The sequence below is a fragment of the Equus caballus genome, chromosome 6 (assembly GCF_041296265.1).
Source record: "Equus caballus isolate H_3958 breed thoroughbred chromosome 6, TB-T2T, whole genome shotgun sequence".
NCBI classification, from domain to species: Eukaryota; Metazoa; Chordata; class Mammalia; order Perissodactyla; family Equidae; genus Equus; species Equus caballus.
Genome location: NC_091689.1, coordinates 87316585 through 87460763, shown reverse-complemented (window position 1 = coordinate 87460763; position 144179 = coordinate 87316585). Strand labels below are relative to the sequence as shown.

At 40.9% G+C, this 144179-nt stretch overlaps 3 protein-coding genes across 13 annotated transcripts; 2 read left to right on the top strand and 1 right to left on the bottom strand.

Moving 5' to 3' along the window:
- Positions 1–61263: 61263 nt before the first annotated feature.
- Positions 61264–95571, bottom strand: HSD17B6 (hydroxysteroid 17-beta dehydrogenase 6). 7 transcript variants are annotated; one of them, XM_023643813.2, is made up of 7 exons: positions 94827–94966; positions 79456–79614; positions 78338–78427; positions 69513–69845; positions 65921–66179; positions 64492–64655; positions 61264–61922 (listed from the first exon to the last, which is right to left on the bottom strand). In XM_023643813.2, the coding sequence occupies exons 4-7, from the start codon at positions 69823–69825 to the stop codon at positions 61705–61707; spliced, it is 954 nt and encodes a 317-aa protein (XP_023499581.2). In that variant the 5' UTR covers positions 69826–69845; positions 78338–78427; positions 79456–79614; positions 94827–94966; the 3' UTR covers positions 61264–61704. The 7 variants fall into 7 exon arrangements, with proteins under 7 accessions (XP_023499581.2, XP_070127825.1, XP_001504903.3 ...); XM_070271724.1 differs by lacking the exon at positions 94827–94966 and adding an exon at positions 79652–79678 and having other exon boundaries at positions 79456–79539; XM_001504853.5 differs by lacking the exon at positions 78338–78427 and having other exon boundaries at positions 94827–95004.
- PRIM1 (DNA primase subunit 1) lies at positions 95026–113575 on the top strand. The gene is made up of 13 exons (XM_014740821.3): positions 95026–95188; positions 95844–96001; positions 100095–100201; positions 100273–100346; positions 101371–101507; positions 101922–101980; positions 102673–102782; positions 104801–104892; positions 105065–105206; positions 106786–106855; positions 107283–107374; positions 111817–111915; positions 113459–113575. Exons 1-13 carry the CDS (start codon positions 95086–95088, stop codon positions 113476–113478), a joined length of 1263 nt encoding a protein of 420 aa, XP_014596307.2. The 5' UTR covers positions 95026–95085; the 3' UTR covers positions 113479–113575.
- Positions 113576–116396: 2821 nt separating this feature from the next.
- On the top strand, positions 116397–129585 carry NACA (nascent polypeptide associated complex subunit alpha). Of its 5 annotated transcripts, none has more exons than XM_023643810.2 (8): positions 116397–116948; positions 117755–117826; positions 127627–127712; positions 127890–127967; positions 128254–128400; positions 128803–128931; positions 129146–129268; positions 129461–129585. In XM_023643810.2, the coding sequence occupies exons 2-8, from the start codon at positions 117757–117759 to the stop codon at positions 129473–129475; spliced, it is 648 nt and encodes a 215-aa protein (XP_023499578.1). In that variant the 5' UTR covers positions 116397–116948; positions 117755–117756; the 3' UTR covers positions 129476–129585. The 5 variants fall into 5 exon arrangements, with proteins under 5 accessions (XP_023499578.1, XP_023499576.1, XP_070127822.1 ...); XM_070271721.1 differs by having other exon boundaries at positions 116870–117121; XM_023643808.2 differs by lacking the exon at positions 129461–129585 and having other exon boundaries at positions 116832–116948; positions 129146–129310.
- Positions 129586–144179: the final 14594 nt, after the last annotated feature.

Genomic DNA, 144179 nt, shown 5'->3' with positions numbered 1-144179 from the left:
CAAATGTATTAACATAAATAACCACTTTAACCTCCCCCCAAAAGAACCTAATCAAAACTCACTTGTTAAACTCTGATTCAGAATTCAGGGGTTAGGTGAGATTTGTATACTTCACAGCACCAGTAGGTCTGACCTTGCTCATAAACTTGCTAAGCGTAAAATCTGCAGGGATATTGGCACGTAAGAGAGAAGATGAGAGAAAAAGCTGGTGTCCCTGCCAGCAGATCACCATGTGTGGAGATGGACAGCAGTCAGATGTGCTCCATGCAATTGATGGCATGGGTCAGATTCTTCTCTCCTCGAGTTGTAAACTTGCTCATACTTTGGCAATCTTTTAGGAAGAGAAAACATTGGGCAAAATATATTAGTAGATGAATATGGAACGTAAGCAGGAGAAAATACCGTGAAATAAAGCATTCTTTTCTCTGAAAGCTGGGAAAGACAGGAATTGTCCCTTATGCAGCAGGCCTGATCGCTGGGCCATGGCTGATAGAGAGTGTGTAAAATGAAGCACCTTTCAGAACAGAGATAGCTCTTGAGCAATGTGACCTGGTTTGTAATTCTACCTTTGTCATCATCTGGATAATGGCTCTAAGTACATGCTTATCAGTAACTACTTTAAGTGTCAATGGAATAACTGCTCCAATCAAAAGATGTAGTGTGGCTGATTGGATAAAAAATGAAACCCATTTATATCATGCATACAAGAGATACACTTCAGACCTACTAAAGATACTCACAAACTGAAAGTGAAGGGATGGAAAAATATAAGGCATGCAAATGACAATGGAAAAGAAAGTTGAGGTAGCAATAATTATGTCAGACAAAATAGACCTTAAAACAAAAACTGTAGCAAGAGACAAAGTCACTACATAATTATAAAGGGAACAGTCCAACAAGAGGATATAACACTTGTATGTATTTATGCACCCAATGTAGCACCACCTAAATATATGAAGCAGTTATTTACAGACATAAAAGAAATAGACTGTAACACATAGTAGGGGACTTTAAATTGGGTAGATTGTTGAAACAGAAGATCCATAAGGAAACATTGGCCTTCAATGACTCATTAGACCATATCACTGAGATATATAGGACATTCCATCCAAGGACTGCAGAATACACATTCTTTACAAATGTACATGGAACATTCTCCAGAACAGCTCACATACTAGGCCACAAAGAAGTGTCAAAAAATTTAAGAAGACTGAAATAATACCAAGCGTCTTTTCTGACTACAACAGCATGAAACTAGAAATCAACTCCAGAAAGAAAACTGGAAAAGACACAGATATGTGGAGATTAAACAAAATGCTACTGAACAATTGTTGGGTCAATGAAGAAATCAGAGGAGAAATCAAAAAATGCCTGGAGACAAATGAAAATGAAAATATGACATGCCAAAATTTATGGGTTACAGCAAAAGCGGTTCTAAGAGGGAAGTTTATAGCAATACAAGCGTATCTCAACAAACAGAAAAATCTCCAACAAACAATCTAACAGTGCACCTAAAGGAACTGGAAAAAGAAGAACAAACACAGTCTGAAATCATTAGAAGGAAGGAACTAATAAAAATCAGAGTGGCAATAAATGAAATACAGACTAAAAACAATAGAAAAAAATAAATGAAACCAAGAAGTGGCTCTTTGAAAAGATAAACAAAATTGACAAACCTTTAGCTAGATTCACCAAGAGAACAAAAGAGATGCCTCAGGTAAATCGGAAACAAAAGACAAGAAATTACAACAGACAATTCAGAAGTACAGAAGCTTATAAGAGAATACTATGAAAAGCTATATGCCAACAAATTGGATAATCTAGAAGAAATGGATAAATCCTTAGAATCATGCAAGCTTGCAAAACTGAATCAAGAAGAAGTAGAGAATTCAAATAGACCAATCACCAGTAAGGAGATTGAAGCAGTAATCAAAAACCTCCCAGAAAATAAAAGTCCAGGACCAGATGGCTTCCCTGGTGAACTCTACCAACATTCAAATAAGACTTGTTACTTATCCTCAAACTCCTCCTTGAAGAGGAGTGGAAGCTTCGTAACTCATTTTATGAGGCCAACATTACCCTGATACTGAAATCAGACAAGAACAACACAAAAGAAGGAAATTACAGACCAAATCACTGATAAGCATTGACACAAAAACCCTCAACTAAATACTAGCAAATCAAATACAACAGTACATTTAAAACCTGATACAGGAGTGATGTCACCATCATGGCAGAGTGAATTTACCAGGGATTCTCTCCTCTCCAACATACAATGAAAAGGAACTTTCATACTCCAATAGAGGACATCCTAACACAATATAAGAACCTCCGTGGGACACACACAGCCATACAATGAAGGGTAGAGAGGCTGGAGCCCCCATCAGAAGACATGGAATAGAGTAAGAGAAAATTTCACTCCCTCCCCTAATGACGGTGATCCACGACCATGGAAGGCCTCCAAGAGGGAAAGAATGGGGGATCGGACGTTCATTCATGGGAACATCAAGGACCTTCGAGGGCCCATGCAGCCTACGGGGGAGACCTCTACCAGAGCGAGAGCTTTCACAGGGGGTGACCTCATCGAGACAGCATCCCAGGAGAGCAGTTAGCCAGAGCAGAGGAAGAAAGCCCAAAGAGCATGCAGGAGAAAGTGCCCCTCCCCCGTCCGGTGCCCACCAGCTCTCAGAATATGCAGCTCTCGACCCCCATCCAGTGGTAATAGGCTGTAACTGCAACCGAGTAATATCACGGGAAACCCTGTTCTTCCAACATCAGGCGGTTCATCAAATCTCCAGACCAGAGAGAAAAGAAGTACCCAGAATTCAGTCCTGAGGACACAGAAATATGTAAGCTAAATGATAATGAATTCAAAATACCTATCATCAAAAGACTCAATGAGGTAAAAGAGGATGTAGAGAAACAATTCAATGAGTTCAAGAGCTACTTCACAAAAGAGATTGGAACTATAAAGAAGAATCAATCAGAAATGTTAGAGATGAAAGACACAATGGAAGAGAGAAAAAAAAATACAGATTCCCTGAACACTCGAGTGGACATCATAAAGGACCATATCAGCATAATCGAAGATAGGCATGTTGAAATGCTCCAGAGGAGGAGAGAGAACTAAGACTAAGAAAGGAAGAAAGTCTACAAGAAATAGCCAATTCAAGGAGGAAATGCAGCATAAGAATTATAGGTATTACAGAAGGTGAAGAGGAGAATGGAGCAGAAAGTGTGTTCAAAGAAGTAATAGCAGAGAACTTCCCAAACCTAGGGAAAGAGATGGAAATCCGTGTGTAAGAGGCTTCCAGATCTCCTAGATGTGTCAATGTACAAACACCTACTGCAAGGCATATAGTAGCAAAACTGGCAAAATTGAATCACAAAGAATACTAAGGGTAGGGGCTGGCTCCGTGGCCGAGTGGTTAAGTTCGCGCTCTCCGCTGCGGCGGCCCAGGGTTCAGATCCTGGGCGCGGACATGGCACCACTTGTCAGGCCACGTTGAGGCGGCTTCCCACATCCCACAACTAGAAGGACCTGCAACTGAGATATACAACTGTGTACAGGGGGTGTTTGGGGAGATAAAGCAGAAAAAAAAAAAAGAATACTAAGGGTAGCAAGGCTGAAGAAAATAACCTACAAAGGAGCCCTTATCAGGCTTTCAGCAGATTTCTCTGCAAAAACTTTATGAGCTAGAAGAGAATGGAATAAAATACTCAAATCTTTGAAAGACAAAAAGTTTCAGCCAAGAGTACTCTATCCAGCAAAAACATCCTGCAAATATGATGGAGAAATATAAACTTTCCCAGACAAACAAAAGCTAAGGGAGTTTGTAGCCATGAGACTCCCACTACAAGAAATCCTCAAGAAGGCCCTCATCCCTGAAAAAAGAAAAGAGAAAAACAGGTTACAAAGCACGGAGTAAGGAGATAAATAGAATCAGAATAGGATAGCAAATACTCAACTATAGCTTTAAAGATAAAGGGATGGAAAACACCAAAAACAAAGATAATCTTGTAATTTTAACAACAGGGTCACAACATAAGATGGAATAAGATATGAGAAAAACAACTCAGGAGGGTAGGAATAAAGGGGCTGAATTGGTTTAGACTAAGGAAATAAGAGGCCATCAGAAAATGGCCTATCGTATACATGACATTCTGAATACAAACCTCATGGTAACCACTAAACAAAAAAGCAGAACAGAGACACAAATAATAAAGAGGAAGTAAAGTATCACATGATTTTTCAAAAACTACATAATTCAATGGGTAGACAAAAACACACAGAATGAGAAAGAAAGGAAATGCAGGAGAACCAGAAAACGAGTGGTAAAATGACAGCCTTAAGCCGCCATATGTCGATAATCACCCTAAATGTAAACGGACTGAATTCTCCAATAAAAAGACACAAAGTGACGAGATGGGTTAAAGAACAAGACCCAAGAATGTGCTGCCTCCAGCAAAGAGAGCTCAGTTCCAATGACAAACACAGGCAGTATGTAATGATCAAAATGACAGTCCATCAAGAAGAAATAACACTTATAAATATCTGTGCACCAAACACAGGAGCACCAAAGTTCATAAAGCAACTACTAACAAACCTGAAACAAGACATTAATAATAACACATTAATAATAGGGGACCTCAACACTCCACTCACATCAATGGATAAATCATCCAGACAGAAAATCAACATGGAAACAGTGGCATTAAATGAAAAGCTAAACTGGTTGGACTTAATAGATATATATAGAATACTCCATCCAAAAAGAACAGAATACACATTCTTCTCAAGGGTTCATGGAACATTCTCAAGGATAGACCATATGTTTAGAAACCAGGCAAGCCTCAATAAATTTAAGAAAATTGAAATAATAACAAGCATCTTTTCCAATCACAATGCTATAAAGCCAGAAATTTATTACAAGAATAAAGCTGAGAAAGAGACAAAGATGTGGAGACTAAACAACGTGCTATTGAACAAGCAATGGATCATTGAAGAAATTAAAGGAGAAGTCAAAAATATCTGGAGACAAATGAAAATGATAACATACCATACCAATTCATGTGGGATGCAGCAATAGCGTATTAAGAGGGAAATTCATCGCAATACATGCCCAGCTTACCAAGTAAGAAAAAAAACAAATAAGCAATCTCAAATTACACATAACTGAATTAGAAAAAGAACAAACAAAACCTAAAATCAGCAGAAAGAGAGAAATAAAAATCAGAGCAGGAATAAATGCTATTGAAACCAAAAAGGCAATAGAAAGGATCAGTGAAACAAAGAACTGGTTCTTTGAGAAGATAAATAAAATTGACAAACCCCTAGCCAGACTTACAAAGAGAAAAAGAGAGAAAGCTCAGGTAAGCAAAATTACAAATGAAAGAGGAGAAATTACAATGGACACCACAGAAACAAAATGGATTATAAGAGAATACTATGACTAACTATATGCCAACAAAACAGATAATCTACAGGAAATGGATAAATTCTTAGACTCTTACAACCTCCCAAAGCTGAATGAAGAAGAAACAGATAATCTGAATAGACCAATCACAAGGAAATAGATTGAAATAGTAATCAAAAGCATCCCAAAGATTAAAAGCCCAGGACCAGACAGCTTCCCTGGAGAATTCTACTAAACCTTCAGAGATGATTTAATACCTATCCTTCTTAAGCTCTTCCAAAAAATTAGGGAAGGTGGGACACCTCCTAACACATTCTACAAGGCCAACATCACTCTAATACCAAAGCCTGACAAGGAGAACACAAAAAGGGAAAACTACAGGCCAATATTGCTGATGAACATGGATGCAAAATTCCTCAACAGGGGCCGGCTCAGTGGCGCAACAGTTAAGTGCACACGTTCCGCTTCTCAGCGGCCTGGGGTTCACTGGTTCGAATACTGGGTATGGACATGGCACCACTTGGCACGCCATGCTGTGGTAGGCGTTCCACACATAAAGTAGAGAAAGATGAGCACAGATGTTAGCTCAGGGCCAGGCTTCCTCAGCAAAAAAGAGGAGGACTGGCAGTAGTTGGCTCAGGGCTAATCTTCTTCTTCAAAAAAAAATCCTCAACAAAATTTTGGCAACCTGAATCCAGCAATACATCAAAAGGATCATACATCATCATTAAGTGGCATTCATACCAGGGACACAGGGATGGTTCAACATCTACAATTCAATCAACGTGATACACCACATCAACAAATTGAGGAATAAAAACCACATGATCATCTCAATAGATGCAGAGAAAGCATTTGACAAGATCCAATACTCATTTGCTCTTAACAAAATGGGTATAGAAGGAAATTACCTCAACATAATAAAGGACATATATGACAAAGCCACAGCCAACATCATACTCAATGGGCAAAAACTGAGTGCCATCCCCCTGAGAACAGGAACAAGACAAGAATGCCCACTCTCACCACTGTTATTCAACATAGTACTGGAGACTTTTGCCAGAGCAATTAGGCAACAGGAAGAAATAAAAGGAATCCCAATAGGGAGTGAAGAAGTGAAAACTCTCACTGTTTGCAGACGAAATGATCTTACATATAGAAAACCCTAAAGAATCCATCAGAAAACTAATATAAATAATGAACAACTACAGTTCAGTTGCAGGGTACAAAACTCAACATACAAAAATCATTTGTATTTCTTTAACAATGAAGCAGCAGAAACAGACATTAACAATACAGTCCTTTGGGGCTGGCTGCATGGCCTAGTGGTTAAGTTTGGCCTGCTCTGCTTTTGCAGCCCAAGTTCAGTTCATGGGCGTGGACCTACACCACTTGTCAGCGGCCATGCTGTGGTGGCAACCCACATATACAATAGGGGAAGATTGGCACAAATGTTACCTCAGGGTAAGACTTCCTCAAACAAAAGGAGAAATATTGGCGATATATTTTCGCTCAGTGAAAGTCTTCCTAAGGGAAAAAAAGAATGGAATCCCATTTACAACTGCAAAAAAAAGAATAAAATACCTAGGAATAAATTTAACCAAAGAAGTAAAGACCTGTACACTGTAAGCTATAAAACACTGTTGAAAGAAATTGAAGAAAACACAAAGAAGTGGAAAGATACTCTGTTCTTTTGGATTGGAAGAATTAACATAGTTAAAATAGTTTCTAAAGCAATCTACAGATTCAATGCAATCCTTATCAAAGTTCCAAAGACATTTTTCACAGAAGAAAGAATTCTAAAATTTATATGGAACACCAAAAGATCCGGAATAGCCAAAAGAATCCTGAGGAAAAAACAAAGCTGGAGGAATCACACTCCCTGATTTCAAAATATACTACAAAGCTGTGGTAATCAAAACAGCATGATAGTAGCACAAAAATAGACACACAGATCAATGGAAGAGAATTGAGAATCCAGAAATAAAACCACTCATATATGGACAGCTAGTTTTTGACAAGGGAGCCAAGAATATACAATGACGAAAGGAAAGTCTCTTCAACAAGTGGTGTTGGGAAAACTGGATAGCTACTTGCAAAAGATTGAAAGTAGACCATTATCTTACACCATACACAAAAATTAACTCAAAATGTATTAAAGCCTTGACTATAAAACTTCTAGAAGAAAACATAGGCAGTACACTTTTCAACATCAGTCTTAGCAGCATATTTTCAAATACTCTCTCTGACCAGGCAAAGGAAACAAAAAGAAAAAGTAAACTAATGGGACTACATCAAACTAAAAAACTTCTGCACAGCAAAGGAAACCATCAACAAAATGAAAAGACAACCTAACCATTGGGAGAAGATATTTGCAAACTATATATTGCATAAGGGGTTAATATCCAAAGTATACAAAGAACTCATACATCTCAACAACTAAAAAACAAACAACCCAATTAAAAAATGGCAGAAGATCTGAACATTTTTCCAAAGAACACATACAGATTGCAAACAGACACATGAAAAGATGTTCAAAATTTCTAATTGTTTGGGAAATGCAAATCAAAACCACAATGAGATATTACCTCGCACCCTAAGAATAGTTTTAATTAGCAAGACAAGAAATAACGAGTGTTGGAGAAGATGTGGAGAAAAGGGAACTCTCCTCCACTGCTAAGGGAATGCAAACTGGTGCAGCCACTATGGAAAACAGTATAGACTTTCTCAAAGAATTAAGAATAGAACTACCATATGATCTCACTATTCCACTGCTTGGTATTTATCCAAAAAACATTAAAACGCGAATGCATAAAGATACATGCACCAGTATGTTCATCACAGCCTTATTCACAATAGCCAAGACTTGCAAATAACCTAGTGCCCATCAAGGGACAAATGGATAAAGAAGATGTGGTATATATACAGAACGGAATACTATTCAGCTATTAAAGAAAAAAGGATGAAATCTTGCCAGTTCTGACCACTTGGATGGACCTTGAGGGTATTATGCTCAGTGAAATAAATCAGACTGAGAAAGTCAAATACCGTATGATCTTACTCATAAATGTACAAGATAAATACAACAACTACAATAAACAAACATATAGATACAGAGATTAGATTGGTGGTTACCAGATAGGAAGGGGAGAGGGAGGAGGATAAAAGGGGTGACTGGGCACGTGTGTATGGTGATGGATGGTAATTAGTGTTTGGGTGGTGAACATGTAGTCTACACAGAAATCAAAATGTACAACACAACAGTACACCTGAAATCTATATAATGTAATAAACCAACGTTACCTCAATAAAAGTAAATAAATAAATTTTAAAAATAAAGAATGGGAAAAGACAGAAAAGAGGAGAGACAGCAAGGCTTTGAAATAGTGGCTCAGAGCTAGTAGAAATGCCCACAGCAGGGGAGAGGATTGTCCAGGCAGGATCACTGAAGAGACGGAGGTGGGCTCCATAGTCAGTGATAGCAGAAGAGATCTTATGTCCCTTTTTCTGTGGGGAAGCCAATAAGCATGAGGAGGGTGTTGATGAGTTGGTGGGACCCAGGGAGGGAACCAGAGAGGTCCAGACTGATGCCTCTGATTTCTCAATGAATTAGAAGGCAAGATGTTTTCCTGAAAGAGAAAGAGAGTGAGTGATCAGGGTTGAAAGGAAGGGAGTAGAAAACTTCTCAAATGGCTGTTTGGGAATATGGGAGGGGAGTCAGCAGGGTGCAGTGGTTAGGAATATGGGGGGAAGCTGAATTGGGACATCAATAGTATTGGACAGAGATTGGGAACAGTAGACTCTTGGTGGCAGCGATCTGCACATAAAGCAATTTTACTCTAGCAGAACTCCGCAGTGGGTATTAGAGCAGAGAAGATAGCCAATGGGTTGACCCAGAATTGAGGTTTTGCCCAGCTGGTGGCACCAGGATGGGAGACTACCAGCTTGGGGCAAGCATTTGGGTCTGGAGTTTCACAAAGCAGGGAAGGGCTGGGTTAAAATGAAAGGCTAACCAAGGTTATCTTTAATCTTAAAAATATATAAAAAAGCTAATACCCTTTTTTTTCTGATTTTACTGTTTTTTAATTTTTGCTTTCAAAGTATGCTTTTTGGTGAGGAAGATTGGCCCTGAGCTAACATCTGTTGCCAATGTTCCCTTTTTTTTTCTTTTTTGCTCCCCAGAGCCCCAGTACAGGGTTGTATATTGTAGTTGTAAGTCCTTCTAGTTCTGTGTGGGAGGCCACTACAGCATGGCTTGATGAGCGGTGTGTAGGTTCGCACCCAGCATCCGAACCAGCGACCCTAGGCCACCAAAGCTGAGCATGCAAATTTAATCACTCCATCACTGGGCAGGCCCCTTATTTTTTAAACTGAGGTATAATTGACTCATACACTTTAACACTTCAATTAAAACACTATGAATAACTCCTTCCTTAAAATATTAGACAAAAATCATGAACAGGATCTGCAAATAACCTAACATATAGGGAGGATGTTCAACCTCACCAGTGGCCAAAGAAATGAGAATTTGAGTACTGATTTAACATTTTTCACCTACCAAGTTAGGAAAAATAATCCTACTTTTTAAAAATCAAAATACTTCATGCTGATGGATGAGAGGAAGACTGCAGGGATATAAATTAATATAAGTCTTTAAGAAGATATTTTGGCAATAATTTCTAGAAGCCTTAACATGTTTACTCCTTGAATTAGTCATTTTACTCCCTGGAATTTGTACTAAGGAAATAAAACAAATGGAGAGACTTTTACACAATAGTGTTTTTTGTAAATTCATCTGGAAGACACATTATGAAAAAGAATAAGAAGATGAGCTTGCCTTATCAAATATGAAAACTATTAGCCTAAAACTCTTTTGTGTTGGCACAGAAATTTCCAAATTGCTCTGGAGAATAAAATACAGAATCCCAGAATGAATCTGGTTTTCAATGAATGGTGCTGATATAATTGACAATTGTTAAATTAATTCAACAAAGAGGCAATTAGATTGACATGGCTCTAATGCTGCGGTGGTCTTTGTAAAAAAAAAAAAAAAATCAAAATCTAAGCCTGTAAATGCCTCAAGGTTGCAAAATCAAAACCTAAGGAGAAACAATTACATCAACTAGAATTTAAGCTATAGCCAATCATTAATTTCCTTGCTTTGCTTCTGCATCTTCGCTGTAAAGGTCTCTCCTGGAGCTCCTGTCAGTGGAGTGCTCCTTACCATTTCCAGTTTGACACTGCCTGATTGAATAGACTTTGATCAAGTAGACTCTTAAAATATTTAATATGCTGCAGTTTATCTTTTAGCACTATCCAGTTGGGAGTAAAACAAATTAGATTCGTATCTCACATCATAAAGAAGTAATTTATTGATATAATTGTTTTAAACTCAGAATATTAAAAGAACATATATAGGAGAATATTTTTATTATCCTTGAAGTAGAGAAATGCTTTTGAAACATTACATCAAACCTAAATGAGATAAAGGTAATTATTTATAGAGTCAAATAAAAATTAAAACCTCTTTATTACCAAAAAATGCTTTAAGAAAAATTAAAAGGTGATGCAAAAGCATGCCAAGACAATTCAATGGGGAAAGAATATTTGTTTTACCAAATGGTGCTGGGACCACTATATATCCACATGTTAAAAGAATGAAGTTTGGAATCTAGCCTGGTCATGTAGTGGTTAAGTTTGCATGCTCTGCTTCAGCAGCCCAGGGTTCGCAGGTCCGGATCCTGGACATGGACTTACACACCACTCATTAAGCCATGCCATGTTGGTGTCCCACATAGAAAATAAAGGAAGATTTGCACAGATGTTAGCTCAACAACTGTCGTCCTCAATCAAGAAAAAAAATGAAGTTGGACACCCCCTCACATCACATATAAAAATTAACTCAAATCAACAACCTAAATGCAAGAGCTAAAACCATAAAACTCTTGAAGAAAACATAGGTGTAAATCTCAATAATGTTGGATTAGGCAATGGTTTCTTAGATACGACACTGAAAGCACAAGCCACCAGAGAAAAAAATAGATAAATTGGACTTCATTCAAATTAAAAATTCTTGTGCTTCAAAGGACACTAGCAAGAAAGCGAGAAGACAATCCACAGGATGGGGTAAAATATTGCAAATCATATCTCTTGTAGGCATCCAGTATCCAGCGTATACACTCAATATCAAAAATAATACGAAAATGACATATGTAATAATAAAAAGACAACCCAATTTAAAAATGAGCAAAGGACTTGGAAAGACAATTCTCCAAAGAAAATATACAAATAGCTAATAAGCACATGAAAAAAATGCTCAACATCATTAGCCATTAAGGAAATGCAACTCAAATCAACAATGAGATACAGCCTGACACCCACTAGGATGGCTATAATAATAAAACAGACAGTAACAAGTGTTGCTGAGAATGTGAGGAAACTGGGACCCTCATACATTGCCGGTGGGGGTGTGAAATGGTGCAGCCACGTTGGAAACAGTTCGGCAGTTCCTCAAGAGGTTAAACACAGAGTTAGCATATGACCTAGTAATTCCACTCCTAGATATCTATCCAAGAGAAACGAAAATGTATGTCCACACAAACAATGATTTATGAATGTTCAAAACAGCATTATCCAGAATAGGCAAAAAGTGGAAGCAGTCTAAATGATCATCAACTGATGAGTAGATAAAATGCGCTATAGCTATACAATGGAATATAAGACAACCATAAAAGGAATGAGGTACTGATACGTGTTACAACATGGATGAACTTTAACAAGATAATTCTCAGTGAAAAAAGTCAGACAGAAAAGGCCAGATATTGTATGATTCTATTTACATGAAATGTCCAGAACAGGCTAAACCATAGAGACAGAAAATGGATTAATGGTGGCCAGGGATTGGAGGGAGGGGAATGGGATGTGACTGCTAATAGGTAAAGGCTTTCTTTTCGTGGTGATAAAAATATCATGGAATTAGTGGTGATGGTTGCATAACTTTTTGAGTATACGAAAAGTCATAGAATTTTATACTTTACAAGTGTGAATTTTATATCAGAGATCTCATCAAAATGGCAGCATAGGCAGACTCTGAACTCACCTCCTCCCACAAACACAACCAGCTTTCAACTATTCTTGGAAAAATTACCCTGAGGAGAAAAATGAAAACTGGATAAGAAGAATCCCCACAAGAAGAGGAAGTCCTGACTGAGGGAGGAGAGGCAGAAATTCCTTCTGGAGAAAAGTAAAGCCACCTTTGTGAGCGGCAGAGCTTCACAGCCAGCCAGGTGGGAGCCATCCTAAGGTATACAGCCTTCCCTGGAGAAAGGGCACCTTAGCAGGGGCACATTACTGCTTTAAGCATTCTTCAGACTCAGCAGAACTGAGACAAATGTCTTACTTTCTGGCTTCGCCGGCTAATAACTGCAACAGGGGAATACCACCAGAAAAGCTATGGGACAAAGGCCAAAAAAACCCAGCTCTTAAAGGGCCCACTTACAGATTCACCTGTCTCAGAGAGCAACCTAAAATCACCAAAGAGAAAGCTGCATAGTCCTTTGGTGAAAAGAGACTCACCTGGTAGGCTGCAGGTGCATCTCTGTGAGAGGTGAGACCTCTCCAGAGACTGAGACATTGGTGACAGCCATTGTTGTGACCTAGTGCAGGTGTGCTGGCACAGATCTTGGCAAACGCCATTGAAGTTCTTCCCCTGGCCTGATAGTGCAGGGGTCTGCAGCACTCCACTTACACCAATGGATGGATCATCCAAACAGAAGATCCATAAGGAAACATTGGCCTTAAATGACACATTACACCAGATGGATTTATAATATATATATATATAGAATGTTCCATCCAAAAACAGCAGAATACACATTCTTTTCAAATACACATGGGACGTTCCACAGGATTGATCACATATTAGGCCACAAAATAAGTCTCAATACATTCAAGAAGATAGAAATAATACCAAGCATCTTTTCTGACCACGAAGGTATGAAACTGGAAGTCAACTACAGGAAGAAAATCAGGAAAACAACACGAATGTGGAGATTAAACAAAATGCTACTGAACAACAATTGGGTCAATGAAGAAATCAAAGGAGAAATGACAACATACCTGGAGATAAATGAGAATGAAAATATGACATGCCAAAATTTGTGGGACAGCAAAAGAGATTCTGAGAGGGCAGTTTATAGCAATTCAGGCCTACGTCAACAAAACAGAAAAATCCCAAATAAACAATCTAACAGTGCACCTAAAGGAACTGGAAAAAGAAGAACAAAGAAAGCCCAAAATAAACGGGAAGAAGGAAATAACCAAAATCAGAGCAGAAATAAATGAAATAGAGACTAAAAAAACTATACAAAAATTAATGAAACCAAGAGCTGGTTCTTTGAAGAGATAAAATTGACAAACCTTTAATTAGACTCATCAAGAAAAAAACAGCAAAGCCTCAAATAAATAAAATCAGAAATGAAAAAGGAGAAATTACAACAGACATCTCAGAAATACAAAAGATTATAAGAGAATACTATGAAGAGCTATATGCCAACAAATTGGATAATCTAGAAGAAATGGGTAAATTCTTAGAATCACACAACCTTCCAAAACTGGATAAAGAAGAAGTAGAGAATTTGAATCAGCCAATCGCCAGTAAGCAGATTGAAACAGTAATTAAAAACCTCCCAAAAAAATAAAAGTCCCGGACCAGACAGCTTCCCTGGTGAATTCTACCAAAATTCAAAGAAGACTTAATATCTATCCTTCTAAAAACTGTTTCAAAGAATTGAAGAGGAGTGGAAGCTTTCTAACTGATTCTATGAAGCCAGCATTATCCTGATACCCAAACCAGACAAGGACAACACAAAAAAGTAAAGTTACAGGCCGATATCACTGATGAACATGGATGCAAAAATCCCCAACAAAATACTAGCAACTCAAATACAACAATACATTAAAAAGATGGTCATCATGATCAACTCGGTTTTATTCCAGGAATTCAGGGATGGTTCAACGTCCACAAATCAATCAATGTGATACACCACATTAACAAAATCAAAAGTAAAAATCACATGATCATCTCAATAGATGCAGAGAAAGCATTTCACAAGATACAGCATCCATGTATGATAAAAACTCTAAATAAAATGGATAGAGAAGGAAAACACCTCAACATAATAAGGGCCATATATGACAATCCCACAGCTAATATCATACTCAATGGAGAAAAACTGAATGATTTCCCTTTAAGAATGGGAACCAGACAAGGATGCCCACTTTTGCCACTCTTATTTAACGTAGTATTGGAAGTCCTAGCCAGAGCATTCAGCCAAGAAAAAGAAATAAAAGGGATCCAAATTGGAAAGGAAGTGAAACTGTCACTATTTGGAGACAACATGATTTTATATATAGAAAGCCCTAAAGAATCCACTAAAAAAACTTTTAGAAATAATAAATACAGCAAGTCGCAGGATACAAAATCAACATACAACAATCAGTTGTGTTTCTATACACTAACAACAAAGTAGCATAAAGAGAAATTAAGAATACAATCCCATTTACAATTGCAACAAAGAGAATAAAATACCTAGGAATAAACTTAACGAAAGAGGTGAAAGGTCTGTACACCAAAACCTAGAAAACATTGTTGAAAGAAATTGAAGAAGACACAAGGAAATGGAAAGTTACTCCATGCTCTCGGATTGAAAGAATTAACATAGCTAAAATGTGCATACATCCTAAAGCAATCTACAGATTCAGTGCAATCCCTATAAAACTTCCAATAACATTTTTCACAGAAATAGAACAAAGAATCCTAAAATTTGTATGGAACAACAAAAGACCCCAAATAGCCAAAGGAATCCTGAGGGAAAAAAACAAAGCTGGAGATATCACACTCCCTGATTTTGAAATATACTGCAAAGCTATAGTAACCAAAACAGCATGGTACTGGCACAAAAACAGACACACAGATCAATGGACCAGAATCGAGAGCCGAGAAATAAAACCACACATATATGGAAAGCTCATTTTCGACAAGGGAGCCAAGAACATACAATGGAGAAAGGAGAGTCTCTTCAATAAATGGTGTTGGGAAAACTGGGCAACCACATACAAAAGAATGAAAGTAGACCATTATCTTATACCATGCACAAAAATCAACTCAAAATGGATTAAAGACTTGAGTGTAAGACCTGAAACCATGAAACTTCTAGAAGAAAACAGAGACAGTATCCTCTTCGACATCAGTCTTAGCAGCATATTTTCAAGTACCATGTCTGACTGGGCACAGGAAACAAAAGAAAGAATAAATAAATGGGACTACATCAAACTAAAAAGCTCTTGCACAGCAAAGGTAATCAACGAAACGGAAAGACAACCTAACAACTGGGAGAAGGCATTTGTAAACCATATATTGGATAAGGGGTTAATATCCAAAATATACAAAGAACTCATATGTCTCAACAACAACAACAAAAAAAAACCGAATTAAAAAATTGACAAACGATTTGAACTGAGATTTCTCCAGAGAAGATATATGGGTGGCCAACAGGCACATGAAACGATGTGCAACATCATTAACTATCAGGGAAATGCAAATCAAAACTACAATGAGATATCACCTCACTCTGGTCAGAATGGGTATAATTAACAAGAAAGGAAACAACAAGTGTTGGAGAGAATGTGGAGAGAAGGGAACCCTCATACACTGCTGGTGGGAGAGCAAACTGCTGCAGCCACTATGGAAAGCAGTATGGAGTATCCTCAGAAAATTAAGAATAGATCTACCATATGATCCAGCTCTTCCACTGCTGGGTATTTATCCAAAGAACATGAAAACACAAATGCATAAAGATACATGCACCCCTATGTTCATTGCAGCATTATTCACAATAGCCAAGACTTGGAAGCAACCTAGGTTGGATAAAGAAGATGTGGTATATATACACAATGGAATACTACTCAATCATAAGAAATTATTAAATCCGGCCATTTGTGACAACATGGATGGACCTTGAGGGTATTATGCTAAGTGAAATAAGTCAGACGGAGAAAGTCAGATACCATATGACCTCACTCAGAGGTAGAAGATAAAAACAACAACAAACAAATACACAACAACCGAGATTGCATTGGTGGTTACCACAGGGGAAGGGGGGAGGGAGAAGGGCGAAGGGGGTGATTAGGCACAAATGTGTGGTGATGGATTGTAATTAGTCTTTGAGTGCTGAACATGATGTAATCTACACAGAATTCAATATATAGTCCGATGTACCCCTGAAAGTTATATAATGTTATAATCCAGTGTTACTGCAGTTAAATAAATAAATAATTAAAAAAGAAAAAAGGGAAAATTGGGAGAAAATATTTGCAATGTATATAATAGACAAAGGATTAATAATGTAGATAATAGATGTCACATTAAATTATCCCAGGCCCAAGTACAACTCATAAAAAGAAGAGAAATTGTTGCTAAACCAATGTAAAAAACATTGAAAATTCATGTTATTAAAAATTGTTATTGAAAATTGACCATTCTTTTTCACCATTCACAAAAATAAACTCAAAATGGATCAAAGATCTAAAGATTAGGCCTGAAACAATAAGTCTTCTAGAAGAGAATATAGGCAGTACACTCTTTAACGTCAGTTTCAAAAGAATCTTTTCGGACACCATAACTCCTCAGACGAGGGAAACAATAGAAAGAATAAACAAATGGGACTTCATCAGACTAAAGAGCTTCTTCAAGGCAAGGGAAAACAGGATTGAAACAAAAAAACAGCCCACTGATGGTGGGAGTGCAAACTGGTGCAGCCACTATGGAAAACAGTATGGAGGTTTCTCAAAAAGTTAAAAATAGAAATACCTTATGACCCAGCCATCCCACTACTGGGTATCTATCCTAAGAACCTGAAATCAGCAATTCCAAGAGTCCCATGCACCCCTATGTTCATCGCAGCATTATTTACAATAGCCAAGACGTGGAACCAACCTAAGTGCCCAAGAACTGATGATTGGATAAAGAAGATATGGTATATATACACAATGGGATACTACTCAGCCATAAAAAAGGACAAAATCGTCCCATTCGCATCAACATGGATGGACCTTGAGGATACTATGTTAGGCGAAATAAGCCAGACAGAGAAAGACGAACTCTATATGACTCCACTCATAGGCGGAAGTTAACATATAGACAAGGAGAACTGATCGGTGGTTACCAGGAGAAAGGTGGGACTGGGGGGAGGGCACCCCCTTCACCCCTGGGTGAAGTGGTGTACCCACAACATGACTAACAATAATGTACAGCTGAAATTTCACCAGGTTGTAAACTATCATAATCTTAATAAAAAAATTATAAAAGTAGAAGCAATATTATGATAAAAAGAATTATATTTATTAGTCAAATATAAGTATTAAAGCACGATATTCTATTAAAATTATGGCTCATACATATAATGGAATAATATGCAATCATCAAAAATTAAGAAATATATGAGAAACAAAGTGATTATATTAATTACTGAATGAAAAAGTCTAGTTATAAAGTTAATGTGAACAGTACACTTACGTTTTTTGTTTTTTTATTATAAAAAATACATATACAAAGGGATAGAAAAACTAGAAGAATATGCAACCAATATTACCAATTGTTATCACCAGTGTGTGGCATTTCCTTTGATTTTTATTTTGTTCTTTATGCTTATCTTTAGTTTCCATAATTTCTATAAGGAATATAGAGTGTAAGCTTTTACACTCAGAAAAAAATATATTTTTAGAACATTGGATATTGGTTCAGAATATGCATGCTTTATATTATTCTAGGAAAATATATGCCAAGTTCTAGAGATTTATGTCATGTAACCCCTTCTTGAAAGATTTCTCCCCACCCTATTGTGAATCTGCTCACATAGTGCCTGCTGAGGGGATAGTGGACCATGTGGTCCCAAACCTTTGACCATAGCTAATTGGACCAGGGTAGACTTGACCTTGATTAGGCCTATAAGATCGTCACCTGGGACTTGGAATTAGGATTCAGAGCCTCTAGTTAATTCTCTGCTGAGTTTCTGGACTAGGAGACCAGGTAGGGATGAAATGGACATTTTCCACCATATGTATAGAAATAAGGAAGTCAGTCCTCATAAAAAGAGATCAGTGTAGAAGAGCAAGCAGATTTGAGAGACCATGAGACCCCAAAGACTGACTATCTTTAGTAAAGGCTACATTGCTCATTACTTCTTTTAGTGAAAATGGGTCCTTTCGGCTGACTTTTATGTCTGGGTTAATACAAAGCATTATGCAGGGAAGGTCCAGTTGAAGACAGAGGAGACCCTGAGAGTATAAATCTCTGAGAATTAACAAGAATTCCTCAAAGTTGTTTCAAACATTCAAAGGCTGTGGATTTAGTAGAGTCCAAGCTGAGTGGTCCGGAAGGTAAAGGACAACCCACCTAATTTCTTGGTTAAAGGTGGGATAAGTAGAAAATCGCGCTAGGATTTTCCTGTGACATGATGAAAGAGTGGAGAGGCAAAAAGGAAGACAAGAGGAGAGTGGGAGATTTGCTAGGCCGAATGGTGGGGGGAAAGGCTGTAGCTTCACCTTTTTCGTCCCCTCTTTCACCACCTAAGAACTGTGTTGCAGGCCTGGAACTCTAGTGTGGAACACACATTCTTAGTTGCCTGAGACGGATAACCACTGTTACCTCATTTTTCTGAGGAGACTTACTGTGTCACGGCCGGGCTCAAGTTCAACTCCCTGAGGTATGGATTCTATCTTCTACTCCCTGTGTGGGTTGGGGCTCTCCCTTCTCTTACTCTACTACCCACAGAGGAATCAGTTTTACCAAATTTGGGGAAAATAGAGGCATCAATCAGGTAAGAGATCCCTAGACCCAGTCCCCAGAATACCTGTTTTTTCTCCCATTTTTTCCTGTTTCTCTCCCATTTTCCTACTCAGTTACCTTGACACAGAGAAACGCCCACAAGGGGAACTCTGAAGACAAAACAGAACATCACTCTTTAGGGGAAAAGGCTGGGCGGGGCAAGAGTTAGAGCGGGGACTAGGGTTTCTGTCTGAAATCACAGACCATCTACTTTGGTGTGGTGGAGGTCACCAGTGTGAAATCCCAAACACAGGGATCCAGTGGTCGTGGACTGGATTATTAAGAGAGTTCAGGTTCCCTAAATGAAGAATACTTGAATACTTCTTTATCAATTTCTTACCACCTCAACTGTCTCTGTGCCAAGGCTTTCCTTTGCATCAGGTCTACTTCAAAGAGCAATTCTGAGCCTGAAAGCCTCTCATGTTAGTGGCAGGTTTTTTTAAACACCTTTTATCATATTGAGGAAATTCCCTTTTACTTTCAGTTTGCTGAAAGTTTAATTGTGAATCTGTGTTGAATTTTGTCAAATGTTTTTTCTGTACTTATTGAGAGATACGGTTTTTATTCACTCTGTTGACACGGTAATTTACATCGATTGATTTTTGAATGTTGAACAAGTCTTGCATTCCTGGGGTAAATTCCACTTGGTCATGATGACATAGTATCCTTTTATATATTACTGGATTTGATTTGTTAACATTTTTGTCTACGTTCGTGAGGCATATCGGCCAGTACTCTTTTTTTATAGTGTCTTTGTCTGGTTTGGTTATCAGGGTAATGATGACTTCACACAATAAGATGGGAAGTGCTTCCTCTGCTACTATTTTCCTGAGGAATTTATGTAGAATTAATATCATTTCTTCCATAAATGTTGGTAAACATAGCGAACGAAGCCATCTAGCCAGATATTTTCTTTGTCAGAAGGTCTTTAGTTTGGTAGGACTGCTGTTAACAAAGTACCACGGACTAGGTAGCTTAAACAACAGAAATTTATTGTCTCACAGATCTGGAGGTTAGAAACCTGAGATCAGGTGTCAGCAGGATAGTTTCCTCCTCAAGTCTGCGAGGATGCATCTGTTCCATGCCTCTCTCCCAGCTTCTGATGGTTTGCTGGCAATCTTTGTCATTCTTTGGGTGGTAGACACATCACCCTGGTCTCACATTCATATGGTGTTCTCCTGTGTGAGTGTCTCTGTGTCCAGTTTTTTCCCTTTTTATAAGGACACCTTATTAGTCCATCCTAATGACCTCATTTCAACTGGATTATCTCTGTAAAGAGCCAGCTCCAAATAAGGTCACATTCTGAGACAGGGGGGTTAAGATTCCAACGTATCTTTTTAGGAAGATGCAATTCAACCCTTAACAGAAGAATTTTAACTGTGAATTCAATTTCTTTAATAGAAATAGTACTATTCTGGTTATCTATTTCTTCTTGAGCGAGTTTTGGCAATTTGTGTCTTTCAAAGAATTTGTCAATTTTATCTAGTTGCCAAATTAATGAGTGAGCATGAAGTTGTTCATAACATTTTGTGCTTATAATGTCTCTTAGATTTGTAGTGATGTCCACTTGTTCATTGCTTGTTCAAGATATTGGTAATTTCTTTTTCTCTTTTTTCTTGGTCACTCTGGCTAGAGGTTTATCAATTTTATTGATCTTTCTGAGCACTAGCTTTGCATTTATTGATTTTTCTCTGTAGTTTCTGTTCATTTTTCAATTTTATTGATTGCTGCTCTTATCTCTATTATTTTCTTCTTTCTGCTTGTTTTGGTTTTAATTTACTCTTCTTTTTCTAGTTTCTTAAGGTGGAAGCTTAGATCATTGATTTGAGACCTTTCTTCTTTTCTAATGTAGGCATTTCCTGTTAAAAATTTCTTTCTAAGCACTGCTTTAGCTCTACCCCACAAACTTGAATATGGCATATTTTTATTTTCACTTGATTTAAATATTTTCTAGTTTTCCTTTTTTATTTCTTGTCTGATCCATGTGTATTTAGCAGTGTGGTGTTTTGTCCCCAAATATTGGGAATTTTCCAATTACTTGGATATTTTTCAGATACCTCTCTATTGTTAATTTCTAATTGAATGCCATTGTGGTCAGAGAACATACTTTGTATGTTTTAAGTTACAGTAGTCCCCCCTTATTGACGGTTTTGCTTTCCACAGTTTCAGTTACCTAGGGTCCAAAAATATTAAATAGAAAATTCCAAAAATATACAATTCATAAGTTTTAAATTGCATGCCATTCTGAGATGTGTGATAAAATCTCTCGCAGTCCCTCTGCGTCCCACCTGGGATGTGAATCATCTCTCTGTCCGTTGTATCCACCCTATATACACTACCCACCCGTTAGTCACTTAGTAGCCATCTGGGTTATCAGATCGCCATATCACAACGCTTGTATTCAGGTAACCTTTATTTTACTTAATAATGGACCCAAAGCACCATTAGTCTTTTGGTGTGCCTAATTTATAAATTAAACTTTGTTATAGGTATGTATGTATAGGATAAAATATGGTATATATAGAATTCAGTACTATCCACAGTTTCAGGCATCCACTGGGGGCCTTGGAACATATTCCTCATAGATAAGGGGGGGAACTATCCTATTTAAATTTACTTTGGCATGTTTTATGGCCCGTACTATGGTCTATCTTAGTAAATATTCCATGTGCACTTGAAAAAAATATATTGTGCTGCTGTTGGTTATCAATTAGGTAAAGTTGGTTAATAGTGTTATTTAAGTTTTCCATGTGCTTATTGATTTTCTCTCTCTCAATTATCAAGAGAGGTGTTGAAATCTCCCAGTTATAATTGTGGATTTTTCTTTTTCCCTTCAGTCCTATCAGGGTTTTTTTCTTTTGTTTTCTTTGCTGAAGATGATTCAGCCTGAGCTAACATCCGTGCCAGTCTTCCTCCATTTTGTATGTGCATGGCCACCAACAGGTGGTGTAGGCCCGCATCCAGGAACCGACCCTGGGCTGCCAAAGCAAAGCATGCCAACCTTAACCATTAGGCCACAGGGCCAGCCTGTAAGTTCTATCAGTTCTTCATGTACTTGAAGCTTAATTATTAGGTATATAAACAATCAGGATTTTTATTTTCTCTTAATAAATTGACTCCTTTATCACGATGCAATAAACTTCTTTATTCAGGATAATTTTCTTTGCCCTGAAATATACTTTCTTCTGATATTAGCATAGTCACTCCAGCTTTCCTTTGATTAGTGTAAACACGGTATATCATTTTCCATGCTTATACTATCAATCTACTTATGTCTTCATATTCAAAGTGTATTTCTTATAGTCAGCATATAGTTGAGTTGTGTTTTTTTAATCCAGTCTGACAGACCCTGACTTTTCATTGAGGTATTTACGTTTAATGTGGTTATTGATATGATTGAATTCAAATCTGTCATCTTGCTATTTGTTTCTATTTGTCCCATCTTTTCCTTGTTTTCCTCTTTCCCTTTACCTCTGATTTAATTTTGTCTCCCTTAATGTCCTATTAGCTGTACCTCTTTGTTTTGTCATTTCAGTGGTTGCTTTAGAACTCATATCACACATCTTTCACTCGTCACAGTCTACCTTCAAGGAATGCTAGATCCCTTCACTTACAGCTTAAAATCTCAGTACAGGATGCTTCTGTTTCCCCATTTTGTGCTGTTATTGTCATAGATTCTACAAATAAATGTAAAATAAACCCTGCAATATTATTATATTTACCTTAAACAATCAGATATCTTTTCAATAATTTTAAAAATAAAAAATAAAAGTCTTTTTTATTTAAACAAAAATTATCATTTCCAGTAATCTTCATTGCTTTGCTTAGATCCAGATATCCACCTGATAGCATTTTTCTTCTGCCCAGAGGACTTCCTTTAGTGTTCCCTGCAGTGCGGGTCTGCTGCTGATTATTCCTTCAGCTTTTGTATGTCAGAAAGTCTTCATTTTGCCCTTGTCTTTGAAAGATATTTGCTTGGTATAGGTTTCTAGTTAGACAGCTCTTTCCTTCTAGTACTTTAAAGATATTACTGCATTATCTTCTGACTTGTATTATTTCCATGAGAACTCTGCTGTCAGCCTTATCTTTGTTCCTCTGTTTATTAAGTGTCTTATTTCTTTGATTGCTTTTAAGATTTTTTTTTTTTAATCACAGTTTAAGGTGTTTGATTCTGGCGATTGTTAGTCTAATTTTCTTCATGTTTCTTCTGCTTGGGGTTTATTGAGGTTCTTGGATCTCTAGTTCACAGTTTGTATTAAATTTATTTATTAAATTTTTATTTAAAATTTCAGCCCTGATTTGTTCAAGTAGGCTTTGTTTCAAGTAATTTTTGTCCCACTCCTCTTTCCAAAAACTTGTATTATTAGGCTACTTGATGTTGTCCCACAACTCAGTGATGCTCTGTTTATTTTTGCCTTCTTTTTCTCTCTGAATTTCATTTCTTTGTTTCAAGTTCATTAATCTTTCTTCTCCAATGATTAATCTGCTGTTAATCACAATCAGTGATTTACCATCTCAGATGTATAGTTTTATCTCTGGAAGTTCAATTTCTGGCCTATTTTATATCTTCTCTGTCTCTTGTAAACATGCTGATGCTTCTTGAGCAAATTGAATATGGTAATAATAACCATTTGAACATGCTTGTTTACTAATTCTATCATCTGTGTCATTTATCTGGGTCGGTATTGAATAATTTTTCTGTACATTTTGGGTCCTATTTTCCCACTTATTTGCATGCCTCGTAATTTTTTATAGGTTGCAAAATGTTGCAAATTTTACCTTATTGAGTGCTGGATATTTTGTGGTTTATTCATAGAATGCAATTCAATATAGTAATGAAAACAAATGAAATTCTGCTATAAGGAACAATATGGATGAATCTCATAAACATAGTCTTACATGAAAGTAGTCAGACATAAAGGATTTTATACTATATGATTCCAGTTATGCAAAATTCAAAAATAGGCAAACTAATCTATGATATTAGAAGTCATATTAGATGGGGCCAGCCCCGTGGCCAAGTGGTTAAGTTCGTGGGCTCCCTTCGGCAGCCCCTGGTTTCACCTATTCAGATCCTGTGCACAGACATGGCACTACTCATCAAGCCCTGCTGAGGCAATGTCCCACATAACACAACTAGATGGACCTACAACTAGAATATACAACTATGAACTGAGGGGCTTTGGGGACAAGAAGAAAAAGAAAGATTGGCAACAGTTATTAGCTCAGGGCCAATCTTAAAAAAAAAAAATCTCAAAATAGTGATTACTTACAGGGAAGAGGTTGGAGAAATGACTGGATGGGGAAGTGTGAGAAGCTTCTAGGATGCTATTGACGTTCTTTCTCTTTATCTGGGTTATAGGTAGCGTTTGTAATAATTTATGAAGTTGTACACATGTGGTGTTTGCACTTATCTGTATGTATGTCATAATTCAATAAAAGTTATTTTACAGAAGAATACATGGCGTATATCTTCCTGTCACAGTAATTATAGAGGAATTCTTTTGAATAGTGTCATAGTATCACAGAGTATTGAAAGAAACATATATCATGTAACCAGTCACTTTTAGGGTATATTTAGACCGTTTTGTGTTTATTACAAATAATACTACAATGGATTCTTTGGACATAGATATTTATACATTTCTACCAATATTTCTGTAGCATAAATTTCAAGATCTGGAACTGCTAGTGCTAGCTACTGCCAAGTTGTGCCACCAACAATGTACAATAATGCCATTTCCTCCTTTACTTGACGTTATTAATATTTTAAAATTTTGCCAATCAGAGGTCCAAAATAATATATCTCATTGTTTTATTTTGCTTTGGTTATTTTGTAAGTCTAGGAACCCAATTATATGCATTTATTAACATTATCTAAATCCTTTGCCCATTTTTTCTGAGTATTGATTACTTATTTGTAAGAGCTCTTTCTAAATAATGGATATCAAGTCTTTATCATCTGTTGTAAATATCTCCTCATTTTTTAACTCAAGGTACATTTTACAATTTAGGGTTTTTTTCACTTTTATGTTGTCAAATCTCTTAATTTCCTTTATAACACTGGATTTCTATAATGCTTAAAAAAGGCTTTCCCAATCAAAAAAATATCTTTCTATATTTTCCCCTAACAATTTAAAGATTTTTTTGATGTTTAATATTTATACTTAGTTCATCTGGAACTTGTATATGGTTTAATATAAGGATCTTTTATTTCTTTCCAATTATGTGATATATCAGTCTGGATCCAATTGCCACACTCTAGTGTTTAATAGAGTCTAATAGAAAGAATCACTAAGCTGTCATAGGAGACTAACTATAAGTGCGTTAAAAGAACTCTAAAGCATATCCTGAGCTGAGCGAGAGTGCCCCAGGAAGGATACACTTGGAAGGAGGGCTCCATCCTCAAGGCTGGGACTCAGGTGTGGCTGGAGAAGGTGTGGTTGCAGTCCAGTAGATGGCAGAGAAGTTCTCTGGGTTGCCAGGGCCGGAATTTGTTCACAGTTGCCAGGCAATCAGGAGCACGTGGCATCCACTTCCAGGAGGGCCACCGGGAACAAACCTCAGAGGGCAGGCAAGCAGTGACTGATTCAAGTGGACGGAGGGAGTCAGAGTGCTATAGCTGCAGGCTCAAGACCTGGGACAAGAGCTGTCTGCATTGGGAGGGCTGAGGTGAGGCGGTCACCAGGCCTCAACTAGGGCTGTGAGGTCACTAAGGGTCATGGAAGATACACAGACACACACACACACACACACGGACAGACACACACACACAAATCAGGAAGAGGAAGCTCCCTCCTCCTATAGTGTCCCTCCAGCACCCTCTACTGCCAATACTTAGCTTAACATCATAAGGGAAAACTGCTTGAACACAGAGCAGATGCTGAAGGATGAATTAGGAGCTGAGAAGCAATCAATTGATAATTGACACAGATGGCCAATTGTCCCAATACCAGTTAGTGAAAATCCAGTCGTTCCTCAGTGATGTGAAGCATCATCCTTATATTTTCATATATTCGTGGTTCTGTTTGGGGATTCTGTATTCTACAAAACCAGCTGTAAATCTCTGTGTTAGAACCACACAGTTTTATCACTGTAGCAAAATGAGTTTTGAGGCTTGTTAAGGCAAATTTCCCCTCCTTATTCTTTTTCAAATATTTTTATGATATTTCCGAGCATTTTTCTTCCAGGTGTACTTCATTATCAATTTATCAAGAATCCAATTGTTTTACATTAAATTCATATGTTAACTTGGATAGATTTAGGTACTTGAGAAAAATAAAATTTCTCTGAGTTTTTTTTTTCTTTTTAATGTGTGGCAAAATGGGCAGCTGCAGTGGAAAACAGTATGGCTCAAAAAATTAAACAGAATTACCGTATGATCTAGCAATTCCACTTCTAGGTATATACCTGAAAAAATTACGTCCGGAATTCAAAGAGTTATTTGTGCACCTGTGTTCATAGTAGCGTTATTGACAATAGCCAAAAAGAGGAAACAAGCCAAATATCCATCAGTGGATGAATAGATAAACAAATATGGCATATACATACAATGGAGTATCATTCAGCTGTTAAAAGGGGTGAAATTCTGATACATGCTACAACATGGATAAACTTTGAAGACATTGTAGTAAGTGAAATAAGCCAAACACAAAAGGACAAATATTGTATGATTCCACTTATATGAGGTACCTAGAAAAGTCAAATTTTACAGAGACAGGAAATAGAATAGTGGTTACCAGGGGCTAGAGGAGGGGGAATGGGCAGTTCATGTTTAATGAGAACAGTTTCAGTTGGGGAAGATGAAAAGGTTCTGGAGAGGTATGGTGGTGATGGTTGCATAACAATGTGAATGTACTTAATGCCACTGAATTGTGTACTTGAACATGGTGAAAATGATAAACTTTATGTATATTTTGCCACAATAAAAATAAAATGTGTGGGGCTAGCCCCATGGCCAAGTGGTTAAGTTCGCCTGCCTTGCTCTGACAGCCCGGGGTTTCACCGGTTCAAATGCTGGGTGTGGGCGTGGACTGCTCATCAAGCCACACTGAGGCGGCATCCCACATGCCACAACTAGAAGGACTCACAACTAAAAATACACAACTATGTACCAGGGGACTTGCGGAGAAAAAGGAAAAACAGAATCTTTAAAAAAATAAAATAAAATGTGTGGATTTTATTCTATGAATTACAAAAATTATATATGTAGAACTTGAAAATGAAAGAAAGCATGGAAAAGGTAATCTATAACCATACCAATAAGAAATAACTGTGATTAAATTGTTGATTTGTTTCCTTCTAGTTTTTAAATAATGTTTATATATACATGGTTGAGATTATAGTGAAATGCAGCTTTGTATCCTGCTGTTTTAACTTTACTCAAGCATTTCGCTTATGCTATTAAATTTCTTCACAACATCATTATGATGGTTATGTAATAGTACATCTTTCAGTAGCAGTTTGTTTAAAGATCCTGATATTATGAAATATTTAGTTAATTTCTAACTTTTCAATATTATAAATTTTGCTGCCACAAATGTCTTTGTGCAAAAGAGTTTCTCGACATTTTTTTTCCTTAGTATAAATGCCAAGAAGTAGAATGGCTAATTCAAAGGATATAAATTTTTGAAGGCCCTTGATAAATTTGGAAGTTATTTTCTATCACTATCATAGTTTTCTTTACTCTCAGCAGTGTTGGAACATACTCATTTTTCCCAAACTTACCAGCATTTAGTATTTGCATTTCTAAAAAGTTTGTTTGTTACTATGAAAGATGAAAAATGATATTTCAGTATTTAGATTCACATTTCTTTGCTCACTGGTGAGGCAGGACATTCCTTCGTTTGTTATTTCTTGTTCATGACTCTTGAAGTTTCAGTTATTTTCTTAGTGATATATGTGAGCTTTTATGAATTTTCTAAATTAAAGATAAGTTTTTGTTTTGTTTTTGTGAGGAAGATTGGCCCTGAGCTAATATCTGTTGCCAGTCTTCCTCTATTTTATGTGATCTGCCACCACAGCATAGCTTGACGAGCATTGCTAGGTCTGCGCTGGGATCCGAACCAGCGAACCCCAGACTGCTGAAGCAGAGTGCTCAAACTTAACCGCTACGCCACCCAGCCAGCCCCTGAAGATAAGTTTTTTGAGCCCTTCATTATCTCCCAATCTATCAACCTGCCACTTCACTTTCTTCCCTTCCCAGCATTACCCTAACCCCAGCAATATGATATAATGTGCTCCTCCTCTGCCTCAAGGTCTTTTGTCTCTACTAGCAATAAGGAATTAACAAAAGCCCATTCAAACATCATCTTCATTCATTGATTTATGCAGCAATTATTTATTGAGCCAATATATGCCAGACTTTATAGTAGGTATAGAGAATAGGTGGAGAGAATATAAGAAAATAGATATGATCCCTGCTCTAAGAAGCTCCCAGTCACTTATAGAGGAAAACATTAAAGTAATCAGCCCTTCCTCTTCCACTGGAGCGGTGTGTGATCAGAGCTGGGGAGGTGGCAGCAACGGGCACAATCAGGATCAAGAAGGTGGCCGTCAGTGGATTAGGGCTGAGGTCATGGCACCTGGCAAACAAGGAAGCATCCAGTGTGGCCAGAATCAGTGGGATGAGAGAGTCACTAAGGAAGTGGCTGGCGTGTCAGGAGATTGGTTAGATGCAGGAGAAAGATATGTATTTATATAAATACATGTGTTGAAGATGATGGGAGCTATGGTTCTCACTGTTGAAAAAGGAATTTATAACTAAGGAAAGGGGGAAGGCTACAATGAACCCTGTAGTGTTGGACTGGAATTGGAAGTATTGGTATAAAAGCTACCAAAAGAAGCCCACGCTCCTTGGAAAAATGGCAAAATCCAGGACTGTGGCAGAAAAAGTACATGATAAGCATAAATGTCTTGTTTTGCCAGAAAGTAAGGAAATATTCAAAGAATGATGAAGATATATGAAAAAACACAGGTGACATTTGACGGGGCTCCCACTAGCCAAATCTAGACTATATGCGCACCAAGATAAACAATGATGATAATAAATTATCACCCATTGAATAAAATAGGAATCCAGGAGTCCATACTGATATAAATAAATAAATAAGAAGAGAAAGCTCTTCCTTACAGTAGAGTTCCAGCTGATAAATGTAAAAGAAATGATGGAATTAGAAAATCGCTATTTTGTTACTTACCATCATAGAAATAATTAATTTAAGCAAGAATTGATACTGTCTCAACACAAGGTTGACATAAGGGAAGCCATATTATAGAAAAGAAGCCATATTGTAACTTTGAGTGAACTCTGATTAATTAACCCAGCTAGATATGCACCCTCCAGGAAATATATATGCTCTGTAGATTTTACAGCCCCTGCTTGCGTATGTACCTCCCAGCTGCAATAAGACAACAACTTTGTTCTTTTGAGTTCCTTAGGAATCCAGCATCCCCCAGACAGAGATTCTATACTGGTATCCATCGTTGATGACAGCTTGAAAGGTCTGGTGTGGCGACTCCCATTCTGCAACGCCTGGGGTCAACATCCCTGACCCCCTCCTCTGTAGCCCACTAGCCCTATATAACTGCTTCAAGTTTCTGTACCCCTTTAAGATGGTTCTTTAGGATGCTAGTCCACCACCTTCTCATCAGCTAGCTCATTGGTTAATAAAAGTCCTTTCTCTGTCACCATCTTGCCTCTTGACACATTGGCTTTTGTCTTGAGGAGAGCAGATCATGCCCTTTGCGTGATAACAGAATTGTGAATGGATGCTAAAACCAGTGGGTGAAAATTTGATGAGAATTAAGGTATTTACATAATCTCAAAGTATCTCCCACAAAATACTTATTAATTACAAACGGAAAAATAGTAAACTTTTACAATTGAGAAAACTGACAGGCAAAATAGCAAGTGATCAAAGTTAATATCACCAATCATAGGATAAATTGTTATTGTGTGCCTCCCGATATGACACACTTAGAAGACAGCCTTACTTCTGTGGCATTTCTGCCAAAAATGCCTAAGCTGAGCCTAATCAAGGAAACATGAGACAAATACAAATTGAGTGACATTCTATAAAATAAAAGGCTTATGCTCTTCATAACTGTCAAAACCATGAAAGATAAAAGACTGAGAACCTAGTACAGATTGAAAGACACCAAAGAGAAATGACAACAAAATGCAACATGTGATCCTGGTTTGGATCCTGGAGATAGATATGGATATGTTTATATTTATATATTTACACACACGTATAATAGGACTTTGTTAGAACAATGGACAACATTTGAATGGGAAACTAGATGATGGTATTGATATTAATTTCCTGATTTAAATATTTTTACTGTAGGTACATAGGAGGATTTCTTGTCTCAGGAAATGTAGACTAAAGAATTTAAGGGTAATGGAGCATCATTACCCTCAACTTACCTTCAAATGGGCAGAGAGAGGAAGACAGAGAATGATAAAGTAAATATGGTAAAATACTAAGGAATGGTGAATCTAGATGAAGGGGATACAAGAGTTCTTTGTACTGTCCTTGCAGTTTTTTCTGTGGGCTTGAAATTATTTCAAAATTTTTTTATTTTATAAAAGAAATAATCACATAAACAAGTGTACAACTTCAATTGTGATAAATGAAATGAAGAAAATTAAAGAGTTTATTTATAGGCAATAAGGGGAGATCTGCCTCATGTGGAAGGGGATCTAGAAAGGCTGGAAAGGTTTGCGTGATTATTTCTTCTTCCTCCTCTTTACCTTCCACATCTCTGTAAATCACAACCCATTTACCCCAAAAAGGGTTCCCAGAGTCACTGCCCAGCTATCACTTAATAATATCCCTGACCCTGTTCCCTGGACAAGTGACCTATGCCCTCTGCCTACACCAGTGACATTCAAAGAGGGGTCTCTGAAAGCACAGGATGTGCTGCATCCGGTTGTTGGAGTGCCAAGACGTTGGTTAATAAATAATGAGACTATCAGAGTTCACAAAGGATTTAATGACAAAGCCACAGGAGGAAGCTGACTTATCTTGCTAACAGCATCAGTCTCATTTGCTTATAATCCAAGTTTTTTTAATTTAAAAAAAGGATAGGGGTTAAGGTTACACAGCTAAGAATTGTACATCCATGTATGTAGGTAGCACATATGACCATCATGTCTTAGAGAGGGAAGAGTTAAGATCTAAGACACGTACAGCCACAGGAGCATTGCCCCCGATGTCTATTTTTAAAGAAAATAATCTACCAGCATTACAGTTGTTTAAATTTCAACTAACAGTTTTTCTCTTTTGGTCCAGAGCAAATTTACTCTGAATTGATAAAGCTTTGGCGGGGTGGGGGGGCACGCATGAGGAACAGGGTCATGCTAGCAATCAATTCCCACAGTTTGCAGAGTTCAGCAAGATTCCCACAAGATCTGCCTCACTTGGCAGAAAGCACAGGCGCCCTGGAACCATTTCCTCATCGGCTATAGAAGCCTCTGCGATCTCCAGTCCATGAATCCTAGACCTTGACCGTCTCTTCCTGTCTTGCCAGCTCACTCCCTGCAGTAAGCATCCTTACATCCCACCAGGATCTACACTAAAATTGGTTCTACTGCCTCTTCACTGTCCCTCACCTTAACGTATTCACTCTAGTCTTTATCCAGTTCAAATTCCATGGGCAGTCATCTTCATCACTTCCTTGTTTCTAATCAACACACTTGCCTCCGTCCAGGAAAAGTGTCCTCACTCAGCCAAACCACAGCTCTGGGTGAGTCCAGCTCTGCGTCTGCTCCACGTGGCGGAACGTGGCTGAAGAACGACCAAGCTGATGTGTGTTGAAATTGGCAAACTTCTGCTGGGCCCTGACTGCTGCCCAGCAATCACGCCCTACTTCCCTAGTCCATTCTCTCCCACGCTCTTGGGCAGCTATTTCACACCTTCTCCTCTCTTCTCAAACCACTAATATCTCCCCCACCCCACTTTGAGTTAATGATCTTGCTTCCTACTTGACTTAAGAAAATTGAAACATTCTGAAAAGAACTTCTACCACTCCTGGCACCACATTACCTACCCATCAGCGTCTTCAAGCACATATCCAGACTTCTCACCTGTCCCCAACGATGGACTCTCTGTGTGTCAAGAGCCAATCCTTCTACCTGTGTAGCAGGTGCCCCCTCTACCACTCTCAGTTCCTTCTCTCTCACTCAAGCCAGCACACAAACAGTTGTTTCTCCCAATTACCAAAAAAAAAAAAAAGCAAGCAAGAAAGAAAAGAACACTTCTCTTGACTCTAACTCCCCCTGCAGGTACCACCCCATTTCTTTACTCCTCTGTATTGATCACTCCTCCAAAAAGTGGTGTATACTTGCTGTCTCTGGTTACTCTCTTCCCATTCTTTTTCAAACCCATTCCAGTCAGGCTTTGCCCCACCACTCCCCTGTAAGTGCTCCTGTCAAGGCCACCAATAAACATCCATAAATCGAGTAAGTTCATTCTCAGTCCTCACCTTACTTGACATAGCATTTGACATAGCTGATCACTCCCTCCTTAATATACTTTGTTTCCCTGGATCCAGGACACCACACTTTGCCCAGTTTTCCTCCCTCCTCCCTGCTCTCTCCTTAGTTTCGACTGAGGGGCTCTTGCCTTCTCCCCCATCTCCCAGTAGGGCTCAATGCTGCTCCATCATGTGCATACTGTGTTTAGCTGAATATTTGGAAAGTGAATCACATCAATATGCTTGAGGAGTTCATGTCCTGCAGAGGAGGCAGGCAGGTCAATGGTTAATTACAATGCAGCAAGCCCTCACTATCTGAATACAACTGGGCCCTGAGCTCAGAAAACAAAAGCTGTGGCTCAGAGGGCAACCATACCGTGTGACCTCTGACTTAATGGTCACCTAGACCATCTCTCTCAGGGTTATTCTATGACTTTTCCTATAAACTGGCCCAAGGCTTGTCATTGGGGTGTACAACAAATGCTTATTGAAGAAATTCAGCAATATGTGTATATAGCAGGTCCTTAGAGAATCATTGAGGAAGACTGTTAATCTCCCTTGGGGCAACAGGTCAAGGAAAGACTCACAGAGGAGCAGAGCTGTAAACTAAGAAGTAGGTAAGGAGAGAAAGGTGTTCTGGACAGAGGGAACACCCTGTGCAAAGACGTGGAAAAAGGGTTTAAAAGAGCTCGTGAGTCCAGGGATCCAGGTGGCACTCAGCATGGCTGTCGCAGAGGATGGGTCCCTGAGAGAAATGTGAGACCGAGCTGGAAAGTGGCAGCACTAACCATCTTCAGAACTGGTAAGGAAACTCATTTCTATCTTGTGCCTTTGAGTTGTACCCTGGACCTCTTCCCCAGCTGCCTGGGGTTTACTCTTTCATATTCTCACCAAAGCACTTTGCCGTGGGCATCTGTGGGAGGGCAGGGCAGGATTGCTCACAGGCATTCCTAGATTTCCCTGGGTTCCTACTCTCTTGGCTTGTGTTTCATAAGAGAGCTCTGTCCTTTGAAGTTTGTGTGGCTATCATAGGACCAGGCAGCTCCAAAACAGGTCTCCTGAACCCTGACAATACAGGACATGCTCCTGGGCTGCTGGACCCAAGCATCCCAAAGGTGAAGGAAAGCTAGGAGACAACCTTTTTGAAGACTGCAGGTCCCCTCCTCAATTCCCCAAGAGCAGGATGGCAAGCACATTTGTTCAAACAATCCTTGTTCAGCACAGTTTCCGGGTTCACTTGCTGCTCCTCCCTCTTGCTTTGACAGGCCCTCTTTCTCCTGAGTCTCAAGACTCAATACACTTGAGCTACCTGTCAGGCATCGTTCCCGCCACTTTATAAGAATAACTCAGTACATTTCAAGACAACCCAGTGATGTAGGTGCTACGATTATTCCTCTTGTAGATGAGAAAACTGAGGTCAGAAATGTTGGATTACTTGTACCAGATCACCCAGTAAGTCTGTGGCAAAGGCAGGAAAGGAATCCAGGCAGTAGCTGTGGAGGCTGTGCTCATAACCCTTCCTGCTGCTCCCTCCCATCACGTTCCTCCAGCAGCCGCCACCTGGCCATCAGACCTGGAACACAGATGAACCTCCTTTCCTCCGTTGCTCCACAGGATACATTTATTGTTTCATTTGTGGTTTTTTCTTACTTGTTTTCATATTCACGGGCTAATACATCTCTCCTAGCATTTTCTTTACGTAACAGCTTACCAAGGTTTTAGCAAGTTCATTTCTCAAATCTAATCCCTATAGAAGAGCTGTTAATTTGTTCCTTTTCTTGAGTTAAAAAGTAAAGATGTTCCACAAATAGTTATGTTTTAAACGAGTCTTCTTGTTGGCTCTCGCAAAAAACTTATCCTTTCCAAGAAGCTAGTGAGGAAGCTAAATCATATGCATCCATGTTGTTGGCTTTAAAGTGAACTTCTTTCTCTACTCTTGGATTAGGTGCTGGTAAGTAGGGAGCTCAGAGCTGTCGTGGGAAGAGTGGGTTCCAGCCACGTAAAGTGCCACTCTCCCTATGATACCCAGGCCTTCCTGCAGTGTAGTGGTCTTCTTCCCCTAAGCGCTACCAGCCTCCAAGCTCACACATTAGGATTCACAAGCTCCCAGACTTGTGTTGGAAGCATGTCAGAGAGGGCAACTTTAAGTACCGTCATAAACAGAGCACAGTCGGGAGCACAGGCTCCAGATTCCAATTCTAATCAACCTTTTCACTTAGTAGCTATGTGACTTCAGACAAATTATAACACTTCCCTGAGCCTCAGTTTCTTTATTAGTAAAATAGGGACAATAATAGTTCCTACCCCAAAGACCCTTGGAAGCATCAAATTAAGTGATCCATGTAAAGTATAGTGCCTGGCACAGTAAATGCTCAGGGAAAAAGTGAGCTTAAAAGCAAAACTATTCTCTTAGGGCCAGCCTGGTTGCATAGTGTTTGGGTTTGCATGCTCCGCTTCGTGGCCCGGTGTTTGCAGGTTTGGATCCTGGGCACAGACCTATACACAGAACATTAAGCCGTGCTGTGGCAGCTTCCCACATACAAAACAGAGGAAGACTGGCACAGATGTTAGCTCACAGACAATCTTCCTCAAGGAAAAAGAGTAAGATTGACAACAGATGTTAGCTCAGGGCCAATCTTGCTCACGAAAAAAAAACAAAAAAAAATTATTCTCCGTTCAACAAAGTAGGAATAGAAGGAAAATACCTCAACATAATAAGGGCCATATATGAAAAACCCACACTGAACATCATACTCAATAGTGAAAGACTGAAAGATTTTTCTCTAAAATCAAGAACATGACACGGATGCCCGCTTTCACTGTTTCTATTAAACATTGTATTCGAGGGGCCGGCCCAGTAGCACTGTTGTTAAGTGGGCATGTTCCACTTTGGCGGCCTGGGGTTCACCAGTTCGGATCCTGGGTGTGGACATGGCATCGCTTGGCAAGCCATGCTGTGGTACACGTCCCACATATAAAATAGAGGAGGATGTGCATGGATGTTAGCTCAGGGCCAGTCTTCCTCAACAAAAAGAGGAGGAGTGGCAGCATATGTTAGCTCAGGGCTAATCTTGCTCAAAAAAATTAAATTAAATAAAAAATAAACATTGTCTTTGAAATTCTAGCCAGAGCAATTAATCAAAAACAAAAAATTAAAGGCATCCAAATTGGAAAGGAAGATGTAAGATTATCCCTGTTCACAGAAGACATGATTTTATACATAGAAAACCCTGAAGAGTCCACGTAAAAAAAGTGTTAAAACTAATAAACAAATTCATCAAAGTTGTAGGATACAAAATCAACACAGAAATATCAGTTGTGTTTCTATACACTAACAATAAATAATCCCAACAGGAAATTAAGAAAAGAATTCTATTTACAATAGCATCAAAAAGAATAAAATACTTAGGAATAAACTTAACCAAAGGGGCAAAACACTTGTACACTAAAAGCTACAAAACTTTACTGAAAGAAATTAAAGAAGATACAAATAAATGGAAAGACATCCTGGCTTCATGGATTCAAAGACTTATTATTGCAAGATGTTATTGGTACCCAAAAACAATCTACGGAGGCAATGCAATCCCTGTTAAAATCTCAATGATGCTTATTAAAGAAATAAAAAATCCATCCTAAAATTCATTTGGAATTTCAAGGTACCCTGAATAGCCAAAACAATCTTAACAAAGAAGAACAAAGTTAGAGATCTCACATTTCCTGATTTCAAAACTTACTACTGTAGGGAAGCAGAATTTGCTACCCCAAAATGTGTCTCTCTGCCTTGGTTTTTTTTTTTTTTTTTTAAGATTTTATTTTTCCTTTTTCTCCGAAAGCCCCCCGGTACATAGTTGTGTATCTTTAGTTGTGGATCCTTCTAGTTGTGGCATGTGGGATGCCTCCTCAGCATGCCCCGATGAGTGGTGCCATGTCCACATCCAGGACTCAAACCGGCGAAACCCTGGGCCGCCGCAGCAGAGCGCGAGGACTTAACCACTCGGCCACGGGGCCAGCCCCCTGGCTTGATTATTTTTGAGAACAAAAGTCTCAGGAAGAAACTTTGACCTTCCCCTAACTGCCTGAAATAATTTAAGATAGAAGGCCTATTCCATGAAGTAGCTATCACCATAGATAAATATAGTGTAATATGAACTAGGTGTGATAGACTGGGAGGAACCTAGCAAGGCCCTTTTGATCAAAGTCCTCCCCATGTCTTTTTGTCTCTGCAAGGCATGGGAAACATGTGTTTACCAAACATTTACTTCCCTATCTCAGTGTAAATTGCCTTCCTCCCCTTTGAAGTCCCAAACCGCAATCCCCAACATCCTTTTTTGTCTTTAGCTGAAGATCCCATTTAAGTTGGTGACTTCAGCCATTTTGGTGAGTTACTCAGTTTTCCTGGGTATCTCCCATGTATACATGTTATTAAACTTTATTGGAATTTGTCCAGTTATTCTGTCTCATGTCAATGTAATTCTTAGACTAGGCAGAAGAACCTAGAAAGGAGAGGAAATTTCTTCCCCCCCTACACTACAAAACTATGGTAATCAAAATAATGTGGTACTGGCAGAAAGACAGGCATATAGATGAATGGAATAGAATAGAGAGCCCAGAAACAAACCCTCACATGTATGGCCAAATGATTTTTGATGAAGGTGCCGAGACCATTCCCGAGGACCAATGGAGAAAGGACAGTCTTTTCAACAAATGGTCTTTGGAAAATTGAATATCCATGTGTGAAAGAATAAAGTTAGACCTTTACCTTATACCATATACAAAAATTAACTCAAGATGAATCAAAGACCTAAAAACCTAAAACCATAAAACTCTTAGAAGAAAATACAAGAGAAAACTTTCATGACATTAGATTTGGCAATGATTTCTTAGATACAACATGAAAAACATGGGCAACGAAAAAAATAGACACATCTAACTACATAAAAATTTAAATCTTTTGTGCCCTCCCGACTTTGTGATTATATATTTTGCTGCCAAAACAATGGGGTTCGAGGGTTTAATGTATCCTCTGATGGTGGGGTCATGTTGGCAGCTGCTATGATCATCAGAAACACATGCCTTCGTCTGCAAAAGAAGAGTTAATTGTGCAGCCGATTATCCCGAGATGGCGTGAACTTCTTCAATATTTCTCCCTCAGATTTTCAGGGAAGGTTTTGACTCATTTGCTTAATTATAAACCAACCTTGTAACTGACACTATAGCAAAAGGCAAATACCATTAACCACGCCTGCAGTATATTAGCCAAATAGCATTTGATCAAAAGCATGAATGTAAGCTGATCATCCAAAGCCTTTATGTGGGGACATGTATTTTTCCAAGCATTATCCAATAGTCTAGGCAAAATTCTATTTTCCTAAAAAGTAGTCAACTTACTACAAGATGTAGTTAAAATAGTGATGATCAATGTTGTTGTTTCTAATTGCCAAGAACATTTTCCCATGTTCCAAATAGAGATCTCCATGTTCCCCCGGTTCACTTTCATCCACCTTAGCCTCTTCCATCTCATTTAAACAAGAAAAAGATTATGGCTTTGCTTTTATTATCTACGTTAGAATGTTCCCTGAGTTTCCATCAAGTTTTGATTTTGTCAAACAAACATCATCACAATTCTCTTAAAAGTGCACCCCAAGTAGTCATCCTTCTATCTTGAATTTATCGACTACCCAGTCATCCTAACGTTTAACCAGCCCAAGCTTCTTTGACTCATCTTTTTTTGTATTTAATGAAAAGTTATGCCGTTCAGTTTCTGGAAATTGGTGTGAGCTGAGACAAGGCTCCACTGAAGGTCAGGGGTGGCAGAACTGGTTGGCCCTGCAAGACCTCTGAGCTCCAAAAGGAAGGCAGATGGAAGCACACCCAAGGCTAACCTGGAAGAGCAGCCTGCACTTTGGAGCAGGCAAGTCGGTAGAGTGTTTGCAAATAGTTCTGTCCTACAGGACAGTCACCTCCCCAGGGGACATTTTCTTTCTCAGACCCTTTCAGTTTAGGTCCCAAAGCCTCAAATACAATGTGAGATTAGCAGACAAAATAGATCATCTACCACATGGATCCAAAGCCACATGGATTAAAGAGAGAATGGACTTGCTCTTGAGAAGCCCTAGGCAGAAACGCCTGAACATCCAAGATGGGAGTTTGGCCTCACCAAGAGGGGAGAGGGAGAAAGAGCCCAAGCATGAGAGTCTCCCTAAAGGGAACTCGGCCTCGGCCAGGACGAGGTCAGAAAAATTAGTGGATGGATTTAGTTTACGGCCTGTGGTTATGTTATTCTTAATCATATTGGTGCTTTGGAATATGTCTTCCTCAAATACATCCCTTTTTTGTTCCTTAAATACATTAATCTGACATTTTGTGAAAACGTTAATTCTAAACATTAACCAGCCCACTCAAGATAAACATCTTGATGTTAAATAAGTCTCTAATTCAAATGATGGCTTGTGGCATCTCTGCTCAGAGCAATGTGACCCATGACTAACGGTGACAAGACCACTTATTTCAATACATTTGTCAATACATCATGTTTGTGAAAAGGCTTCAATGTTATGTGAGTGTTATATAAATTGTGCTAGATGTTTTCCTGGCTGGATTTATTGAATTTTGTCAGATAGTTGACATTCCAGCCTAGCCCCAAACTATTTTATCTCTTAAGATATAGAAGCAAAGAAACTGGTTGTCATGTATATACACTAATCAATTTACAAAAGTGCAGAATTTATATCTAGGGTGAAGATCATGACATTGGTAAAAAGAAACAACTTTCCATCAACAAGGTATACAGTAAGGGCCATTGCCATGGCCAAGTGGTTAAGTTCCCACCCTCCACTTTGGCAGCCCAGGGTTTCACCAGTTCAGATCCAGGGCTCAGACCTAGCACCGCTCATCAAGCCATGCTGAGGCGGTGTCCCACATAGCAGAACTGAAGGACCTACAACTAGAATATACAACTATGTACTGGGGGTGGGGTGCCTTTGGGGAGAAGAAATAAAAGTTTATAGTGAACATCTGATTGCTTAAGATAATTGCACTTGATCCACCTTAGATCACTGGAATCCTTCCTCACCACTTTGTGTAATCAGTTACCAAGTCCCACTCACTCTTTCTTTGCGGAGCCTCTAGGATCCATCCTTTCTCTCCATTTCAAAATGAGGTAATGGGTTTTCTTAATGTTTTCTATAAACTCAAAAACACTATACAATTGCAAGATATTATTATTTTTCCTACTGTAGTCTTCCTACCCCAGGCCATCAATGTCATCACCTCCTCTTTAGGTCCCGGAACCCTCTGAGTCTCCCTTCTCCAGTCTTACCCTTTCTTAGCCCCACTAATTTCACATTAAAGACCATAACTATCTTGCTCACAATTGTATCTCCTTTCTGGGACATAGAAGCTGCAGCAAATAAGACAAGCAAATACTTAATAGTTGTGTCATATGAATGTCCACACCTGTTGGTAGACAAAACATCGAGACGCCATTAGATGAGAGAGCACAGAATTATGTACTGTGGGACAGAGAAGAAATGGATCTACAGAAAGCTTAGGCATCTTTGCTATAATTTAAAGGAATTTTTCTGTCTTCAAAGTGCCTGTTGTGGAGGCATGAAAATGCATATGCTCCCTGACCTCCTCCCCAAAAAATAATACAAAAGACGGCAGACCTAGAGTCCCAGCGATGCTCACTGCAGCATTCTTTACAACCGCACATATTTTTTTAAACCACCTAAATGTCCAATTTCTAGAAGTTGCATGAATTATGAATTATAATACTAATCACTAAAATGCATAGAGATTATGTACAGTGACATAATATTAAGGGAAAAAAGAGCATTGTTTTGACACTATAATGAAAATGTTAAAATTATGCCTGCATAGTGAAAAGAACTAGAAGAAAATATGGAAAAACCAATCAGTTGGATCTGTAGGGTGACCGATTTCTTGTCAGTTGGCTTCTTCTCTTTCTTTTATTTCCATTTCCATGAATGCTGTTCACAAAATTTTTAGTTCTTTTTTGAGGAATCTAGCTATTGATGATTTGGAAACAAAGTTATTTTACCTTAGTCTCTACTGTCGCCTTTGTAGAATATGGATAATAATGATACACATCTCACAGGGATGTTGAGACTTAAAATTAGACAATGTTTCTATGAGCATTTGGAAATTTCCCAAGATTAGGCAAATGTAAGGTCACCTTAAAAAGCTAGTGAGTGAGATATATCAAGTCACCACAAGTGTACACTTTAAATATCTTATACCTTCATATGTCAATTATACCTTCATAAAGGTGAAAAAAACAGTCTAGTGAGAAAGAAATATCAGAGGATGAAACTAACATTCATTGACTACTTCCTGTATGACACTGTACTAGGATTTCTCTACATACGTGCACATGCGTGTGCAAACACACCCACACACACACAAAACCTCATGTGATCTTCATGCAGTTCCTGCCCTTTATAGGCTCCACCTTTTCCATTCAACCTCATCTCCCACCAGCGTTCTCCAGCATGAACATCTCTTTAGGGAAGGTCCCTTTCTGCCCACACACACGCCGGCACAGGCCTGCTCAGACACTTAGATTCATGTTCCGATTTTAGAGGTACCTACTGAGCAGCTACCAAGACAAATGATACGAACATATAGAAGATTGGGTCCCTTACCTGAAACAGCTGTCAGTCTCATTCGAGAAACCAAGTGGACCCTAAACAACTAGTTACTTAAGGGAGAAAAGTTACCCACAGCTTGAAATATGTAATTTATCCTCCAAATGAAGTCATTTTTGAGAGTGTGAAGGGGGTTATGAATAATTAGCCTAAAGCAATAGGAGTAAACTGGACAAACAGGACATATGGACCCCATGAGGAGACCATATCTGGACAAGTGAAGGATCCTTTGTTTGCTGAGCACCAGGAAGGACATGGCTTTGCACACCTAGGACAGGAAGTGGGACTGAGTTAAATCAACCTGCGTGATGTTCCCAGGGAAAATCCCAGAGCAACAGGAAGAAGTCAAGAGGCTGGGTGCAGGTGGAAGGGCATCAGGAGAGAAGGTCCTGTGATAAAGGTAGCAGAGAGGAGGTTTGGGGGCTCAAACTGGTCAACTATGGATTTTAAATTGCTTGCTTTGAGGCATGTAAACACCTTCTGGCTTCTCCCCGACAAAATCCTCAGTAAAAGCTATGCTGCCCACCATTACTCTTTTGTAAGTGAATTCTTTGGGGGAAAACTGGAGAGATTCTGAGTTCTAGTTTTTGGTTTATGTGGGCCCAAAACAGACATGGCTACCAGAGCTAGAGCAGAGGAGACGATCTATATCTGGGTTAATTAATAAAAGTAACTCTTTTTGAGTATGTTCTAGATGTTAAACACTAGGTGCTTGCATTTTCATTCATCTTTAAGGGAGCTTCAAGCCTTGAACAATGCCATAGTGTGTGGTGTAGACTCTGAGTACCACAGGGAGCAAAGTAAGAAGGAAGGAGTCTAGGTCAGAAGAGTCAGAGGGACCCATGAGAGAAAAGGGAAGGAAAGATGTTCCAGACAGAATAGCACGTGCAAAGGTCGGGCTTAAGGTGGAGCTGGAATTTACAGGGGAAGTGAGGAGACAAATCTCTGTGGAAAAAGGGTAGTACTGAGGAGTGGGAGCCATGTGAGGGAAGCTGCTGGGTAAAGGTGTCAGGATCTCCAGTGAGCAGGCTTAGAGAAGGGAAAAACACCTGCTACAGCCTGTCCCCAAAAAGCTGCAGTGCCTCCCTTCATGGCCAGGACTCAGCTCCTCGGTTCCCAAAGGTTCCAGAACCCCTGAGATTTCCTTAAGGCTCTCAGGCCCTGTTCCCAACCTTGGCTTGGCAGCTTGACTCTCTGCACCGCAGCTTGGATCCTGTCCCGTGCTCTGTAGCTTGGCTTCGGCCCTCTTAACCCTCACCTCTCCCGACCGTAGTTGGTGCCACGTGGTAGCGGAGGAAAGGCTCAGACAGGCAGAAGCAGCCAGTCAAAATCCCTCCAGCAATGTGTTCTCCCACTTTTTAGCTATAATTATCTGCATACACAAGAGAAGATGTGTAGTGTGTATGGGGAAGTTTTGAAGCAAAATCACTGAACAGCCATGAGCCCTCCACCAACCTGAGCTCTAGACTATTGACGTGTGTTGATGTTCCTGGTGAGTCCTTCCCATCACAAGCTCTCGCCTCCCCCAGGGGTGACTACCCTCCTGAACTCTGTCTTTTTCCCAGCTCTGCTTTATAGATTTACTATATATGTGTATATTTATATATCCCTAAAGAATTTATTGTTTAGTTTTTCTTGCTTTCGAACTTTATAAAAATCTTTTCATCCTACAGTCTTCTAAACTTGCTTTTGTCACTTAACTGATTTCTCACATCAATCCCTGTCAATGTTAGATAGCGTACTTCATCCATTTTCACTGATAAATAGTTTTCCATTATATGACTATACCACAATTTATTTCTCCATTCTTCTAGTGATGGACGTTTTCGCCTTTTAAAAAATTTATTGTGGGATTTTTTTTTATACAAAAGTTAAGATACATTTATTTTAGGTAAGTGGAAAATACAGAAAACAAAAATAAACATCATTTGAAGTATCATCATTGTTAGGATCTTGATTTATAAGTTTTCAGTCATTTGGCCTGTTAGTTTATTTCTTTTTTCTTTTTGTTTCTGCTGAGGAAGGCTCAGGCTGAGCTAACATCTGTTGCCAACCTTCCTCTTTTTTTCCTTTAATGTGAACCGCTGCCACAGCATGAACACTAAGAGACAAGCGGTGTAAGTCCACACCTGGGGAACCAAACCTGGGCCGCCAAACCTAAACACTAGGCCAGCAGGGCTGGCCCATTTGGCCTGTGTGTTTTAACAAAAAGCAGATCATACTGAACATAATCTACATTTTTCCTAACCATATGTCATGAACGTTTCCCCATTCATTACACATCATCTTTCTACAACTTGATTTTTAATGGCTACTTTTCAGCCTATCATAGATGATGGATGTCTGAAGTTTTTGAGCAAGAGAATTGAGGCTGTCATGAAAAAGTATTCTGGAAAGAAGGATAGGGTAGAGTAAGCTGAGGTAGAAGGCCCATTCAGGGGCCAGTGACCATCAGTGCCCAGGCTGCCTTCCCAGTGCCTTTGGGAGCTCTGGGAGAGACACGGAGAAATGCACAGAGCCTAGCCCTTGCGGGCAACACAGCAAGTGCACGCGAGAAGGTGTACAGTGCAAAGTGTCTCGGGAGTGAAGCCAGGAATAAGGACTGCAAGAACTTAGAAGAGGGTAGGAGCAGTCTGGCAGGGACCCCCAAAGGCGGGAGGAGGTGGCACATGGGACAGTTAACCAAGTACTGGCTAACTTGAAAGAGGATGACGTGGACTTTGGCCTCCTCGCTTCTCTCCATCATCTATTTTTCATCGTTTTCTATTCTTTCAGATAAGAGCAGAAACTTCTCTTCCTTAGTCTCCTTTCCATGTGGAGACTTGGTTCTCACTGATTTTCTCTCAATCACCCCAGATAAAGACCGGCCTGAAGAGCCTCCAGCCCCAGGGAAGAGTGAGTGACTCAGCATAACTTGTGCCTGATTTCAAATCCTTGAAAATCACCTTCAGCCACTTCATATTTGCTTCACCACTCAATTCATGCCTCATTAGTTACTGTTCATAACACCTTTCCGTTTAAAACTCACGCATGTATGCACACAATTCCCTGGCAGCAAATTCCCCTTCACTTTCATGGCTTAGTTCATCCATTACATTCTCTGAGAAACCTTCCCCCAAGTTCTTTCCTTTCCTCCCACCCCTCCAAGTACTGGCTCCCTTCTCTGAGCGCCACTGTCCCAGTACCAGCCACTGTCACACCACATACGGTGGTAGTTGCTTGCTGTGGTCTAAACAACGCACACTCTCCAAAAGCAGGGATCCTGCTGATGCAGGGTGGGTGAGCCGAAGAGTCAAAAGAAAGATTTCTTGGACTCTCGAGGTGTGGCAGTAGTGCTCTTTTATTTAGAGAATAGTGTGGAATAGCATGGGGACAGGACCCATGGGCAGTAAAGAGCTGCTCCTGAATGGGGACAGACCCACGGGCAGGAGGAGCTGCTGCTGCTGCTGCCGGCATGGGGACAGGACCCGTGGGCAGTCAGAGCTGCTGCATGGGGACAGGACCCATGGGCAGTCAGAGCTGCTGCTGCTGCTGCTGCTCCTGCTGCAATCATGGGTTGAGAGTAGGGCTAAATTTAAGGCATAGGTATGTGAGTTATCTCTTTACAAGAGAAAGGAAAGAATATGTAAAAAGAGGTTGTTAAAATGGTATCAGTGCAGGTGGCGTCTGGTTATTGGGTGGTCCTGTAACTTTTAGATAAGAATCAAACTGGATTAAGTAAATGGCAGAAGCCACCACCTTAAATATTATTTTTAGCTAAAGACAAAGGAGGATGTTGGGGGTGGGGTCAGCTACATGAGGTTACCAGACAAGCACAATAAACAAGACTTAAGTCCTTGCCATCCCCATTAAGAGTTTCCAGAGATAAGGTCATCCCCCCTTCCTCCTGGTGCAGAGAGGGAGACACCCCCACAGATGGAGAGTTCCTTCACAAATGCAAATGTCTCTCATCAGAGGGCAGGCAAATTCCACTCCTCAGAACCTCCTTCTCATCTGCAGTTTTTAAAAGTAACCAGCCTAAAATAATCTTCGTCACTGCCTCCTTGCCTCTGTGGCCCCAGTGCCTGGCTCAGAGAAGCTCAGTTGTGTTCAATGGATCCCAGTTTGAAAAATAAAAGTGAAAAGAATGTAAGAAAAGTTTAGGGGACGTGAGATTTCCTGGGTCTAGACTAAAGAGACCCCAACTCAGGGCACCTTTGTTACATAATCACAGCAGAAGTTTTTCATGGCACTATCTTCCATCCAGTTGCTGCTGTCCCCTGCGTGTTCCACATAAACCACCATCTTGTTACCACTTCTACCCACGCCAAAAACCTACAGCACATCTCCGTGACCGACTCTTCATATCTGCAAAGTTCTGAGGTGCCTGTCTTTGCTTTCTTACTCAATGAATATTTATTAAGCAACTATTATGTTCAAGGAACAATCTCTTTTGACATTCCCTGTAGTCCCCTTGAAACCCACTGAAAGAGATAAACAAAGCACTATTATGAGTGTACACCCAGACGCTGAATAATGATGGACGAGGATGCACCCATCTTTACTTCTGCAACTCGTGCTTTCAAAATCATCACATCCTGTACTTCTTGCACCCCAGCTCCCTGTGCCTTTTAAACTTTTATAACTTGGGCTCTCAGCATGATACAAGCCATCTAGAAACAGCTCTTAAAAGTAAGGCTATTAAACTTTAGGAAAACTTTGTTGTACATGCTAAATTCTCGTTTTGGCTCCTGTGGCTAATGAGAAGTGAATACAATACGCGAGAAGTAAAGTGTGTCCTCAGACCAGCAGAACTGAAGCACTTCTGCTCTAACAAAATGCATCACTCTTCCTCATAAAACTAAATTGCATAGACATAGAAGTTCAGTTTCTAACCCAATAAAGAAGTTTACACATTTGATTCTTTGTAGAGAACGGGGCTCATGTGAGGTGGGGGGAGGCTGGAGAGACACAGAAGAAGGAGCCCTCCTCAAAGGAGACAGGAAACTGTGATGTTAAGGAGACGTCTCAAGAAAGAGGGATTCGTCAAGAGGCAAATACAATAGCAAGATCGGTGGAGGTCAAAGCTGATCAGCATCCATTAATTTTTAATTTGGAGGTTAACTAGAGCTGATGTGGTTCTGGCAAAGAAAAGAGCCAAGTTGTACTAGATTGAGGGGACCATGAGGGTGAAGAAAGGAGAGTGTAAACTACTCTTTGAAGAATTTGGATTCAAAGGGAAGAGCAAGACAGGGCAGTATCTAGAAAGAGATACTAGGGTACAAAGGAAGTCTTTTCCAGATGGCAGATGGAGGTGTGTATCTAGGCTTGGAGGAAGAGCCAGTGGACAGGACACAGGTAGGGAAGGAATAATTGTTAGACTAAGATGCAGGAAGGGCTTGAGAACCCAGGAGAAGGAATTGGCCTTACGTAAGAGGAGGGACATTTAGTCCATAAAACTACAGGGGAGGAACTTGTGTGGGTCAGTGGGGAGCACAAGACAAGGAGGGACTTCTCATTTGGTGCCCTCAGTTTTCTCTCACATGACAAGTAGGCTGTGGGGTCGGAGCATTGACAACATTGGTGAACGTTTAAATTAACTCCCAGGGAAATGGGAGATAGCTAGCTGGGAACATAGAAGGTGCTGCTAATAAGCTCAGTATTGATTGCAAGCTCAATATTATAGTAGCAAGAGATTGACTGAAACAATGGGTCCTGTGCCTGTTCTCTCCTGGGAAGAAAGAGAAGGTAGGAGCAGGTTGATAGGCTGGAGGAAATGAAGGAAAGAGTCAAGGGACCTACAATCTGCATGAGACCAAAGAACAGGAATTTGGGAGAACAGAAGTGAGAGATCTGGAAAGAGTGGACTGTGTGATGAGAAAGCAGATACTGGAGCTTAAGACTTCAGAGAAGGAACTGCTCTGAGTGTTAAAAGTCCAGACTGAGGTTATGACCTGTGGCTGCCTGAAACAGAAAAAGCCACTAAAGTCAGGGAAATCAAGAAAATGTGAAACCAGGATAGTAAATCATCTTTGTGAGCACTAAAGACACCCAGATTGATGGAGAAGAAGAGCAGAAGGCAGGTGAAGTAACATAGTGGGGATGGTGGGCATTTGGCTTTTGACTGCCCAGCTTCTATTTCTTCCTCCTTTAATATAGCACCTTGATTTCCTTTTGGGGAATGACCTCTCTCATAGTCTGCAGGCTCGGTGGGTGTGTACATCCCAGCACCTCGCCCTCCTCTAGCACAGTGGGCACAGGACCACAGCTAGACCAACTGCTCTGTCTCTCTCTCTCTCTCTCTCTCTCTCCCTCTCTCTCCACTTTGAGCAGTACAGAACAGTAGAAATGCAAAGGATGGTTGGGACACATTTATTTCAGGGTGGGGCCGTGATGAACCTGACAAGGAGTTCTTGCTACTGAGAATCTTTCTCCAAGCCTGGCTCTTTAGCCATCAATCCTATATCCCACCCCAAAAATTATTCCATAAGTTGTCTTTCGGTTTTAATTAACCAGACTTGGTTTCTGTTGCTTACATCTAGACAACCCTAACTAATACAATTGTAAGATGACTATACATCCTGATTTGCCTGGGGCAATCCTAGCTTACGCCTGCTGTCCCCGTGTTGCATCTGGTTTAACATTTGTCCTGGATTTTTCCTTTTTTCATGGAGTTTCATTAATAATTATTAAAGTAAACAAGGGTGGGTCTGGAAGACTTGTACTCTCTACTCACACCTTCTGCCATGCTGGTCTAGTAGCACTGAAGAGATTCTCCCTTTACCAGAGAGTTAAATCTACCAGCAAAACAGCATTAATTCATCTGGCTTTGTCCCAACTCTTTGCAGGGTGTTCAATGATATAATGCAAAGTGTGCTTGGACAGGAGCAGATAAGGACAACTAACTCCTGGTCTCAGATGATCAGGGGGAAAATATTCCATACTGCTGCCCCTACTGGTCACTTGGGCAACAAACCAGCCAGTTGTACTGTGTGGTCTATCCTCTGGCCTGTGAGATGCACCACGTCCTGAGCTGAAAGTCTGTGGGGGCGGTGAGAGATGATGGGTTACATGTACATGAAATATGTACAGGAAACGACTAAGTGGTCCTGCTGGAGTCTGATTGCTCTTGCTCACGGTGATTTTGTATGGTGCAAATTTACAACTATTTATTTATTTTATTGTTTGATCATGCTTTTTTTATTTTGCAATAAACATTTGGCAGCAATGAGCTTAAAAGTGTTTATTTATATATTTAAATATTATTAATACATGTAGTTTAAAATTAAGTAACGAATTTCTGTTTCTTTATAAGGTTAATGTAACTTGCAAATATTTGTTGACACATGGGGGCCATATAATACCACCAACCAACCCCAGGAAGGCTGAAGAAGCATCTGTATCTACTTCAGAAGTTAGTCATTATTTTAGGAGGGCTGTACCCAAAGACAACGACTTAACACCTGCAATTGCACGTGATACATTTACATATCACTCTGTGAATAATCAGTTTTCACTTTGACCAAATGACAGTTTTGTTTCCACATTTTCTTCTGCGCGTATGACAAATGAAGCCAGAGTTATTGATGTGTTGACTCCATTTGCAGAACTTCACAAACAGCTAACTAATGCCATTATGTGTCAGTATTATCATGTAATTCAAGTAGAAAATGAATTAATTCCAATAATTCTTTTTTTATCCAATTATTAAAACGAAAGGAAAACTTTGGAAGTTAATTCTGTCAAAGATGAAAAATATGTGACATTGTAAATGTAACTGTAAATTCAGTTTAAAAGTTCAACATTGAAGACAAAGTTATATAGTTTGGCAGTAATAATTACAAACACACAAGTTGGTAGGGCTCACTGTCATGAAGAGAACAATGTTTTCACTAAATTAAAAATCTGTGGGGGAGAAATATACTTGGCCTTGTTGGTGGTGCCCATATCATTAACGATTGCTTCCAAACCAGCTGTTATCTGTGACCCTCTACCAATCAAATTAGAAGTTGTAGCTGTCAAAATTTACAAATATTTTAATTTATATTCAGAGTAATTGAGCTACAAAATTGTTGTGGAAAAACTGATGTTAAAAAATAAATATTTTGTATAAAAATTTACCACATATTGGCCACGAAGCAAGTCTCAACAAATATCAAAGTCCTCTGCTGATAAAATTCTCTAACCAAAAGATAATATGCCACGAATCAGTAACTAAATGGTTACTAGAAAATTCTTCATGGGTTTGAAGAGACAGTAATGAAAATTGACAAACGACTTCCGTGGACAACGCTACAGGCCAGTCTTGTCAGCATAATGCTGATCAAAAGAAGCAAGATATATAAGAATCAAAATAGGTAAAAAAGACCATATATTTTAGGAATACAATTATAGGCAGTTCCGTATGATCTCATTTATATAGAGAATCTTTTATAAAAAGAACAAGCTCGTGGATACAGAGAACAGATTGGTGGTTTCTAGAGGCAGGGGAGAGGGGTGGAAAATGGATGAAGGTCGTCAAAAGGTACAAACTTCCAGTTATAAAGTAAATACGTACGTCCTGGGGATGTCATATACAGCATGGTGACTATAGTTACTAATACTGTATTGTATATTTGGAAGTTGCTGGGAGAGTAGATCTTAAAAGTTCTCATCACAAGAAAAAGAAATTTTCTAACTGTGTATGGTGACAGATGTTAACGAGACTTATTGTAGTGATCATTTCACAATATATACAAATATCGAATCATCATCTTGTACACCTGAAACTAACATAATGTTAGATGTCAATTATAGCTCCATTTTAAAAAAACAGAAAGAAAATCATAGGTAGTTACACTAAACAGAGAAATCAAAGAAATGATTTTAACAAAAGTCTGGATAGTGGTTAGACTCTAGACCATCAAATGAGGAAGGTGTACATTGGGGTGGCAGCGTTCCATATGTTGACCAAAGTGCGCGTTACAAGGATATTCACTTCATAATTATTTATTAAATTCTACATATATGTTTACGCACTTCTTTGTGTGTACACTGTATTTCATACTAAAAATAATGTTAAAAAGTAAAGAAAATAAATAAAAACTTTGAATGGGTACAAGGTGTCTTTTTAGGGTGATGAGAATGTTCTGAAATTAGACAGTGGTGATGGTTGCACAGCTCTGTGAATATACCACTAAACTGTGTGCTATTAATGAGTGAATTTGATGGTATGTGAATTACATGTCAATATAGTGGTTTAAAAACTACTTCAACACAACAGGACACAGTTCTTGTCTTTCCTGCCTGTCATTAATTAGATTTTAGAAATGTGTGAGCCTTTGAAGAATTACCTCGTACAACCTGTGCCCTAGATTCTTAGCTTTTTGTAAATGTCTTCTAAATTTTATTGCATTTTGTTCACAATCAGCTGGAAATTCAGACCAGCCCGGTGGCAAAGCAGTTAAGTTCGCACGTTCTGCTTCAGGGGCCTGGGGTTACAGGTTCAGATCCCAGGTGCAGACATGGCACGGCTTGTCAAGCCATGCTGTGGCAGGCATCCCACATATAAAGTAGAGGAAGATGGGCACAGATATTAGCTCAGGGCCAGTCTTCCTCAGCAAAAAAAAGAAAGAAAGAAAGAGGAAGATTGGCAGCAGATGTTAGCTCAGAGCTAATCTTCCTCAAAAAAACAATCAGCTGGAAATCTTTATTCAATATTCAACAAATGGAACACCATTTTTGAAGCTTTCAGCAAACTGCTATTATTGAAAACAAACACTGTAAACAGCAAGACATTTAAATTCATCCCTACGAAGGCAAGAGAGGAACAGAACAAATTACCAGTGAGAACTCAAATAATGTATAAGGTTTAATTTTGAAATTCTATATTCCATAATTACATTTTGGGCTATATGAATTTATGGGAAGAACCTTTTATTGAACTCCGATTTTTAATAGATAAACTTATATTTGCAACTCCTATTTTTAACAGATAAACTTATATTCTGCACTGGAATGGAATAAAATTTAGAAGGTCTATGATTCTGCAGCATCTAGATTTGGTGAAACCATGGTGGCCAGTTTTTTTGTCAAAAATATTTTTTTAACATAGCCAAAAGAAGTTTTTGTGAAAATGTTTGGGCTGAAATACATAGCTTTTCAGCACAAAAAACAATTGAAAATAGATTCCCTTTAATAGACTTTCCTCTGAAGTTACAAGATACTCAGCACTTGTAGAGAAAGTATTTTCTCAATTAAAAATGTTGTGGGGGCCAGCCCCATGGCCTGGTGGTTGAGTTCGGCCCAGTCTGCTTTGTTTGTCCAGCACAGACCTACACTGCTCATTGCTGGCCATGCTGTGGTAGCGACCCACATGCAAATTAGAGAAAGATTGGCATGGATGTTACCTCAGTGTGAATCTTCCTCTAGCAAAAACAGGAAAATTGGTTACAGGTGTTAGCTCAGGGTGAATCTTCCTCAGCAAAAACAGAAAGATTGGCTATAGATGTTAGCTCAGGGTGAATCTTTCTCAGCAAAAACAAAAGCTAAGGACTACAGGAAACAGTCAATTGACATTTGTTGACAATTTCTAAGTTATTAATCAATTATATGCAATTTTATGGAAAGTTAAAATAAGATCATATTGAAAAAATACACTCTAAAAAAATTCCAATGACTCAGTAGAGATAGATACAGCTGATATACTGACTCAAGGACATGCATGAATAAGTATCACAAATAAGAATTCCACGTGCCAGCCCAATGGCATAGTGCACTATGAATATAGTGAAGTTCATGCACTCTGCTTTGGCAGCCCAGGGTTTCACAGCTTTGGATGCCGGGCACAAATCTAGCACTACTCGTCCAGCCATGCTGTGGAAGCATCCCAGATAAAATAGAGGAAGATTGCCACCAATGTTAGCTCAACAACAATCTTCCTTAAGCAGAAACAGGAAGATTGGCAACAGATGTTAGCTCAGGGCCAATCTTCCTCACAAAGAAAAAAAGAAAGAAAAAGAAAGAATTCGGTTTCGGCTAATGTTTAAAAATCAATATAAAGAGAATTTTATGTTTTAATACTCACAGAGCTATGATATTATTTTTAGAAAGAATTTTATTTTTGAAAATAGATTTCAGTAGAACTAAATTATATGCATTCTAATAAATTAAAAACTAATTTGCCTATTAATAAGTATTTCAAAAATCACATAATTTTAAGTACTTCAGCACTGCCTTTCAATCCTAAAAGTGTCCCGGTTTCAACAATAAATTATTTGGGCCCCCTATATTTGGGACCATATATCATTTTACATGTGCTTCCTTTTCCAATTAACATATCTTTATTTTCCCATCTTCAAAACATCCCATTGAATTTTGTATTTGAGATGTGTGTGTCGACTTCTCTGCACTTGCGCCCATCTTTCCCCAAAAAAGTTTAAAATAAACTATCTTTAAATTTAAAGAAATAAACAATTTTACCTTGAAAGTCAATGATTTAATATGTTTTGCCATGTTAAGATTTGCTCTTTTTTCCCCCTAAGGAAGATTAGCCCGAAGCTAACATCTGTGCCAATCTTCCTCTACTTTGTATGTGGGACGCCACCATAACATGGCTCCTGAGTGGAGTAGATCCACACCCAAGATCCAAACCTGAGAACGTGGGCCACCAAAGCAGAGCATGCCAAACTTAACCACCAGGCCATGGAGCCAGGCTTCAGATTTGCTCTTTTTAATGTGACATGTTGGTGCTGGAAAATTGTTTATATCCACTCAATCCATAAATATTTATTGTGTTTGTGTCTGGTTAGACCCAGGGTCAGGTACCCTGGGGGACATCCTGCTCTCCAGATGTTATAATCCACCATGGGAGAGAAGTCTGTGCATAGAAAACGGTAAGCAGCTCAGGAATAGTCACAGTGTTGATAACTGAACCAGCAGTGTTCTTTTACTTTTTATTCATTCACTCAACAAATCTCTATGTGCCAAGTGCTGGCTGGCTCCAGGGGAAACTGAAGTCTTCAAAATTTTGCAGGCTACTGGAGCGATAGCTAAGTCACTCAGCACATTCATTCCAGTGTGATAAGTGCTGGGACAGCCAGACATCCGATGCTCTGTGCTCCGACCCGAGGAAAAGCAAGTCATCAGACTTAGGGGAAGAGAAGAGCCAGGAAGGGCTTCTCAGAAGTGATACCCAGACTGAGACGTTACATTTTATTGTGAGGAAACATACCTAACATAAAATTTACCATTTTAATCATTTTAAAGTGTACAGTAAAGAGTCATTAAGAACATTCACATTGTTGTGCAACCCGACTGAGACTTTTCAAAACTATTATTATTGGTTCTTTTTTGCTTATTACAATCCTCATTGTAGAAAATTTAGAAAATACAATATGCAGACAGAAAAACAAGGAAGGAAAGAATGAAGGAAGGGAGGCAGACACGCAAACGATAAAGAAAGAACTGCCCATAATCCCACTAAAGATAACCCTTGTTAACAATTTAATGTGTATCTTTCCAGACTTTTCTGTATGTGTGTGAGTGTATGTGTGCACTTGTGTCCTTTTTTAAAATCAAAATTAGATCATGCTATTCAGACTATCTTGTAGCCTTTCACTTTTGAGGTGTACTGTGAATATATTTATTAGATTGTTCTATTAAACTAAAGTTTTGATAATTTTATTTGTGTTAATGTTTATATTTATACTATTTAAATATAAATTTATTATTCCTAAATCAGTGAAATATTTAAATATTACTGAATATGTTGTGAATATATATATTAAATGTTCTTCTATCACGTGGCTGCTTAGGTTTTCTTATACCATTTCTTCTATGTTTGGAAATTCAAATTATTTCTCATTTGTTCTTTATTATATTTTTTTAAGTGCAGCCATGAATGTTCCTTACAGTTAAGTCTTTGCTTGGCCCACACTTTATTTCCATAGAATGATGTCTTAATTGAATTGTTGGAGGTAAGTATATTCATAACATTACAACTTCTAAAGATGGGTTATCAAACTGGCCCCAAAAGGCAGTGGATGAAAGTGCCCTAAGGCAGGACTTCAGGCTTCCTTGTAGACTTGCTACCCCAATTTAGAGGGTTGTAGTTGCTACTGGCCCTACGGTGCAGGGTCCTGGTCAAGAAAAACCCTGAAAACCATTCCAGGGCTTGGCTCCCTACAGCTGGAGGTGAAAGTATGACAATGTCAAGAGCTGCCTACTTGCTCCTCTTGCAATAAAAAGCTAGACAGGTGTTAAGAGCATCAACTTAGCCTTTAAATTATTACAGAGGCTTTGGGTAGTGCTCTCCCCAACTCCCACCCTATCATCTACCCCAAAGAGAAAGCCCCCCAAGTACTCCCTACTCCCTAAGACAAGAACCCCAACCACACTGATTAGCAGACTAGTTTTTGCCTTGCCAATAATATAAATACCCCCCCATCATAAACACAATATAAGTTAAAGTCAAATGTTACAAAAATGAACAATGCAGAAAGTGTAGGTCCAACCCCCTGTCCCACCTCTGAGACAAATACTGACAACTGGAATTATTTCACACACGCACATGCGCACACACACCTCATACACGCATGTATGTATATCTACATATATAGATTTATTTTTACAGAAGTTTCATACTATATATGCTACTCTGTTTTTGACTCAGTAATGTATCTTAGACACAACTTTCCATGTAGAGAAAAAGTTGATGATTTAGAGATTTTGCTGAAGTAATTCGTTAACAGGAAGACCAATGTTTTGTTTATCCTGTCCAGCAGATCGAAATGAATGTCTAGAGGCCTCTAGCATTACAAAATAGTGTGGTCTGTGGGGGAAATCCTACTTGTGCATAGAGAGCTCTCATTGTTTTTGAGTTCATTGGCAGTTTAAGTTCTGATTCTTGTTACGATTGCTAACTTTTCAAGAAAACCTCCCTCCCAAAGCAACAGAAAAACAGCCTTTACACTTGACATAATTTTATATTTCCTACATTCGCTTCATTCAGCAAATATTTATTTAATGACTACTAGGTGCAAGGTCCTAGAGATTAAAATTTTATTGGCACATTTTTTATGGATTTCCTTCCAAAGGACTAAGATATTTTGTAATGCTCTTGCCCGCCAACCATTCTACACTTTACATCAGTTTTCCTGTTAATGATCTACTTGAGCAAATTTTTTTTTAAAGATTGGCACCTGGGCTAACAACTGTTGCCAATCTTTTTTTTTTTTTTTTCTGCTTTATTTCCCAAACCCCACCCTCCCCCCCGCCCCGGTACATAGTTGTATATCTTAATTGCAGGTCCTTCTAGTTGAGAGATCTGGGACGCCAGCTCAACGTGGCCTGATGAGAGGTGCCATGTCCGCGCCCAGGATCCGAACCCTGGGCCGCTGCAAAGGAGCGCGCGAACTTAACCACTTGGCCATGGAGCCGGCCCCCTTGATCAAATTTTTTAAAACAGTGTTTGGCCACAATAAAATTTCCAAAAATATCCACTAAAATGAGAATATAGAAAAGCAGATTCTAATTACTACTTCCTATTGAAAAAAAATCGTGGTTTACTTTTTATATTCAATAAATGCTTTTTGTAATAGTTGTACATCTTACGTAATAGTTGCTTGAAGAGATAGTTCCTACAGTTTGAGATTGCACAGACTATGACTGTTTTCAATTTTATCTTTGTTATTAAATATTTGAGTCCTACAAAATAGTATAGAGAATATTAATTAACACCTACACCTATGTATCTACATACAGCTTAAGAAATGCAACATTGCTTCAGTTGACATCTCCAATATACCCTTCCTCAGACCCCAAAGGTAATTACCATCAGGAATTTGGTGTTTATCGTTCTCATAAACACTTCAGTACTTTCACTATATACATATATATCCATAAACAATATATAGCACTTTCTGCAAGTTTTAACACTTCAAACAAAAGATATTCTACCACTATTCATATCTTCTGCAACTTATTTTTTGCACTCATTATGTTCTTAAAATCAAACCACGTTGATACATGTAGTTTAACTTCATTCATATTAACAATCAGATAGACGGATGGATGGATTGATGGATAGACAGATAGATGATAGATTAGATAGATAGATAGATAGATAGATAGAGTGATCACGCTACCATTGTGTGAACATACTACAATTTACCTATTCTTCTGTGAATGGACAGATGAGTTGTTTCCACTTTATCATGATTCAAACAATAGAGCAATGAACAGTCTTTAAAAGGTCTTCTTGTGTACATGTACTATATTCATGATCTGTATCTGGGAGTGGAATTGTTTGGTCATAAGGCAAATGCATTTCAACTTTATCAGATATTTCCCACATTGCTCACCAAAGCAGATGTACAAATTTACTCTTGCACCAGAAGTGTAGGATCTCCCATTGATCTACAGCTTCAGTCTTGGTATTGGCTGACTTTTTAATTTTGGACAAATTATGGATGTGAAATTCTATCACACTGTGGTTTTACTTTGCATTCCTCTGATTTCTGGTGAAAAGGAGCATATTTTGTGTGTTTGTTGGCCATTCAGATTTTCTTTTCCTCTGTCCCTTTTTCTATCATTGTTTCTTTTCCTTATAAATTTTGAGTTCTTTCTATTTCTCAATAATAAAACTTTGTGATTTATATGGGACCAAAAATACCCCAAATAGCCAAAGAAATACTGAGAAAGAAGAACAAAGCAGGAGGCACCCCACTTCCTGATTTCAAGCTGTACTATAAATATATATATGTACTATAAATACATATATAAATACATATATAAATGATAGTAATTAAAACAGTATGGTACTGGCATAAAAACAGACAAATAGACCAATGGAACAGAATCGAGAGCCCAGAAATAAACCCAAACATATATCATCAACTAATGTTTACAAGCAGCCAAAAATACTCAATGGAGAAAAGACATTCTCTTCAATAAAGGGTGCTGAGAAAACTGGATATTCGTACGTAAAAGAATGAAACTTGACCCTTATCTTAATATCACCTACAAAAATTAAGTCAAGATGGATTAAAGACTTAAATGTAAGACCTGAAGCCATGAAACTCCTAGAAGAAATAGGAAAACAGCTCCTTGACATGGGTCTTGGTAATGACTTTTTGGAAATCACTTCCAAAGCACAAGTAACAAAATGAAAAATAAACAAGTGGGACTACATCAAACGAAAAAGCTTCTGCACAGCAAAAGAAACAACCAACAAAGTGAAAAGACAACATACAGAATGGGAAAAAATATTTTCAAATTATATATCTGATAAGGGGTTAATATCCAAAATATATAAATAATTCATGTAACTCAATAGCAAAAAACTAATCTAATTAAAAAATGGGCAAGGGACCTGAATACACATTTTTCCAAAGAAAATATATGAATGGCCAACAGGAACGTGAAAAGATGCTCAATATCACTAGTCATTATAGAAATGCAAATTAAAACCATAATGAGATATCACCCCACACCTGTTAGAATGGCCATCATCAAAAAGACAACAGATAACAACTGCTGGCAAGGATGTGGAGAGAAGAGAACCCTTATGCACCATTGGTGGGATTTTAAATTGGTACAGCCATTATGGAGGTTCCACAAAATATTAAAAAGAGAACTACCACATGATCCAGCAATTCTACTTCTGGGAATATATCCAAAGGAAACAAAAACACTAACTCGAGAAGATATCTGGACCCCCATGTTCATAGCAGCATTATGTTGAATTACCAAGACGTGGAAAAAACAACCTAAGTGTCCACCGATGGATGAATGGATACAGAAGTTACGGTATAGATGTACAAAGGAATATTATTCAGCCATAAAAAACAAGGAAATCCTGTCATTTGTGACAACATGGTTGGACCTGAAGGGCGTTATGCTAAGGGAAGTCAGTCAGACGCAGAAAGACAAATACCATATGATTTCACTTATGTGGAATCTAAAAAAAATAACCAGCAAACTCATAGGAAAAGAGATCACATTTGTAGTTGCCAGATGGAGGAGGTGCGGGTTAGGGGAGGAGGAGTTAGAGGAAGATAGTCAATAAGTACTAGGGATGTAACATACACAATAAGGACTATAGTAACACAGCTGTAGGATATTTGGGAAAGTTGTTAAGAAAGTAGGCCCTAAGAGTTATCATCATCAGATTTTTTTTCATGAAGAAGATTGCCCTGAGCTAACATCTGTGCCAATCTTCCTCTATTTTGTATGTGAGTCACCACCACAATGTGGCCACCAAGGAGTGGTGTAGGTCCATATCCAGGAAGTGAACCCAGGCCACTGAAGGGAGCGCACTGAACTTAACCACTAGGCTACTGGGCTGGCCCCAAAGAATTTTTTTTCTTTTCTTTTTATTATATCTACATGAGATGCTAGACATTAACTAAACCTATTGTGGTAATCATTTCATAATATACGCAAGTCACACCATCATGTTGTACGACTTAAACTTATACAGTGATGTGTGCCAATTATTTCTCAATAAAACAATTAGAAAATTTAAAAATTTAAAAAGAAAACTGTGGTTGTCTGTGACACAAATATATCTCCCTGTTGGCGGCTTGTCTTTTGACCTACGTAAGGTGTGTTTGATACAGAGAAGTCCTCAATTTTATTGTAGTCAGACTTAATACTCTCCCTTTATGATCGTGTTTTTGTGTGTATCTTCTTTAAAGAGTCTTCCCTATCCTAAAGACATAAATATGTTCTCAATGTTTTATTTTTAGAGGTCTTTTTTTTAAGATTATGATAGTTGACCACCTTGTGAAATTTCAGTTGTACATTATTGTCAGTCATGTTGTAGGTGCACCACTTCACCCTTTGTGCCCTCCCCAACCCCCCTTTACCCTGGTAACCACCGATCAGTTCTCTTTGTCTACATGTTAACATCCACCTATGAGTGGAGTCATACAGAGTTCGTCTTTCTCTGTCTGGCTTATTTCACTCACTATAATACCCTCAACAGTTTTAAAGTTTTGCTTTTCACATTTAAGTATTTGTTCCTCTGGAATTCATTTTTGTGTGTGGGATGGGGTAGGTATCTAGTTTTATTAATGTCCACAAGAAAAAACAGGGGCCAAGCCCAGTGGCATAGTGATTAAGTTCACCCATTCTGCTTCAGCATCCCAGGGTTCACGGGTTTGGATCCCAGGCACAGACCTACACACTACTCATTAAGCCATGCTGTGGCAGGGCCCACACACAAAATGAAGGAAGATTGGAACAGATGCTAGCTTAGGGACAATCTTCCTCAGGCAAAAAGAGGAAGATTGCCAACAGATGTTAGCTCAGGGCCAACCTTTCTCACCAAAAGAAATAAAAAGGTTGTCCTATCACTGTTATTGGATCATTTCCCCTCTACCTTGTTATGATACCTCTACGTATGAAGTTTCCACGTCTCAGCTCTCCACTCTTTCTTCACATCTGTTTGTCTATCTTTGGTTTGCATCTATTGGTTTACATCAGCACAGTTTTATAGCAAGTGTTTCCACTTAGGGAGCCACGTTTCCCTCCCCTTGTTCTTCAGAATTCTTTTGGCTCTGCGTGCCCCTTTGCTCTTCCAATTAAATTTGAAAACTTCTAAATTTGAATAAAATGCTGCTGAGATTTTGATTGGGTTGGAATTACATTGAATTTAAAAGTTATTTGGGGGAATATCGATATGTCTTTTTCTGATATTGAGACTCCCTATTCATGAATAGTATATGTTTTTACACTTAGGCCTTTTTTAACGTCTCGCAATAAAATTTTATAATTTTCTTTGTGAAGGTACTGTACCTCTTTTGCTAGATTTATTCCTAGGTAACTGATATTTAGTTGTGTCTATTGCAAGTGGTAACAGTTTGAAAATTACAGTTCCTATATGATGTCTGAGGTTTTCTTCAAAATAATCCAGGTTTGGGGGCCAGCACAGTGGCGTAGCAGTCAAGTTTGCAGGCTCTGCTTTGGTGGCCCAGGTTCGCTGGTTCGGATCCCAGGCGCAAAAACATTAACTTTATAGTGGAGACACTTGGCTGACTCTGCTTTAACCAAAGGTTCAAATTTAACATCACCAATAATGAGATAAATTGACTCTATGCCTACTGATGTGATGCACTGAGACGGACACAGTATCACTTCTGTGGCATTTCTGCCAAAATACATAACCCGAATCTGATCATGGGGACAGATTATACAATCCAAATTGGGGGACACTTTACAAAATAACTGGCCTATACACTCCAAAAATACTAGAATCATAAAAGATTTTTTTTCAGTGAAGAAACTCTTACAGATTGAATGAGAGTACACAGACATGATAACTAAATCAAAGCATGACCCTGTGTCAGATTCATTGAAATAGAATGGGTAATTCTAAAATCTATTTAACTATCTAGAAAATACTACTCATCACGTTCTGACACCTGAGAGAGGTGAAAGAAATTTAAGTAAATAAAAAACAATGCAAGTAACAAAGCAAGGCAATAATTAACTCTAAGAAAAAGAAAACAAAAACTTGATTTCTAAGTTCCTAAGTTAAGGAAAAATACTTGAGTAAAGAGTAAACAAGTGGGCTGGCCCCATGGCCGAATGATTAAAGTTCTGCGTGCTCTGCTTCAGCAGCCCAGGGTTGCAGGTTTGGATCCTGGGGGCAGACCTACTCCACTCATCAGCCATGCTGTGGGGCATCCCACATACCAAAAAATAGAGGAAGATTGGCACAGATGTTAGCTCAGGGCTAATCTTCCTCTATTCACTGATTTTTTAACTATGTATGTGCATATTATTTTGATTTAAAGATCATTTCTTTTTAAATAAAGAAGAAACATTTTCAAACATAGCCACCAAATAGAGAGGAGAAAACAAAAGAAAATATTTATTAAAAGTATCACAGTACAGATCCATTTCAAGTGAGGATATTTCTCAACAGGCCCTGAGCAATAATTTATCACAGCACAGAAGAGCTATTCATTTACATAAAGAAATAACATCAAAACAAGTTAAATTGTTTTCAGTCTGTTCTGTTTAATAAGGCAAGGAAGAATGATGCATTTTGGAAATACCATCATCAAAAGATGATTAAAATAGGAAAGAGTCATCTCTAAAGGAATAAGCTTTGGCTATCTGGAATATAACCATCTTGGCTCCCTGATGACACCAGATAAATAAGTTTAGGCAAGAAAGCTTGTTATTACAAAATGTGCAGTTCTAAATAAGGATTATTGAGATGCTAACAATCAATATCAGACGTTTGTCTTCTTTGTTTCAGGAGCCAGCAGACCAGTTTTCTTCAGACCGCCTGAGCTGGTTTGGGCCAAGACCTAGTCAGGATGTAGTCTGCCAGAGATGTAGGTAAGTAAGATAGAGGGATGAAGAAAAACTGAGCATCCCAGCCGCTTGAGTACCGAGTGCGGGGGTGCACAGACGTCAGAGCGTGCTCCATGCAGTCAGTGACCAGGTTCAGGTTCGTGCTGGCACCCAACAGCCCTTGTTTGATTTGATTGTAATCTGTATACAAAAAGAGAAACGGTCAGCAATCTTATTCTTTATATTGTTATTTTAAGATCCTGTTGCACACGATCACGGAAATCTAACTACATTTAATTTCTGCAAGGATTAGCCAATCAGACCTGTGCTTCCCAGTATGACAGCCGCTAGTCACATTTAGCCATTGAGCACTTAACATATAGCTAGTGTGACTGAAAACTGAATTTTCAAATTTTTTATTGTTTTTCATTTTAAAATTCACTTCTATTATTGGAAAATGTTTAAGTATGTTGGGATAAAATAGGTATGTGAATCCACTTTTTCAACTGGAAATTTTTCAACATCTCTAGTAAGATCTAATCATATGCCATAAAATTCAGCCATTTGAAGTGAACAAATCAATGATTTTTAGCATATTCAGAGTTGTGCAACCATTTGCCACAATCTAAGTTTAGAATATTATCATTATTCCGAAAAGAAATCCCACACCCACTAGCAGTCATTCCATTTCCTGCCCACCCATCCACTCCAAGGCACCCCGAGGCAACCACTACTCTTCCTACTATCTCTATGGATTGCCTTTTCTGGACATTTCCTATAGATGGAATAATACATCGTGGTCTTTTGTGACTGGCTTCTTTCACTGAGCAAACTGTTCTGAAGTTTCATCCATGTTGTAGCATGTATCAGTACATCATTCCTTTTTATTGTCGAATAATATTCCACTGTATGGCTGTATCCCATTTTGTTTGCCCATTCATCAGCTGATGGACATTAGTGTTGTTCCCACTTTTGGGCTATTATGAATAATGCTGCTGGCATCTATAACTTTTACTGATCTAAATACAGATGAAGTATTTCCTAGGAAAATTTGGTCTCCAAGTCAAGATGTGCTATAAGTGTAAAATACACACCAATTTTCAAAGATTAATAGGAAAAATAACAAAATATCTTTTTAATAACTTTTAAATTGATAATAAATGTCAAAATGATAGTATTTTGGATATATTGGATTAAATAAAATATATCATTAAAATTAATTTCACCTTTCTTTTCCCTTTTTTTTTCCTTGGCACCTGAGCTAACAACTGTTGCCAATCTGATTTTTTTTCCACTTTTCTGCTTTATCTCCCCAAAGTACCCCGGTACATAGTTGTATATCTTAGTTGTGGGTCCTTCTAGTTGTGGCATGTGGGACGCCGCCTCAACATGGCCTGATGAGTGGGGCCATGTCCGCGCCAAGGATCCGAACCAGCGACACCCCGGGCCACCAAAGCAGAGCGTGTGAACTTAACCACTCGGCCACGGGGCCAGCCACTCTGTTCCCTTTTTCAAAGTGGCTACTAGAAAATTTAAGATTACATGTGTGGCTCTCATATTTCTATTGGACAGCACTGATCTAGATTATTCTGATCCATGGACAAATATATGAACAATTTCAATGCTTTTTAAATCATGAAATACATATATCTCTCCTTTTATGTATAGTCACTTTTTTAGTAAATTCCATTTTCCTATTGATTTCTATTGTCAAAATATATGCGCCCACAAGGGGAGAAACACTCCCTAGTAGACAGTTGATAACTCTGGGTGAGGAGGAGCTGAGAACCACGGCCGGCCCTGTGGCACGTCGAGAGCTGTGGTTCCCCGGCTTGCTGTAGTTCTGAGAGGCTCAGGCAGTTTCTTGTCAGCCTTTCCTTGATCGATTTCCCTCCCCTCTGTTGGTGGCGACCCTCTCAGGCCTGATGCACCCAGAAGACAGGGCTGCAGGTCTTCTGTGTGCACCTTCCCCTTCTCCTTTTCTCTGGACTGCAGTGTCACACACAGCCAGTGACAGGGCTGCTGCTACCCGCCACAGGGCCTTTGTGTGAAATGGAACAGAGAGCCGCTCCCTTTGGCCTTGGCCGGCTGGCTTCTTTGTGTGAAGAAAAAGCATCCCTTCCCCCAGGAAGGTGCAGCCCCACACCAGCCCGCACGACTTACTTCTACTAAGAAGACTGCCTTGCCTGCACCCCTAACTGCCTCCTCCTCCAGGTCAGAACGACACTCGTGCCTGGAACCGAGCCATCTCACACCACAAGGCTCCTGTGGCCTGCACGTGAGGGCCGCTCTCTGGGAATGGCCAATCTGGTCCTCACCCACTTACCTCTCCCCACCTACACCCTCCCTCCTCTCACATAAGATGTGCAATTTGTGCCCAGGCCCTTTGTACCAAAAGGGTAGACAGTCTTGAAGACTGCACTTTAGTTGAGCAGGCCTCCCACACAAGCCCTGCCAAACTACGGAGGGGCACCCCCCTCTAAGACCCAGAGGCTCCTCGCCTCTAACCATGGGATACTTCACTAGGCCCACAGGTGACAGAGCTGGGCGGGCTCTGGCCCTAGGCTGTGGAAATTGCCTCTTCCTCAGCCCCAACAGCCATCACCACGCCAACCATGAGGGCACTGGGACCTTCCCAAAGCCCTCCTGTCCTGGGAAGGCTTTGCTTAAGGAGCTTTGTTCTCAGGGGACCTGTCAGTCATTGTCCACCAACCCTCTTTTCTCCTTCTCACGCAAGGTTACTCATCATTCTAACAAAAGAAAAGCTTACAGGCATCAAAAAGCTTCTGTCCATAGCTCTCCTTAATATGCGTGGGGACTTCTTCCCAGGTTTGCTTCAGTTTCTCCAAGGACTCCTGCACGTTTGTCATTCCAGTACTGAAGAAGCCAGGTTCAACCATGCTGATTTTCACTCCAAAATGTTGAAGCTCACGCCTAAAATAAATGCTCAAGTTAACTCCTTTAATTGAAAGACACCACAATGTCAATGCTCTCAGGAAGGAAAGAAACAAAACAAAAAAGGTTATAAAAATACTTTCACTGAATTTTTTAAAGGATAAAGAAATGGAGAGAAAAAAATAAAATTTTAAACATCCCTAGATCCAACAACTGGGACATGATTACACAAACTACCATAACGATTCAATTCTACATCCATTCTTTTTTTAATCTTTTTTGTTTGTTTGTTTTGGTGAGGAAGATTCACCCTAAGCCATCACCTGTGGCCAATCTACCTCTTTTTTACTCTAGGAAGATTCACCTGAGCTAACATCTGTGCCAGTCTTCCTCTGTTTGTTGTATGTGGGTCACTGTCACAGCATAGCCGCCAACGAGTGTGTAGGTCCACACCCAGAAACTGAACCTGGGCCGCCAAAATGGAGTGTGCCAAACTTAACCAATAGGCCACAGGGCTGGCCCTCTAATCCACTCTTTTAACAGAGTTATTAAGTACCTACTGTATGAAATACAAGAAATAATAAAGAAAATTAGCATTTTTGTGGCAGGTACTGTGCTAAGTGTTTTACATGCACAATCTAAGAAAATCAAGACTCAGACTTCGCCTCAAAAAGCTCACAGTGGGTGAGTCGGACAAGTAAGCAAATTGCAATACAACTCATAAGATTTATAAAGGAGAGTGTTCAAGGGGCTAGAGGAGTAGAGCAGAGGATGCAGACAGATTTTCTAGAGAGTCAGGGAAGGCTTCAGTTAGAAGAAAATAATGCAGTTGAGACTTGAAGAATAAAGAGGAAATTTCTGAACGAAGAAACAGAAAGAGTGGACTTTCAGGCAGTGGGAACTGCACACACAAAAGCATAGGCCTGTGAAAAATTACACTGTGTTCAAAGACTACAAGAGACCATTAATGGAATATGATGTGGGAATTAAAATTAGAAGAAATTGGTCATTCCAGAATATCCAGGTGCGTTCAATAAGCATTTCCAAAACCGCTTATCAGGAGGTGAGTGAGTGCCAGGCACTGTGCTAAGCGCTGCCTTCAGCAAGCGAAGTCAGACGGCCTCGTGCACCACGTGAGACGTGTACTCTAGGGCTCTGGGGACAGTGATGGGGTGCTCCCTAATCTAGACGTTCAAGCAGCCTTGCTGAGAAGACGAAGCCCAAGCTGACGTCAAGGAGAAAAGCACAAGGCCTAAGACACTTACGTGCTCAATAGATGCTTTTGTTTGACTTAAGAGGATTACCTCAGAACATCCGAAAAGGCTTCTACTCCATACTTGGAGCTGCAGTAGACACCTCCGAAGAAAGCAATTCTTCCCAGAATGCTGGAGACGTTGACAATCCTCCCCTGGGCTTTCCTGACCAAGGGAAGCATGCTCAAGGTCACCTCAATGACACCAAGGAGGTTGACTTTGAGGACGTTGACATAGACCTCCATGTTCAGCCACTCACTGTAGGCAGGTGAGTGAACAACGCCTGCGTTGTTGACCAGGCCCCAGAGCCCTAAAACAAAAAGTCAAAGCAGTTCAGTTTGCGACAAAAATGACAGACTGTTTCCCTAGATCAATCTTCCTGCTGAAAACAACTACAAATGCTAGACAAAATATAATTTTCAATCTTTTTAAATTCATCTGTCAGTTAACAAGAAAGTAAAGAAAGGTCAGGCTGAAAACTAAGAGAAGGCAGGAAACCAGAGAGGGTAAATAGAACAGCACCAGGCTTTGGATTCGAGGGACATTGCCAACCAGCGCGAACTTGAACTTCAATTCTTGTACCTTCAAAAATGTACACAATAAGAAGATGTGAAGTCCAGGCCCCACCCAAGGTGAGGAATCTAATAAAAGACAGTTTCCTCATTAAACTGGGATCCTAAATGGCTATGCTGTCAGTTTAAGGGTGAAATAGAAAGTCCTTCCAAAGGACTGAAAGTAAAACTGTCCGTCTTGAACTCTAATGTTGGATGAAGGCGGCAGAATCATCCCCGAGGAATCAGACCCACAAGTCATCCGTCCGGAGGGTTCGCAGCCCAGGTTCACACTCTCTGGGTGCTCCAAAACTCTTCAAGCCAAGAATTAAGTTGAAGGTGACCACGGCTTCTCAGTGCCCCTGGCACCTGAGAGAAGCAACTGTAGATCCTCTGTGGGGAATCTTGATGTCAGGCCAATAGCTGAGAATTTCCCAGAATTGATGAAGGACCCTAATCATAGATTCAAGAAGCCAAAAATATACCAAGCAGTATAAATAAAGAAATCCACATCTAGACACACTGAAATAAATCCTTAGTAATTTCAAAGAAAGAGAATATCCTTAAATAGTCAGAAAGAACAGACAGATTATTGTCAAAGGTAAAAGAATTAGGCGGACAACTCACTAATCAACAGAAGCCACAGGAGCCAGAAGACGGTGGAACAACATCTTCACTGTGCTGAGAGAAAATAACTGAAAACTTACAAATGCTTATGTGGCAAAAATATCTTTCACAAATGAGGGAAAAATAAAGACATTTTAAGAAATGTAAAAAGAGAGAGAGAATTTGCCCCCAACACATTCTAAATTCTAAAAAATATATTCAGTCAAGAGGAAAGTAATTTTAGATGGGAGATTCAAGAAGGAAAGATGAGCAAAAAGAATGGTAAATAGGGGGAAAATCTAAACAAATATTACATATTATGGGGCCAAAAAATAGACCCAAAATACGCAACAGCAATAGCATATATGTCAGGAGGGTGATTGGAGCGTTCTGAGGGTCTAGGATTAATCAGGAGAAGGCAAAGATAATAATTTCACACTGGATAGATCAAGTATGCAGTTAACATTTCTAGAGTAACTACTAGAGAAATAGAAATAAAGTGTATTACTTTCAATTTAGTAATGAAGAAGATGGAATAAAAAATTCAATCAATTCAAAAGAGGAAAAAGGAGCAGAAAAAATGGGAAAAATAAAAAGCACAAAATAAGAGAGTAGAAATACATCTAAACATATCAATAATTAAATAAGTGTAGATGAATGAATGTTCTGGTTAAAGAAATGGGTTATTTTTTATATCTAGCGATATGCTATTTACCAGAGTCTATAAAATATGGGGATATGGAAAGGTTGAAAGCACAAGGATGGAAAAGGCTCTGAGGCAGCGAGTCTTCGTAACTAAAGGGATAGTAAGAGACCACAGTGAGAGAAGGACCAAAAGAAAAGCAGATTTGGTGACGAGGAGGTAGGAACCTAGAGTCCTCCTTTAGATCTGGGGAGTTTGAGGCACCAGCAGGATTTCCAGATGAGGAATCCAGCAAGCAGTTGGAAATTGAGGTGTGAGGAGCGAGAGAGAATTTAGAAATCAAGGGCACAAAGGTAATGAATAAAACTATGAGGAGAGGGATCCATTCAGCATTGGTTGAGCCCTTAACCTGTACCGGGCAATATGTCAGACAGTGGAAATGCAACAGTGAGTAGGAAATGCCCACATCATCAAGGAGCTCACACCCTCACAGATGGAAAATAATAACAACAAGACTAACAACAACAGTACAACACAAATAAACTGCTATGCACAGCACAGAGGTCACAACTACACGCAATTCCTGACTCTGGCTGGGGTATATCCTGAGATAGGAAGTGATATTTTAAAGTAACTTTTCAATCAATTTTCAAATTTAAAATAAATTTTTAAAAAACTAAACATTCTGCAAGTCAAACAAAACAATTTTATTGCGAGTTTGCAACTCCTGGGGTGAAGAGATATTTGGGAGGTCCAATTAACAGGATCTATTAAGTCATAAAATAAGAGGAAGGGAGAAGAGGATCAAAGAGGACTTGAATAATATCCAGAGAAAATGGAACTCTGAGAAGAAGATTTATCCATAATTGCCAAAAATTGAAAACAACCAAGATGTCCTTCAATAGATAAACAGATAAACATACATACAATGGAACATTATTCAGCAATAAAAAGAAATCAGCTATCAGAAAGACACGGTGGAATCTTAAATGCCTATTGCTAAATGAAATGAGCCAGTCTAAAAGGCAATATACAATATGATTCCAACGACTATATGACATTCGGCAAAAGAGAAAGCTATGCAGACAGTAAAAAGATCAGTGGCTGCCAGGCTTCGGGGTGGGGAGACAGAGGAGATGATGAATAGTGGAGCACAAGGATTTCTAGGGCAGTAAAATTATTCTACATCATACTATAATGGTGGATACAGGATATTTCACATTTGGCAAAACCCATAGAACATGCAACACAAAGTGGACCCTAACGTAAACTATAGACTTAGTGAGTAATGACATATCAATGTTCGTTCATTGATTGTAACAAATGAACCACACCAACACAAGATATTAATAATAGGAGAAACTGTAAGGGGGGTTGGATATGGGAACTCTGTACTTTCTGCTCAATTTTTCTGTAAATCTGTAACTGCTCTAAGAAATCCTCTATTAATCAGAAAATTTTGAAATAAAATGAAAAGATTTTTTAAAAATGAAGCAGACCAAAGGCTGACTTCAAGGAATGCCTATATCTTAAATGGTAGCCAAGGGAAGAAGCAGCAGTTTCTAAAGAACACCTTCAAAATTCTTCAAACATAAAGAGTTCTGGTTGTAGGTACTCCATTTGCAAGGTGAGATAGCCTCCAATATGTGGGCTCATTTTTCAGTGTAAACATCCTTAGGGAAATGATACATTGAAGAAGATCATGACTGCCTTTCAAATGACAAGGCTAGCCTTTTAAGTCTTGCTTTTCAGCTATATATATTTATTTATATACTTATATTTATATATAAACTTTAACATCTTCTCGCCTAAGTAAAGGAAAGGAGAAAATATTTCAACATACCTCTGTCCCCCACACGCTCCTTCACCCACTGGGTGGCTGCAGCAATGCTGTCCGTCTTGGTGACATCCAGGATCACCGTCTCCAGCCTGTCTGACGTCCGGTCTCTCAGCTGCTCCGCCCCCTTCTCCGTCAGACACGCGGCCAGCACCCTCAAGCCTCGCAGGTCCAGCTGCCTGGCCAGCTGGTTCCCAAAGCCCGAGTCACAGCCCGTGATGAAGACGTACTTGTCTCGGAGGTTGCTCACCACCTGCCTCTCCCGGTACCAGCACAGGAGGTAGTACAGGCCCACGAGGGCAGCCAGGTACAGCCACATTGTGAGGGTACCACCTTCCCCTTCAAAGAAAGAGAACAGCTTTCATTTTATTTCTTCCTTTTTGCCTTAAGCAGTATCTATTGAGTATTTACTACATGCCAGGCATCGCATTAGGTGCTGGAGACTCAGTAGTAACTAACACATCGTCCTCCCCTCAAGGACTCTCACAGTGTGGAGAGGGGAGTCAGGGAGGTAACCAAACAAATGCAATGCAGTGTGGTGGGCGCCAGAACAGAAGTAGACACACAGTCTAATGAGGCTGCAAAGGAGGATGACCCACTGCCTGCAAAGTTAGAAACGGCTTCACATAGGCAGTGATTTTGGAACTACTTCCTACAGGATAGGTAAGTGTTCAAAAAGTGGACAAGGATGAAAGGACATTCCAGGAAGCACCCATGGCTACGTGAATGGAGGGGTGAGCAGTATAAAATTCCTGATACCCACAAGCGGTTCAGCATGCTGCAGTACAGAGCACACAGAGGAAGAGATGAGACATGAGGTAGTGAAGGGCCAGACCATGAAGGGTCTTGTGGGCCACACTAAGGATCTGGACGTTATCCTGTGGGCAACCAGAGTGTGCGATATAGAAGGTAGTAAATTGAAGAGTAAGATGGCCAGATTTAGCTTTAGAAAGATCTGTCTCACAGTGGGAGTGGAGGATAGATTAAACAGGGCTGTGATGAAGGCAGAGATCAGCTAGGAGACCCAACAGTTTGGGTGAGATATTGTAGCCAAAGCAGTTTGTAAATAGAGACGAATCAGACGCATCGATGAAATGAGTGTTTAGAGATGCCTACATTTCTATACGTAGTTCTGGGGGAACATCCACCACTTTCTGGCAATCTACAGGTGCTGGGTGAACTAACACGTGATTCATGAAGGCACGAGTAGAGGTCAAAGATGGGTGCAGGCCCACTAGGACATCATAGAGCCGACACTCCGATACCCGCATTAGCTTGGCGTTAAGGCCTTCTGGGGCTCTGGCCCTTGACTTCTTCCTTAGCCTTCTCTTTTACCACTCTCTCTTTTGCACCCACTCTTCAGACATAACAAGCACCTTTCCGTGCCCCGCACAGCATAGGCTTTTCATGCCTCGGTACACAATTCTCTACAATTCCTTCTTTGCCTGTTCTCATTCATTTGCCAAATAACGCTCATCTGTTACCACTCCACTGAATCACCATTTCCATTCAACAAACATCAGCTCATCATCTACTATGAGTAGATGACTGTGAGTCAGACAATGTTAGGCACTGATAAACAACAGTGACCAAAACAAGGTTCCGTTATTCACTGAACTCACAGTCTAAGTGTGAAGACTGACAAGAAAACGATGCAATATAATGGAAATGAGAGGAGGATGCTGTTGGAGCACTCAGGAGAGGCTTCCAAGTCAGTTTAGGAGATCTGAGAAGTTTCCTAGAGAGAGTAAAATGTAAGCTGAGATCTAAAGGATAATAAAGTAAGAATAATTACAGCTAACACTTGCATAGCACTTGCTGCTTATCAGGCCGTGTTCTAAGCATTTTGCCTATATTTACTTATTGAATTCTCACAACACAGCCCTATAAGGGAGGTCCCGTCATGTCCCTGTGTGTCAGCTCAGATGCCAAGACAGAATCAGACATGCAAGAGACTCACTGGGGGAAACGCTATAGAGGACGAAGCGGGAGCGTACAGAAACAGGTGGTAATGCAGCCCTGACACCTCTGAAAGAAGAACGAGGAGGAAGGGGGATTTGAGAGAAAGATCCTTAGACTGCAGTACAGCCTGAGAAAGTCTCAGCCAGGCCGACGGAGTGTCCTCGAGCAAAGACTGCCCAGTGGAGTCCCACACTGGGCAGAACTGGTTGGAACTTTCAGTCCCACTCCCAGACCTCTGGAGAGAGGACAGGGGCTGCAGATTGAGGTCAATCACAAATGGCCACTGACTTATATCAATCATGCCTATGTAATGAAGCCTCCATAAACCCTAAAAGGACAGGGTTCAGAGAGCTTCCGGGTTGGTGAACACAGAGAGATTCAGGGAGAGGGGCACGCTCAGAGAGGGCACAGAACCTCCGCACCCTTTCCCCATACCTTGCCCTTTGCATCTCTTCCATCTGACTGTTCCTGAGTTTTATCCTTTTACAATAAACCAGTCATCTAGTAAGTAAAATGTTTCTCTAAGTTCTGTGAGCTGCTCTAGCAAATTAATCAAACCCAAGGAAGAGGTCATTGGAAACTCCAATCTATAGCCAGTCAGTCAGAAGCACAGGTAATAACGTGGGTTTGCAACTGGCATCTGAACTCAGGGAGGAATGGGGTAGTCTTGTAGGGCTGAACCCTTAACCTGTTAATCCGATGCCGTCTCCTGGGAGGAAGTGTCAGAATTGAGTTGAATTACAGGACACCCAGGTGGTGTTAGGGAGAATTGCCTGTTAGTGAGGAGACCCACCCCAGAACCACCAAGGGTGTAGGGGAGTAAAACCGGAGGAAAAGCCAGTAAGGGCTAGAAAATAGTGGATAGAAACATTTAAAGCTCCCTCCCTCCTCCTCTCTTTTTCTCATTTTCCCCCTCTCCCTCCACCTCCCCATTCTCTCTCCCAACCCCCAAGCTTTCTGCCTCTCTCCAATCTGAGAGCCCTGTGTCCTCTAGCCAGCTGCCTCTGTTCTGCCCAAAAGGCATTCTCTGGTGCACTGGAGTAACAGTCAGGCCTTCATCCTGCCTGTATAGTGACTAAAAGGGTAATTTCCTGATGCCAGTCGAAGATGAAAATCCAGGGGCCGGTCGGGTGGCACAGCGGTTAAGTGTGCACATTCCGCTTCTCAGCGACCCAGGGTTCACCGGTTCACATCCTCAGTGGGGACATGGCACTGCTTGGGACGCCATGCTGTAGTAGGCATCCCACGTATAAAGTAGAGAAGATGGGCATGGATGTTAGCTCAGGGCCAGTCCTCCTCAGCAAAAAGAAGAGGACTGGCGGTAGTTAGCTCAGGGCTACTCTTCCTTAAAAAAAAAAAAAAAGATGAAAATCCATTTCCCCCATTAGGGAGAAGCTCGGACCCCACAGCCTCTGTGGGTATTACTATCCACCCATCGCATATGCAGCAGCAAGAAAACAACCTGTGCAGAAGAGATGTGCCAGGCCAGGCAGAACCCCAAACATGGGCCAGACCTGAACATGAATCTAATACCTCAAGATGCCTTGACTATTTCAAATATCAAACCCAAAGTGGCCGGCTCAGTTTTACAACCATTCATCTGCAAAAGCTGTGCAATCACTTTGGTTTCTGCCTTTGACCCAGGAAGTTTATATACTCACACTGCTATGTCTTGATTTATCAATTGTAGACATTCTCGATTGACTGCCTGCTATGGTAAATGAGGATTTGGCTTTCTTACACTACACTGTCAGTCTCTTTCCTTCTCATCCACATGGCAGTGCCTGGTTAATTTTCTTTAAGGAGTTTTGAAGATGAACCTAGAAAACACCTTCCTCATCGCAATGCGTAAGTTAAGGTCTTCTACTATTTACTTCAGGCCTGACTCCCATCGTGGTCTTCATCATTGTTGAAGCTGCTCTCCCACAAAGATCTTGAAAGCTGAAACTGCCCTCCCCAACCACAGCCCCCTCGTATCTTCAGGGCCCTTCCCCTCCTTCCTCGCCTCTCCCTGTCTCTTTCCTCCCACTGTGCCCCTCCCCTCTCCTCAGGCTCTCTCTATTATTGCAGTCCTCTCATGGCTCATTTATCTCCTTATCCAACCTGGGTCCCATGGCCGGTCATTTTAAGGGTGCTTTACTGGTACCCCAAAACCTTTACCATCCACATTCTCTAATTGCCAGCTGCCAAGTGGCGCAGGAGAAAGGCCAGGAAACAAACTAGTTATTTCTACAACAAATCAATGATACCCCATCTCAGCTGGACTTTCACCGATGCAAGGACACCTTCTGTTTGTCCCTATTTGACCCTCCCTTATGTTTCCCCAACAACATCTGTTCCAAATCTTTTCTAACCTTCTCAGCTTCCCAACCTAATGTTCATCTGGCTCTCCTTCCATAGCTGAGCTCACGTCTTGCCTCCCCGCCAAAATCCAGATCAGCTCAACCTCCATCCTCCTCACATCCAAACCAATGGCCTGGACACTACTTCAGACCCAACATTTTGCCTCTCATTTCAGGGGGTTCCAGGTCCTTTAAGGGTACCTCTGCTCTACGTGTCTCTATACTTTCCTCTGTGCTGCTTCTTTTGTCTTTCCTCCTCCTGAAGACCATGCTACCCTGCAACCGGTTAAATGACCATCCTCTCTCTTACCCCATACAGCCAAAATATTCAAAGAGCAGAAGCACAGGCCTCTATTGTCTCACCATCCACGCTTTCCGAACCCCATGTACTCCACCTTCCAACCCATCACTCTCTGGAAACTCTCTCAAAGCTGACCAGCAACCTAGCAGCCAATTCCCAAGGCCTTTTAACTCTCCTCCTTCTCAGACCTCTTGGCGATAATTTAGCACTTTCTTTTTCTAGCAATTTTGTCTGATTCTCAGATTCCAACCTGGTCTTGGGTGAAGGAGGAGATTGCTTTCAGATCATGCCACGCCCTTGTTGGAATCTCTCCATGACTTCCTGTCATCCAAAGGATAAAGTCAACTCCTCAGCTTGGCACGTAATAATAATAGTGAACAGTAACACAGAACTTACCTTGTACCAGGCAACGTTCCAAGCAACACACACACCTCACATCTTCACACAACCACCTCATGAGTTATGTGCAATCATTATGCCCATTTTTCAAATGAGGAATCTGTGGCACAGGTTAAGGCAAAAACTAGGCATATTGTCCAAGGTCAAACATCACTGATTTCAGACTATACTGTAAAGCTATATTAGTCAGAGCAATATGGTACTGTCATAAAAACTGAAACATATACCAAAGGAATAGAATCAAGAGTTCAGAAATAAACCCACACAGATACAGTCAACTAACAATCGATAAAAGAGCCCAGAATATCCAACAGGGAAAGCTTAGTCTCTCCTACACGTGGTGTTGTATTATTCACATGCAAAAGAAGGAAACTGGATCCTATGTTCACCACTCACAAAAATTAACTCAGAATAGATTAAAGACTTAAATCTTAGACCTGAAACTGTAAAACTCCTATAAGAAAACGTAGGGAAAATCTCCTTGACATTGGCAACAATGTTTTGGATGCAACACCAAAAGCACCAGCAACAAAAGCAAAAATAAGTGGGACTACATCAAACTAAAAAGCTTCTGCACAACAAAAGAAACAATCCACAAAATGAAAAGATAACCTACAGAATGCGAGAAAATATTCACAAACCATATATTTGATAAGGAGTTAATATCCAAAATATGTTAGGAACAGCTCAATAGCAAAACAACAAACCATCCGATTAAAAGATGGGCAGAGGACCTGAATAGACATTTTCCCAAAGAAGACGTACAAATGGCCAAAAGACACATGAAAAAAATGCTCAACATCACTAATCATCAGGGAAATGCAGATCAAAAACAGACTGATATCACATCACACCTGTTAGAATGGCTGTTATCGAAAAACCAGGGGGAATAAATGCACTCGCACCATCAATCCCCATGCAGAACAACTAGAGCAACCTGAAAGAGGTTGGGAGAAGCACAAGCAAAGCTGGGAGAAGCCTCAGGGAGGTGGGCAATGCTGAGGGCGGAGCTCTGCTTGGCAGGTGTCTTCACTGAGCCACCTCCTTGGGCTGGGGAGGTGCTCAAGTCTAAACCCAACTCTGTAGGTGTTTCCCCTGAGCCTTTTCTTTACCACCGCTGTGGTCATTGGCCCATTCTGTCTTGGAGACTCGGTCCTGGGACCATCAACATGAACTATAGAGGTCATCTGGCCATCCCCCAGCCTGAGATTCCCTTCCTGTTCTCCCCACTTAGTGAGGTGAGTTCTTCTACAAGGGAAGGTTATTTATTTTTGTGGATGGGGCAATGTAAGTATGGAGGGGGAAAGGAGAGGCTGGGGGAAGAGGAAAGAAAGATATAAAAAGGTGTGTGGAAGTGGAAGGTGTCCAGTGGCTTATAGAGGAGAATTTACTGCCCAAAAATACGTCTCTTTAGCTTGATCATTTTTAAGACCGAAAGACTCAGGCAGAAACTTTGACCTTCCCCCTAACTGCCTAAAAGAATTTAAGATAGAAGGCCTGTCCTAGCAATGAGCTAACACCATAGATAACCATACTGTAATATGAACTAGTTGTGGTAGACAGGAGGAACCTCACAAGGCACATTTATCAAAGTCCTCTCTGTGTGCCATTGTTTTTGCCAAGCATGGCAAACATTGATTTACCAAACATTTGCTTCCCTATCTCCATGTGAATTGCCTTCCTCCCCTTTGAAGTCCAAAACCACTGCCCCTAACATCCTCTTTTGTCTTTAGCTGAAGGTTGTATTTAAGGTGGTGGCTTGGGCCATTTTGGCGAGTTACTCACTTTTCCTGTGTTTCTCCCATGTACACAGGTTATTAAACTTTATTTGACTTTCTCCTGTTAGTCTGTCGTATGTCAATTTAATTCTTAGACCAGCCAGAAGAGCCTAGAAAGGTAGAGGAAAAACTTCTTTCTCCCCTACAGGCTCCAGGAGGAGGTAGAGATGGGTTAATCTCTGCCTAAGCACCCATTGGGTGTCCCTCCTTTGTTCTTCCCTCTCCATTACCAATCTCCAGACCCCATCCTCACCAGCTTAGGTCTTAATCAGTGACAGAGCCCCAAGAAGGAAGCTGAAGGGTTTGGGGCCCCATTTATTGACCTGGCCGGATGCTTTGGAATCTGGGGAAAACACAGAGTCCCTAGCAGTGGCATGGATATTAGAAATGTAGATATCAACCATGACTCCTGATTAATTTCTCTAAAACCTGGAAACCAAATAGAAACTAACTATAATACTGTGTCATCTGTCCCTCAGGAGAGCAGCCATTAAATCCTAACACAGGTGTGAAAAGGAAAGGGAAAACCAAGAGAAAGTCCTAGAGAGACTGGCAATCCTCAGTGTTAGGCTCTCTGGTAAACTGGGCTTCCCTACCAGCCATGGTGCTTGGTGTGTGCTGGAGACTCTCACATCCAGACCTGGAGATGTATCAGGCTTCCATGATTTGCCTCTTCAGCAACAGTGCAGAATGTATTCCATTTGTCAGAACAATTTTTTTGGAGCCTGTTATGATACCAGTGAGACTACCTGGCTAATTCCCTGCCTGCTTTTCCTTTTCTTCCTTTCCAAGAACCTCTCTGCATGAGTTCCCCTGCCCGCAATCCTGATTTTACAGACAGCATAGACTCATGAGCATGGATTCTGAGGCCAGATTACTTGGGTTCAAAATTCAGGCTTGTCCATTAACTTGTTGTATGGCCTTGGGTAAGCAAATTAACCTCTCTGTACCTGTGTGCCCATCTTCAAAATGGGAAACGGACACCTCAGTGAATTGTTGACAGAGTTAAGTGAGTTAACACGTGTAAAGCACTATACAATTGTTAGATATTTTTAGTATTATTTTGGTTGTTATTCTTTTATTATTGCCATTCTGTGCCTTTCTACCTGAGCCCTGCCTCTTCCTCCAGGCTTTAACAGAAGGAAATTTCACCATGGGAATTCGCACTATCTGATGCATTCAGCCACCGCTTTTTCACATTATGTGTAACTCCATGTACTGCAACATCCTTAACCATTTCTATCAGCTCTTTATCACAACACTGGGTCATGCTAGTTCACCCTGACTTTCTTCAGTCTCAAGCAGAGGACCTTTCTCTGCAATACAGTGCATGGCAAAGTAAGGAGGAGCCTTTATTCCCTTCCTTTAAATCTTCAGACCTGGGTTTGTCTATAAGCTCCAATCAGTCTAGTCACTGATCCTAAGATTGAGTCTATTAACAGCACATGGATTGAAGGGCTGATCCACCATGACGTTCTTTGTACTCACATTGGGCAGACAGATTACGTGTTACTCAAGCCAATAATTATTTATCACAGTTAGATTCCACTACACACCCACCATGATGTTTTAACTGAAAAAGGCTGACAATGACAAGTGTTGGCAAGGATATGGAATAATCAAGCATTGCTATCGAAAGAGTAAATTGATTCAATCAATTTGAAAAATGGTTTTTCCTTATCTACCAAAAATAAAGATCCACCTTCCCCATTCTCATAGATTCCACTTTCAGGTATATAGCAACAACAACAACAAAATATGTGGACCATAAGATGTGTTCGTAGAAGCATTATTTGTCATAGCCAAAAGCTGGAAACAACCCAAATGTGCCCCAACAATAGAATGGATAAGTAAGTTGAGATATGTTCATACAATGGGATGCCACACAGTGACAAAAATGAACAACCAGCTACACACAATTACTACATGAATGAATCGCACAAACATGGTATTGTGACACAAAAGAACACACACTATAGGACTCCATCTACACAAAGCTCTAGATAGGCAAAACTAATCTACGTTGTTACAAATCAGATTTGTGGTTACCTTTGGGGAGGGGAAAGGGGTCAACGATTGAGGGAGGTACTAGGGGCTTGTCTGCGGTGCTCGTAACGTTCTGTGTCTTCACCTGTGCGGCTGTAACAGAAGGGTTAATTTTGTAAAACTTCACTGAACTGTCCACTTATGATCTGTGTGTTTTTGACTCAAATTAGAAAAATAAAAGTACCTCCTTGACCAAAAAAAAAAGGAACAGTATGAGGAAAATCGCTTCTGTATTTGCTACAAAATTGTTGTCAAGAACACTGAGCATCTGTACATTGTGCAAGACCACACAGGATAAATCCTATCATGCATTTAGTACTAGGAATGACTTTGTCTTTTCTAAGTAAACAGTATACTATTGATTATTTTGAAATTATCTAGTTCTGCATATAATCAAATTTAACATGGAATCATATTAATGCTATTAGCCCTTGGAGACAGCATTTTTTTCTTCTCTCTTCTATCATTTTGATTTTCTATTTGTTTTTGTACTTCTATTTGCATTTTAATAACCGCATTGTATACGTGTCTCTTACTTCAAGGTACCTCAAACTCTTTTTGAAGATGCTACATTTGTCCAAGAATAAAACTTAACAGGATGGACCTTGAAGGTATTATGTTAAGCGAAATAAGCCAGACAGAGAAAGACAAACACTGCATGATATCACTCATATGTGGAAGATAAACCAACACATGGACAAAGAGAACAGATTAGTGGTTACCAGAGGGGAGGAGGGTGGAGGGTGGGCAAAAGGGGTAAAGGGGCAGATACATATAATGATGGATAAAATTTAGACTATCGGTGGTGAGCACAATGCAGTCTACACAGAAACTAATAAATAATAATGTACACCTGAAATTTCACAATGTTATAAACCATTCTCAATAATTAAAAAATAAATAAATAAATAAAACTTAACAGAGTCTTCAATCTCAGTCTCATTCCAAAAACTGAATCAATCCCTCCTCCAAGTGGGAAAAAATTAGCAAATACTCCAGCAGCTGACACCTTGTACTGGCACTTATATATATACATATACAAATATATATGTGTGTGTGTGTATTACACTTCATTTCATATCAGTATATAAGATTCCACAAAGAGAAATGAAAAATGTTACCTGAGGAATTCTTGTTTGAGAATATACGTCAAATTTCAAACACTTCTTGTTTAACTGCCTTCAGAATTTTGCTTCTTCCCTTTTCTCCACAGGATAAAAAATGTAACAAGTGGGAAGGAATAATGGGACTATTAAGCCCTTGCTTACTGGCCACATGGGCTAAAAAAAAAAGAAAAGAAAAGAAAAAGAATCTCACCACACCCAATGCAAACAGCTGGCTCCAATGGGAGATGAGGGTGGGGTCAGGACAGGACCCAAACTAGACTACAGCGCTTCAGCAACACAATTCTCAGGCCTAATTAAAGCAAGCACATTTTGCTCACCCAAAATTTCACAAAATTACCCCACAACCACCAGCATTAACCCTGAAACAGCTAATTTCCCCAGTGCAAAGAATCACAGTTTACACCGTATACCCAAATGTCCTGTTTGTAAGTATAAAATCACTCCCAACTTCTGAACAATACTTTCCCAAACCCCAAAGGAGTGATGATCAAAAAGCAGAGAAAACAAAGGTGATGAAATTTCTTTCAGGAGTCAAAGTCTTCTTTAAGAAGATAAAAAACCATAATCAAGACCTCTCTCCAAACAGAGCTTATCCTCTCCCCGACCCAGCACACACACACACACACACACACACACACACACACACACACATCATCTGCTCAGGAAGAATCCAGTCCTGGACACTTAAGAGGACTTCAAGTGCCCCCACTGGACAGAATCCCTTCCTTTCGCACAGGGCGCCCCCCCCGCCCCCCACGGTCCATCCCCACCCCCCACCCCCACCCCACCTTTCTGCTCTGCTTTCCCAACACCTCCCTCTAGCGGTAGGAGTCCAGGCTGCTCCACTCCCTCCTGCCAAGCCAGCAGGTCTCACTGGCATCATCCTTGCTCGGCTAGAAAATCAGATCTGTTATAGCCAAAATAAAAAGCAGAAGGAAAAGAGCTGCCCTGACCAGCCAGAGATTTTCCTGTGCCCTTCAGCCCCCATTCTCTGATTTCAGTTGGAATACCAGGATGCAAAGCCTCTACTGTAGTTGGGGAGGGGGGAAGGCAAGCTAATTTTAGCTGAGCCCACTCATGGACTGCCAACCTGCAATCAGCTGCTGCAAACTGGGGCTCTCAGCCTAAATGCCGTCAGACACCTTTCCAAGTGAGCCGCAGCTGCTTCGTGTCTTGGGCCCTGCGGCAAGGGTTAAGTATGTATATACATATAAATGTATATATGTATGTGTGTGTGTGTGTTTTAATAGCAGCTTTGAGATATAATTCAAATACCATCAATACACCCTTTCTAAGTATACAGTTTCAGTGGGTTCAGTTAGTATACTCACAGAGTATCTAGTTTTGGATCACTTTCATCACCCCAAAAAGAAACCCTGTAATCCTTAGCAGCCACTTACCATTCTTCCCTCCCCCTAGCCCCTGGCAACCACTAATCTCCTTTCCATGTCCGTGGATTTGCCTATTCTGGACATTTCGTGTAAATGGAATCACACCATATGTGGCTTTTTGTGACTTGCTTCTTCCATTCACCATAATGTTTTCAACATTCATCCATATTGTAGCATATAATAGCATGCAATATCATGATTTATACGAAGTATATATTGGTCAGTCAGATGACCAAAATATTTCTTTCATATATATTTGGTCTTCATCCAAGTTCCTGGCTCACAGCTCTCAAACCCCTTAGAATGTCCTGAGCAATAAGGTCAATGGCAGCATTTTTTGATAGAATATTTGGCCTTTCGTCCTCACTTCCTGAAATCACTGCAGAGCCATAAAGGTGAAATGGACATCTTGTTATTCATAACATGCCCCTTTCCACCACAACTGAGTTATGTTAATGAGCTGACTTCGGGAAAGCACTGAAGGATGAGGGCTGGTTGTCAGGGGACTAATCATGAATAGAGGGTCGGCAGTTCCAGTCCTACCTCAGACCTCTGGTGAGGAGGGAGGGGCTGGATATTGAGTTCAGTCACCACTGGTCAATGATTCAATCAATCGTGCCTATGTAGTGAAGCCTCCATAAAAACCCGAAAGGAGAAGATTCAGAGAGCTTCCGGGTTGGTGATCATGTGGAGATTTGAGAAGAGTTTGGCGGGATCATGGAAGCTCCGCACCCTGCCCACATACCTTGCCCTACTGACCTTTTCATCTGACTGGCGACTCATATCCTTTAATATCCTTTTTAATAAGTAGGTAATCTAGTGAGTAAATGGGTTTCCTGAGTTCTGTAAGCCAGTCTAGAAAATTAATCAAAGCCAAGGAGGGGGTCATGGGAACCTCTGATTTACAGCCAGTCGGTCAGAAGCACAGGTAACAACCTGAGCTTGCCATTGGCATCTGAAGTGGGGTGCCGTCCTGTGGGACTAACCCTTAACCTGTGGAATCGGATGCTACCTCCAGGTAGATAGTGTTAGAACTGACTTGAACCGTAGGACATCCAGCTGGTGTCCGAAGTATTGGTTTGGATGTGTGGGAAACACCCACATGCACACACACGTTGGAATTGGTATCAGAACGCTTCCGCATCCTTTCACAACTCTCTCTCTTGGCTCCTATGACTATGAAATCGCTCTCTCCCAGCACTCCCTCTGCTTCTATTCCTATTTGCTCTCGTTTTCTTTTGCTGGCTTCACTTCCTCTACCGAATTTTTGTTGTTGTTGAGGAAGATTAACCCTGAGCTAACTACTGCCAATCTTCCTCTTTTTGCTGAGGAGGACAGGCCCTGAGTTAATCTCCATGCCCATCTTCCTCTATTTTATATGTGGGATGCCTACCACAGCATGGCTTTTTGCCAAGCGGTGCCATGTCCACACCCGGGATACAAACCCATGAACCCCTGGGCCGCCAAGAAGCAGAAGATGCGAACTTAATCACTGGACCACCTGGCAGGCCTCCTCTACGCAATTTTTGAAGTCGAAATGCTTAAGAGTTCTATCCTGGCCCTTCTCTTCTCACTGTACGCATCCTTCTGGTTTGGCGACCTCAGTCATCATCAGCTTCAACCCTGATCCGAGTGCTAACAACTTGCAAACCTCTGCCTTCGGTCCAGACCTCTCCTGAGATCTAGCTTCTCATATCAAACTGCCAGCTGGACATCTTCCCCCTGAGTTCATCCATTCATTCCACAGAGTCCCTGCTATGTGCTAGGTCCTATACTAGTTACTGAGGATAGTAGAGGTGAGTAAAGTAGACATGATATTTGAAATCTCAGAACTTACAGTCTCAGTAGGAAAAATAGCTGTTAGATAAATATTCTCAGAAATAAAGATATAATTACACACTGTGATGAGGGCTATGAAAGAAAAGCATAGGGTGCTTAGGGGGTATCACAGCAGTAACTCAAGCTCAACTTTTCAAAACTGAAATAAGGATGATTCACTGAAATCTAACCTTTCTCCTTATTTTCATGCTATTTCCTATCTCTACATGTATTCAACAAATACCCAACAAATTCAATGATGCCCACTAGGTGCCAGATAACCTGCTTCCATACTGTTGCCCGAGCCCAAACCCTGGGAAATCATCCTAGACCACTTCCTCATCTGTCACATCCAATCGACATTGATTCCACCTCCCTCAGTCTGTTACGGCCACCCAATCCCCTCCATCTTCACTTTACTGTCTCAGTTGAGGCCAGCAGTATTTGTCACCTGGATTCCAGCAACAGTTTCCTGCGATTGCTCTGCCTCTGGTTGCTCTCTCCCCTCCTATTTGCCCTCCACAGGGCTCTAGGGTTTATTTCTAAAATAAAAACTTTGATTATGTTTCTCCCTGCTTAAAAGCTTTCCCAGACTCACCAATTTCTTCGGACAAATCCCAATTCCTGTGGAGGAACAAGGTTTAATGTTGTGATTGGATGTGACTCGGCCATCTTTTATTTCAAGCAGTCTGCAAGGAGAAAGCTAGATCCAAAGAGTATGTAGTTTTATGACAAGAGAGCATGTACAATATCTATATTGGCAGGTTACTTATCAAAAATCTGGTGGGTTAATTTACAGCTTAAGTGGAAAAATTCAATTTCCTATATTTAAGCCCATTATATAAATTAAGGAATAAATGCAATGTCAGAGAACACATGTTTTATCTGCTTTGTGGTCATCATTTGCTTTGTAGTTAAAAGAAACAGTCCTGTGAGATTAAATTAAAAGTTTGGAATAAAATCTTTAAAAAAAAAAAAAAAATGGGGCTGGCCCCGTGGCCGAGTGGTTAAGTTCGCGCGCTCCGCTGCAGGCGGCCCAGTGTTTCGTTGGTTCGAATCCTGGGCGCGGACATGGCACTGCTCGTCGGACCACGCTGGGGCAGCGTCCCACATGCCACAACTGGAGGGACCCACAACGAAGAGTACACAACTATGTGCCGGGGGGCTTTGGGGAGAAAAAGGAAAAAATAAAATCTTTAAAAAAAAAAAAAAAAAAAGTTTGGCATTAAACAAATATGAGAGCACTCTTTATTTATTTTACAGTGGTTTTTGATCATAAGAGACAGAATTACACAATTTAAATTAAACTTAAATATGACCTTGTCCCTACCTAGATAGTCTCCCTTTAATTATTGCTCTTGTGTCAGCAGAACATATTTTCTAATCTTCTCACACTTATCTTACTGAGGAGGAAAATAACTAGCACAGGAGAACTTCAAATTTGCAACTTACTTGTTTCAATAAGACTATTTACTCCCAAGGCTATTTACTCCCAATATGATCAATATTTTTCTTTAATTTTAACCAAAGCTGAATAAAAATGGAAGATGAATAATTTTTATTTCTGCACTCCTTAGCTTGGCATGCAATGCTCTGGCCATCTCTCATTATGCCTTCCCTTGAAGTCTGAGCTTGTTACTGCCCAAGGAGTGTTGTCTGCCTGCTGCAGGACATGCCAATAGTCAAGAGACAAAGTGGTAGGAGAAAAGGGACTTTATTACAGCTTGCGAGCAAAGGCAAGCATGGTCAACCAATGTCCAAAAGAACCATCTTTCAGAACAAAGACTACAGGCTAGTTATTTAGGGGGCTAGTCTCTGGGTGGGGGAGGCATCTTGTCTCTGGGTGGGAGCAGACATCTGGTCTTAGTTCCTGACAGTTTTTGGTTTTACTGGATGTGCATCAGAGACTGGAGCAACACCCTATACCCTGATCTTTCAGTTGTCATTGATGATGGCTATCAGCATAGACTATGCTTGGGGTTCATCAAATTCCTATGGAACTCAAAAGAGCAAAGTTATCAACTTATGGAAGCTGGGAGGGTCCATAAAATCTACAGAGCATGTCTGGGTTAGCTAATCAGAGGTCATTCAAAGTTACAATAGGGTTTCTTTTCTACAATATGGCTTCCCTTGTGTCAACCTTGTGTTGAGCCAATATCAATTACCCCCTTTTGACGCTCATTCCTCAATCTTGAGGGATATCCCGCTGATGATAAGTTGTTCCATATCATTGAACCAGTCCTTAGTAAGACAGTGGTGAAGGTGGGCTCCCAAAGTTAGGCCTATATTGTGTAAGCAAGTAACCAGGTATTTAATAAGAAGCATTTCTAGAGAAACAAAAAGAAAAACAAGGTTAATGGTAGGAGCAAACTATAAACCAGTGTCTGAGCCCAGGGGGCAGCCAGTTAAAAAGATTTCCAAATGTCAGATCAAAGCATCTTTTGCAGTTTGAAATATCTCTTATGATGTCATCAGATGTGTACATGTCTTTCTGAGTGGCTTACACAGCAATACACATAAATTTCTCATAAGTGTATGTCAAGTTGTCCAGATTCAGTCTGTAGGGCTTCAGGAAAAGTGAAGGTTCAGTTCTCGATGATTCCAAATGTAAATGGTGGAAAAAAGTGAAAACATTAGTTTGGAGATTTGTAGTCAGATATTTCAGGATCTGGTCCAGTATACAGATAGAAAACAAAAACCTCAAGGATAATTATCAGAATTAGACCCTAATATTCATGAATGTGTACTAAGGTTTTTATTGAAACATAATTTTTCTAAAATCACCCTCATTTTTATCAAAGATAGGCAATTAAGACTCACTGGTTTGCAAAATACGTCTAGTTTCAATAAACTTGGCCCAATTTTTACATAAGTACAACAAGAATACCAATGGATCATACAGGCTCCTTTAAATCTGCTTTGGTAGAGCTTTTCATAGGGAATCTCAGACTGGACTTTGAAGGCCTCTCAAGGCCAGGAGAGCCAAGCCAAGGACTTGTCATCAGATTTCGCCTGCAATGCCAATAGATTTGGGTGGATTGCTCTCTTCTCAAGGTCCCCCAAATATTGTGAGATTCCAGGCTCCTGCCAGAGAACTGACCTTTTTTACTCACTTGGTAAGGTGGTTGGGAACCCTGTAAACAAGGTACCAGGCTGATATTTCCAAGGGGCTTTATTTCATAGAGTCCAATCTTTGTTCCTCAAAAGCTCTCTTGTCATATATGAGTCTGCATGTTTCTCTCAAATATGACATTCCAGTCAGAGCCTTGGTAATATAACCAATGTTCCCAATTGTGTCCTGTTATAAGGAGAACAGATTCTTATTAAATTTATGCAAATAACTGTATTGCCCTGAAAACAATACTCATTCACTAAGAGTTTCCAAGTCCTGGAGAGATCAGGTAGGGAGAAAAAAGATAAATGTTTCCATTTTACTTACAAAGGTATAATTCTACCCAATTGGTACAAGTCATAGTTAGCTGGAGAGAAAAGAAAAAAAGATTTCCTTAAATATGGAAAAAAACAAAATATCAAAAAGTCAGCAATATCTCAAACAAAAAGTCATATAAATTATAATCATTTTCATCTGTTCATTCAGTCCTGTGTAATTGATTCTTGATCTTAATCTTCTGTTAATAGGTTCATGATGTCATCAGTTTCTCTGTTAGAGTTCTGTAATTTCTTACTCAGTTCAATTTTATGATCTGAAAGTTTATCAGAAACCTATATTCTAGAGTAAGTGTGACAGTCCTTTCCATGAATCTCTCTAAAGATGAAACATATTTGCAAGGGCACCAGAGTAAAAGAGCAACTATCTACAAATGACAAAAGACTCAAAAGGGCAATTGACAAACAAACTTGGTTATTTCTATGACATACAACACTTCAAGATAATAACTAGAAGTGTGGCTGACAACCAGAAAAGATCGGAATTTAAGGAATGTTATATAATTTTTTAAATATCCAAATCAATAACATTTACCCACATAATACCACCTAAGATTTATCACGACTTATTTGACAGTGCTTCCCTGTAATTGAACATACCAAATAAGCCTAACTCATTTATTGTCTTTTTCTTTACAGAAAGGAGAGAACGATTTTCTTTGAGCAGTCCCAGGGGTCCTCTGAAACTTCTCAAAGAAAAATTTTTCCCTTCAGGTCAAAAGAAAGACTTCACTTAGGATATGGATTTGGGGGGGCTTGTCAAAAGTACCAAAAGGTTTTAAAACCCTTGGTCAAATATGCAACAATGCTCACTATGAAACAATGCTTAGTTATCCATTCAATCAAAGGGACAACAGAAACAGTCAAGGGCCAACAGAGTTAAAACAGTTTTAAAAAAATCTTAGAGAGATCTCAGGTTTTTTGAACATAGGAAATTATTTTAACATATCATGGATTTTCTGTCTTTTTAGGTAGACTTACTCAAAAGTCAAGAAAAACCTTTCATAACCTCTTTATCAAGAGCATACTAAAAGTCCAGGAAAATGATCCTTTTTTTTTTTTTTTTTTGAGGAAGATTAGCCCTGAGCTAACTGCTGCCAATCCTCCTCTTTTTGCTGAGGAGACTGGCCCTGAGCTAACATCCATGCCCATCTTCCTCTACTTTATATGTGGGATGGCTACCACAGCATGGATTGCGTAGTAGTGCCATGTCCACACCTGGGATCTGAACTGGTGAACCCTGGGCCGCCAAAGCAGAACATGAGAACTTAACCACTGTGCCACAGGGCTGGCCTCCAAAAATGATCCTTTTAAGAAAGACAAAACTTAATTCTAATTTTTGTACCACTTTACTTCTGATATTAAAACATATTCATTCAATCAAATTTATTTTAACCTTGGTCAACTTGACCATATGCAAAATTCTTTCCTAGGGTTCCTCTTCCACAAACCTTCTATAACTTTCTTTGTACTTTCTTTGTACATTTATAATTTGTCCTATGCCTTCTTTCTTCTCTTCTAGTAATTTAAAACAAATTTCTTTCTCAACAAAACAAACAAAAATATTTACATTTTCTATAGCTTCTTTACTGAAAACATATATCTTATTTTCCTTGAATACAAAGATGTTTTCCTCATTAATTCTTGGTGGCTTTAATTACATATACTAAGCAAAATTTTTAACCCTTACAGACCTTAGTGAAAACTAAAAGTAAGCAATTATTAACTGTCTTTTACATTAGCATTCTGTCATTTGGCAATTTTATAAACTCTTTCCATATCTTCCAGAAACATGCTCACTTCATGCTACTTCATAGTACAATCTTTAATAAAATACAAGACATGTTTACTAACATGCCCAACATATTTTAGTTTCTCTATAATAAGAAGCCAAAAGTAGATAAACCAGATCTAATAATTAATGTCTAATATTTTATCTTATTTGCAAACAATCTAGACACTCAATGAATTCTTATCGTTCAGCTTAACTTAGCAAAACTTCAATGTTTCAAGTTACCAAACAGCTTTTGGAAGCTATTTTAAGTACTCATGTCATGAAACGTGATCATTGCTAAAAGTTTATCTATAGTGGCCAACCCTGTGGCTTAGTGGTTAAGTTCACACATTCTGATCAGTGGCCTGGGTTCACGGGTTTGGATCTTGGGCACAGACCTACACCACTTGTCAGCCATGCTGTGGTGGTGACCCACATATAAAGTGGAGGAAGATTGGCACCGATGTTAGCTCAGGGCTAATCTTCCTCACCAAACAAAAAAGCTTATCTGAAAATTCCTATCTCACTTATATCTAGACCATCTGTTTGTAACAATCATATTTAGATTACTCACAAAAACTTTGTCACACTAAGGCAGTTAGCCATCATCTTAACTTCTTTTAAGTACGTATATCATAATACATAATCATTATTAAAAAGTTTCCGCAAAAACTTTTACCCTTTTTACATTTACTTAGGTTTCCTGTTTCCAATAATTACTTAGACTGCCTATAAAGACTTTGAGACATCAGATGAAAGCAGTTATTCTAAGCTATTATTTTGCCGACAAGGTTATAACAGGGATAACACAGGCTTATTTGACTAGTAAACCCAGGCTGCATAGGTGCGTCATATTCAGTGCTGAAAACTCTGAAGACAAGTCCATTTTAATTAAACCAGCAATCTTTAACAAGCTTTCAGTTATGAAAGATTAATTTATGTCATATTAACTTGAAGACATTTGGGATAGTTGCATTTAGAAATAATTGATGTCAGCCCTTTCTCTAAGCCAGTTAAATAGAGCTCTTTAGAAATTATACCATCCGGAGGTAAAATATCACACATATGTAACACACATGTACACATACACAGAGTCTCCGCACCTATTGTTTAAAAATTACTGCCATGAATCAGGTACAGCAAAACAAAGCTCCCTAGTTAGGAATCTAAGTTTTGTTTTAAGACTTTTTTACTAATGTTTGTGAAGACACTCATGATGCCACATTTTGGTAAGTGTGCTTTTAAGGCCATTTTTCTTTTTTTTCCCTCACTCCTAGGAACTAGTGATGCACTAGATATTCTCCAGAGGTTTTATAAGCTGTTTGAGATAAGGGAAATGGGTGGAACCTGAACTGCCTCTAGAGCTGAATTTCCAGTCTTGCAAGGATTTGGGTTTTTGTAAGGACTATTGCTATGGATTTATCAGAAACTGCCTTGTATACTCAAATGACATTATAGGTTGATCTACCTGTCCGACAACATCACAACGGCACAGAGAAACCACTCAAGTTTTCTCTAAGATGGAGTTTCTAGGGCATAAGTCATCCAACTGAAAGTGGGGTTTTCTGGGTGTGTGTGTGTTTTGTCTTTTTTTTTTTTTTTTTTTTTTTGGTGGGGAAGACTGTCCCTGAGCTAACATCTGTTGCCAATCTTGCTCTTTCTGCTTGAGGAAGATTGTCCCTGAGCTAACATCTGTGCCAAATTTCCTCTATTTTGTATGTAGGACTCTGCCACAGCATGGCTTGATGAGTGGAGTGTAGGTCCACACCCAGGATCTGAACCCGCAAACCCCGGGCGGCCAAAGCAGAGCACGTGAACTTAACCACTATGCTACCAGGCCAGTCCCTAATTGAAAGTGTTTTTAATAAGTTAAAATGCACCTGAGTGGCCAGTCTCTGGGGATGCTTGGGGTGTTCCCCATGGCAGTAAAACCAGTGTCCAACTATCAGCATGCCCAGAGAAGGGTGCAGAGCCCGACTCTGGGCGTCAATATAGTTATAAGATTTAGTCAAGTCCCACTCAGCCAGGGCACTTAGTCCCTGAGCCAGCACAAGGCAAGCCAGGGAAGTAACAGGCAAAGGCCTGGAGCAGGCCAGGGGCCAGGGCTTCCAATGCCAGAGTTAAGAGTTAAGTCTCTGGCAAAAGGTTTCCAATTTTACAGAAGTTCCAGGTTCTGCTCAGGTCCAGCCCAAACTTAACCTCAACTTGGTGACAACAGAGGAGATGAGGAACAAGATAGACAAAGAAGGGAAAGAGGTGATCAGGCTATCACCCTCATGGCCTCTTCCCAAGGGTTATCAAGATAAGGGTCACAGAAACAACAGTTCTCATGCCAGGGCACACAACCCCAGCAGGACAGTTTTCAGAAGAAATTACAGGTCTCCTGTCCCTGTAACTGACTCACTAGGAGCCTAAAATGCTCAACAAGTTCTTGACAGGAGACAAAACAGGGTCCCAGATTGTCAGTCAGAGGACCAACCCAGGGGTCAACTGGAATGACTCCAGGTGCCCCAAAAACCAGAGGAAAGCACCCAGGGGTGGAGCACTTGGTCCTTTAAAGATTTCTTTGTTTCTCGGTTCCAAAACTCAAATGGAGCCCAAAGTGGCCACTGTATCCCGGGCTATCTTACCAGATATTTATGGCTAACCCCATTTTAGGAGGCTTTTCCCAAGGTGGCTGCAGGAAATGAGATAATTTTCCAAAGAGAGTTTGTTCCCATCACCAAGAAACTCAGTCCCCAAACAGCCAATTTTAAGCTATTTACAGATACAGGTGCAGGCACAGACACAGACACAGAAAAACCAGACACTATTGAACTAGTTCTCAGATTTAGGTTAACAAGTCCTACAACTGTTCCTACTTGAAGTGCACATCCAGATGGTCCTATTGGACCCCAGATGGCCCTGTGATAAACGGAAGGACCCAAGATGGAGGGAAAGGGAGTTCACGGGCATCCACAAGGTGACTTACCCTATTCCAGATTGAGCCCGTGTTCTTGCCAGACATAGCTGTTTCTCTTCCTACCACAGTCAGCATTAGGAGGCCACCCTATCAGTATGGGAAAGCAGGAAAGGCAGTTCCCCGAGACAAAGAGAGCTTAGGTAGCCACTAAGGACTTACCCGACAGGTTCCCTGTCTGAGATCTACTGACCAAGAGCAAGCAGGATTTAATGTCCTATCTGGAGTGCCAAATCTGTTACTGCACTACAGGGGTCATCTGCCTGCTGCAAGACACGGCAATAGGCAAGGTGGTAGGAGAGAAAGGACTTTATTACAGCTTGCTAGCAAGGGGGAAGAGGTGAACTAATGTCAGAAGGAACCATCTTTCAGAACAAAGACTACAGGCCTCTTATATAGGGGGCAGGTGTCCAAGTCAGGGAGGCATCTGGTCTCCAGGTGGGAGCAGACATCTGGTCTTAGTTCCTGACAGATTTTGTTTTACCAGATATGCATCAGAGACTGGAGCAATGCCCTATACCCTGATCTTTTAGTTGTCATTGATGATGTCTATGAGTACACTCTCTCTGCCCAGGGGTCAGCACGTTCCTAAGGAACTCAAAAGAACAAAGTTATCAACTTATAGCAGCTGGGAGGGTCCATAAAATCTACAGAGCTTGGCTGGGTTAGTTAATCAGAGGTCACTCAAAGTTACAATATGATTTCTTTTCTTCAATGTGGCTTTCCTTATGTCAATGTTGTGTTGAGGCGGTATCAAGCTCTGTCAGTACGGCACTATTGGCAGTGTCCTAAAAGTGTCATGCCATTTACACTTGTGCCTGTCTCCCTGTACCAATCTTATCCAAGTCTTAAGAAAAATGCTGACACCAATAGACAGTTAGGTTATAAACGCATCTATAACATTTCATTACACTTTTTTTGAGGAGGAGGAGGATTAGCCCTGAGCTAACATCTGCTGCCAATCCTCCTCTTTTTGCTGAGGAAGACTGGCCCTGAGCTAACATCCATGCCCATCTTCCTCTACTTTATATGTGGGATGCCTGCCACAGCATGGCTTGCCAAGCAGTGCCCTGTCTGCACTTGGGATCTGAACCTGCAAACCCCGGGACGCCGAAGCAGAACGTGTGAATTTAACCACTGTGCCACCGGGCCGGCCCCCTCATTACACTTTTTGATTTGTGCCTATTGCCCCTACTAGACTATAATTTTATCTGCAGCAGAAACCACGTCATGAATTTTTTAAGCCCAGAGCCTAGCTAAATGCCCAACACAAATGGTCACTAACTATTTGTGGAATAAATGAATAAGTTAAAGAATGACTGAATGAACCGTATCTTTACTGAATATATCATCTTCTTACACGCTAAAAACATCCAGAATGACAACAGGAGATGAAGTGGAAGGGAAGTCCATGAGGTAGGTGTCTAAGCCTGCAAAGAACTTGGGGCGAGAGACCTAGGCTGGCTGATAGATTACCCAAAGAGAATGACAGTACATGTAAATAGTAAACGTAAGGAGGCTGGCAGATAGTGTAAAGATGGACAAAGGGGTTTTGCACCTATGTGGACAAAATCATGAGAGGAAACCAACTGAAAGGCAATACTGCCTCCCAGCGGCACTTGGGATAAAAGCCTCTACCTAGAGCACTTCTACAGAACAGCTTTCTCAGGAGTGCCATGAACTGCGCCAGGCACCTCTTACTCTATCTCGTCTAAGCCTCACCAGAACCCCTTGTAGAGACATAGCATGTAGCATCGGGGTTAAACGCACAGACTGGAGCCAGGCTGTCTGCCTCTCCCACGTACTAGCTGTGTGTTATTGGACCAGTTACTTAAATTCCCTGCATATTTCCCGATCTGTAAAATAGGGAAAATATTAGTACCTACCACGAAGACTGCTTATGAGAAGTAATTCTGAAATTCCTAAAATGGTAATTGACAGCACAGCAAGTGCTATACAAATGTTAGCTATTATTATTCCCTTTTTCCTGATAAGAAATTAACGTTAAATAAATCAACCATACAATAGGAACTCAGTAAATATAATTTCCTTTGCTTTCTCCCCTTATGTCTTAGCAACATAAGGTGTTGCCCTCCTTAGTGGCCCTGAAACTTAAACAGGGTACTCCTGAATTGCCCAAAGAAGTCATTTCCTAAAGACACCAATGCAGAAGCTGAGAAACCTCCATGAAAAAGTTCAGGGGGATGTGCTTCCAGAAAACAGCACTCTCCAGGGCACTCCTGTCACTATTATTAGAGTGAAGACCTTCCCAGGCATGAAATCCACCCTACCCAAAACAGGATGCATAGGGATTGGGAAAATCAACTAAGATTCGTGCAGGAAGCCAGATTTCTAGGAATATTCAAATAAGTATGATCTGCCCAAGGCCCATTTTTGCTTGATTTGTCCACAGGAGCTGAGGGACCATGATCATATTCAAGATTAGGCTAAAAATAACTTACTAGAGACTCAATTCCCTCCTTGCTCTCCTACTATTATTGTAAAAATAAAATTCATGAAAATGATGGTTTTCAAGTGACACGTATGATACTGATGTGATAACCAGACGGCCCACCCCAGTCCACATGTGCAGTGAGATGAATGGCAGATTACATATCAATAGCACACAGGCTCCTTTCATATTTGCAAAGCTCTCCACAACTCTGCAAGCTCCCTCCAATTCAGATTTTAGTATTCCTGGGTGTTCTATTTGAGAGACTGAATATACAAACAAACCATCGCCAGATCAAATATAAAAATAGAGCTCTGGCCCACAATCTGCAGAAGCCTACCCAGGAAACTGTTACTGAACACAAACACAGATTCGTTTACCCGCCACACAGGAGGGCCAATAAGTGGAACACCAGGCTTGTGGCGAGGAAAGAGGTTTACTATAGAAGGGCAGCCACACAAGGACATGGGAGTTAGAACTCAGATCCACCTCCTTGAAGGGAAAAGGGAGGGGGATTTATCCTGGGTTTAGGTGGTGGAGGGGGAGCATGTGGCCTTGCTGGTTGGCGCCTTCCCAATAGCCTGCATTCGGTCTTGAAGACTGAATTTCTTTCCCCTTGACTGTCTGGACTTTTCTGGTTAGTTTTCATCTTCAGCCTGCGTTTGGCCTTGTGAGGCTGAATCTTGATGTCTGGACTTTGACTTCCTGGGAAAAACAGCTCACTTATATACTGAAGGACAGAAAGACATGGCTAGTTTTAAACAACGGTTGACTATGCTGAGTATGAACAGCTGCAATTAGCAAAGCTTCTCTCAAAGTTTTTGCTCTAAGAAGATGTTAACTTCTTCAATCTCAGTTTCAAAACCAACCCCCTTAACTATAACAAACAGCCCAGGAAGCCAGCCTGCTATAAGTCAGAATTGTAGAGGTCAGACTGCTGTCTCTGGTGATAGTCCAGGAAGACAAACAATAACCCCTGTAACAATAGGTCCAAAATGCCCAGAACTGGATTAATACCCAACAGCTTCCCTAATTTTTCTCCCCACTCCCAACTTAGAACCAACCAGACAAAGCCAAATATGCACCCCTAACCAACTACATAGGATGCCCGGCTCCTAGTTAGCCCACCTGCAGCTTCCCCATGTAAATAGCCTTGAATCCGGGAATTCCTGAAACCTTCTCTCCCCCTCGCCACCCCCTCTCCGCCCCCCTCCCCCCCCCCCCAGAAAGCCTTCGCACTCCTCGGCTTGCTTTTGAGTCTCTGCCAAAACGCAGGTGACAGTGGCTGACTCCCTTACAATGCAGCAAGCTCCGAATAAATAGCCTTTGCTTTTCTCATTTGGTCGGTCTTCGTTTATTTGCACAGATTGGACCTAGTAATTCATGAAAGACTAATTTCCAAACCCTCTTTAAAAGATAGTGGTTTACATTTTTTGTGTGTTATTTCTAAAACAGTCACAGAGTTAGCAGAGAACATCGTTTGCTTCCCCTTGATAACCTCAGTCAATATGCTTAAGGGCTCACCTTTCCGCAGAATACCTTCTTCTTGGAATGGGCGCAGCCTCCTCCTGCCCACCTGAGCTGTAGACCTAGTACCCCAGAGCCGGTGGGCGGAGACCCGGGGGAGCGCCTCCCGCGCCCTGGCCAACCTCCGAGTGGAAACTACAATTCCCAGCGGCCCCTGCAGACGCGGGACGCGGCCACGACGCGCCTGCTCAGTGGCGGAGGCTCGGGCTGTGTGGTTCCCGCCAATTCTTGCGGCCGTCCTGCTTGGCTTGAGTTGATGGAGCCGTTTGACCCCGCCGAGCTGCCCGAGCTGCTTAAGCTTTATTACCGGAGGCTCTTTCCCTACGCCCAGTACTATCGCTGGCTCAACTATGGCGGAGGTGATGGAGGCGGGGAGCCGGGAGTGGGTCCGGAGGGGAGGGGAGGAGGATCCGGACGGGTACCTGGGAACGACAGCGTGGAGCACGGCCGCCAGGCTCTGTGCCGGGTGCCTTCAGGCGTCATGTCGAGCCCTCCTCAGCCCCTCGGAGGGTAAATGGGCCGAGAGGGGAGATGATGCCCACCCAGCTCGCGGCCACGCCGAGAACAGCGGAGCCGCGGCTCCGGGCACTGCGCGGCCGGACTCACGGTCGGCGCCGCGTTTACCTGCCGCGGGGCCGGCGCCGGGCGGGTTGGTGGGGCGGGAGCGCGATCTGCGTCGGGGGCGGAGGGGCGGCTCCCGGAGGAGGAGAGGTCCTGAGGTCTGCGCGGCCCGCTTCATGAGTGTCCGCCGGGGAGGGAGAGCTGGCGTGACGTATTGGAAATATTTCTGCATCTTTTTCCTCGTTTTTACTGTTCCCTATCACATGCGGGATGAAAAGCCCCTTGCAGTCAGGGACTGGGTCTTGTCTTTGGTTTTGGGGGGGGTTTATTTGCGTGTAGCACAGTGCTGGCCACAGGCGGCTCATTAAAAATATCGTCTCATTGGTTAATGTTACAGTGCTCTGAGCTGAGTAAAGTACCAAATTAATTTTAAAATATACATTTATTTTGCAGTGGTAAAGAATTACTTTCAACACCGTGAATTTTCCTTCACATTGAAAGATGATATTTACATTCGCTACCAATCCTTCAACAACCAGAGTGATCTGGAAAAGGAGATGCAGAAAATGAATCCTTACAAGATTGACATAGGCGCGGTGTATTCCCACAGAGTGAGAAATCGGTTTTATATATCTCGTTTTGTTTTTTAACCGAAAATGCATTGGTCCCCTTAAGGTTTTGAGAGAAAACTTTTTAGGGTTTATTCTAGTTGAAGAGCCACACTTTATTTAATTGTTTTTGCAAGTACATTGTTATGTTTTTTGTTCTGTGATACTCTACATTACTGACTGGAAATCATTTGGAAGTGCTTGTATTCTCAGTAGGACAAAAAGCTGAGTTTCTGGCAAAAGATTAAATGAGGAAGTCAGCATGATTTAAGGGAGGGAATTAAGAGAGAATTACATTCTCTCCCAGCGTTGGAGTTCCGCTCGATTCCTCTTTCTCTCACACTCCTGAATCCGTTCCATTAGGACATCGCTTTAGCGCTACCATAGTAGTATCTAAAATCCTACCACTGCTACCACCGTCATCATCCCTCGTCTGAATTACTGTGGAAACTTCCTAAGAGTTTGCTCCTGTAGACTCCAGAGTCTACTCTCAGCACAGCAGCCAGAGTGATCCGTTTAAAACAAGTCAGATGCTCTGATTCCTCTGCTCAAAACCATTCTCCAGGGGCTCCCCTTTTCACTCAGAGTAACGGCCCCTCTCTCCCTCACTCGTTCCACCTCCGCCACACTGGCCCTTGCTCAAGCACTTTCCACTGCCGAGAACCCAGTCCCCCAGATATCTTCTTGGTTCCTTCCCTCGCCTCCTTCAAGTCCTCACTCACTGAAGCCCACAGCAACCTGCTCCCCTCATCCCCCTGCCACCCATATGTTCTAAGCGCCTAGAAGAGAGAGTACACCATGAATACTTGTTGAAGGAATGAACATGCCAAAGTAGCCCTTCGTCCTCTCCTTACAAATACACACATGGGGGGAAGTAGACCCGTGGGCTAATAGCTTTTGTATGGTGCTTTTTTATATGTCGTGTATCTTGTTTTCATATCAATCCTGGTTATTCTTCTTACAAAGGAGAAAACAGGCAGGGAGGACTTAAGTAATTTGCCGAAGGCCACATAACTTCTAAATGATACAGCTGGGACCTGAACCCAGGTTTCCTGACTAAACCCCAGGGGAAGGGGGAGGAGGTAAGAAAAGGCAGGCAGGAAAAGTCCTTTGGAGAAGTTTCCTCTTCTTTAGACGTGGAGATTAAGTGGGGTCTCTATAGAAGGGGCACTGTAGTCCTCCCTAACACTGAAGGGGAAGAAGTCTCATTTTTTTATAGGGTCAAGACAGGCATCTGTACAGCTTGTTTTTTAAGGTCTTCCTTAAAAAATAAGGTCTCCTCCTACTCCTCCTATTTTCTGCTCCCCAGAGGCAACCACTTTCTTTTAGCTGATTCTTGAAGCATTTGCCTCCTTGTCTCTAAATGACATGATTATATTTCTTCCATTTTTCCATTTTAAGCATTATCTATTGACTTTCCACTCAGGCAGATGAGGAGTTAGCTTTCCTTACCTCACCCCAACCCTCCCCACACATCCAAGCTTCCCATTCCACATGCTCCTAATATGTTTGTTAGACTAAAAATTAGAAGTAGGTCACTAATTCAACTCCACACTCTGTAAATTGTCTAAACCTCCCAATGTATTCAGACCCATCAGGCAGTTTGCCAGTTTCATCCTGAAGAAATTTCTCCTGCAGCCTCCTCACCTCCAACCTGGACTGATTGCTCTCTAGACCTGACGGATGAATATGGTCTTGTAATCACTGTGGTTTCCTTTCACCTTTCTCCTTGTTGGATCCCTTGTTGCCCAGATCCTATGTTCTCTTTTTGGTTTATTCCTTGTGTTGGTGGAGCCGATCCTCCAGGAGCTTCCTGAGAAAAGGTGAAGGGAAGACAATGCTTGACACCTGTGTCTGGAAAATGTCTTCATGCTACCTTGATGCTTAACAGGTGGTTCAGTTTGTAAATCAATCTCTCAGAATTTTGAAGACATTGCTACATTATCTTCTGGTTTCTGGTGTGGCTGTTAAGAAGGCTAATGGCATTCTGATTCTTGTTCTGCTGTGTCAGAACTGGAAGCTCTTAGGATTTTCTGTCTATCCCTTCTGTCCCTAATGTTTTAAAATTTCACAATGATGTGCCTTGGTGCATATTGTTTTTCTATGTTGTGCTAGATATGGGTCCTTATGATCATGAACTTGTATCCTTCAATTCTGGGAATTTGTTTTTGTTTCTGTTTTGGTTTTGGTGAAGAAGATTCACCCTGAGCTAACATCTGTTACCCATCTTCCTCTTTTTTTGCCTGAGGAAGATTAGTCCTAAACTAACATCTGTGCCACTCTTCCTCTATTCTGTATGTGGGATGCCTCCACAGCATGGCTCATCAGTGGACTAGGTCCGTGCCCAGGATCCAAACTGTGAACCTGGGCGGCCAAAGTGGAGCATGCAGAACTAACCACTAGGCCACGGGGCCAGCCCCCTCTTCTTCTTTTTTTTTTAATATGATTTTTCCCTACCTATTTTCTCTGGTCTCTCTAGAAATCCTAAAATCAGATGTTAAGCGTCTTGGATTGGTCCTCTCATTCTATTTTTTTTCCCTGCTATTTTCTATTCCTTTGTCCTTTTGCTGTACTTTGTGGGGAATTTTCTCAGAGGTTTTCATTTCAGCTATTATATTTTAATTTCCAAGAACGTTTTTAGAGTACTCTGTGCTTTTTTCATTGATATGTCTTATATCTGAGGATGTCAATGATAGTTTGTTTTCTTTTCTTGCACCATCTGCTTTCTCTAAGTTGCTTTTTTTTCCGTTGTTTCCCCTCTCTCTTTCATATTATGTCTGGTAATCTCTTGCCTGTCGCTTATATTTAAGAATAGAGTACTAGAAGCTATTGGAAGCTCTGCACACATGACTGAGATGTCTTTACTACAGGGTGATCTGGCTGGGCCATTTTATTGAGGGGAAGCTCTGATGTCAGTTTCTCTAGATCTTTGCTAGAAGGAACACTCCACTAGCATAGAGATCTTTGTTTTGATTACTGATCTGTTCCTAGAGCATGTAACAGTGTCTGACACAGCTGGTCAGATTCTTCAGAAATGAATCTTGCCGTCTCCTGCCTGGGGTGGCAGTGGAAAGGTACAGAAGTGAGGGGAGAGGCCTGGGTCTCACCCTTCCACGTGTAAATGTCTAATTAATCCCCTGAATAGCAGTACAGTATAACCTTCTTCAACTGTGCCTGTTGCCCCCCACTCCCCAGTCCAGAGACCCTCTGTTTTATGTTCTCCAGACAATAATTCAGGTGTCTTTGCCAGGGAAATGGAAGTGCAGTCACCTGGCTCTGCAGAGTAAGTGGAGGAATGTAGCGAACTAACTGCTTGATAAATAGATTTTTAACCGGTCTTCACACTCACTCACTCCAGAGATATCCGTTGTCACTTGTTCCTGAGCCTTTTGGGGATTCTGAGGTATAAATTGGGTTGCTTCTTATCTTTCCTTCCTGAGAGCTTAAGATCCAGCTTTTATGGGTCTCCTTATAAAAACTGTGGTGGTAGTGTCTCCTCTCTTGTTCGTTTTTAAAAGGCTTAGGCCTTTCTTAAAAAAAAAACCTTTGCTATCATTTTTGTGCAGGTTTGGAGGGAGCAAAATAAGCTCTGTATTCAGTTAGCTTTCTTTACTGGGTAGTCCATTGCCTCAAAGGAGGTCATGGGCTCAGTTCAGATTAATTGCAGAGATTTTTATTGAATTATTGAAAAATTTAAAATATATTTTCGTTACTTATATGTCCCGTACAATTAAAGGTCCTTAAAACACCTTGCAATAGGGCATTAGTTATTTGTAGGTACTTTTCCGTATCAGAAACTTAAAAAAGCTTTATTATGATTTCCATTGATCAACAAATGTTTAATTATACAATGTTATATGTCAATTATATCTCAGCAGAACTGGAAAAAAAACAAATATTTATGGTAATATGTATTTATCAAACCCTGTTTCAAGTAGATGAAAGTTACATCAATTCTGGTGGATGTAAAGGATCCAAATAATGAACTTTAATTATGTGGTTTCTTCACTTCTCTATGGTCACTTTTTCCACGTGGGTAGAAAATGAGCATCGATGGCAGCTCTTATAGAAACTGATTGATACTTTGTACTTGTAGCCCAATCAACACAATACAGTGAAGCTGGGAGCTTTCCAGGCCCAGGAAAAAGAACTGGTGTTTGACATTGACATGACAGACTACGACGATGTGAGGAGATGTTGTAGGTGAGCGCCATGTGGCTTGCTGGTAAGGTGGGTGGTATTACTGACAGTGAGTAATGATGACTCTGCTCCAGTTCTGCAGACATATGTTCTAAGTGCTGGACCTTGATGACCATGGCCATACGCATCATCGACCGAGCATTAAAGGGCAAGTATCGGCAGTGTCTGAGTGGGGTCAAATGCAAGAATCTGTTTTCCTCTGAATATTAGTCTGTCTATGCCATTTTATAATCAAATCTCATAGATTTCCAACAGGATTCCTTGCAACATATGATACGAAAATGAAAGACTGGAATAATGTTGTAGTTGAAACTCTAATAAAGCTGTTGATCAAACCAGTGAGCTTTTTCCCAATGCAGTCATCTATTGAGCAACTCTGTGTGCTAGGTACTGTCCTAGATGAGAGAAATATGGACGATAACAATTCTTACCTCAAGTAGGAGACACAAGAAAATCGAGGATTACATTGTGTTAAGTAATATGCACAGAGTGCTATGGGGATAGAGAACAGCAAGGGTGCACACAGGAATGGGAAGAGCCTAGGTCAGAATAGGCTTCCTAGAAAAGATCATGAGAAGGATGGAAATGATCATAATAATAGCTAATTCTTACCTAGGGGGCTTATTGTGTGCAAGGCACTGTTCTAAACACTTTAAATTTATTAACTCTTTAAAGATCCCTAGACTGATTCTTTAAGAATAAATGGTAGTTAGTCAGGGAGAGAAATGGAAATGCTGAGGCATGAAGAAATTCTTGGCAGGGAGATCAGGATAAACAGGAACCTGAAAGGAGTTAGTATAGTTAAGGTGCTACATGTGAATAAGAGGTAAAAAATGAAGCTGACTTGGGGGCTGGCCTGGTGGTGTGTTGATTAAGTTCACACACTCCACTTTGGCAGCCTGGGGTTCACAGGTTCGGATCCTGGGCGCAGACTATGCACTGCTCATCAAGCCATGCTGTGGTGGCATCCCATATACAAAACAGAGGAAGATGAGCACAGATGTTAGCTCAGGGCGAATCCTCCTCAGCAAAAAGAGGAAAATTGGCAATGGATGTTAGCTCGGGGTGAATCTTTCTCACCAAAAAAAAAAAAAATGAAGCTGAAGAAGTAAGCAAGAATCAGGATTTTACAGATTTGTTTTAAAACTTATTTAAATTTCTCCCCTCCTCAGAGGACTTTGGATTTAAGCATCGTCTCTGGGTATATTCTGGAAGGAGAGGTGTTCATTGTTGGGTCTGTGATGAATCAGTTAGAAAATTGTCCTCCGCAGTACGTTCTGGGATAGTTGAGTATTTGAGTCTTGTAAAGGTAAGATCTTCTTAATGATAATTTACATTTCTTTGTTTGCTAGATGTTAGCAAGCCTGGTGTGTTTAGTAACAAAGTTAAACTATCTTTTATAGCATCCACATCCCAGGGTAGATGATGTTACCAGTAGATCAGTTAAAATCATAGTAGTTACATTTTTTAAGATAGTTCATATTTTTGAAAGCATCCCCCTTTGTGGCAAAAGGAAGATTAGTTTCGTTTTCTAGTTCAATTATGTCAAGTAGAGTTAACCCAGAAAGTTACAGGTATTGAGACTATATAAATAGCATCCGAGCTTCTCTACTTCGACAGAATTTAATCAGTATCTTTAGAATGCACTAGAGAAATTCTTTAATTATTTCAATTTATGTTCCATAACATACATGAAGTTCTTTTTCCATGGTTTATTTTTCAGGGTGGTCAAGATGTTAAAAAGAAAGTTCACCTAAGTGAAAATGTCCACCCTTTTGTCAGGTCTGTTGGGAAAGACTCCATGCTGTTTAAGTTGTGTTTGATTTACCTTTACGTGCTTTTAGAATTACCTTGTCATCAGTTTTCTCTGCTGGGCTAGCAGTTTACAGTAATGATAGCTAGAGTTAATTGAGTGTCTATTTTAGGCTGCTGTGTTCATGACAGGTACTTTACACATGTTCTCCTGGGTCTTCACAACAGCTTCATGAGAGACATGATGGTATCTCCACTTACCGATGAGGAAAGTAATGTGGCAAAGATGACATGAGACAGTAGATATGAAGTCTATTTGCAAACTGCTAAGCATTATGTAATTGTTGAGATGTTAAAGCAAGCAATTCAGAGTAAAAAATGTAGGCTGTATCCCTCATTCTACTAATGCATTAAGATGCTGTCCTCATTTGGTTGCTTTCTACCCTTGTTACATATTTATGATATTAACCTTTTAAGTTGTGGAGTTTAAGAAGTAAACATTTCTTGAATATCTGTTCTAACCAGGTACTGTGCTAGGTTCTCTGCCCTTAGAGGGTCTCATTTAACTCTCATAACACTGTGAAGGGATATTATTCTCATTTTACCTAGTTACGTTCCAGAAATTCAGTGAAAATAAGCCCTAGCCTCCCAAATGGCAACAAAAGCTACCTGATGTATGTGTTGCTAATAGTGTTGGGACTTTGTTACTGTTATTTCTACAGAAAATCTATAAGCATAATAAAAAAATACTTTGAAGGATATGCCTTGGTGGGTCAAGATATTCTTGAAAATAAAGAAAGCTGGGATAAGATTTTAGCCCTTGTTCCTGAAAATATCCTTTCTCAAGACCACTTCTATGTGAGGTACTTATATTGATCTATGATATTATAAGTGTGTTCTCCCTACATTTCTCATATACTTATTCTTATAAGTTTAATCTTTTTTATACAAAACATCTCCTGTATTTCTGCATTTTTGTATTTCCAGTCTGCAATACAATGAGAAAGGAGACCATTTCGTAAGTAAACTTCCACGTTTTGGAAGTTGATCCTCCTAGAATTAATGGCTATTTATTTATTTTTACTGTTAATGTTTTGTTTTTATCATTTACCACTGGCATGAAGGTGAGGAATACAATAAAATGCTTAGGCGGGCACCCCGTTGCATTCCCACCTCACTGGGATCTTCTCAGTTTACTCACTAGATGAGCCAGGCTGACTTTATTTCCACTGGCAGCACAAGAAACATATTTCTACTTTATGCGGAAATACATGTTCTTTCTTCACGGAATTCCCATCTTCTTCCCACCTTGGGTGCTTGCTCCTTCTCAAACTCCAGCTCCACTTGACTGTCAGTTCCTCATGGACACTTAAGTCATCCTCATTCACCATACTTTATTCTCTTCCTTCATCTCAAAATGAATTCATACCTCTTTGTTTGTTCCCTCCTTATCTTCTCTCTTCCTGATACATTGAAAACTGCCTGATCTTTGCTCCAGAGCTCTGTGCAGGGAAGTGTCAATCAGAATGTGCCACAGTTACAGACACAGGCTTCCTGGACCTGATCTCCCCACAGAGGTGCCATTTTCTTGTCATTTGCAGTATTGGTGACACTATCTGCATGGAGAGTTTGGGGCATCTCTAATTAAGTGAAAATCTTATCCCCCATGTAAATCCCCCTCGGCCACTTCTGGTGATTAGTGACAACTCTTGGCAATTATCCAGCAGGTCTACATGAGCAGCTAAGCAGAAGGTAGAGAAAGTTTTCTATGTTCCTGTGGGAGAATAAGTTTAGAATGAAAGTGGTAATTGTGGGTGGAAAGGACACTCCAAGGTGCATCACTATGTTTCCCATTGGACATTTTCCTTCAGGCTCTTTCACTTTTTCAGAACCACTCCAAAGTTTGTTCACAGTGATCATCAGCAGATGATTTGTAGGCTGGTCATTCTCATGAGTTTAAGGTCCACAACACTTGCTGTTTATGGCCCCAGGTCTGTTTATTCATACAATACTGTTTGAAATGCCCACAGCAGACACTCCTCAGGTGCTCACAGATGATGAGGGGGTTGTTGGCTGTGTCAACATCCAAGGTCAGATCCGTGCAGAATAACACTGAAATATTAAAATTTTGTTTCTTTTTCCTTCTTTTGAAATTATCTTCCTCATTTACTGTTGTTAAAGAGGCAATTACATTCTGGGCCTTTTCTTGTATTTCCTTGGAACTTGTGCATTCTCGGGTTCATCTGGAGAACAGCTCTCAGCTCGGGCTCTAACTCCTTGATCTTTGAAACCAGCACCCGCAGCGGGCTACCAAGCCTCACGACCTTCTGAGAGACTACAGAGCAGAAGGGGTACAATAAACCCTCCCCGTCAGGCTCCTTCTGCAGTGAATTGATGCACTGGAGGCAGCAGACACGCCATATTTCAGGACACGGGTTTTTCAAGATAAGTCATGCAGACAAGACACGTACTTGCTTCTTTGAAGTGTTCAGCCATGGCCGCTGTCTCTCCTCCACTAGGACCTCTTCTGGCCTCCATCTGCTTGTCCTCACAGCTCACTTCTCTTAATGGCTATTTAAAGAATGCTGGATCATTTACTTGAAATATGTGCCAACCAGGGAAAGGTTTTACGTTAAACTATATAGTTATTTTGGCATTCTTTCTGTCATAGCACTACTGTACTTTTACAGGGGAATTTAAGGAAATGTGTTTAAATTTAATATTTGCATTTTAGAAAACAATAATTACTTTCTATATAAACTTAAGATATCCTTGTGGTAATACATACTGAAAATAAGTTGTTCACTGATGTGCCCTAAATGAGTGTGTTCCTTAATTAAGACCCATCACCAATGCATAATGACCTTCAACAGAACTTCCAAAAGCATCACAGTTCACTTCAGCGTTGGGAGTATTTGAAGAAGGCAGCCAGCCAATGTCCGGTATGTTCCACTGAAATCTGTATCACACATACAATGCTGCAATTCTTAATTAAATTCTACTTGTTTGGCTGAGGAAGTTAAAGATGGTTGAAGATCATTTTTTAACCACTTTTAAAGAAAGCTTTAGAAGTTCCTACTGATCCCCTCATGCCGGACTTGCATCTGCTTTCAGAGTAACATCAAAAATGAGAAATGTGGACCCTGGCTTGAGTGGGAGATTATGCTCCAGTACTGTTTTCCACGGCTGGATATCAACGTTAGCAAAGGAATCAATCATTTACTGAAGAGCCCTTTCAGTGTTCATCCGAAAACAGGTACTGTGTAAAGAATGGAAAGAAAACTAAAAGAAAAATGCAAGTTATTTTTTGTTTTAGTCAGCATATCGCTGGGTGTGAATACATATGATGGCTGAGATATTAAAAGTTGAGGAATTTTTCTATCAGCTAATACCTAAATTTATTTATTTTTAATTGTTGATTAGTAGCTACCAGATGAGTTTCCACCATGTAAATAATTCTCAGTTGGGTTTCTGAGGTTCAGTGTGAGAATCAGAGTTGGAGAGGAACTGAGAAATCACACGACAGCGCTCACTGTACAGAAGAGAAGACAGTGGCCCAGGAGATTCAAGTGACTTCTCCACAGTCTTAAAACCAGTTGTGTCAGAGCTGGGAACAGAGTTCAGCTCTTAACACTCAAAATCCTCTGCTGCCTCCCTCAGTTCTTTTTCAGTAGTTTTAGTTTTCCTCTTTCACATTTCTCTTAGGTAAGATTTGATGGACTGAAACGGACTTTAAAATAAATATAAAAGTGGTTATATTGGCATCAACTTTGCTCCATCCAACCAAGGGACATAACACAGAAGTATATAGTTGTCCTTGGTAGTGTCCACAGTCCAGCTCTGCCGCTTGCTGTGGGATGTGAGGCAAACTACTCTCTGTGCCTTGGTTTTCTCATCTGTAAAATGGAGATAACAGTACCTACCTCAATGAGTTATTGTGAAGATCTAAATTGTAAAGAGCTTAGAAAAGTGTCTGTCACATATTCAGTTCTCCCGAATTGTGTAGTTTCCTTTAATAATCTACAGTGACTCTGTAGGGCATAGATTTATATAGCCCCTTTTCAAACCTGTCAACTGTGTGATTTTAGCTTCTTTTAGTAATAAGCTTAATATTTCTTAGTATTTATTTTAAGCTTAATTCCAAAGCTTCAGTGGGTATCCCCTTATTCTAATATTCAAGGTTTGGGTAAATAATAATGTTCATTCGTGACTGTAAACATTTGATTATATCGTTTTCCCCTTAAGTAGCTGTAGTCTTTTTGCTTTGTCTACAAACAGCAACTCCAAATTCCCTTAATTATTTTACTTGTTACCCACCTCACATTCTTTAGAGTCAATATCTCATTTTTGAGATGTGATGAATTTTATGTGGTGTCCCAGTGTGGAGAACTGTAAAAGGGTAGTATGGTGTTACCTATTTTATTTCCAAAATGCTTTGTAAAGATGCCGAACATATAGGTGTCTGTTTTGATCTCAGCAGACAAACCAAGATAATTAAAGGAATTATTTCCAAGAATTTTATTCCATTTTCAGGACTCACTAAATTTGAGGTTGTTCTCTACTTAAATACAGGAGGATATTAGGAAGACGGAGATAGAAATAAAAGTAAAGAGCAACTAGGTAATAGCTCAAGTCTTTCACGCTTATTTTTTGGTCATTTTTTCAGAGAAATAAAGGGCACGGCTAATGTAAAAGTATTTTTCATTTATATTTCTAAATATTGTTTTTAACAGATAAGTCTTAGATTAAAATTTTAGCCAAAAATAAGTCATAGGAGACAGCCTATAATGATTGGTATTCCACAATCATCAGTGTATAACTTTTGGTTCTTGCAGGTCGCATTTCTGTGCCTATTGATTTACAGAAAGTGGATCAGTTTGATCCATTTGCTGTTCCAACCATAAGGTATGTTCCAGATCATTGTTGACTCCTTTCTTGTTTGCAACTGTTGTTCTGAATGTGAAGTAGATTGGATTAGATCCCTTCCAGCTCGAGGCTATTGATGATGCCCTAGGAGAACATTTGCTAGTGAGTTCCACAGAACACAAGTTTTTCAGCTGCTGTTATGCAAGGAAAAGATTTTAAGTTCAAATAAGTTTGGGAACTGCTGACTTAAACAGATTAAAAGTTCTTTACTGCAAGATTTCCCAGCCTTTAATAGGCTAATGTGTGTGGAAAACTCCCAGAAGAGATTATGGTTTTTAGAATATCCCGAATTTAGTTGGCCACATAATTTTATCACAGAAAATCTTGTAGGATTCACACGCTGTCATACACTGGGTAATGTTGACCAAGAACCAGCTTTAAAATTCTCTTATTCTATTATTTGTAGCTCTATCTGCCATGAATTGGATGCCATTTTCACTAGTGAAGCGGAAAAAGAGGAGAACCAAGCTGAATCTGACATCAAACATAGAACCAGAGGTAGGTTGATATATGGAAGTGTCACTTTAACATAAGCTTTTTATATAGACATCCTTCTGTCACTCCAGTAATTAATTCTCCTTGGATTCAGCCCAGAGGGGATCAATGTTTATCCTGAAACCAGCTCAGTAACAAATAATGTTATAGCATTGCTTCTGTCCTGTCTTCATCAATTGCCCAAATGGTGCTGTTGAATCTAATTTGACTCAGCAGATATTTACTAAGCAACATCTATATGCCAGGATCTGTATTGTACAATTAAGTGGTCATTTGGTGTTAATAGTTGTTTGAATCTCATAGTCTTAGATTCACAGCTATTTATTTAACAATTACTATGTATGCAGTACTTCTGTTCTTTGTGGAGTTTTTTGTTTTTGTTTTTTAAAACATTTTATTTTTCCTTTTTCTCCCCAAAGCCCCCCGACACAAAGTTGTATATTTTTTTTTAGTTGTGGGTCCTTCTAGTTGTGGCATGTGGGATGCTGCCTCAGCGTCGCCTGATGAGCAGTGCCATGTCCATGCCCAGGATCTGAACTGGCAAAACCCTGGGCCACTGCAGCAGAGCGCGAGAACTTAACCACTTGGCCACGGGGCTAGCCCCCTTGTTCTTTGTTTTGGATGTATCCAGATGAGTGTTATGGTAAATATATGTCAAAACTATAATTGAATTGTATATTCAAGAATTTGAAGGAGGTAAGGGACTTATAAATCTTCCTGCTAATGGAAGTCAAATCTTATACCAATACCCAGGAGACGCTCAATAGCAACAGAGTCCAGTAATACTTTCTGTGATGATGGAAATGTTATGCGCTCCCCAACATGTAGTCACTAGCCACATGTGGCTTTTGATCACTTCAAATATGAGACTAGATTTTTAATTTCATTTAATTTTAATTTAAATAGCCACATGTGGCTAGTGACAACTGGAATAGACAGTGCAGGTCTGTGATCTCTGATTGACCTTTTCGGTCAAATGTTGCTACCCTTCTTTCAAAACCCAAGCTCAAATATCACTTCATCTATTCCAGCTCTACCATAATACCTAAACATAGTACATTCCACTATTAATGTTTGTAGAGTGATTACGTATTCTGTTTAAAATATCTGAATAAGTCTCCAACATGAAAAATCAGAATAACCTGGAAAAAGGAACTCAGGGAAAACAGACAATGCAAGAAACAAAGGAAAGCTTTTTTTTAAAAAACGAATATCGTCAGAGAATAAAAGATAGTGCATCCAGGGGCTGGCCCTGCGGCTGAGTGGTTAAGTTCGTGCTGCAGACGGCCCAGTGTTTCGTTGGTTCGAATCCTGGGCACGGACATGGCACTGCTCATCAAGCCACGCTGAGGCAGCATCTCACATGCCACAACTAGAAGGACCCACAACGAAGAATATACAACTATGTACTGGGGGGCTTTGGGAAGAAAAAGGAAAAAAATTTAAAAAAAAAAAAATCTTAAAAAATAAAAAAAAAAAGATAGTGCATCCAGGAAGCAAGATCATAATGCTATGAAAAAGAAACACTCAGATAACAAGAAAGAGGTCTTAAAAATCAAAAACATAACCATTAGAACAAAAAAATTCAATGGAGGGACCAGCCCTGGGGCCTAGTGGTTAAGTTTGGTGCACTTTACTCAAAGGCCCAAGTTCCGTTCCCAGGCATGGACCTACACCACTCATTGGTGGCCATGCTGTGACAGTGGCCCACATACAAAATAGAGGAAGACTGGCAACAAATGTTAGCTCCAAGTGAATCTTCCTCGGGAGAAAAAAAAATTCAATGGAAGGGTCAGAAAAGAAAAGTTGAGATTTCCCAGAAAGTAGTACAAAAAAGACAAGTTTGTTGTTGTGGTTGTTTTAAGGAGGAAAAAGATAAAGAAAATTAGAGGTCTGTTTCAGGAGGTCAAATATCTGACTATGGAGTTTTAGAAAAAGAACAAATAAAAAGGAGGAGAAATTATATAGGAAAACATCTCAGAAATGAGTCCTTGATTGAAAGGACTCAGCATAATATGAAAACAGACCTACACCAAGGCACATCATTTTGAAATTTCAGAACAGTAAGAATTAAGAAAAGATCTGAAGAGCTTTCAGACCCCTTCCTACTACCCCTCCCCCTAAAAAAGCCACAGACCTAAGAAGAATGGCCTCAGATTTCTAAATAACAATGGAAGTGTTCAATAGTTAGAAGTAGGTGCTAGAGAAGAAAAAGTGGTTGCTATGCAAGAGGATGGAGAGGTTAGAATTAGGGCAAGGACTGCTCTTTTTTCCATTCATTATAAACCTGTTGGTACCATTTAACTCTTTTTTTAAAAAGTGCAAAACTTATATTACTTTAACACAATTCTTTGAGTGTAATGTCTCTTTGTGGACATCTTTTTCGTTTGTTCAGACATTTAAAGGAAGCAAGTTTTGGTTCCTTATAAGGAGAAATTTCCTAATAAATATTCCTGTTCAAAAATACACTGCAGTGCCTATCATTTCAAGTATTCGTAAATAGGCTAATAGCCTTCAGTCAGTCAGGGATGCTATAGAGGAAATGGGAGGTTGGAATAGGTGAGATGTAAGTTCCTTATTATCTCTTTAGTTTCTGTGATTTTAGCCGTTGCCCTTTTTCACATTAGTACCATTTATTCCTTCCCTTCTACTTCCCAAATCCTGGAATGTTCTCCACTCTCCTCTCTATCTGATTATATCTTTTTTCTAAGACCCAGTTCATAGCCACCTCAACACTGATTGGGCAATTCTTTGGACTCCTAATTATCCATATGCCGTTTTGGCCTTTAATTATATATTATTTTCTATTACTACATAAGAATTTGTGTTTCCAATTCATTTGAAAACTTCTTGAGACCAAGTAGTATGGCTTAGACTTTTTTAGAATTTAGCATAGTACTTAACATATAATAGGCAGTTAGTAAATATCTGTTTAAATAATTATTGAGTGCCTATTATATATTCCACAGTGGTGAAACAAACATACAGACCTACATCTAAGGAGCTTACAATCTTGCATTAAAGGTTCAAAGTACTACGTGGTTGATCCCAAACTAACCTTTTTTTGGTATGAGTTTATTTATTATAAGAAAATTCATATATGAAAATGTAGGACAAAGTTATAATGTACCTTCATAACTGCCACAGTTCAGATATTCCAGTCCCAAGTAAGTCAGATAACATTTACTAAAACTTTATTTTAAAGTATAGTGTTTTTTTTACTCTTCCGTGAACTATTATGAGGACTCTTAATTCCATGCAGACATAACAAAATACCAAAATCCAAATCTCATCCTGTTCTCAGATTTTCTTCCCTTATTGGCTATTAATTATAGATTATGTAATTAAATGGATGATTAAGATTCTGTATTCAAAATTTTATTATGTACATGTTTAGACTATAAATCAAAGAATACCTGTTCTTCATGCACTGTGACTATAAATTTCTAATAGTCTCAAAAGGCATGGCCCTGACTTCACATTTTTAATGTTTTGCTCTGTTGGCAAAGCTATTTATTATTGAAGCCACAATTTTTAAAGAAAAGAATGTTGGGTGAGACTTAACACATAGCAATAGGTTATATTAATCTAATATTAGAGGTCCTGACTACTAGAGTAGATATGTGCGTGTGGTTTGGCAGTTTTAGAGCAGCATTGTCTAATACACTAGCCGCATGGGGATATTAAACACTTGAAATGTAGCTAATATAACAAAGGAACTGATTTTTTTTAATTTAATCTTAATTAATTTAAATTTAAAAACTGACACTCAATTCAATCATTGGAAAACTTTTAAGTATATTTGGAAAGCTTGGATATATGAGCCTACTTTTTCAACTGTATATTTTATAATTTATATGTAAATATGAATCAGATATTTCTGATGATATACATCTAAATTGAGGTGTACTTTAACTACAAAATGCTAGATTTCAAAGACAGTATGAAAGAGAAAGTACAATATTTCCATTTTTATTACATGTTGAAGTGATAATTTAGATATCCTGGGTTAAATAAAATATATTAAAATTATCTTCACTTTTTTTTTTTGATTGGCCCTGAGCTAACATCTGTTGCCAATCTTTCTTATTTTCTCCCTTCTTCTCCCCAAAGCCCCCCAGGACATAGTTGTATATCCTAGTTGTAGGTCCTACTAGTTCTGCTATTTGGGACACCACCTCAGCATGGCTTGATAAGTGGTGCTAGGTCCACGCCCAGGATCTGAACTGGGGAAACCCTGGGCTCCCGATTAGCACACAAACTTAACCCCTTGGCCACAGGGCTGGCCCTTAATTTCACCCTTTTAAAGTGGCTACTAAAGTGTTTAAAATTACACATTTCTCACAGCATTGTTCTAGAGAATTCTTACAAGAAACTTAAAGTTATACTTTCCTGTTATTCCTGCTGCCAAAACGCTAATTATAATGCATGTCTTCATAAATTAGATTATAAGAAGACCAGCCTAGCTCCTTATGTAAAAGTTTTTGAACAGTTTCTTGAAAACCTGGATAAATCCCGAAAAGGAGAACTTCTCAAGAAGAGTGGTAAGACTGTACACCTTTCCCTTTTAGCTGTTTGGATCTTAGCATGGGTAGTTTAAAGCATCCAGCAAGTGAGCAGTTCTAGAGCTCTGGTCTTTGCTCTCCCAAAAAAAGTTAGTGATTATATTACTATCCTTAGGGTTTTTGAAAATTGAGCTTCCTTAATTCAATTCAACACATATTCATTCAACTCCTTCTATTTTCTGAGGTACTATGAGGGAGACAAAGATGAATTATACAAAGATGAATTCCCTACCTTGCCTCCCTGCCTATTGGAAGTACTAACTGGTACAAAACAAAGATGCCAAGAAAATGCTGAGAAAGAGATCTCATCTCATTGAGAGAACCAGAGAAGATTTCATATGAAAGGGGTGGTATCTGAACTCTTTCCAGTGAGCTGCTATACAAATTCTAATCCCCAATGCCAAAATACCATGCCTTGAGGCATGAGTAAAATTTCTACAAGCAGAGATTTGATGAGATAAGAGTACAGGAGTAGAAAAAGAAGACAGGTGGTTCATTCTTGAAGGAACAGCAGGAGCAAAGGCATAGAGGCAGGAAAGCATTGGGTCACTCTGGAGGCCATTGAGTAGTACAGCTAATCTGGAAAGAGATGTGTCAGGAAGTGATGGGATAGAAATCTGAAGAAGCAGATGGGAAGCCAGAGTACAGATGGCCTTGAATTCCATACAGTCTTAGGAGTTTGGGACAGGGAAGCTATTAAAGGTTTTAGAGGAAGAGAGTGCCATGATATGTAGTTTTATTTAGAAAGATAAATCTAGCAACAATACATCTAGGGATAGAATAGAGCCCAAGAGACCAAATGGGCTATTACCATTAGGACAGCAACACTGGAGAGCTCCATAAGGTGCAAATACTGGGGCCATCCTTGAGACTTGGTAATGATTTGGAAGTGGAGAGATGAAAGATGGAAGTAAAAGAGTCACAGAAGCCAGGGGAAAGGAAAGTTTCAGAAGATTATCAAGGGTCAAATGCAGTAGGGAACTGATAAAATCCTTTTGGATATAGGAACTAGAAGGAGGTGCTAAGAGGATAAGCAGTGTCAAAGGAAGAGTTCTTTAAATAGGAGAGTCCTGAGCATGTGTGTAAGCCAAAAGGAAAAAAATCAGCAGTGGATATTATTGAAGAGATTGATAGATACCACAGAACACTGTGGCAACGTTAAAGAAATGCAAACTCCCTTTCCACTTCATTTTGAATAAAATGTGTGTGGGTTAAAGAGTAGTGACTAAGATAATGCTCTAGTCATAGCAGACACTCAAATATGTGCCTATTGAATGAACAACGATGACTGTGAACTTGGAAAGCCTTGTTGAAGCTGCCATTCCAACTGGCCATATTAAGTCCTTTGTATTCTTGTTCTGTGCTAGCTCAGCCTACAATGTGGGCTTCAGCAAATGTGAAAGCAAATCTTTATGCATGATGTGAATTTAATGGAAGCATTAAGCAAATCAGAAAGTGAAAATAAACAGGCTTTGTTTTGTTTTCCTTCACTATCCTTTGATAAAAATCTATTTTATTTTAGATTTACAAAAAGACTTCTGAAGATAACAACACCCCTCAAACCAATGTGGATATCTTCTACCTTCAACCAAGAATGAAATACTTCAAGAGCTGTTTAATAAAATAAGGCAGAACCATGTATGTGTCGTAATGCTCAAAGCAAAATTGCCTTTTCTTCAGAAATAATTATGTTGAAAAGATTCCTGAGACCACCCAAGGAGAGTGTCTAGGTTCCTGGAAGGAGCAATAATGGTAGGAATAAGTGGATTGCAGATAAATTTGTAAAATTTAATATTATACAAAGATAATTCTAAGATTTCTGATACAAATACTCACTCTACCAGTTGCCATATATAGAGGTAAGTGAGCAATAATATGCCCAAGACTGGATACAGCCTCCATATTTCTGGAGCGAATACTCTAGGTGAAAGAGAGCTTTGTCCTTAAGTCTTAGACACTTAATTATACCTGGAGTATGTATTCAGTCACTCCCTAATTTTGCTTACTGGTATTTTTATTGGTCAGGCCACACCTCACTGCCCATCTTTTAAAAATCACTGTAAACTGCCCTTCTAAACCTACCAAACCTTCAATTCAAAAGATATGAGTTACTAGATTACAATATTAGGACCTAGTAGAGTATTTTTTTACAACTATTAGAATTGTAGCTCCTAACCTTTTCCCTCAGAGAACAACTGGATTAGTCTAGCCTGTAAAGCAGCAGCTTAGAAAAAAATAACCAGCTTCACCAACATAAAACCTCTTGTACTTGTCAGAACACTTGGACTTTCTACATATCTGCATACTTAAATTTAATTTTAAAGGTTTTGGTTTTTCCATATTTGCTTTTGTTTGATAGATTCTGAAGTGTCAGATTTCTTTGCCTGGTTTTACAAGCAATCTAAGCAAAACAGTCATTCTGGTTTACATTCTGTCTTCTGAGAAGCAAGCTATCAGACTGGTGCTTCTGTGATTTATGAAAATTTTCCTTCTGGGGCCGGCCCCGTGGCCGAGTGGTTAAGTTCGCACACTCTGCTTCGGTGGCCCAGGGGTTTTCCCGGTTCGGATCCCGGGTACAGACATGGCACTGCTCATCAGGCCATGCTGGGGCAGCGTCCCACATAGCACAGCCAGGGGCACTCAGAACTAGAGTATACAACTATGTACTGGGAGGATTTGGGGAGAAAAAGAAGGAAAAAGAAGACTGGCAACAGATGTTAGCTCAGATGCCAATCTTTAAAAAGAAAATTTCCTTCCTTTGCATTTCCTTTAACATCTTTTCTCTATAGCCACAGTCTTTTTTTATCTTTTGGTTTATATAAAACAGACTCTGTCATGCAGTCAACATACTGAAATGCCTTGCATTTCTTTCTCTCTTCTAATTTTTTAAGAGGAAATATTAAAGACTTGTGCAAAATTCCTCTTTATTTGAGCTTGTTTACTATGTATTCAATCTTCAGGTTCAGAAAATAGTGGGTCAATTAAAACTCCTGAATACAACATTACTAGAGACTCCTTAGTCCATGTTAAAAACTCAAAATGAGAGTGGGAAGATTGCTATTATGCTTTCAGCAAGAGATGTTTTAAGCTTCAACTGTGTCTGGCATTAAAGTATTTTAATGCTTTAATATGAAAGCCATTGGATAAAAGCTGCTATACTAGCCCATAAAATTAATTACACAGCATATTGTGCTTATGTAAAAGAGTAAACGTTGGGTTCTTGAAGATAGCAGAAACATGCTCAAAGACCATCGGCTTCCCTATTCTCTGATTTGCCAGCTCATCCATATATGAGAATTCTAGAAAGAAAGGGCACAGAACTGGTTTCCAGCTCCAAACTCGCCCAGTTTATAAAGAAACCCAAAGAAAGAAAATACATCCATCCTTAACTAGTCATTAGCAACAGGGAGTTAGAAGTTGGTGGGGCTTCCTGGAAAAGAAAAGGGAATGGTCAAAATGTAGTTTTATTTGTCTAAGGAGATGATTGGTGATTGCTGGCCCTTCTGAAGGTAAATGGACTGCATTGACAAATCTTCCAGATCGCTCACATACTTAAGTAGAAATTCTCTCTACAATGTTAACAGTAACAATAAGCACGTTTTAAGTAATGTACATAAATTACCTAATTTAATCTTCCTAACAGTTCTATAAAGTAGCTGCTATAATCCCCGTTTTATAGATGAGGAAACACAGGCACCAGTAGGTTGATTAAATTGCCTAAGGTCACTATTAGGCAACCAAGCTGAGGTTCAAACAAAGGAGGGTGGCTTCAGAGTCCATTTTCTTTATCACTCCCTGATAACTGCCTCTCCTACCTGAAGAGAATTTCAGTTTCTCATTCCTGGTAAACCCTGCTATCTCGTTTAATCCTAATTCACTCATCCTAATCCTCTCTTCACTATGGTGAAGATCTCAGAAATTTTAAAGTAGCTTCCAGAGCATTCTAAGTGTTCACTGCTTCCCTTAAAAGGCAGGCAGAGCTGTCTTAAAGCCATTAGCTCAAATGGTGTTAGCTGGTGTAGGTAATATATTTGTTGAGTCCTTTTTGTAGGGCTGAGAGAGGATTTAGGAGTTCAGACACAAAGCCTTTAGTTAACAAAACACTGATTTTACATTCCACTTTTCAAGAATCTTACTGTATAAAGCACGGGCTCTTAACGTGGGGTCCTAGACCTCTAGAATGTATGCGTTTCAGAATATCTAAGAAGTGTCCAAAGTTACAGGCAAAAAAATTGTATATGTGCCTATATTCTTTTTCCCAGGGAGGGGAATCTATACCGTTATAATAATTTCAGCATTGGTCTAAATTGTGTATTCCAAAAATAAAATATTTGAGGTTTAACCTAGGTCACTGCTACCTTCCAATGGTGGGCATACCATCCCTGTGGTATTTCGGTTTTTTTGCCAAGGAAGATTCGCCCTGAGCTCACATCCTTGCCAATCTTCCTGTATTTTTTTAGGATGTGCGTCGCCGGCACAGCATGGCCGCTAACACAGCGGTGTTGGTGGGCGCCCGGAACGGAACCGGGGGCGCCGACCTTCACCACTAGGCCACCGCGGCGGGCCCCCGGTATTCGACATTAGTACCTCTTACTTTCCTGCATTATCTGAGAAAGGAAATCAGGAAGTCTTAATGATACCGCTGTGGCTACGTGGCTGACCGGTGCGCAGACGTTGCCCCTCGTCACAGTTTCCCTTCGAGTATCAGCGATGCCTCCACCAGGGGGACGGCAAGGGGCGGCTTTCTGAGGACTGCCTGGCTCCCGGCAGACTTCCGGCCAGGCCGGCGCATCCCGTTCTGAATTCCTACCCTTATTTAGGCCTCGTTACCGCCCCGTCCGGGAACAGCAGGACGACCCGCTCTATAAAGGAAGTGGCTGCGGGCGGCTCCTGACCCGGAACCGCATCGCGGCCCCGCCCCCTCCGCCAGGCTGCCTTCTGCAACAGGCGTGGGTCACGCTCTCGCTCTCTCTCTCTCTCTGCCGCCATCTTGGTTCCGCGTTCCCCGCACAGTAAGTGCTATCCTCGCCGCTTCTCTCTATCCGCAGCCATCCGCCCTTCTTGTGAGCTAAGGCGCCCCGGGGACTGAGAGCTAAGGAGAGTTGGAGGCTTTACGAGGCCACCGGCTTCCTGCTTGGCCCTGGGAAGTGTGGCCTTGGGGCCTCCGGGCAAAGTGAGATCTGCGGTTGGTGTCCTGACAACAGCAAGGCAGGAGGGCCGTGGGCCGTGCCCGGGGGTCCGGGGGTGGGGAGATGGGAGCCGCTGCGGTGTCGGGGGCGGCAGCGGAGTGCGTCCGCTGTCGGGAACGGCCTGACGAGAACCCACGGGAGGTGAAGGGGTCCCAGCCTTGGGACCCCCACACCGTCCTTATCGCGACAAGCGAGTGTTGGGACTCAGGTCCTCCCTGTGACCCCTGGTTCCCGAAACGCGGCAGACAGGGGTCCTGGAGGCCCCAGCCCCGGCAGCGTGGGTGCGGGAGGGGAGGTGGTTCCGGGCAGCGGCCGGGAGCCAGGCGCGGAGGCTGCCCTCGCGCTGAGGACCGGGCGAGCGCGGCCTTGTGGGCAGACCGGCCCCTGGGCCCGTGGAGGCCGCTCTGCGGAGGGAAGAGGAGGTGGAAGGAGGGCATTCGCTTGACAGCCCTGGGGCTCGTGTCAGACTCTCGTCCCTTCCCGCGGCTTTGGGGAGGGTTGTCCCCGGTCACCTTTATGACTTTGTTTCTTAACAGTCGTCCGCAGAGTTTTTAAGAATACCCGGCTCTAGGTTGGGCAGCAGAACGGATCCCAGTCGATTCAGGCCTCCTTTTATTCCCTTCTTCCAGAAATGCCCGGTGAAGCCACAGAAACCGTCCCTGCTACAGAGCAGGAGTTGCCACAGCCCCAGGCTGAGACAGGTAGGCTCCGCTAGCCCCCTGGCCCTTAGTTAAGATCGTAAGGTGACCCTAAGATCACTTGGTGCGTGAAGGGGCAATGGGAAGAGACTTGTGTCCTTCGGAGTTGACGCTCCTTAAAGAAGATCGGGCTGTGGCTTTACGAGGGAGGAGCGTCCGTACTATTAACTGCTGCGCTGGAGGGACTTCATTACGGAGTGGGGTAAAAACAGTATGTTTGACATTGACAGCTCCCCGGCCTGCTTTGTGGGTATGGCAGCTGCCTCCCAGGGGCTCTGCTGTGGAACGCTCACCTCATGTGGGAATGTGAGCGGGGAAGGGGCCCGGTGATGCTCACCTGTTGGAACTGGATGACACACTGGCGGCCAAGGAGACCTGAGCTTTTGTGGAGTTCCCGCCAGCAGGTTGCATCCAGGTTTTAGATGGCAGTGCTCGGCGTTGTGCCCACATCACACGTCAGAGTGAGCTGTGCGCTGGTGGCAGATGTGTCCTGCTGGGCCCCAGGGCCCTGCGAGGTTGGTTAACTTGTTTTCTGGATTGGTGCCGAGATGTTTCTGTGTGCTGGAATAGTGCCTGCATCAGCAGCTTGTCTGGAACCCAGGACTGAAGTGCAGCCTTCCATTGACTGCTCCTCGGCTTTGAAATTAATGGATGTAGAACGTAGGCTAAGGCAAGTTTGGAATTCTGGTTAAACTACTCCTCTATGAGACTTGAGAGGGGTAATGAGAAGATTTTGGATGATGGTCTTCTTGCTGAGTCAGTTGTGCAGAAGGAAACGAAGGGCATCTTCAGGCTGTACCCTCCACCCTCACGTATTTTTCTTATGGTAAATTTAGTAATTTTTTTAAACTCCGCTTGTCACTTAAGGGCAATTTTTGTCTTCTTCTGGAATTAAAATAGAGTTGTTTATCGTTGAAAGCGTTAAGGTTCACCCTCCCCACCTGTCTGATTGTGGCAGCTGAAGGGATTAATACAGCTGCTAGAAAAGAAAAAGCAGGGGGCCTCTGAGCTGGAGAATGAGCTCTGCGAAAACCTCGAACTGCCAGCGACTTCAAGCAAAGGGAAAAATAAGACTGGCCTCTAAAGATCCTGTGGTTTCAGTGCTAAACAAAACCTTAGAAATTCTCATTGAAAAACTTACTTTACAAATGTGGACACTGAAATTCAGGTGAATTTAAAATAATCTCGTTTCAAGCTTCCAAGTTAATGCCATTTGCTCTGGAAGCAATCTTTACATGGTGCTTTTAAACTGATTCCTGAAGAGTTTGACATTGCATAGTAGGTTTCATCATAATATTAAGGGAGTACCAGTGATAAACACTTGGAAATTTTTCCTATAATTCAATAATTTCTAGAATGAATGAGAAAAGTAGCTCAGGGAACTGGTTTGGGGCCTTATCACATCTTGAGGTCCAGTCAGAGGAAAACATTCTAAGTTTCAAGTTCTGCTTAATATGTTTGAAAGCACATTTGCACTGTAACCATAAGACTTTGAGCTGCCAACTCTCCAGGAAAAACTGGTTGAGCCACCTGTCTCGTCTGTAGGAGGATACTCTGAAGAACTTCGGATGCTATGGTTTTTTGGTTTTGTGTTTTGTTTTCTTAATATGCCTAGGTGTTGAGCATTTGTTGGTCTAATCCTGTGTTATCTCCTGAGTAGTAAGCATGATATTTTTCCATTGTTCAGAACGTAATTGCTTAGCTTTACTCTAGTGCCAAATACTGGTCTATTTTGGCAGAATGACATACTTGTCCAGGTTAAGGGGTGGGGATCCAATGTGTTCTCTCCACTCCAATTTCCTGCTTCCAAAATAGAGCCACAGTCTGGTTTAACAAGTTGGGTTACAGTTTCATGACACAGTCCCTAGCCCTGTGACTACGCTCTCTCCCTGGCAGTCTCAGTCATCTTAGATGGATGGCTGCAGAGCTAACATGCCTGGGAAGGTCTGTAGAGACCACTGAGTCCAGCCCGTTTGTGGTTGGTTTTTTGTTTGGGGTGAATAGGTAAACTGAGGCATAGGGAGGCTAAGTGACTTAGTATTTCCTATTTAGTATTAAATTCTGAAGAGTTTCGACTTGAGGAAGAATGGAGTTGTGCCAGACACCCCTTCCTAAAACTTTATTCTAAGAGTTGGATTTTTCCTGGCCCTAGTGGCAGCCTGAGCACGTGACACCTCTTCTTTTCTCCTTCAGCTCTGATTGCCCATCATTAGCACCACCCCCTACCTTCCTTGTCCCAGTTTGCAGTATCTGTTTCCATTAGTTCATGCTCCTTGGGTGAACAGGATAGAACAGCTGTTTGTCTAATGGTGATTCTCTGGCCGGTGAGAAGGACTTGAGGTTCATTTGAGGAGGGAGGGGAGGGCACAGCTGGGAAAGGGTGGAAAGCATGCTGTTCCCAACCCACTCCTGGGCCTGTGCTCCCCCTTTAGACTGATAGGCTGCTTTGACACTGTTTTCTCCACCCGAAAATCATTGGCTTATTTTGGTAGAACTTGGGAGATGAGGAGAAGGATGTATTCTTACTTGACCCCTGAAGGATGTTTGGGGAAGGTTGCTGTTGCCTGTCACTGTTGTCTAATCCTGTGTGGTGACTTTCGTTCTCAGATTAAAAATTCCAGTGTTTCCTGTGAGGCATGTTGTACCAAGTTGGGCTGCATAACTCACGTTTGTTTTTTTCCTTCCTTTTCCATCCCCTTTTGCTTTTCTCCTCTAGCTGTGCGTTCTCTGTCTTCAGCTTTGAGTGTCACTGCTGCCTTAGGGCAGCCTGACCCTGCCCTTCCCCCTCCATCCTCCCTGGCCCCCCAACACTGCCCTCTGGCAACCCCTAACCAGCCTCCCCCCTTCCTTTCTCCCTCTGCTGTTGCCTCCACCCCTTTTGAAGCTCCTTTTCCCCAGTCATCCTCTGGGATAGCCCTGCCTTTGGGATCTGCCCCTTCCCTCCCTGACACCCCAGCTTTCCTGCCAAACCTAATGGGGCCTCCCATCTCCCCAGCTGCCTTAGCTCTGGCCTCTCCCATGATTACTCCAACTCTGAAAGGTGCGCATTCCTCTTCAGCTCCCTTGGCTCTTGTGGCCTTGGCTCCCCACTCAGTGCAGAAGAGTTATCCACCTAATCCTCTTAGTGCACCTCCTTCAGTTGCTGAGGCTCAGTCAGGGTCAGTGAGATCTCTGCCAGCTCCCATTGCCTCCCCAGAACCACAGGCCTCTCCTATTCAAGCTCCCTCTGAAGTAGTCCCTGGTCCAAAAGGTACTCCCATTCCTACAGGTATAGTCAGTGCTGTTCCTTCCCATTTTATAACTCCATTGGCCTCTGTTCAATCTGGAGTAGCCTCGTGTCCTCAAACACTACCTCCCACTCCCCTAACCATCACTTCCTCTCAGGTCAAAGGCATCCCTGTTTCCTCAGCTCGGACTTCTCCACAAAACTCTCTAAGCCTCAGCCTAAAGGGACCACTTAGTCCACCTGCTGCCTTATCTCTTCCAACTGAGACTATTCCTGTGACTCCCAACGTTCCCCCAGTTTTCCTCACTTCTTTGGGCTCTAATCTTGCACCTTTACATCAGAGTTCTCTTGGTTCTCCTGCCCAGCCTTCAAGTCAAACAGGCTCTAATGTTCTGTCAGATCCTATAGGGCATACCATTTCTGGAGATCATTCTTCTATCGGGGTCTCTTACCCTTCTCAGAGGTCTGTAATTCCTCCCCTTCCTTCCAGAAGTGAGGTGGTTCCTGCTGCTGTGGCTGATTTTCCAACAGGGGCTCCAGCTCCCCCTCTGGCTCTGTCTGTTGACAAAGGCCCCTCTACCATCACGTGCATAGCTTCCTGCAGCCCTTCTGGCTCCTCACATTTAGCTCCATCTTCTCCATTATCTCCTACAGCCCCTCTCACTCTCAAAGGCTCTCCTAATGCCACTCATCATCAGCCTTTGGTGGCCCAGTTTCCTGCTGCTTCTCCAGGGAGTCCAGGCTTGAAAGAAGCTCCTGTTTCTTCTGTTGGAACCACCCCACTTGTGATGACTAACCTCTCTACAATTTCTGCAACATCTACTACCTTTGAGGTAGCTACTTGTGTGTCTCCAGTTTCATCGGGTCCTATAAGTAAGGATTCAGCTTCCCCTCCTGTCTTGGGTATGGCGCCTGTGGCTCCCGAAGAGCTTCCTACTCCTCAAGTAACAACCACTCTAGGGATACCAGTCTCTCCTTTGCCAGCCTCTGAGGACCCCAAAAATCTTTCTGCTTCAGTACTAGTAAAGTCTCCAACACAGCAAGATCTCCAGACTGTACCTGCCTCTCCTGTAGGAGCCCCTGTTTCACCAGCCCAGGCAGGACTCCCTACCAAGAAAGACCCTACTCTACTACCACTGGCCCTGGCAGCACCTAAAAGTTCCCCCTCTCCCCAAAGTACATCTTCTTCTCTGGAGATGGCTCTTTCTCCTGAAGCCACCTTAGCAAAGAAAAGCCTTGTAGAGCCTGTCCCTGTGGTTAAGCCAGCCAGTGCTATTCCCTCTCCTCTGGGTGTTAGCTCCTTAACTTCTATAATCAAGACAGATCCTTATGCAAGCACAGACCCCACTGGTCTGCCTCTCAAAAGTTCTCTCACTACCCCACCTGTAGCTACATTTCCTTTGGGAAGTGCTGCCACCACTGAGGTGGCTCCTACAACTGCCAAAGTTACTTCCACTCCTACAACTACAGCCAGCCCTTTTCTAGAAGGAGGTATCTCTTTAGCTCCTAAAAGCCACCCAGCCAAGAAGGGTACTTCTGCTCTTACTACTTTACCTTTGGTTCCTCCAACCTCTGAAAGTTGCCCTGTGGCTCCACCTGTGACTTTATCCCTCCAGAATGATTCTGCTTCTCCAGCCACTCTGTCACTGGCCCCTGAAATTCCCAAGTCTGACCCTTGTCCCTCTCTTCCCCCAGCTGGTGCTCCTCCTCAAGGTGCAAAGAAAGTTCATGGTATCTCTCATACCTCAGCTTTGGCACCTGTGGCTTCCTCTCCTGAAGGGTGCCCAACTGAGGACCTTGGTGCTTCTGTTACTGCATCTCCCAAAGGACCTTACTTAGCTGACTCCCCATCTCCTTTAGGGACTAGTGTGTCTCCTCAGACTACAAGACCTCCAACCAAGGAAGGTTCAGCTACTTCTGCTACTCCCTTAACTCTTGATCCTTCTCTTTCTAAATGTGTACTTGCTATCCCTGATACTTCCGCTGGAAATCTCTCATCATCTGTTTCTCCAACTGATGATTCCTTTCTTCCAGAGGCCAATCTTTCTTTTCAAGTCCCTAAAGGATCACTAGCCAAGAAGCATTCCCCTACTCCTCCTTCCCCCAAAGCGGGGATAGCAACCCCATCCCCTAAAGAGACCCCCACTCCCCTAGCTATAACTCCTTCTTCACCCAAAGGAGTCCCAGCAACTCCATCCTGGAAAGACTCTACAGCTGCCCCACCTCCCAAGGGGGCCCCCACCCCCCCAGCTGTGGCTCCTACCTCCCCCAAAGGGGGCCCAGCAACTCCATCCCCTAAAGAGACTCCCACTCCCCCAGCTGTGGCTCCTCCCTCCTCTAAAGAGGCCCCAGTCACCCCATCCCCTAAAAGAGCCCCCACTTCCCCAGTTTTGCCTCCTCCGTCTGGAAAAGGGGGCCCAGCAACCCCACCCCCTGAAGAGACCCCAGCTACCCCATCTCCCAAAGGAGCCCCTACTCCCTCAGCTCTGATTCCTCCCTCTCCCAAAGGGGCCTCAGCAATTCCATCTTTCAAAGAGACCTCCACTCCCCCAGCTATGACTACTTCCTCCCCCAAAGAAGCCCCAGGAACCCCATCCCCTAAAAAGTCCCGGGCTACCCCACCCCCCAGAGGGGCCTCCACTCGCCCTGCTGTAACTCCTTCCTCCCCCAAAGGGGTCCCAGCAACTTCATCTCCCAAAGAGACCCTCCCTCCCTCAACTGCAACTCCTTCTTCCCCCAAAGGGGCCCCAGCTTCTCCATCCCCTGAAGAGGCCTTGACTCCTCCCTCCCTCACAGGGGGCCCAGCAGCTGCAGTTGGCAAAGAGCCCTCAGCTACCCTATCTCCCAAACGGGCTCTAACAACCCCAGCCCCCAAAGGGACCTCAGCTACCCCACCTCCCAAAGGAGCCCCAGCAACTCCAGCCCCCAAAGGGGCCTCAGCAACTCCAGCCCCCAAAGGGCCCTCAGCTACCCCACCTCCCAAAGGGGCCTCAGCAACTCCAGCCCCCAAAGAGCCCTCAGTGACTCCACCTCCCAAAGGGGCCCCCGCCCCCAAAGAGCCCTCAGCTACCCTGCCTCCCGAAGGGGCCCCAGCAACCCCAGCCCCCAAAGAGCCCTCAGCTACCCCACCTCCCAAAGGGGCCCCAGCCCCCAAAGAGCAGTCAGCGACCCCACCTCCCAAAGGGGCCCCAGCCACCCCAGCCCCCAAAGAGCCCTCAGCTATCCCACCTCCCAAAGGGGCCTCAGCAATTCCAACCCCCAAAGAGCCCTCAGCTACCCCACCTCCCAAAGGGGCCTCAGCAACTCCAACCCCCAAAGAGCCCTCAGCTACCCCACCTCCCAAAGGGGCCTCAGCAACTCCGGCCCCCAAAGAGCCCTCAGCTACCCCACCTTCCAAAGGGGCCCCAGCAACTCCGGCCCCCAAAGGGGCCTCAGCAACTCCAACCCCCAAAGAGCCCTCAGCTACCCCACCTCCCAAAGGGGCCCCAGCAACTCCAACCCCCAAAGAGCCCTCAGCTATCCCACCTCCCAAAGGGGCCCCAGCAACTCCAACCCCCAAAGAGCCCTCAGCTACCCCACCTCCCAAAGGGGCCTCAGCAACTCCAACCCCCAAAGAGCCCTCAGCTACCCCACCTCCCAAAGGGGCCTCAGCAACTCCGGCCCCCAAAGAGCCCTCAGCTACCCCACCTTCCAAAGGGGCCCCAGCAACTCCGGCCCCCAAAGGGGCCTCAGCAACTCCAACCCCCAAAGAGCCCTCAGCTACCCCACCTCCCAAAGGGGCCCCAGCAACCCCAGCCCCCAAAGAGCCCTCAGCTACCCCACCTCCCAAAGGGGCCTCAGCAACTCCGGCCCCCAAAGAGCCCTCAGCTACCCCACCTTCCAAAGGGGCCCCAGCAACTCCGGCCCCCAAAGGGGCCTCAGCAACTCCAACCCCCAAAGAGCCCTCAGCTACCCCACCTCCCAAAGGGGCCCCAGCAACCCCAGCCCCCAAAGAGCCCTCAGCTACCCCACCTCCCAAAGGGGCCCCAGCAACTCCGGCCCCCAAAGAGCCCTCAGCTACCCCACCTTCCAAAGGGGCCCCAGCAACTCCGGCCCCCAAAGGGGCCTCAGCAACTCCAACCCCCAAAGAGCCCTCAGCTACCCCACCTCCCAAAGGGGCCCCAGCAACTCCAACCCCCAAAGAGCCCTCAGCTATCCCACCTCCCAAAGGGGCCCCAGCAACTCCAACCCCCAAAGAGCCCTCAGCTACCCCACCTCCCAAAGGGGCCTCAGCAACTCCAACCCCCAAAGAGCCCTCAGCTACCCCACCTCCCAAAGGGGCCCCAGCAACCTCAGCCCCCAAAGAGCCCTCGGAGACCCCATGTCCCAAAGGAGCCACAGCAACTCCAGCGCCCAGAAGGGCCCCAGCAACCCCAGCCCCCCAAGAGCCCTCAGCTACCCCACCTCCCAAAGGGGCCTCAGCGACTCCATCCTCCAAAGGGGCCCCTACTCCCTCAGCTGTGATCCCTCCCTCCCCCAAAGAGTCCCCAACCCACAAAGGAACCTCAGCAACTTCACCCACCAAAAGAGCCCCAGCTACCCTATCCCCCAAAGGGGGCCCCTCTCCCCCTGTTGTGATTCCTCCTTCTCCCAAAGAGACTCCCAATTCCCCAGTTTCAGTCACATGTCCCTTGGAGTCCATTGCCCCTCAGGCATCTAAAGGGTCCCCGAAGAAGAAAGGCCCCACAGCTCTCAAAGCAGATGTTGCCCCAGCTCCAGAAAGTGTACCAGTCATCACAGCTCCCGCTCAGAAAGATCCACCAGCCAAGAAGAGTTCTGCTACTTCACCTACTGTGTGCCCAGATCCCTCAGCTAAGAATGGTACTAAAGGACCCTTTTCTACAGTAGCTCCAGCCCCTCTGCTGACGGTCTCCACTCAGAAAGGCTCTTCTCCAAAGACTCCAAAAGCCCTCCCTATTTCTCCCTTAAAAGGCAAAGATTCTGTCCATTCCCCAAAGGGCCCCTTAGCTCCTCCTCCTGAGTCTGAGACATCCACCCCTCTAGCAGCAGCAGCCTCTGAGAAGGTCCTTCCTAAAGCTGGATCCGCATCTGTCTCCCCAGCACCCACTCCATCAGTCTCTCTGCCTCTTGCACCCTCCCCAGTTCCCCCTCTGCTTCCTAAACAGCCATTTCTGCCGTCCTCACCTGGGCTGGTGCTGGAATCACCCCGTAAGCCCTCAGCCCCTGCTGATGAGGATGAGCTGCCGCCTCTGATTCCCCCGGAACCAATCTCGGGGGGAGTGCCTTTCCAGTCGGTCCTCGTCAACATGCCCACCCCCAAACCTGCTGGGATCCCTGCCCCAGCCCCCTCTGCCAAGCAGCCTGTTCTGAAGAACAACAAGGGTATTTGCCTTGGTTTGCTGTGTGCATGGTGTGTTGCCCACACCCCTCCTGGGGGCTACCCACCAATACTAACCCTAGGATGCGCCGCTTTCTCCAGTGTATCTGCTTGTGTTTGGACATAGAACATAGAATGAGAATTTTAAATGCAAGAGCTCTGGGAATGTGAAACAGAATCTTGGTTTTCATCACCTCAGATAGTCCATTATGTATCATCTTGTGTAACGTGGTCTAGACTAACCCTGGGTCTGCCATCTTTCTTACCTAACTGATCTGACATTGAAAACCAAGACCTACTAGACCTTTAATTTGCTCTAATCTCTACCACATCACTAACCTTGTCCCTGGGCCTGGAATTTGCTAAAATATTGGGAAATTTGGAAATATTTGAATTTCTTTTCACTTGTTAGGCTTAGTAATGACCAGCGCCCAGGGACTCCCTTTTCTTAAAAGACCTACTTTTCCTAGCCTGAGAATGGTGCAGTTGTATGCTTTTTTGCCTCAGTAGTCTTTACTGATGCTTAGCTTTCCAATTGAGGGAAACTTAAAATATATGAATTATGTTGGGAAGAAATGGGAGAGGTCACAGGACAGTATGTAGTAGAGGTGACTGTTAGAACTGTAGGTCGGCATCATTGCGAATCTTCGAGCTGTGTTGATTAGATCGAATTGCTCGGGTAAGTGGTTTGAAAGTAAGGCTAAAGGTGTGTACACAACTGCTTCTGGCCTCCCCCAACCCAGTTTAAAGGATGAGGGATAAGGCCCTCCCTGGCATGCCTCCACAATGTGATCTTATTGTTTTTTCACTTAAGTGTATCTGGAGACACCTTGTCTGCCAGAACCTTTCTGAGATGGTCAGGCTATTGGGTAGAATTTGGAGTTACATAGGTCACTGATGTTTGCCTGTGCCGAGGAGTGAAGACGTTGAGGCAAAGGAAGCAGTTAAAGTATATATACTGCTTGGCTGTGTCTAGTAATTACCTCACATTTCTGGGGCTGATTCTTTAATAGATGTGTACACACTAGTTTGTGACTAAGTTGGGGGCTGTCAAGCTGGCATCACATAAGTCAGTTGGTTTACATTTAGTTTTGCGAGGTCTAGCATAAGACAGTGACCTTTAGTCCAGGCAGGCCATGGTGAGGTGCCGCCTCCTCATAATCTCTACTGTAAAATAGTAAAAGTTACTTGTCATCTTAGGGTCTGGAACAGAATCTGACAGTGATGAATCAGTACCAGAGCTCGAGGAACAGGATTCCACACAGGCAACCACACAACAAGCCCAGGTGGGTATTCTCTTACTCACTGGCAGAATTAGTACAGTGAAGGAAACATGGTAGAACCAAGGTTGATAGAGAAGCCAACTTATGTATTTGGAGCTATGAACCTTCATAAAGGGAAAACTGCGTGTGGGATTGTGGTATCCAGGTTCCAGTTTATTTACAGTTGTTTTATCTTCTTAGCTGGCAGCAGCAGCTGAAATCGATGAAGAACCAGTCAGTAAAGCAAAACAGAGCCGGAGTGAAAAGAAGGCACGGAAGGTAAAATTTTAAGTTATGAACAAGGATGAAAGTTTCTGATGAAGCAACTTTAGAGAGGGAGGACCATAATGGAGCTCTTGGTAGTGGTAGAATCGTGTTTATTTAAAGTAGCAGAAGTTACTATGGCAGAAAACCCAGGAGTCCTGGAAGCCAATTCTGTATTCTTATATAAACTTTTCTTAGCCTGGGAAAAGGCTTTGCTTTGGATGCAGTGCTGTTATCTTCCTTACTTCCTAAAGCTACTTTTAATGAAGTTGAAAACCTGATGTTCTTTTCTATTCCTTAGGCTATGTCAAAACTGGGTCTTAGACAGGTTACAGGAGTTACTAGAGTCACTATCCGGAAATCTAAGAATATCCTCTTTGTCATCACAAAACCAGACGTCTACAAGAGTCCAGCTTCAGATACCTACATAGTTTTTGGGGAAGCCAAGGTAAGGGAAGTTTTCTTGGGAGTTGCTCTAGACCAGGCTTTCTCACCCTCAGCACTGTTGACATTTTGGCTCAGACATTTCTTTGTTGGGGAAAGGCTGTCCTATGCATTATAGTTGTTTAGCAGCATCACATCCAATTGTGATAACCAGAAAATCTGCAGACATTTGACAGATGTCCCTTGGGGGGCAGAATCACCCCCCTAGTTGAGAACCACTGCTTTAGGCTTAAATTATTTCTCTTTCTAGTAATAGATAATTTCAGTGAGGGCAAGCAATGTAAAGATAGATAGTAAGTTAACCTGAAGTGTGTTTACAGTGAGAGTTTGGAAAGGATATAAATTATTTTTTCATTTACTGCATACTGATCTACTCGCATGAATCTCTGTATTTTCTGCCCTGTAGATCGAGGATTTATCTCAGCAAGCACAGCTAGCAGCTGCTGAGAAATTCAAAGTTCAAGGTGAGGCTGTTTCAAACATTCAAGAAAACACACAGACTCCAACTGTACAAGAGGAGAGTGAAGAAGAAGAGGTATACAAGGAAATCTTTTATATTTTTAATCTTCTCCACATAGTATTGTGTTTGTATTAATGCGTAGATTCTGTATTGTTTTAGGCTCTTGAATCCATTCAGTTAAGGAGTTCTGAGTTATATTAAGAACCAGATTCAAGAGGCTCCTGACTCCAAAGAACTGCTGAAGTTGTTCTTGCCTTTAGTTTATTAAGTGTTTTTCCCTCTCTGTTAGGTTGATGAAACGGGTGTGGAAGTTAAGGACATAGAATTGGTCATGTCACAAGCAAATGTGTCAAGAGCAAAGGCAGTCCGAGCCTTGAAGAACAACAGTAATGATATTGTAAATGCTATTATGGTAAGCGTCCACTCCTTTATTCCTTGACTCCCTCTGCCTTGACTAATTATGGGTGACTTTATTTTCTGTGGTTAAAATCAGCTAATTAAGAGGCCTTATTCTAAAGCCTATTCTGAGTTGCCTCAGGTTTTAATGACCTAAATTCTCTCAGTTTACCTGTGGCTATCTCTGATGATCTCTTCTCTCTTTCAGGAATTAACAATGTAACCATCTGAAAATGAGGACCTTTTTTGGTGTTTCAAAAGAGTATCCGCGGCTTGGTTTGAAATTTGTACTGTTTCTATCATTAATAAAGTTATGGCTTCTTGTTGGATGAACTCAGTGGGTTCTTGGTCTCTTCCTCCAAGAAAGTGAGAACACATTTATTAATTAGTCTTAGGGCTTCAGCTTCAGTTGAAAAGGTTTAGTGCCACAGACTCCCCACTTAAAATCTCTGCCTTTTCACCTCTTGTCAGAAGGTATTGTCCTAGGCTGTTAGGACCTTCTTGTCTTCAGAGAATACAACTTAACTGTAAAGTTTCTTCTTTCCAATTTCTTTCCCAGATATTAACCGTTAGCAAATCCTGATTCTTCTTTCTTTAATAATCAACCCCTTCTCTGACCTACAGTCTCTCTGAATACATCGGCCCTCTGTGAGAAGCAGTTCACGTTAGTTACCTCTTGACATGTAAGAGCTTGGTTGGTACAGGGTTGGAGAGGGTGCATAATGCATGTGAGTGAAAAAACTACACTTTGTAGAAAATGGAAAGGTACCTCATGAAGGAGAGGATTTTGACTGTTGTATACAGTGCATTCTGCTGTTAGGCATACACTAGACAGACATTTTCGTCTACAAAGTAAATTATGTTAGGGTAGCCGTAATTATGCTAGTGGAAACCAGAACTGTACCAAGCAAACTGATACATGTGAGTAGTCAGTTTATGATATTGAGAGCTCTGTAGAAGTCTTAAGAAGAATAAAATTTCTTAGTTTGAGTTCTTAGAAAATGTTTTGGGGCAAAGCAAGACTAAAATTTGGAAATAGGAAAGCTACAAGTAAATGTAGAGGCAAGAATCCTAAAGTGAGTAAGTGATGGTATACCTAGAAAGAATGTTAGAATGAGAATAGATTAACATCGTGGAAGGCTTTTGGAACTAAAATCTGTTGCTGATCTTCCACCTTTTTTGGGGGGGTGGGGGGGATGTGGGATGCTACCACAGCATGACTTGATGAGAGGTGTGTAGGTCTGTGCCCACAATCCAAACCGCAGACCCCAGGCCACCGAAGCAGAGTGCACGAACTTAACCACTATGCCATTGGCCGGCCCTGAGTTCAGTCTTGATCCCTTGAGAGAGGAGGCATTATTTTAGTAGATATTAGTGAAAGCTGAGGACCAAAGAGGTTAAAGGACTCCCCCAAATTCAGTCACTAAACTACAGGGCCTTTTTGTTGGGGTCAGCTATCCTGGAGACACACATTGACATCTGGCTGAGAATGATGTGCTTCTGTTTCACTGGGGTAGAACCGATTAGATCATTTGATGACCAGAAGTCTCAGGAGGCTAAAGATGGGCCCCTTGACTACCAAATCTGAGTAAATCCAGTAATTCTTATTTCAGAAAGAAAGTTGGGGGTGTTGACTCCTGATTTCTTCACGCTTCCCTCTCAACAGAATTAACAAACTGCAATTCTTGGTTACTCGTAGCTTGTTCAAGGCTGTTCGTATCACCAGTGCTGTAGTGTTATTTCTCCCCACCCTGAGGACCTTGCTGTTGCCACCCCTTCTTTCCTTCTACCATTCACAGATTCCTTTCCCTCAACTGGTTTTCTGCCGCCACACTTGAATTGTATATGCAACTAACTTGTGTCACAGAATGATTACATATTTGTTTCTCAAATTAGCAAGTTTACAGTTTGAACAAACCTTTTGAAGAGGAATTATTCCTTCCTGGTTCTCAAACTGATTAAATGCCTGTGTTCAAATACTCAGTAGACCATTTAACAGTGATATCTTTAGGAACCTCTGACTTCATCTGTAAAACTAGAATTAATATTCCCAAAACACATAGAAGATTATTAGAAGCATTTGCTAAGACTCTGAAATTGGCACGGGTGGTTTACTAAATGATGGTTCTGATTTCTGAAGAAGGAAAAAACCTCGTGGGCTGGTTTAGTTAGTTAGCTATACTATCTCACCAGGCTTCTACCCTTCACTTAAAAACGGATTTTTGGGGGCCGGCCCCGTGGCCAAGTGGTTACATTCACACTGTACTTCGGCAGCCCAGGGTTTTGTCAGTTCGGATCCTGGGCGAGGACATGGCACCGCTTATCAGGCCACGCTGAGGTGGCATCCCACTAGAAGGACTCACAACTAAAAATACACAACTATGTACCAGGGGACTTGGGGAGAAAAAGGAAAAACAAAATCTATTAAAAATAAAAATGGATTTAATTGGGAAATACTTCAAATATGCAGATAAAAGTCTGTGTATACCTACCCCGCAGCTGTTCTTTTTAAGAAATTAAACATTAGACATACAGCTAGGGACCCCTGTATACCCTTCCTCAGTCCTATTTCCCTCCTTCAAAGGTACCACTGTCGTGAACTGGCATTTTGTAATTCCTGTACATGAGTTGATGCTCTTAATACATATTTATGTAGTCAAAGATGTTAGTGCTCTGCAGGTTCGAAAACTTTAAATTATGTAGTACGTACCTGTCTTCTGCAAATTGCTTTCCACTTCAACTTTTGTTTCTAAGATTTATCTGTGGTAAAGATGTAGTCCTATTCATTCCCTTTCCAGTCCACTGTAGTCTGGCTTTCACCTCTACCTCTCCACCAAATGGCTCTCATGAAGGCCAACCAGTTGGTAATTCCAGTGGACACTCTTCATGCATGGCTGCATTTGTCTTTCCTTCTTCAAATTAGTTCCCTTAATATCATTGCCTTGGTTTCTCTTAAGTCTGGTTCATCTTTAGTTTCAAGATACCCAAAATTAGTTCCATTAGGTACTGTATGTCAAAATTTTCCCAAGTGGGGACCAGCCTGGTATTGCAGTGGTTAAGTGCGCATGTTCCGCTTCGGTGGCCTGGGGTTCGCCGGTTTGGATCCTGGGTGCAGACATGGCACCACTTGGCAAGCCATGCTGTGGCAGGCATTCCACATATAAAGTAGAGGAAGATGGGCATGGATGTTAGCTCAGGGCCAGTCTTTCTCAGCAAAAAGAAGAGGATTGGCAGCAGATGTTAGCTCAGGGCTGATCTTCCTCAAAAAAAAAAAAATTGTCCCAAATGTATTTCTTTTTTTGGTGAGGAAGATTGGCCCAGAGGTAACATCTGATGTCAATCTTCCTCTTTTGTTGGGGGAAGATTGTTGCTGAGCTAACATCTGTGCCAAGCTTCCTCTATTTTGTATGTGGGATGCCGCCACAGCATGGCTTGATGAGCAGTGTGTAGGTCTGTGCCCAGGATCCAAATCCACGAACCCTGGGCCACTGAATTGGAGCACGCGAACTTAACCACTACGCCACCAGGCCGGCCCTTCTCAAATGTATTTCTTGCTGACACAGCTATCCATCTAGTCCTATAAAGAAGCCTGATCTTTGCAACTAATGGTTTTGGTAAAACTGGATATCCAAATGCAAAAGAATGAAGTTGGACCCTTATCTTACACTACAAAGATTAATTACAAATGGATTAAAGGCCTAAAGGTAAGACTTAAAACCGTAAAACCCTCAGAAGAAAACAGGAGGAAACCTTAATAGATTTGGCAACTATTTCTTTTATGTGACACCAAAAGCAGAGGCAACAAAAGAAAAAAATAGGTAAATTAGATCTCACCAAAATTTAAAATTTCCCTGCATTAAAGGACACAAATCAACAGTAAAAAGGCAACCCACAGATTGGGAGAAAATATTTGCAAATGATATCTGATAAGGGGTTAATATTCAGAATATATAAATAACCACAAGAACCAAAAAAAGCAGATTAAAAAATGGGCAAAGGACTTGAATAGACTTTTCTCTACAGAAGTTACACAAATGGTCAACAAGCACATGAAAAGATGCTCAACATCACTAATGATTAGGGAAATAGAAATCAAAACTACAATGAGATAATACCACATGCATTAAATAGCTACTATCAAAAAAGAATGTGTTGGCTGATCATCAGGGAAATGCAAATCAAAACTACACTAAGAGCACCTTACACCCATTAGAATGGCTAAAGTAACCAAAACAAAAAATAACGCATCTTGGAGAGGTTGTGGAGAAAAAGGAACACTCATACACTGCTGGTGGGAATGTAAACTGGTGCAGCCACTGTGGAAAACAGAAATACCATATGACCCAGCCATCCCACTACTGGGTATCTATCTGAAGAACTTGAAATCAGCAATTCAAAAAGACCCATGCACCTCTATGTTCATTGCAGCATTATTCACAATAGCCAAGACATGGAAGCAAGCTAAGTGCCCATCAACAGATGATTGGATAAAGGAGATGTGGTGTGTATATATATATATATATATATATACAATGGAATACTACTCAGCCATAAAAAAGGATAAAATCGTCCCATTCACAACAACATGGATGGACCTTGAGGGTATTATGTTAAGTGAAATAAGCAAGACAGAGAAAGACAATCTGTATGACTGCACTCATATGTGGAAGTTAAACACATGGACAGGGCCAGCCCAGTGGCGCAGCGGTTAAGTGCGCACGTTCTGCTTCGGCAGCCTGGGGCTTGCCAGTTTGGATCCCGGGTGTGGACATGGCCCCACTTGGCAAGCCACTGTGGTAGGCGTCCCACATATAAAAAGTAGAGGAAGATGGGCACAGATGTTAGTTCAGGGCCAGTCTTCCTCAGCAAAAAGAGGAGGATTGGCAGCAGATGTTAGCTCAGGGCTAATCTTCCTCAAAAAACAAAACACGTGGACAAAGAGAATAGACTAGTGGTTACCAGGGGAAAGGGGGGTGGGCACAAAGGGTGAAGTGGTGCACCTACAATATGACTGACATAATAATGTACAACTGAAATTTCACAAGGTTGTAAACTATCATAATCTCAATAAAAAGTAAAATATATATATGTGTGTGTGTTGGTGAGAAAGTGAAGAAATTAGAACCCCTGTGCACTGTTGATGGGAAGGTAAAATGGTGTCACTATGGAAAACAGTATGGCAGTTCTCAAAAAATTAAAAATAGAATTACCTTGTGATCTAGCAATTCCACATCTAGGTATATACTCCAATCGAAATCAGAGCCTCAGAGACACATACCCATGCAACATTATTGACGATAGCCAAAATGTGGAAGCAATCTAATTGTCCCTCACAGATGAATGAATAAACAAAATGCGATATATACACACAATGGAGTATTATTCAGCCTTAAAGGAAATTCTGGCACATGCTATAACATTAATGAAGCTTGACATTAAGTGAAATAAGCCAGTCACAAAAAGACAAATATTGTATGATTCCACCTATATGAGGTACCTAGATTAGTCAAATTCATAGAGACAGAAAATAGAATTGTGGTTGCTGAGGGAGAAAGGGAGGGAGAATTATTGTTTAATGGGTACAGAATTTCAGTTGGGGAAAATGAAAAAGTTCTGGAGATGGATGGTAGTGAAGGTTGCACAACAATGTGAACGTACTAATAGATAACTGAACTATACACTTAAAAAATGGTTAAGGGGCCAGCCCAGTGGCGCAGCAGTTGAGTGTGCACGTTCCACTTTGGCGGCCCAGGGTTCGCCAGTTTGGATCCCGGGTGCGGACATGGCACCACTTGGCCAGCCATGCTGTGGTAGGCGTCCACATATAAAGTAGAGGAAGATGGGCATGGATGATAGCTCAGGGCCAGTCTTACTCAGGAAAAAAAAAAAAAAAAGAGGATTGGCAGCAGTTAGCTCAGGGCTAATCTTCCTCAAAAATAAAAGGTTAAGATGAGGGCCAGCCCAGTGGCGCAGCAGTTAAGTTTACACTTTCTGCTTCGGCAGCCTGGGGTTCATCAGTTCGGATCCCAGGCGCAGACTTACACACCACTTATCAACCTATGCTGTGGCAGGCACCCCACATAAAATAGAGGAAGATGGGCATAGATGTTAGCTCAGGGTCAATCTTCCTCAGGAAAAAAAAAAGAGGAGGATTGGTGGCAGATGTTAGCTTGGGGCTAATCTTCTTCAAAAAAAAAAAAAGTAGTTAGGATGGTAAATTTTATGTTAAGTATATATATTTTTTTTAATTTTAAAGACCAAAAAGAAACCTCAGAGCCAGCCCTGATGGCCTAGCAGTTAAAGTTTGGCCATGCTCTGCTTTAGCAGCCTGGGTTCGGTTCCTGGCACACAACCACACAGCTCATCTGTCAGTAGCCATGCTGTGGCGGCAGCTCACATAGAAGAACAAAGAGAATTTACAACTATACACAACTATGTACTGGGGCTTTGCGGGGGAAAAGAAGAGAAAAAGGAGGAAGACTGGCAACAGATGTTAGCTTAGGGCGGATCTTCCCCTGCAAACAAAAAGAAACCTGAGTGTTATCCTAATCCTGTGCCAGGCTCCCTACTTCCTAGCCATTCCCCCACCAGTTTTACTTTCTAAAGATTGTTTGTTTATCTCCCACTCTTCATTCCTAATGCGATAGGCTTAATTGAGAACCTCCTGGGTAGGCTCTGCTATAGTCTCCCAGCTGTTCTACCATCCACTCAGAATCACTTCACACTTCCTCCATAAAGTGGGTTGGTTCTAAAATCCTCTCCCACTTAAAGCCCTATTGAATAATGCACCCCACTTTCAAACTTTAGCTATGAAATCCTATGTTCAAAATAAGAATTAAAATCCTAACATTAAACTCTGGTTGAAGAAACTAGGTCTGGATCCTTGCCTGCTCAGGATTACATGTCACTCTCATTAGAATAGAATATGACAAGAAGTGAGAATCAGCATTCATTCATTCAATAAATTCCTCAGTTCCTACTATTTGCTAAGCACTGAGGATCCAACGGAGAATAAGACATGGCGTCTGCCCCCACAGAAATCAGTTTAATGAGAAAGGAAAATATGACAATCTAAATTCCTTTGCTTGGCCTCCACATATGGCTCTACATATCTCTGAACCATTCATACGAGGAGTATTTATTCAGTCTGTTATTATTCCAGGCATTGGAATAGGCTCCACTACCATCCTACAGTCTGTGACAGGGCTGGTAAATACACAAATAGTTGCAAATTTCAATACATGATAAAGGAGTAAGTATTGACCTTCTCTCGATTATACCTTATGTTCCCGCCTTCCCAAATACATAAAACTATTCGATTAAAGCGAGCTGTTTTATTTTGCAATCCTTTGCTTATGTTCCTTCGTACTATATCAGCATACCTCGTACCTGCCCTTTCTGCCCTTATCTGTCTATCCACAATAGGAGTGACAAAATGGTGAGCAACCTTCAGCCCACAGAAATGTTTAATTAGTATGGAGATGTTTAAGTGCAGTATTTGGATTTTATTGCTTTTACACTTGGCTTTTCTGGTGTGCTTTAATCTCTGTATTTACTTGCCTGGTAGCTATACACATGTATATAAATGGATGGCACCCGTAGATTGGGTTTTGTATTCCTGGGTGAGAGCTCTTTATGGAAATGGAGTTTATTGTTCTTTGCATTCCCAATACATGTTCCATAATAAGGCTCAAATATTTTGAAGAACGGATACCTTCTTGGCATTGCATCAACACTGGAGGCTTAGTGAAGCAAAATCAGCTAAGTTTCGCACAAAGCTGAAACAAAGTGGGAACTTATCCTCACACGTACAGCTTACTATTCAGTCAAAGACTAAAGATCTCTATTCAGATTTCTGGACTCTATATTTTAATTTAATTTCTAAATAGCTTATTGAGGTATAATTGACATACAATAAATAGCCCATATTTAAAGTGTACAATTTGATGTTTTCACATATTTATACACCTATAAATCATCACCAAAATCAAAATAATAAACATATCACCCCAAAAAGTTTTCTAATGCACCTTTGTAATCCCTTCCTCTTTCCCCACCCCAAACCTCGGTACCAGGCAACCATTGATCTATTTTGTCACTAGAGATAAGTTTGCATTTTCCAGAATTTTAAAAAATTGGATCTGGAATCATACAAGATATACTATTTTATCTGGCTCCTTTCACTCAGAATAAATAAGATTCATGCATGTTGCTGTGTGAATCAATAGTTTGTTCCTTTCAAATGCTGAGTAGTTATTAGGATTAATAAATTTCCTGATAAGTACTGCTTGACTGAATTCCACAAATTTTGATATTTTCATTCAGTTCAAATATTTTCAGATTTGTCTGCTTTGATTTGATTTCTTCTTTGACTCATGGGTTATTCAGAATTGTTTTATTTTGTTTAAAATATTTGGGGATTTTCTAGACACCTTTCTGCTGTTGGTGTCTGACTTAATTCCTTTGTTGTCCTAGAACATCGTTTGTATGACTGGGAATCTTTGTAAAGTTAATGAGAGTTGTGTTATGGCCCAGAATGTGGTCTATCTCAGTAAAAATTCTGTGTGCACCTTAAAAGAGTGTATTCTGGTGTAGTCAGGTGGAGCATTCTATAAATATGAATTAGGTTAAGTTGATTGGTAATGTGGTTCAAGTCTTCTTTATCTGTACTAATTTTACTAATTTTTTGTCTATTTATTCTATCAATTATTGAGAGAGAGGGGTGTTAAAAATATCCTTTTTTTTTTTTTCTGGGAAAGATTTACCCTGTGCTAACATCTGTTGCCAATCTTCCTCTCTTTTTTTTTTGCTCTCCCCAAAGCCCCAGGACAAAGTTGTATATTCTAGTTGTAAGTCCTTCTAGTTCTTCTATGTGAGCTACCGCCACAGCATGGCTACTGACAGGTGAGTGGTGTGTCCTGTGCCCAGGAACCGAACCTGGGCTGCTGAAGCGGAGTGCACAGAACTTTAACCACTAGGCCAACAGGGCTGACTAAAATATTCTGTTTTAATTGTGGGTTTGTCTATTTCTCATTGCAACTCTAGCAACTTTTTTTTTTTTTTTTGAGGAAGATTAGCCCTGAGCTAACATCTGCTGCCAATCCTCCTCTTTTTGCTGAGGAAGGCTGGCCCTGAGCTAACATCTGTGCCCATCTTCCTCTACTTTATATGTGAGACGCCTACCACAGCATGGCTTGCCAGGCGGTGCCATGTCCGCACCCGGGATACGAACCGGTGAACACCGGGCTACCGAGAAGCGGAACATGCGCACTTAACCACTGCGCCACCAGGCCAGCCCCTCTATCAACTTTTGATTCATGTATTTTGAAGCTTTGTTATTAGTATAAACATTGAGGATTATTATGTCTTCATGCTGAACTGATCCATTTAGCATTATTAAATGACTCTCTTTATCCCTGGTAGTAATGTTTCATCTGAAGTCTACTTCGTCTAATACTAATATAGCCACTATTTTTGCAAAAATAATACAGAGAGGTCATGTATAGACTTTATGTAGCTTCTCCCAATGATAACATCTTACTTTGCTACAGTATAATATAAAAACAAGGACATTGCCATTGGTACAGTCAATAGACATTATTCAGATTTCACAAGTTCTTACTTGTGAGATGTGTGTGTGTAGCATTCCATGCAATTTTATCACATGTATATATTCATGTAACTACCCCATTTGCTTTTTAACAGTTTTATTGAGATATGATTCACATACAATTTACCCATTTATGTGTACAACTCAATGATTTTTAGTAAGAATTGTGCAACCACTACCACAATCAATTTTAGAACACTTTAATCAGCCCAAAAAGACACCTCATACCCATTAGTAGTTACTCCCCATCTCCACCCAAGCTTCCCCATTTAGGGAAGTAGTCATCCATGAACCTGCTTTCTGTCTCAATAAATTTGCCTACCATACCCTAAGGGATATGAATTGGTATCTCATTGCAGTTTTGATTTGCATTTCCCTGACAACTGATGTTGAGCATCTTTTCAGGAGCTTATTGGCCATTTGTATGTTTCCTTTGGATAAAAGTTTCTTCAAATCTTGTGCCCATTTTTAAATTAGATTATTTGTTTTTAATGTTGCCTTGTAATATTTCTTTATATATTCTGGATGCTAGACCCTTCTCAGAAAAAATAATTTGCAAATATTTTCTCCCATTCTGTGAGTTGTCATTTCACTTTTTGGATAGTATCCTTTGAAGCACAAGATTTTTAAATTTTGCTTAAGTCCAATTTATCTATTTTTGTTGTTGTTGCTTATGCGTTTGGTGTCAATCTAAGAAATCATTGCCTAATCCAATGTCATGAAGATTTACATCTATGTTTTCTTCTTCTTTTTTTTTTTCTGCTTTATCTTCCCAAACCACCACACACCGCCCCCGCCCCGTACACAGCTGTATATCTTAGTTGCAGATCCTTCTAGTTGTGGGATGCGGGACGCCACCTCAACGTAGCCTGACGAGTGGTGCCATGTCCGCGCCCAGGATCCAAACCCTGGGCTGCTGCAGTGGAGCCTGCGAACTTAACCACTTGGCCACGGAGGCGGCCCCTATGTTTTCTTCTAAGGGCTTTATAATTTTAGCTCTTACATAGAAGTCTTTGATTCATTTTGAGTTAATTTTTGTACATAGTATAAGGTAGAGGTCCAAATTCATTCTTTTGCATGTGGATATCCAGTTGTCCCAGCATCAATCATTGAAAAGACTATTCTTTCCCCCATTTAATTGTCTTGACACCCCTGTCAAAAATCAATTGACCATAAATGGAAGAGTTTATTTCTGGTCTCTCAATTCTATTCCGTTGATCTATACATCTATCCTTATGCCTATACCACTGTCTTGATTACTGTAACTTTGTAGTATGTTTTAAAACCTGGAAGGATGAGTCTTTCAACTTTGTTCATCTTTTTCACGATTATTTTGTCTATGCTGGGTGCCTAGCATTTTCATATGAATTGTAGGATCAGCTCGGCAATTTCTGCAAAAGAGCCAGCTGGGATTTTGATAGAGATTGCACTGAATCTGTAGATTAATTTTGGGAGTATTACCACCTTAACAACATTAAGTCATCCAATCCATAAACACAAAATGCCTTTTATTTATTTTTCTTGCCTGATCTTAGTAGGAAAGTATTAAGTCTTTTACCGTTAGTATGATGTTAGCTGCATGTTTTTCTTAGATGACCTTTATCAGATTGAAGTTTTCTCCTATTTCTAGTTTGGGTGTTTTTATCACAAAAGTGTTGAATTTTCTCAAATGATTTTTCTGCATCTATTGAGATGATCATGTGATTTTTTGTCTTTTATTCTATTGATATGGTAAAAATATATTACATTGAATTTTGGGTGTTAAACCAAAATTGCACTCGGGATAAATTTCACTTGGTAATGGGTATAATCCTTTTTTATGTTCATCCACAGAGGCACATTACAATCAAACTGTCAAAAGACAAAGAGAAAATTTTGAAAATAGCAAGAGAGTAGCAACTTGTCACATACCAGATCATATACAAGACAAGGATATCTGCTCTTGTCACTCTTATTCAACACTGTACTGGAGGTACTAGCCAGGACAATTAGGCAAATAAGTAAATAAATAAAATTAAATAAATATAAATGACATCCAGATTGAAAAGAAAGAAGTAAAACTATGTCTTTTCGTAGCTGACATGACCTGTTTTTAACCCATTTGTGATTATTTTTTGTTTGTTTGTTTGTTTTTGAGGAAGATTAGCCCTGAGCTAACATCTGCTGCCAATCCTCTTTTTGCTGAGGAAGACTGGCCCTAAGCTAACATCCATGCCCATCTTCCTCTACTTTTTTTTTTTTTTTTTTTTTATGGGATGCCTGCCACAGCATGGCTTGCCAAGCGGTGCCATGTCTGCACCCGGGATCCAAACCGGTGAACCCCGGGCCACCAAAGCAGAACACGTTCACTTAACTGCTGTGCCACCAGGCTGGCCCCCCAATTTGTGACTATTTAAAGTGGGTTTCTTGTGGCAACATATAGCTGAGTCTTTCTTTTTTATTAATCTGACAATCTCTACCTTTAAATTGGAATGTTTAAATCATTCCTATATAATGTGATTGTTCAGTTGGTTGGACTTAAATCTACCATTTTCTGTATGTTCCATCTATTCTTTGTTCATTTTTTCCTTTTTTCTGTCTTCTTTTACATTAATTTAATATATTTTATAATTCCATCTCATTTCTTGGCTTCATGGCTATAACTCTGTTATTTTAGTGAATGTTTCAGGTTTTGCATTACATGTCTTCATTTTGTCATAGTTCACCTTAAACTGATACTATGTCACTTCGTGTATAGCATAAGAACCTTGCAACAGTATATTCTCCATTACTCCCTTCTTGGTTTTTGAGCTATTTTGTCATACATGTCACTTCTATATATGATTTAATCCACAATTCGCTGTTAATGCTTTGCTTAAACAGCCAATTATCTTCTTTTTTCCAATTTTTTATTGTAATAAAATATACATAACATAAAGTTTACCACCCTAACCATTTTTAAGTGTACAGTTCAATGGTACTAAATACACCCATAATGTTGTGCAACCACCACCACCGTTCATGACTAGAACTCTTTTCATCTGGCAAAATTGAAACTCTATACCCATTAAACAATAACTCCTCATTCCCCTCCACCCCTCAGGCCCTGGCAACTACCATTCTACTTTTCTGTCACTATGATTTTGACTCCTCTAAGTACCTCATATAAGTAGAGTGATATAGTATTTGTCTTTTTGTGACTGGCATATTTACTTAGCATAATGTCCTCAAGGTTCATCCATGCTGTAGCATGTCAGAATTTCCTTTCTTTTAAGACTGAATAATATTTCATTGTATGTATATACTATATTTTGCTTATCCTTTCAGCTGTTGATGGGCACTTGGATTGCTTCCATGTTTTAGCTATTATGAATAATTTGCTTTGAACAGGGGTGTACAAATATCTCTTTAAGATTCTGCTCTCAATTCTTTGGGGTATATACCCAGAATTAGAAGTGCTGGACCATACTGTATTTCTATGTTTAATTTTTTGAGGAACCACCATACAGTTTTCCACAGCAGCTGTACCATTTCACATTCTCCCCAACAGTGCAGAAAGGTTCCAATTTCTTCACAATCTCACTAACACTTATTATTTCCTGGTTTTTTGATAGTAGCCTAATGGCTATAGGTAGTCTCCTTCACTTTTGAAGAAGAGTTTGCTGAATATAGGATTCTTGGTTGATGGGTTTTTTTCTTTTAGCATTTTGAATATATCAGCCCACTGTCTTCTGGCCTACAAATTTCTGATGAGAAATCTGCTCATAATCTTATTGAGGGTCCCTTATATGTGACAACTTGCTTCTCTCTTTATGCTTTCAAAACTCTCTGTCTTTGGCTTTTGGCAGTTTGATTGTAATACGTCTCTGTATGGATCTCTTTGGGTTCATCCTACTTGGAGCTTGTTGTGCTTCATAGGCACTTATATTTCTGTCTTTCATCAAATTTGGGAAGTTTTCAGCCATTATTTCTTCAAATATCTCCTCCCCTTTCTCCCTCTCTTCTCCTTCTGAGACTTCTACAATGTACATGCTAGTCTGCTTGATGCTGTCCCACAGGTCCTTTAGTCTCTGTTCACTTCAATCTTTTTTTTCCATTCCTCAGACTCAATAATTTCCATTGTCCTATTTTCAAGTTCACTGGTTCTTTCTTCTGCCTGTTCAAATCTGCCTTTGGTTCCTTCTAGTGAATTTTTCATTTCAATTATTGTACTTTTCATCTCCAGAATTTCTTTTTTGTTTCTTTTTAGACTATCTCTCTATTGTTATTTCCATTTTGTTCATACATCTTTTTTTTTTTTTTTCACTTTCTCCACATCTTCCTATAGTTCTTTGAGCATCTTTAAGACAGTTTTTTTTAAAGTATTTGTCTAGTATATCTGCCATCAGGTCTTTTTCAGGAATAGCTTCTGTTGATGGTTTTTCCTTTGAATGGGCTGTAATTTCCTGTTTCTTTGTATCTCTTGTGATTTTGTTGTTGTTGAAAACTGGACTTTAGACTCTAATAACATGGTAACTCTGGAAATCAGATTCTCCCCCTCCCCTAGATTTGCTATATTTTGTTATTGTTTTTGTTTTATTGTTATAGTCTGTCTCTGAGCCATGGATCCTCCTAGGTGTAAACCTAAGTACTTTGTACATCTTTTCTAGGCCTATACTTTTCTCTGGGCATGTGTAGTCATTTTCTAGTTTTCCCCATATATGCAGTTGCTTTTGAATGTCCTCGTCTTTATTGTCTGGTTTCCAAAAGGGAGATAGAGAAAAATGAAGTGGGGGCAAAAAGGGGTCACCAGCCCTTTAAATCCCCTGGAAGTCACTTCAGCCAGAGGGGATGGGGCTTACTAAAACGAGGGAAAATGCAATAACAATGGTCACCCACATCTTTGTCTGCACCTCTGTGATCATGAGCAACAATCAGAGATCAGAGCACAGATCACTAACATTTGGAAGAGAGGGTCCTTTTTATTTCCTATTTTAAAATTTTGCTTTGTTTTTATTTGAGTTCATAATAGTTTACACCATTGTGAAGTTTCAGTTGTACATTATTTCTTGTCCATCATCACATAAGTGCTCCCCTTCACCCCCTGTGCCCACCCTCCACCCCCGTTCCCCTGGTAACCACTGAACTGTTTTCTTTGTCCATGTTTTTGTTTATATTCCACATATGAGTGAAATCATATGATGTTTGTCTTTCTCACTCTGGCTTATTTCACTTAGCATAATAAGGAGAGGGTCCTTTTTGCCCACAAGCTGCTCCTGGAACATGTGCACAGCTGCCTGCCATGGGGCTGGGAGTGGAGGATGGGTAGCTTCTACTGTGTAAAGAGCTAAAATTGACC

Bases quoted from the DNA above. Each gene is read 5' to 3' on its own strand.
- PRIM1 (XM_014740821.3), top strand. From the start codon at position 95,086: ATGGAGCCGTTTGACCCCGCCGAGCTGCCCGAGCTGCTTAAGCTTTAT. The intron at 102,783-104,800 runs ATATCCTTTCTC...AAGACCCATCAC, and splicing joins TTTAGCCCTTGTTCCTGAAA to CAATGCATAATGACCTTCAA. The intron at 111,916-113,458 runs GTAAGACTGTAC...ATTTTATTTTAG, and splicing joins AGAACTTCTCAAGAAGAGTG to ATTTACAAAAAGACTTCTGA.
- HSD17B6 (XM_023643812.2), bottom strand. From the start codon at position 95,312: ATGACGCCTGAAGGCACCCGGCACAGAGCCTGGCGGCCGTGCTCCACG. The intron at 64,656-65,920 runs GTAATCCTCTTA...CATTTATTTTAG, and splicing joins GCCTTTTCGGATGTTCTGAG to GCGTGAGCTTCAACATTTTG. The intron at 61,923-64,491 runs GTAAGCTTTTCT...TTTTGTATACAG, and splicing joins ACAGAAGCTTTTTGATGCCT to ATTACAATCAAATCAAACAA.
- NACA (XM_070271720.1), top strand. From the start codon at position 120,326: ATGAGGAGAAGGATGTATTCTTACTTGACCCCTGAAGGATGTTTGGGG. The intron at 126,432-127,626 runs GTATTTGCCTTG...TTGTCATCTTAG, and splicing joins TGTTCTGAAGAACAACAAGG to GGTCTGGAACAGAATCTGAC. The intron at 128,932-129,145 runs GTATACAAGGAA...CCTCTCTGTTAG, and splicing joins AGGAGAGTGAAGAAGAAGAG to GTTGATGAAACGGGTGTGGA.